Source organism: Phymastichus coffea, unplaced genomic scaffold (assembly GCF_024137745.1).
Source record: "Phymastichus coffea isolate CEN01 unplaced genomic scaffold, Cenicafe_Pcof_1.1 PCOF00128, whole genome shotgun sequence".
NCBI classification, from domain to species: Eukaryota; Metazoa; Arthropoda; class Insecta; order Hymenoptera; family Eulophidae; genus Phymastichus; species Phymastichus coffea.
The window spans coordinates 47,879-169,774 of NW_026706939.1; the positions used below are offsets into that span (position 1 = coordinate 47,879).

Here is a 121,896-nt window from a genome sequence, read left to right on the forward strand (position 1 = left end):
AATGTCTAGTAATAACAGGTGATATTTAATGGGTAAATTGTGCAGAACTTCATAGTTAATTCCGTCCATACCCGGGGCGGATTTATTTCCTCTAGAGTCAAGCGCTGTATTAAATTCCGTGTAAGTGAAGGGATCGTCAAAAAAAGAATTCTCACTAGCTGACGGGTTTTCATTAGGGTCCCCAGGAACCCATTCAGGACAAAGATCCTTAAGGGCTGTCTCGATTTGATCATTTTTTGGCAAATGTTCATTACAACTCATTGGGTTAATCTTTATCCATTTATTTTTGAATATTTTTGTAGTGTTCCATGTATATTTGTGGCTAGTTTTAATATTAAGAGACTCTGTAAATATACGATAACATTTCTTCTTTTTATTTTTAAAAGTTTTTTTAGCTATAGCACGTATTCTTTTGTATTCTATTAAATCTCTGAGTTCGTTTGTGTATTCCCATTTTTTATAAGCTGCTTGTCTCAATCTCTTAATTTTATCACAATCTTTGTCCCACCAAGCTACAGGATTTCGATGATTTTTTTTATTAAACTTTTTCTTTTTCGGTGTATGCTTAACTATTGTTTGTTTAATTGTTTTTATAAAGAGGTCATATTTTTGCTGAGTAGTAAGTGAATCATACTCATTGTACAAGAATTTATCATATTCATCATTAAGATTTTTAGTTACTTCGTGCCAATTGGTAAGTTTTGACTGAATTTTGAATGATTGTTTATTGTAGATTATTTTGTCAGTATCATATTCAATATATATTGGGAAATGATCAGAACCAAGTGAGTCATCAGTGACTTTAACTTTCAAAAGATGCGCTATACTAATCGTAGAAAAAATGAGATCTATGTTGGACTTGTAATTTGTTGCAACATTAAAGCGCGTATAAGTATTTGTATTGTGTAAAAAGAGGTTTCCTTTTTCAGTTTGTTCGAGTAGTCTTATCCCGTCAGAGTAATTATCTAAGCAATTCCAGGCTACGTTATGCGAATTGAAATCACCTAATAAAATACACCTTTCTTTGAGTTGTGTAAACAATTCAATTGAATTGTAAACAATTCAATTGTGTTGCTCACAATTGCGCCTCATTCATCGTCATTCAAGTTTATTTGCGGAGGCTTATAACAAGCAATAATACTTATTGGGTCCTTTATGTTGATGATTTCAATTCCGCATATTTCCGCTATAGAATTAATATTATGAATATTCTTGATTTCGTAATAATTATAATTTTTACAAATTAAGAAGACTATTCCTCCACCACCAGAATATATTCTGTCCTTGCGAAATATGTTAAACCCAGCAAATTGAAAGTTAATATTGTCATTAAGCCAAGACTCTACACAAATCAAAATATCCAAGTCTTGTATAATTTTTTGAATTTCATCAATTTTCTTACATACACTTCTAGGGTTCCAATACAATATTCTCAATGGACTATAAAAATATTTATCGTTTTGATTACAAGTATTATCAGAATTCATGACCTAAGTGTAACAAGTTATTATTTGTACAGATGTATATATCAATAATGATAATAATGATTTTGGTATATAACAATTTGAAGTAGCTATATAAATATAAAAATATGTATATAAATATAAATATAAGCAAAATTGGTTAAGATCACTGTTCATGGCCGTCTGTCTCCTCTTGACTTTCAGCAAACGATGAGTCGTCGTCGACATCCATCTCATCATTTGATATTTCGTTCTCGTCCGGACACAGTTGCTTTATGACTTTGGTAAATCTTGTTTTGAGTGTTTTACCCACTATGTATTTCCTGAATTCAGCTGTCATAATTCCAATATCTTTCTTATTTGTTAAGTACTTTTCAGCTAATGCAGGAACTTCGTTATACGTAACGCTATATGTGTCAGCCATAAATTTATAAAACTTATCATTTTTAATTGGGAATGTTTCTGTTGTAAAGTCGGGAATGAAAGAGGCAGCACCTTCAATCTGTGTCTGTAGAGTAGCAGGCGGTTCTCTAGGTGGACTAACTTTGTATTTTTTGAGTGTTTTTCTGTGAGTTTTGACCATTTCATCAGTATTTGATGTTATACTATCGCTTGTTGTAGTACTCGGGGGAGCCGAGCGTTTATTTAACTTAAAATTATTGTTGTTACTGGGCTTTTTGAATAAATCTGTCCCTTGAAATTGTAGAGTGGTCTCTTTCATTTTATCCTGTTCGTTAGGTTGAGTCATTTGTATGTCTTTACTATTTGTTGGCATGCTGTTATCAGGTTGAGATACATCGATAATATTATCTTTCGTTAAATAATTATCGTTTGTGTTTGCGTTTATAGTGTGCTGTGTCTTATTATTGGTAGCAGGGCAATATAGAGCTGTATGTCCTTCTTTATTACAAGTGAAACACTTAATCTTGTCTGTGGAAATGTATATATTATGTAACATATCGTCATAGTTGACAGTGATAACGTTAGGTAGTTTGTTGACATCGTTGGGATCAATGAATAGCTGTCTTCTGAAGCTCAAAATTTGTGTGAATCCCTCTTCCTCAAATCCTAGTCTTATAAAACTCATGTTTGATTTAACCGTAATACCTTTATTTATAAGTAATGCTGTTATTTCTTCATGAGGTATGCTAGGATGGACGTTCGAGAATATAACTCTTTTTACCTTTGTTACGTACGGTCTCATATTCAGCTTATGTCCATGAATTATTATTTCGTTATTGCCTTCTCGCGTAAGATCATCAGCAAGCGTCTCACTATTTAGATAGCAGCAAAATCTGTTTTGAGAAATTTTTGATGCAGCTACTATATTAGTTGGTAAGGTTTTAGTAGCAACAGCTTTAATGTACGCTTTAAGCTCGATTCCTTCAATTGTGTCAATCAATATTGCTTGATTCTTTTTTGGATACATACTGTAGCTGACAACTTTAGAGAATGAACTACTTTTTCTGCTAGCATTTTGTGAGCTGCGAACTGCACTATGATTACTTGTTAGATCTGAAGTTGCATTATCATTTTTGGATGAATGAAGTCAATCATTTTACAACAGCATCAGTAATCGTTTTAACGAAATAATCATAATTTTATAAAGCAGTCGTTTCATCAAATTCTTCCTACAAAAACTTAAGGTAATCATGCTTAAGCATTTCAGTGACAGCATTCTAACCGATGCGTTTAGATTGTATTTTGAACGTCTTTTGGTGATAATACTTTTTTTCAGTGTCGAAAGTTATATAAATCGAAAAATGATTGTAACTGCATGAATCTCCGGAAACTTGTATGTTAAAGTAGTAAGTTATGTTCATATAGTAATAAAGACGGGATCGATATTATTTTTTGCATTAGTTTTTGTTAAATCGCGTGTGATGTTAGCTTTGTGCAAGTAAAGATTATATTTTTTAGTTTGATCGTAAAAAAGTTTGTTATTATTATTAGTTTCACAACAATTCCAAAAAAAATTATGCAAATTGAAATTATCAAGTAGAACGCTGTTAGAGCTGCTTTTAGTATTACTTACTATTTCATTTAGCATCAGTTATGTTAATTTTTGAAGGTTTATAGCAAATTATTAACAATAGAGATTCTTTTAGGTTGGTAATTATTACCTAGTATAATTTCTTAGAAAGAACGAAAGCTTAACCATAATCTCGCGATATTAAGAATCTTACTTCAAAATAATCATTAACTTATGGAAAAACATCATGAAATACTGTTAAAAACACAACAAAAGATATTTATCATAGTTTGAGACAAAGGGCTTCGGTGATGATATCATATTCATTTTTCCTAAAACCTGTTTTTAAGTACATACCTAGATTCATTTCATCATAAATGTAACTTCAACAATACTTTAAAAATTACGGTGAAATATTAAAAAAAATTTTTATAGTTTTTTAGGTAACAGGGTTTCAGAAATAACATTGAATTTTTACTCGGGAAAGAAGTTTTTATATTTGTTATAATATAAGGAAAAAATTATTAAACAAATTTCCCAAAAGCAGTGATCGATAGTTTCTGATCTCAACTTTACTTTAGCGTCATGAAAATTGTAATAATATGCATAAATGAATGAGTTGTAAGGGCAAAAGTCGTAATTCGTAATTTTTTTTAGGTTTAAAGAATTCAAATCATCCATTAAAATTGTTAGTATATGCCCTGTGAGGTACTTCAATATACATATATTTCAATGCTCATTTATTGAAATACCGATTAACAGAATAGTTTTAGCACTATAGTAATAGTAATACTGAAAATACTGTTAGCGATATCGAAAAAACTTCGAACCCTGTTGGAAATATTTTTTGCGTGAGATTGTTGCACGCAGTTATTTGCAGTTTAAAATAGTTTATAAACGTTAGATTTTAAACTCGTATAACTATTATTAATAGTTCTTTTCTTGTCAGTAATAATTATGTACAGTTATTAATAGTTATAGACTATTTTGGAAATGCACCTTTTTATTATTAAAAAAATTTGCTATTAATAGCAGTCATGAACAGTTTTTAAATCAAATTTAAAAATATAAATAATTGTTAAAACTGTAATAAATAGTTAGTTATCATATGTAAAAATTAATAATTATTTTAAACACTTATGTTGTTATTATCATTTAATTTTTTAAAAGTATATAAATAATTTTTTTGATCTGGTATTGATAAATTAATAATTACAATTAACTGCAAATAATAGTTACTAATTTTTTATTTCAATAGGTAATTTGTGATAACTGTTATTTGCAGATTTTTATAGTTATTTACATCTATTATTTCTCAAAATAAATTTGTTTTGGTGAACGAAAATGCAATAACCGATAGAAACTGAAAAAAATTGTTATTATTTAGTAATGAGTTTTTTAACAAAAGATAACTTTATAATTATTATTTGTCTCAAAAGTTTGACGTTTATAATCGGCTATAAATTGTATATAACTGTTAACAAATATTACTAACTGATGTTTCCTATTTATTATAATTTTATGCATAAATTGTATTTCTGACAGGGGAGACGACACATTTTCATTCGTCATTTTGAAACTATCTGGTGCACACTTGCGTTTTTTATTTCTTTAAAAAGAAAACATTTTTTGCTAAATATTCACGGTGTGAAAGGAACGAAAACAATTAATTTAATACTAATAGTGACTAAGAGTACTGATTTGTACTTTTTCAGTAGAATGTTCCATATATGGAAAAATTCCGTGTTAAATGGAAGTTATTACAACAATCTTCAAAATGCACATCGATTTTTTTTCTATACGATAATTTTCGACTGAGGTACAAAACTTTCAAGTTAACCTGATGGTAGCAAGGAATGCACTTTCGAGTTAGGCCCGCCAGTCTTATCTTGTTTTCAATCTACACCCCCACAAGACCTTAGTCGAACGGTCGTGAAATTTTAATGGCTATAGTTTAAGATGTACAAGAGAGCTATAAAAATTTCTCTCCATTCTTTTTCATGATTTTCTTAACGTTTTTTTTTCACGATGCTTAAAATCTAGTATAGTAGTAATATGAATAAATCGTTGCATTTTCTTGGTAGGTTATGAGTTTAAATATAGAATATAAATTGAAATTTATTTGCATGGCATAGTTTCAAATTTACTTATGGATTCGACTTTTTAAAAATAGTATAAATCATATCTGTAAAATAAAAATGTAAAACTTGCATATACACAGTAAAATAACAATATTTTTACAAAATGACTTTCAAATTTAGGCACATGCCATCTCTTGTGTTATTATTAGGCTTGTATTATTATTGTATTATTAAGCTTACGTTACGCCCCCGCACAAATGAAGATTCGAAAACTGTACAAGAAAATTCGAAGAAAAGTAGTGAACCATTAAAACAATTGCCTCTACCTTTAGTTTTCGTGCGTCACGCGGTAGGGGAAGGTTTTCCCCTCCATTTTCCAACTATCTTCAGAGTCATTCGAAGCGTCTGCGTGAGTGGATCGAGTCAGTCATGTCCTAGTTTGAGTTCAATTCGGTACCATAGACTAAGCCCAAAACTAAGTGTACGAGAAAAATAAATACAACTAAAACAAAAAGTAAGTAAAAAATAATATATTATGCGCCAAGGGAGCACAGCGGATAATGGACGCACTGCGTAAATAGTACATTACGATACAAATGCGGGAAAATAGATTCTTGTCTCGTGTGGCGTTTACGCCCGAGTGAAGCGAGGGTGGAAAGGTACACGAAACAAGAATCTATTTACTTGTATCGTACTTGTATCGTAATGTATTAAAGTATACAGAAAAGAGATATGGGCTTATATTTGTATATTTCAAGCTATATATGATAACTAAATAACTAAGACAGTGACAAGAGTATCTGTAAAAAGATTTTTTGATAGATGTGGTTAATGCTCATTTAACACATTTATTGAAATTAAGTACTAGATATTACTTGATAATGAAGGTCATTTTGATAGCATGGCTTTGAACAGGATGTAAAGAATACTATCAAAGAAGCTATATTAAGCACTTGGTTTCAGTGGATTTATTAATCGAGCATCAATCACAGCTATCAAAGATAATTTGTACGAATATTCTTGTCACTATCTCAGTTAACATAGCTTCGAATACGAATATAAGTCAATGCCACTTTTGTGACTTTTTATGTTTTGCCATGTAGATTGCAAAAGTGTATCTTGGAAACAACCTTACATTTAAATATATCTCAAATGAGACTACTAAGGCTGCTCTTACATTGGAGCGGAAAGCGGACAGAGCGGCAGGGGACAAAAAGAGAAAGTTTTGTCCGCTAGCGGACAGACTCTCTCCGCTGCGTCCCTACCTGGCGTCTTGCGTGGTGCATCCCTCTTCTCCCTCTCCTCTTATATATAGCGTCCCTTTCTATTATTCTAAACATGCTATAATTATAATTTTCTCGACAATATTAATTTATATATATATATAAGAAAATTATAATTATAGCATGTTTAGAATAATAGAAAGGGACGCTATATAAGAGGAGAGGGGGAAGAGGGATGCACCACGTAAGACGCCGATTAGGGACGCAGCGGAGAGCGTCTGTCCGCTCGAATCGGCTGTCCGCTGCCGCTCTGCCCGCTTTCCGCTCCCATATAAGAGCAGCCTAACAGTATACATCATCAAATATTTTTTATTGACCTTGACCTTGGACTGAATATGAGAATACTCATGACAAACTTATGTTAAACACTTGACTTTAATGGACTTGTTGAGCATAAATCACATTTCTTAATTAATATTTGCAGATGTATACTGTTGTTACTATCTCATTTCATATATATTGGAATGCAATATTGCTTCAAACAATCTACATGGCACACGGGTTCATATTCATATATTCCAAGCTATGACAACTGAGATAATGACAAGCATATCCGTACAAATATTCTTTGATAATTGTGATTGCTGTTAGATTTATAACAAGTCCACTGAAACATAGTGCTTGGCATAGCTTCTTCGATAGTATTCTTTGCATCTTGTTCAAGACGGTACTATGAAGATGATTTTGATTATCAAGTTACGTCCAGCACTTAATTTCAATAGATTTGTTAATTAAGCATTAATCACATCTATCAAAAAATCTTTTTAAGCATACTTTTGTCACTGTTTTAGTTGTCATATATAGCTTGGAATATACAAGTAAGAGCCCATGCCACTTTCCTGCATACTTAATATGTTTTGAAATATGTAGATTGCAAAAGTGTAGCTTGGAAGAAGTATTGCGTTCTAATATATTTGAAATGAGCCAGTAACAGCATAATGTTCGCAAATATTATTTCAGAGATGTGAATTACGTTCAACATAACAAGTCCAGTTTTTTTTTTAAAGGAAAAAAAAATTATTATTAGTGTTAACTATTAATAATCTAATAATCTTCGATTATTAGTAGTTACTCGTTAAAAAAATAGTTTAAACAAATAGGCACCATGTTAATTGTTGGCAAACTGCATTTTTTGCCGATTTCGAAAAGGAGTTTCTGTATTTAACTTGATATTTTTTAGGAATTTTCACGCACATCTCTGAAAGGACTCAACTAGTTTGATTAGGGATGGTGTCATTTGAAAGAGTATGCTATTAAGATAGTTCTGTTTCATCATTAAGGGTGCCAGTTGGTGTTAAACAATGAAAATTAAAAGATTAAAAGCTTTCTTTCCTATGACATTAAAAACGTTCCATTAAAGTTATCATTCCAAACATTTTTTCATCACGAAGTAAATATTTTCATTTGCTTTTTTTAAGTCCGAAAATCTCACATAAGGACCCTAGAAAATCATCTTACCCGTAATACCTTATTTTTCCAAAATATTTGGTTTAAAAAAATAAGGAATGAAAATAATTTCCTTCATTTAGATCAATACTCTGGATTAAGTAAAGAATTTTTCGAAATAGTCAATATTACTAATATTATAAGAATTTTTAGAAAATACTTTTAACAATCCTTTTTGGATATATTTGAAAAAGTTATCATGAAAATGGTAAAATTAATTATTTCGAAAAATTTTTCACTTAATCTAGAGTACCTATCTAGGAAGGATATAAACCCTTCAGAAATTCTTTGTGTTTAGTTTAATATTCAGAAAAGCGCGGCAACCAATAGCACATTACACGTTTAGGGTGAGTTAATGTATGGCAAGCCTTTCGCTCGTGTAAATTGACACCCGAGAAAAAGACGAGGGTGACAAACACGAGCTATGAGCTTGCGATTTCACTTTCCGTAGCGTGTATACTATTTTTTGCACTGATAGGAAGGCTGAGAAATCGAACTCCAGCTAGCAAGTGAGAATTTGCACTTCCCGAGCGTCTAGTAAGATAATTTTTTTGAAAATATGAAATGTTAGAGTTAAGATGATTTTCTGTGTAGGCCTAATTAAGATTTTGAGGGTTAGAAAGAAAAAGAGATTTACAAAATTTACCGAGTACCTTAAAATGAATAAATGCCCATGTTGATAACTCTATTAGAACGATTTTTATATCACGGTAAAGAACATCTATAATTTTCATTGACATGGCGAATCTGAATACCAGCTGGTACCTTTAATTTGACTGAAGCATAACTACGAGTAATTGCAAAAATTAATTTTAATTTGGTTCTTTTTTTAATCAACTTAAGGAAAATCCAAGTAATATTCGATAAATGCGTCAATTTTGCTCGACCTGAAAGGAATTAAACTAGGCGAAAATCAAATTATACATGATACATCAGAAAGCCAATCATAAAAGATTGCCGCGATAATAATTCAAAATCTTGCATGCCTTCGTTTCCATTTCTGTTCTCTGACATCTTATCGATTCTGTTGCTTTAATTAATCCATCATAGGTTGCAGCATGAGGCATGATGAAAGGTGGGGCAGGAATGGCAGTTTGCTCCAGCAACGTCTAGGAGAAACGATAGGCCCGCCTCTCCGTGCTGTAGCAATCTTTGGTCTGATAAATAAAAACCGAATAAGTTCCACTCGCGCAGGCGAACAGATCAATCATAGATAAAGAGAAGAGCGTCATCATTTACTGAAGGTAAGGAATGATTTTTCCTTTAGCATAAACCAGTGAGAATAGGCGCTCAAGCGTCAAAGTTTGTTTCATGAATACACTTTTCATTGCTTGCTAGGACTACATTGTCACTTTGATTAATTTGTCATAAATACGTAATCTATACAGAATTCTTTATTAATCAAGTGCTCTATTGTCATTTTAGGATAGTCATTGCGACTGAGCAAAAAGACACAAGCAGTATGTCTTTAGAAAAATTAACCGAATTATGAATCTTCTCGTGTCCAAGACGATAGCTCTTTACATTGCGGCATTCGTAACCTGAATTAGTCGGAATTGGAAAAAGCCCTTCACGTCCAAGGTGTTGGTCTGCAATAGGCGACAAATCAGTACTGCGTATCAGACTTTTACAATTCGTGATGTCATTTGTCTATCCGTAAATTGCCATCCCTTGGCACGATGAATGAATCAAAATCTCAAAAAAGGACGCCGACAATTTTTAGATTTGAGCATATCCTGCCTTGTGGGATTTATTATAAACGCTATATATTGAGAATGCCGGCGCTACGCGCGATGACGTTCAAACAGAACAAATGGCGTAGTCTACTGCGGAAACTAAGGAATCGGAGGTATGTACTGTTTCAAATGTTAAACAGGACAATTGAAAGTTTGTTCTATTGCCTTGTAAAAATGATTCATATGAAGATATTGTCAAGACAATTTTGTCGTCGTAAAGTGTACTCGGAATAAACTTTATTTTTAAGACAGTCACTGTTGGTGTAGCATTTTATTTATTAAAAAATCAGCGGCGTGTACGACAAGAGTGGTAGGTAAATAATGATGTAGTATCCAATATCATTTTCAGTTAGCTCATTTTATTTGTTAGGATTGGTACTTTGCGACAAGTGGCACAATTTTTCAATAAAATCAGTTTTTCATGTATAAGAAGTTATTTTTTCAATATTTGATTGAAAAAAAGTTTTATTCAATTTATTGACAGAATGCTTTTATAAACATGAACAAAAAATGTTGTTAATAAAGGTAATCCGCTCAATACTCAAAAGCAGATCCGAACAAAAAATGTGAGCTCTTCCAAAATGATTTTTGCTCACTTTAATTCTCAGAAAAGTGTGTCAAGCTCAATTTTATTTCATTAAATAATATTCTATGAGATAGAAAATTAGCGCGTAGATCTGAGATTTTTGCACTTGCGACCAAGAAAGTTAAACTTTATTCCGAGTACTTTAAAAAAAATGTCACGGCGTTATCTTTATCAGAACAATTTTTATTAGTTAACAAATAAGATGTTTAGTTTTCACTCTTAAATATTGCTTAGTAACCTTGAAATCTTTTTATATGCATCGTAATTTTTTAAAATATAGTCTTATTTTGATGATACTCTTTCATAATTAATGAAGTAACAACATGTGAATGAAAAATATCAATTAACAAAGCTTCCTTGTTGTTTCCAGACATCTACCAACATCTCAACTTTGATAGCAAAGGCATTAATAGCGACCATAAAGAGTATTACCGTCTGAACTGTATGACGCTGTTGAAAATCTGTGATTTACAATCTTCCGGCATGGGAATCGTGAACAGTTAAGAACTTTTCTGATGATATCGAGGATTTCTGTAAGTTTTTAAACATTAGCGAACAAGTGCCGTTCGAGATACTACTGTGCGTGTTAGACTTAGTAAGACGTGAGATTGAACAGGAATTGTTTTTTTAATAGCGAAATGACAATTTTATTTAAAATTTAAGAAAAAGCGACGATGTACAAAAGCAAGATTCGAAACATAAAAAAAGAAGATTCAGATAAAACATGCCTCGCAGGGAATTAAGTTAATATCAAATAAATTGTTAAATGCTATTTTTTTTTAATACGCTATGTTAACTTTTTTAATAAGATCTAGCCTTTTTTCAAGAACTTTACAATCTTTTATTGTTATGGCCGTTTTCTTTTTTTTTAATGTTGAAGGATCTTGTAAAACTGTTTTTATAATAGGAGTAGAAAAATTACTTTTTCGATCCTCTTATGCGTCCAAAGTCGTCTAATACGAAAATGATCGACTTTCCGTCGATCACTATGAAGACTGCAGGTCTTATTGCCGTAAGTACAATTATTATCAAGAATATATTTATTAGCTTTATTTTCTATATTATAATCGTTAATGGATTTGGATAATGTAGTTTTAGTATTATTTTTATTATAATTAGTCTCTAAAGACTACTTGAAATAGTACATTATGATACAAGTGCGGGAACGTATTTTTTGATACGACGTGTGGAAAGTGCGATTTTCAAAGCCCGTTTTTTGCCGAGCGTGCGGGAACAGCGCACTTTCCGCACGGAGTGTCAAAAAGAATTATTTCTAATAGGCCACTCTATAGAATTATAGTAACAAGTAATATTATATATATAATCGATGGAGCAACTGAAGGAAGTGAATGGTAATTAGGATTATAATCAAACGAGAAAAAAGATTTTTTAGAAGTTAATTCGTGATAGAAATAATTAAATAATTATCAGAAAAAGCATAAAAAGAACACTATATAACACTAGTACATACAAAATATAAGTAGACTTAGAGTTTATTTACAATGTGACGTCCGGATTACTTTCTCAAGAACGTCTGAGGCAGACGTCTCAAGTGCTCGATTCGGTTTGCGCTTTGACGCCTTGACCAGTGTTTCATCCGCGTGTGTTATTTTTAGGACGTCTTAGACAAGAGATGTAACGCTTTCGCGTGTGAACCAAGATGAGCTTCTGTTACAAATTTAGGCTTTCGCGCGTGCCCCTATTATTCTTCATCCGCAATTATATACCTGGCACGTGCCGATATATAAACTCAGGATTTAGAATTTCAAGTTATTATTTCGAAGCTACACTGTTTATTCGCAATTATGCTCGGTACTGACCAAGCATAAAATTAGGAGTATACAGGACAATTCGAGAGTCTAACGAATCTGGCACTAGCCGATAAGCAGACTCGGAAGTGAGGAAAATGTGCGAGAGGTATTGATAAAAAAAGAATTTTCGTGACTTACTTAATTTTATTTCGCTTAATTTTTGACTAAGCCGGTATAGCTTTGCGTACTTTTTTGCTCTCTTTTTTCCTCTTTCTTTCTTCTCTTCTTTGTTAGAGGTGTTCGGGCGTCTGTGGGAGAGATCGACTGCCCTGTGCGGAGGGCGCGCGAAGCTATTCAAATTACCATGGGGCTTTTATTTTTTATCATTGAATTGGAGAATATTAGATTTTTTGTGCAAAACGCGTCACCTCTTCAACCAGATCTTCAACGATCAAGATCTCCGAAATCCTCAAGGTTCGATATCGATTTTCTACAGTTTTTCCAAGTTTCCACTAATAGATGGTTCTTCGAGTATCGGATTAAGGAGACAAATCCATGCTATCTTTTGTTTATTATACACGCAAAGCTACATACAAATTATGGTTCATAATTATAACTAATAAAGTATGATTTAATATTAAACATATATAACTTGAATTTCACGTTTAACGTTGCTAAGAATCAAGGTAGAATAATTAAAGCAAATATACTTGGCATATTTTACAATAAAACAAAAGGATAATGAAACGAAACTGTGACGTCGGGGTCACTCTTAGGTACCCTTGGTTGTAAGCGTAAACTCAGGATTGCTCTGATTTGGCTATCGTGTAACACATAAGCCGGGACGAGCAATATTGTTGCGTGGAGAAAACTTTATGCTAGCACAGTATGTAATAACCAAATATTATTATGAACACACCAGACTTAATGTGTTCTTAAGGGACTTTAATGAAAATTCACCAGACTCTTGCTTAATGAATTTCCAAAGAAGGAACTACTTGAGAAAGAAAAGGACAGCCAGATATAAGGTTTTACTAACTTTTTTATTTTATTTGATTGTTTGATACTTAGTCTGCGCACTCTCTGCTCTTTGACCTCTATCTCTCTCTCTCTCTCTCTCTCTCTCTCTCTCTCTCTCTCTCTCTCTCTCTCAATTCTGGATGCACTTGGCTGACTTCTTGGTTGAGTTCTTGGCTGAGTTTTTGGCACTACACTGCACTATATATATACATACCTTTATAACTACTTCTAATAAATGTTAAATATGTTGCCTATGCTGCTAGAACGCATCTTCATTTAAAAAGGAACATCGGTTGTGCTTTAGAATCTTAGCAACGACTTCTACAGCAACCTACCTTAACAACCTCTGTAGGTGGGTGGGAGAGTGGGTGAATGGGGGGGGGGCACTGTCGAAGGGCCCACTGGCTTCTGTTTCAGGACATACACATATACCTTATGCATTAGCGGCGCATCTTCAATGCATAAGCTACATCGATTACCTTTCAGGTACTCAGCGGTAGGTGTCAAAAGTACATCAAACACCTTTTAGAGAGAGAGTGAGAGAGAAAACAGCATCCGCACTATACGGTGTACGCGCCTAGCAAGCTAGAGACGCTACCCCCCTCTTCAAGGGCTATACGACGCATGCTCCTAGCAAGCAGCTAGAGACGCTACCCCCACTCCAAGGGCTATACAGTGTACGCTCCTAGCAAGCAGCTAGAGACGCTACCCCCTCTCCTAGGGCTTGCATCTAGTCAGCATGTTTACTGTTGAAGGAGAGCGAGAGAGGAAGGGAGGGAGGGAGAGAGAGAGAGATATATTTTTTTTAATTTAAATCAATTTATTTAATTTAATATCAATACATTTTATTAAATTACATTAAATTTAATTAAATTACAAAATTTTTTAATTTTTTAATTGTTTTTCCTACCACATGGTTTGGTAGGTCGTGTAGGTTTCCTATTAAAACAAGAAAATACACTAGGATCCGTGATGCTTTTAATAGATTTTACCTTAGGTACCACTTTCTGCGTGCTCGTGGTATTAGCGGTAGGTAAAATCATGCTGCTGCTGCTGCTGCTGGTAGCGATGATTGCCGGTGGAAGGGCATTTTCGATGCTACTCATGAGATGTCTATCCACAGCATCAGTAGCAACATTCATCTAAAAAATAATATTCATTTTTAAAAATGTAGTTATTAATTAAAAAAATGTATTTATCTATAATAATAAATAATCTTACCTTAAGAAATTTCTTCTTTGGTGGAAGAGATGTAAACGCTGCTAACGGAACAGCGTTTACACATCTTTTTTTGGATGCTTTTACGGCTGTTGTTTCGCTCGTAGCCCTCGCAGCCTTTTCAGCTGCAGACTTTGCAGCCCTCGCCGTCTTCTCGGCCGTAGCTTTAGCAGCCCTTTCAGCTGTATATTTTGCAGTTTTTGTTGTCCTTTCAGCCGTGGCCCTTTCGGGCTCAGCGGCCCTCTCGCTTGCGGCCCTTTCAAGCTCAGCGGCCCTCTCGCTTACGGCCCTTTCAGCTACAGCTTTTTCGGTTACAGCTCTTTTAGCTACAGCTCTTTCGGCCGCAGCTCTTTCGACCGCAGCTCTTTCGGCCGCAGCTCTTTCGGCCGCAGCCCTTTCTATCCTCTCAACATCGCTCTATAACTAAGAAAAAAAAATATATACTTATTTAAATATACTTATTTAAATATAATTATTTATATATATATATACATACCTTTATAACTACTTCTAATAAATGTTAAATATGTTGCCTATGCTGCTAGAACGCATCTTCATTTAAAAAGGAACATCGGTTGTACTTTAGAATCTTAGCAACGACTTCTACAGCAACCTACCTTAACAACCTCTGTAGGTGGGTGGGAGAGTGGGTGAATGGGGGGGGGGGGCACTGTCGAAGGGCCCACTGGCTTCTGTCTCAGGACATACACATATACCTTATGCATTAGCGGCGCATCTTCAATGCATAAGCTACATCGATTACCTTTCAGGTACTCAGCGGTAGGTGTCAAAAGTACATCAAACACCTTTTAGAGAGAGAGTGAGAGAGAAAACAGCATCCGCACTATACGGTGTACGCGCCTAGCAAGCTAGAGACGCTACCCCCTCTCCGAGGATCCACACTCAGCCAGCATAAGCGCCCTGCTATCGAAGGAGAGCGAGAGAGAGAGAGAGACAATCATATAGTTTACCAAACACTATAAATTACAATAATTCAATAATTAACTATTATAAAAATCCAAAAACTTCTAAGGGTTATTATAATATGCATTACGGTACTATTGTTATTTTCGCTTAAAACATGAAATTCATTATTAGTTATTTTGTTATTGCAAGGGTTAGACTGGATAAATGATATATTTTTAAAAGATGCGCATTATGGTACAATAATAACTTACAGAATTAATTAAAATTCATCAAATATTATGGATGTTTCCTTAAAATTCGGTGGGAAAAAAAAGATAAATTTCATTTTTATGGCCCCCTTCTATTATCGGCGTGATAACGCTTCACGATGTATACCTGATGATCGTAGGCTCCTGTCAACACATCCGCGTGGGACAAAGCAGGATAGAGCGTCGATTGTAAGGCCGAGTACGCAGGCTTGGGCCACTATCAAGTTTTATATAAACACTTTATTTCGAATGCGTTTTCATCGTGAGAAATCAGGAAGGTTCCCGCTCCGTTCTTCATATTTATTAATTAAATTAATATAAAAAAAACTAAGTTACGGCTCGCCGTCTCAAAGCTGAAAAGAAAAAATTAAATGATTAAAAATAAATATATTTTTATATTTATATTATATAAAAAATGGTTGTTATACCTACCACTCTCAATGTAACGTCCGGGTCAGTCTCAGAAACGTCTGAGGCAGACGTTTTCTTAGGTGCTCTGTTTGGTTTTCGTTTGCGACGCCTGAACCGGGACGAGCAAATTGGTGAGGAAGACTTCTACTAACGCGTGACGCGAACGCGGTAAATATAAGTTTTTTTTTCTAATGTAAGAGCTCTAACGAATATTTTAATTCACTGTAGTCGGCTCTTGCGTATGACTATCTCAGACCATGCCGAAATAACCACAGAAAATTTAACAATTAATGAATACGTCGCGAGTGTCTTATCGAAAAATATTTCAAAACATATCGGTCTATTTTTCAAAGATAAAAGAAAACGTGGACGAAGCTAAATTGAAGTTGAAAAGGAGAGGAAAGTGTAGAAAAATGTTTCTTACAACTTACTTTTATTCCTTTTATTTGGCCTGGTATACAGCTTTGGTGATACTTAATGTGAACTAGTCAGCGGTAGACTTCTAAACTCTTAGACTAATTTTCCCGCTCGCGTACGCCCTTTTTAAAGATTGGGGGTGGTTGGAAGAAAAATCCCTCTCTTAATCCCTTAAAATTGAAGAGTGAAAATACCAGCAGTTTTTTAATTGGTTGGCTGAGTCTTTTCCACTTTTCTCTTTTATTTTTCGAGCCCTGATTGGTGCGGGGGCGTGGAAAAAAAAACCGAGGGCGTGAGTCTAAAAATTCGAGCCTTAACTCGAAAGATGACTCTCTCAGTATAATTTTTTTATATTCTACTAAATTAGTATTAATTTTTTTAATTATGTAAAAAAAACAATAAAAACTATGTCTTTTATTAGTTTTACGTCGTGGTCGACTTCTCTGGTACGCTCTTTTTGGTCTACGCTTGCGCGTGTAAACCGGGATAAGTGTGTGTATTGCATAAAAAGTTTTGGCGCGCGTGATTTTAACTTGCGTTTTTTAACGATCAAAACGCATCAGTACCACAATCGAAAAAAAGGGAAAACGAAGTGCGACTCTTGCCACAATGACGTTTGAAGAAGGGGGAACGGTTTCACGAAGGCTAGGTGAAGTAAGGAAAGATACAAAACTCATTAATTGAGCCTTGCACGCTCACAATTTAAAAATATAATTTACTCGACGTCCGAAAACTTCTTAGTCCTTGCCACTAAGTAAGAGAGACAGCCTGATTAGCGTGGCAGTCCTAGCTGCGGATGACGTGGCAGTCTTGGTTGTGGATGAGGTGGCAATACTAAACAGTTCGTGCGTGACTTAGCACAATTCCTAGGGATGCACTCTTTATCAGAAAAAGGTCACGAGAGACTCTGAAGGATTTGGGCATGAAAACTCGAAAAGTGATTGGTTTTTTCCCAATTTTCCCGCAAGCAAGAGACACGTTGCCAAGTGCACTTTTCTCTTGAATTTTCCAAGACAGAAAAATTGAATAGTATCCAATAAACCTAAACATACTAACAAAAACACGGATTCAAATTCGAAGTCTCACCCTATTATATATCAACTTTAAAACAAGATAAACATGTCAATCTTTTGTTACTACAAAGTGATTATATTGATGAGAATAAAACAGAAAAATCTAATAGTTTAAATAACAATGACAATTTCAAATTAAAATTCCACTATGCATGGATTAAAAAATTATATGCTCTTGTTAGAAGTCAAGTAACAAAACATACTTTACAAATTTATCTATGTGAATGCTATCTCCACTATTTCAATGATAAAGTAAAATTGAATATTCATGAGACAGATTGTTTAGAATTGAATAAATATAGAGTTATTTACCTAATTTTCCTTTTCTCAAATTTAATCATTACGATCGAAAAGAAATGGCTCCATTTATTATATATGCTGATTTAGAAGGTTTATTGAAACCAGTAAATAATGGACGATCCTTCCAAGATCATGAAGCCTTTAGTGTAGGACTTTATATAAAATGTAGTTCCGATGATTCTAAATCAATCTTTAACATGAAAAAATTAAATGAAGTACAATCACCAGCACAATGGATCAATTTCAGATTTTGTTACATGAAATAGTTAAAATATATAAGAATGCTATAGAAATGAATCTTTCATGGCGCAATGAAATGGATCATTGACATTTGATGGGTTGATTTAGAGGTGCCGCTCAGGCAGGCTGTAATTTAAATCATAGGAATCCTTATTTTATACCAGTCATTTTCCATAACCTTACAGGCTCTGATTCTCATTTTATTATAAAAGAAATAGCTACTAGCTTTAATCTTAAGAGAAATGTGACTGTTCTAGCTGAAAATAAGAAAAGATATATAGCTTTTACAAAACACGTGGACGGTAATATTATTAATTTTCGATTTATTGATTCGTTTCATTTTATGCCATCATTTCTCGAAAAACTAGCTTCATACTTAACTAAATTGAATATCGTAGAGTATAAATTCAAGAAAGATAAATATACGAAAACACAAATAGAATTATTGACGAAAAAAAGGCGTTTTTCCATATGAGTATGTTAATAGTTTTGAAAGATTAGAACAGACTCAACTACCACCTGTCGAAGATTTTTATAGTTAATTAATAGATAGCAACATCTCTGAAGCTGACTATGAGCATGCACAAAAAGTGTGGAATGCTTTTGACATCATCGATTTAGGACAGTATTCTGATCTATACTTAAAAATTGACGTTCTTGGCTGATATTTTTGAGAATTTTTATAAAACTTGTATGGATGCGTATCAACTCGACATCGCACACTATTATACTACTCTTGGACTAACATGGGATGCTATATTGAAGTGTACAAATATTGAGTTAGAACTCTTAACTGATATAGACATGGTTTTATTCATCTAAAAAGGTATTCGAGGAGGTATTAGTCAATGTTATAATAGATATTCGAAAGCTAATAATCGATATATGGGCTCAGAATACAATGAAAAAGAACCAAGCAAGACTGTGATGTACTTCGATGTTAACAATTTATATGGATGAGCGATGACGTAATCATTACCGTATAAAAATTTTAAGTGGGTCTCTAACATCGATGAGCCTAATTTTTTCAATGTTTCCGATAATAATGAGGTTGGATATATTTTAGAAGTTGATCTAGAGTATCCAAAAGAGCTACATGACGAACATAAGGACCTTCCACTTTATCCTGAACATAACACACCACCCGGATCAAGACAAAAAAAACTTTTAACAACACTGTATAATAAAGAACGGTATGTCATTCACTATAGAGCCATAAAGCAGGCTATTAAATACGGACTCAAATTAAAACAAATACATAGAGCAATACAGTTTAATTAAAAGCCGTGTCTTAAAACTTATGTAGATTTGAATACGGAAAAAAGAAAACAAGCTAAAAATGAATTTGAAAAGTTATTCTATAAAGTCATCCGTTAATGCAGTATACGGAAAGACTATGGAGGATGAAAGGAAGCGAAAAAACTTCAAATTAATTATTGGATTGAATGGCAGATATGGAGCAGAAGCACGGATTGGTCAACCAAACTTTCATAGTAGCCCTATCTTAGATGAAATATTAGTAGCAGTACAGTTATCATGGACGTCTGATAATATTAAGAAACCGATATATATCGGACTTTATGTGCTCGATCTCTCAAAAACATTATTATACGACTTCCACTATCGGTACCTAAAAGAAAGACTAGCTCATAAAGCAAAATTACTCTATACTGATACAGATAGCCTAGTGTATAAATTTCAAGATGTTGATATATATAAATTTATGAAAGAAGATATCAATAAATTTGATACATCAGATTACCAAGAAAATAATCAATTTAATATACCACTAGTTAATAAAAAAGTCCTCGGTGTTATGAAAGAATATGAATGGTGTTATGAATTCAATGGGAATATTATGAGAGAATTCATCGACCTTCGAAGCAAAATGTATAGTATCATAATAGAAAACCATCAACCAATAAAGAAAGCAAAAGACGTGAAAATACATACCGTCACAAAAACAATTAATCATGAAGATTATCGAAACTGGTTATTGGAATTAGAAATTATTATGCGTGAGCAATGCAATATACGCAGTGTATTACATCAAGTAAGAACGGAAAGAGCGCAGAAAGTAGCACTAAGTCCATATGATGACAAACGTTGTATATTTGATAAAAATCCAGATACACTTCCATGGGGTATTACGGAACTATTGAAACAACAAAGCTTAATATCAGTAGTGCGGTACAACGAAGGAAGAGGAAGATCATAGAAGTGGAAGAAAATCCTCAATATGCTTTTACAACATCTATAGAGATGATTATATATAGAAAGTGAGACGGCCAGCCGTAACTTAGTTCTTTTTTAATATTAATTAATAGAAATAAATATGAAGAATGGAGTGGGAATCTTCCTGATTTCCCACGATGAAAACGCATTCGAGATAAAGAGTTTATATAAAACTTGATAGTGGCCCGAGCCTGCGACGCTCTATCCTGCTTTGTCCCACGCGGATGTGTTGACAGGAGCCTACGATCATCGCGTATACGATCGTGAAGCGTTATCGCGCCGATAATGGAAGGGGACCATATAAATGCAATTTATCATTCTTTTTCCCACCGAATTTTAAGAAAATATTCGTAATATTTAATGGATTTTAATCAATTTTGAAAGTTATTATTGTACCATAATGCGCATCTTTTAGTCATCAAATAATTAATAAATAATTTTATATTAGAACAATAACGCATTTTATAATAAATCGTAGAAGTTTGGATTTTTCTAAATATTTATAATAATTGAATTATTTTAATAATCACTATGTATCGTTAAAATTAACTAAGTTTAGTACGATTTTGTATAAGTAATTATAAACTATAGCGTCACTCTTGCTCTTAAAAGTGGCACTCCGAGAACCATCTCTGGAGAAAAGGGCCCAAGTTAAAAAGGGACCGCACTTTCTCTCTCTGGAAATTCATGCCCACAGACCAATAAAGAAATCCTAGATAAGATTAGAAAATTTCCCACCAATACAAAATTTGGCCGTTATCGCTTCATGGGCCTGAGGAAAGGGATTTCCACCTAACCACCCACTGCTCATAAAAAGCTCTGTACAAGTTACAGTGGGTATTTATACACCCATCAAGATACCTCTCGCAAACGAAGGGCAGGCACAGCCTGGCGATAACTCCTCGTATTCGGTCGACGGCTCTAGTGGGAAACTGCCGGACCTAGCGGTCGAAACTCGGAGGACGATCGCACCTGTATACAAAACCCATGTAAAAAAAATGGTCACGATGCCATAAAACAAAATGACATACTGACTCCTAAAGATACCTCCTATATACCTCAGCTGTCTGAAAACAAAATCCAAGAAACACCAAAAAATCAGATTCCGACAGTCTATACAACCTGTCTGTTAACTACCTTTCCGAGAACTCAAAAAAAATTAACTCTGTATCAGTAACTTCTGGAATGTGCATGCAAACTCTGAAAAACGAATCCGATTTACTCTACGCTTTAAACAAAGCATTAGAAATGATTAAAAAATCAGAAAAATCAGAATCAGATTATCCTCACTTTACCGACTGGTAGCTACGAAATAGAAGATATTGAAAGCTTTCTCAAAGAAGCATTAGCATCTAAAGGTATATCGTTTAGCCTGAAACCAAATAATAATACTTTATGTAGTGTCATTCAGTGCAGTCAAAAAATACATTTTGAACCAGAAGATTCTATTGGATCAATTTTAAGCTTCGCTGGACGTGCGCTCGTTGAAAACGAAACACATAGTTCTGACTTACCCGTCACTATTCTCAAAGTCAACGCTTTACGTGTAGAGTGTAATATTACCACAGGCTCTTACATAAACGATCGCAAAGTACATACTATATATGAATTTTTCCTAGCAGTCCCACCTGGATATAAGATTATAGAAGTTCCCTCTCAAGTCATTTACTTTCCAGTCGCTGTGAGGAGCATTGATCATTTTCAAATTCGTATAGTTGATCAAGACGGAAACCTAGTTAACTTTCGAGGAGAAGTCATCACAGTGCGAGTACATATAAAGACCATATCTTAGTAATGGGTATCATTTACAATATAAAGTCCGGTCGAGGCTATATTAAGAGACAAAAATGTCAATCAACAACCAGTCAACAGCGAGCTATCAGACCGCTCACACCTCAGAACAGACAATTCCTGAAAAGCTTGAGACTGAAAGTCGTCGAAAATCGTGGAAGAAAATATTGTGCATATTAGTGTGCTGTATAAAACAATAATAACAAGATGGAGGGAATTCTAGACATTCATTCAGGTGTCGCTTTCGATGAGTTGTAAAATTTTTAACTTTACATTATTATTTTCAAGATCAAGCGATCTTGATATGCCCGGCTCATGAGTACGTTAAACGCCAGTCCCGCTCAGGCTAGGAGAATTCAATGCAAAATCTTGGTCTTAGTTCAGGTTTAAATTTTATTACAATTATTCTTCATACAGCTCCCGGACACTATTCTATCGGTTGTCGCACGCGCGCAGATCGCCTCGTCGCGGAGACGCGGAAGTAACAAAAACTCTCGGACGTTGATGATATGCACCAACAACTTGCCTTCGGTGCCAATCGTCGCTCTCACTGGGTATCCGCTGACGATGCCGGCTTCAAGCGCTCCGCGCCAACGGTTTCTAAACGACGTGACGGCAAGCCCCACGATCGCTCCAGACTCTGCCTACTGATTACACTATCGGGAGGGCAACACAGGAACTCCTGATCTTGACCCGCTCGCTCACCTCCAGTGTCCTCTTTCCAGTCTCTCTTCCTTCTGTCTTCCTGCGCTCGGCCACACCCGGGCCCGGAAAACAGCCGCGAGAACCCGACATCGCGGAATCCCCCTCTCACTTCAGAGCCAGAGTCACTCTCACTCGAAGCGGGAAGCGCGCGAATTTCCTTACACATGAAACTCGCACGTTACAGAGTCTATAGCTCATTATGAAGTTCATACGCATCATCCTTATTCATTATCATATTTCAATAACAGTGATGAAATCCATATAGCAATTCAACATCAAGATTTATCTCTGCTTCCATCACGCAGTATTATTCATATTTGTGGTCGGTTGACCAAGCCGGACGGTACTACGCCAGTGGAGAACACTTTATTAGTCAACAACGCCCTCTGTTATTTGTTCGAGGAAATACGATATGAAATAAATGCTATTGAAATTGATAAAGTGAAAAATGTAGGCTTAACAAGCCTCATGAAAAATTGGCTTTCACTCAATCCATGTCAAAGCTCTATCGCTGAAAATGCCGGATAGAATGGTGATAACAATGAAGTTCTAATATGAGAGAGACCATCATATAGCTTACTAAATACCCTACCAACTTCTACAGCATCCTACCTTACTAACCTATGTAGGTGAATGTTGGTGGGTGAGTGGGTGAGGGTAGGTAGGTGGGTGGAGTAGGTGAATGGGGGTGGGGGGGCACTGGTAGATCCTAAGTAAATTAAAACATTATTAATTTTTTAATTTAGTTTATTTTATTACTTTTTTTATAAATTTTACAAAATTAAAAATACAGTTTTTTTTCTTTTTAATATTATTATTATTTAAATTTTTTTGATCCGACGACCTTAGAGGGGCGAGTTGACTTCCTCACTGTTGGTTGAACCGTAATCAAAATCACTTTCCGTCGAACTCACTCAACGTTCTTCACCAACGGAATTTTTTTCTGTAAAAAAAATTTTTTAATTATTGTTTTTAATTTATATTTATTAATTATTTCTATAATGTAATTACTTACATTAGCAGTTAAATCGAGTGGTATATCGATTTGGGCATCGTCTCCTCTTTGACAGCCTGCGGATGTTGCTGTAGATGAGGTTGCTGTCGACGTTGCTGATGACGATGATAATGTCACCGACGCAGATGATGTTGACATCCTCGAAGATGGCACATTATCTTGATTTACTATGGCGGTTGTTGATGGTGCAGCAATCTTGTTTATGCTGGAAAGGCTTCGCTTAACTTTCGCAGCAAGTTCGTCTTGCTCCACTTTAGCTAAGTCGGTTTTCCGTTTCCGCTCCAATCGAGCGGATTCTTACTGCTTCCTCATAGCCTCCGCACGCTTACGTTGCTCTAACTTTGCCTTCACGCGATCATTGACAATCTTGTCAATTTGATACGCGACTTGATGCGCCATCATTCTGGCCGCCATAGATTCCTTAATCCACTGAAAAGAGATAAGACAATTAAATATAAATAAATAATATAAATTGATATAATCTTATAATAATACTTACTTGAACAGTAGCTTTCATCTCTCTGATTTGCAGTCCTTGAGGACTGCTCTCCTCCACAAATCGTTGCAACTGAAAATAAATGATAATAAATAAATAAATAAATATATGAGAAAAAAATACTTTCAGTTATTAATATTAAAATTAAGAGCCGATATAACGGCTCTCTTGCTACGGTTTGTACGGTAGGAATAGTAAGCTGAAATTGAATAATAATATTATTATTAAAAAAAAATTCTAAAAGTTATTTTAATTATTTTTAAATTATTTAAAAATTATACTTACAGTATCTAAAAACTCGCACGCTTTGATAATGTTTTCCATAGTTTTGTTTTTTCTTTTTTTATTAAATAAATTTTATAAAAAATATAAAAACTTACTAATGTTTAAATAATCAGCACTTCACTGTGAACAGCTTGAAGTTTCCTTTAAGACTGACCAACGAAAATCCTACTGAACACTCACACTATTATCAGGTACGATTTTTCTACAATATATGTAACGCTACACACAAACGTAGACAATCTTTGAGTGAGATAGGACGTTTGGTGTACCCTTTCCCTCTCCATGTGGGCTAGAAAGTTTGTTACTTTCTAAAAACTCTATAAATCTTAACGTCCCGGTGACTTTATGGTCATCCGCAAAAAACACATTAAACGCAGATGGTCACGCGTCCGCGCTAATGAGTTTGTTTGATCATCCTTAAACCGTCTATGATCTGCATTTGCGATAGTCATAGGCAACATAAGATAAGAGGGAAGGTAGTAAGCATAGATGCTCTCTCTTTCTAAAAGTAGTGGAAAAGCTTGATCACCCTCAAACCAGCTGTGATCTACATTTATGATAGACATAATCAACTTAAGATAATAGGGTAGTTAGTAAGCATAGCTGATCATGCGCTCCCCTCCTCCTCGCTCTGTGGTCCACGCTGAGTCAGAGCTAGAAAGAGCATACGTTTACTACTATAGTAGCGCATCCCCATCAGGCCAGAACTATAGACAGCATGCGCTCCCCTCCCCCTCCGCACGATCAGGCCCTATACCAAATGTATGCGTGTGTAGCTAATATACACGATATGCATCCTCTAAGGTACATGTGGCATTGGCTCTAGTGGTAGAGCGCTAGCCTGCCAACCCAGAGGACTCTGGTTCGATTCTCCGGTCTGTCTCTTCATTTTTTTCAAAAAATCGTCGCTATTTTCTATTCGTTTCATTCTCAATGTAGCAAGTAAATTGTCAATAATATATATTTATAACTTTAAAAAAAAAACATTTAAATTTAATTAGACTGAAAGCACTAGGTATAGGGTCCCTAGGGACTAGGAGCCCTAGAAACCTTCTTCAAAAAATTATAAACAATTATTAACAATAATAATTATTATTAACATGAAAGGGTTAAGCCAGGGGGGCCAAAGGGTTAAGACCGGTGGGGCCAAAGGGTTACAGACCCCCCGCAGGTGTGCTGGAACATACATTGCTATACTACTGTTACTACTACGCTAAGTCCTGTCACGTCGATACGAAAGAATAAGTACGTGACGAATTATGATAAGTAAATAACGGGTTATGGTAACAAACCGGGTATCGGTAATTTAATTTCCTATTGTATCAACCCTCCCGGGAACATTTGTAAATCTATCTAGCGGGATAGATTAGTCTAAGCACGTCTCCATAATATTTCCGCGAATATTACTCATCGCATATTAAATTAACGAAAACACAGGAAGGGGCATATCAGCCTACGGTATAAAAAGGCTGGATTGGAATCCGCACAGTACAGTACGCAGTACACAGTTGACAATTCAGCAGTTTGACAGTTTCGCAAAGTACTAATATATTTATTTTTTAAGTTTTCTGTTGGCCTTTTTGTACTGCGGGCCGAGCGTGGTAGTTGCCGTGCATTTCATTGTGCAAGTTTATGGAGCGTCTGTCATTACAGGGAGATATGTTAGTGCGTTTATACCTCCCCTTTTTTTTTTAGAAAGTGGGGAGAGTTGGAGGAGTGTCTGTTGTTTCGGATTCTTGGAGTGGGACTGTTTGCACGGCCATGGGTGGGGAGTGAGGAGTGTCGTAGTTGATAGGTAGCATAAAATATTTTCCGTCAAGTAATGTCTGTGTAGATTTGCAGATTATTCTTTTTTGAGGGTTTAAGGGCTGATTCAGTTCTTGCATTGGTATATTTTCGAATCTGCGGTCTTTGTCACTGCACACTCTGAGACTCGGTTCTGTCCCAGAATGCGTATCCGAATATGCTATCAATGCAACGTTCTTCAGTAAATTGACAAGAAGTTTGATTCTCGAGTTTGATTTTATTTGTTTCCAGTGTTACTTTGCGATCGTTTATGTAAGAGCCTGTGGTAATATTACACTCTACACGTAAAGCGTTGACTTTGAGAATAGTGACGGGTAAGTCAGAACTATGTGTTTCGTTTTCAACGAGCGCACGTCCAGCGAAGCTTAAAATTGATCCAATAGAATCTTCTGGTTCAAAATGTATTTTTTGACTGCACTGAATGACACTACGTAAAGTATTATTATTTGGTTTCAGGCTAAACGATATACCTTTAGATGCTAATGCTTCTTTGAGAAAGCTTTCAATATCTTCTATTTCGTAGCTACCAGTCGGTAAAGTGAGGATAATCTGATTCTGATTTTTCTGATTTTTTAATCATTTCTAATGCTTTGTTTAAAGCGTAGAGTAAATCGGATTCGTTTTTCAGAGTTTGCATGCACATTCCAGAAGTTACAGATACAGAGTTAATTTTTTTTGAGTTCTCGGAAAGGTAGTTAACAGACAGGTTGTATAGACTGTCGGAATCTGATTTTTTGGTGTTTCTCGGATTTCGTTTTCAGACAGCTGAGGTATATAGGAGGTATCTTTAGGAGTCAGTATGTCATTTTGTTTTATGGCATCGTGACCATTTTTTTTACATGGGTTTTGTATACAGGTGCGATCGTCCTCCGAGTTTCGACCGCTAGGTCCGGCAGTTTCCTACTAGAGCCGTCGACCGAATACGAGGAGTTATCGCCAGGCTGTGCCTGCCCTTCGTTTGCGAGAGGTATCTTGATGGGTGTATAAATACCCACTGTAACTTGTACAGAACTTTTTATAAGCAGTAGGTAGTTAGGTGGAAATCCCTTTCCTCAGGCCCATGAAGCGATAACGGCCAAATTTTGTATTGGTGGGAAATTTTCTAATCGTATCTAGGATTTCTTTATTGGTCTGTGGGCATGAATTTCCAGAGAGAGAAAGTGCGGTCCCTTTTTAACTTGGGCTCTTTTCTCCAGAGATGGTTCTCGGAGTGCCACTTTTAAGAGCAAGAGTGACGCTATAGTTTATAATTACTTATACAAAATCGTACTAAACTTAGTTAATTTTAACGATACATAGTGATTAATAAAATAATTAAATTATTATAAATATTTAGAAAAATCCAAACTTCTACGATTTATTATAAAATGCGTTATTGTTCTAATATAAAATTATTTATTAATTATTTGATGACTAAAAGATGCGCATTATGGTACAATAATAACTTTCAAAATTGATTAAAATCCATTAAATATTACGAATATTTTCTTAAAGTTCGGTGGGAAAAAGAATGATAAATTGCATTTATATGGTCCCCTTCCATTATCGGCGCGATAACGCTTCACGATCGTATACGCGATGATCGTAGGCTCCTGCCAACACATCCGCGTGGGACAAAGCAGGATAGAGCGTCGCAGGCTCGGGCCACTATCAAGTTTTATATAAACTCTTTATCTCGAATGCGTTTTCATCGTGGGAAATCAGGAAGATTCCCGCTCCATTCTTCATATTTATTTCTATTAATTAATATTAAAAAAGAGCTAAGTTACGGCTGGCCGTCTCACTTTCTATATATAATCATCTCTATAGATGTTGTAAAAGCATATTGAGGATTTTCTTCCACTTCTATGATCTTCCTCTTCCTTCGTTATACCGCACTACTGATATTAAGCTTTGTTGTTTCAATAGTTCCGTAATACCCCATGGAAGTGTATCTGGATTTTTATCAAATATACAACGTTTGTCATCATATGGACTTAGTGCTACTTTCTGCGCTCTTTCCGTTCTTACTTGATGTAATACACTGCGTATATTGCATTGCTCACGCATAATAATTTCTAATTCCAATAAACAGTTTCGATAATCTTCATGATCAATTGTTTTTGTGACGGTATGTATTTTCACGTCTTTTGCTTTCTTTATTGGTTGATGGTTTTCTATTATGATACTATACATTTTGCTTCGAAGGTCGATGAATTCTCTCATAATATTCCCATTGAATTCATAACACCATTCATATTCTTTCATAACACCGAGGACTTTTTTATTAACTAGTGGTATATTAAATTGATTATTTTCTTGGTAATCTGATGTATCAAATTTATTGATATCTTCTTTCATAATTTTATATATATCAACATCTTGAAATTTATACACTAGGCTATCTGTATCAGTATAGAGTAATTTTGCTTTATGAGCTAGTCTTTCTTTTAGGTACCGATAGTGGAAGTCGTATATTAATGTTTTTGAGAGATCGAGCACATAAAGTCCGATATATATCGGTTTCTTAATATTATCAGACGTCCATGATAACTGTACTGCTACTAATATTTCATCTAAGATAGGGCTACTATGAAAGTTTGGTTGACCAATCCGTGCTTCTGCTCCATATCTGCCATTCAATCCAATAATTAATTTGAAGTCTTTTCGCTTCCTTTCATCCTCCATAGTCTTTCCGTATACTGCATTAACGGATGACTTTATAGAATAACTTTTCAAATTCATTTTTAGCTTGTTTTCTTTTTTCCGTATTCAAATCTACATAAGTTTTAAGACACGGCTTTTAATTAAACTGTATTGCTCTATGTATTTGTTTTAATTTGAGTCCGTATTTAATAGCCTGCTTTATGGCTCTATAGTGAATGACATACCGTTCTTTATTATACAGTGTTGTTAAAAGTTTTTTTTGTCTTGATCCGGGTGGTGTGTTATGTTCAGGATAAAGTGGAAGGTCCTTATGTTCGTCATGTAGCTCTTTTGGATACTCTAGATCAACTTCTAAAATATATCCAACCTCATTATTATCGGAAACATTGAAAAAATTAGGCTCATCGATGTTAGAGACCCACTTAAAATTTTTATACGGTAATGATTACGTCATCGCTCATCCATATAAATTGTTAACATCGAAGTACATCACAGTCTTGCTTGGTTCTTTTTCATTGTATTCTGAGCCCATATATCGATTATTAGCTTTCGAATATCTATTATAACATTGACTAATACCTCCTCGAATACCTTTTTAGATGAATAAAACCATGTCTATATCAGTTAAGAGTTCTAACTCAATATTTGTACACTTCAATATAGCATCCCATGTTAGTCCAAGAGTAGTATAATAGTGTGCGATGTCGAGTTGATACGCATTCATACAAGTTTTATAAAAATTCTCAAAAATATCAGCCAAGAATAATACGTCAATTTTTAAGTATAGATCAGAATACTGTCCTAAATCGATGATGTCAAAAGCATTCCACACTTTTTGTGCATGCTCATAGTCAGCTTCAGAGATGTTGCTATCTATTAATTAACTATAAAAATCTTCGACAGGTGGTAGTTGAGTCTGTTCTAATCTTTCAAAACTATTAACATACTCATATGGAAAAACGCCTTTTTTTCGTCAATAATTCTATTTGTGTTTTCGTATATTTATCTTTCTTGAATTTATACTCTACGATATTCAATTTAGTTAAGTATGAAGCTAGATTTTCGAGAAATGATGGCATAAAATGAAACGAATCAATAAATCGAAAATTAATAATATTACCGTCCACGTGTTTTGTAAAAGCTATATATCTTTTCTTATTTTCAGCTAGAACAGTCACATTTCCCTTAAGATTAAAGCTAGTAGCTATTTCTTTTATAATAAAATGAGAATCAGAGCCTGTAAGGTTATGGAAAATGACTGGTATAAAATAAGGATTCCTATGATTTAAATTACAGCCTGCCTGAGCGGCACCTCTAAATCAACCCATCAAATGTCAATGATCCATTTCATTGCGCCATGAAAGATTCATTTCTATAGCATTCTTATATATTTTAACTATTTCATGTAACAAAATCTGAAATTGATCCATTGTGCTGGTGATTGTACTTCATTTAATTTTTTCATGTTAAAGATTGATTTAGAATCATCGGAACTACATTTTATATAAAGTCCTACACTAAAGGCTTCATGATCTTGGAAGGATCGTCCATTATTTACTGGTTTCAATAAACCTTCTAAATCAGCATATATAATAAATGGAGCCATTTCTTTTCGATCGTAATGATTAAATTTGAGAAAAGGAAAATTAGGTAAATAACTCTATATTTATTCAATTCTAAACAATCTGTCTCATGAATATTCAATTTTACTTTATCATTGAAATAGTGGAGATAGCATTCACATAGATAAATTTGTAAAGTATGTTTTGTTACTTGACTTCTAACAAGAGCATATAATTTTTTAATCCATGCATAGTGGAATTTTAATTTGAAATTGTCATTGTTATTTAAACTATTAGATTTTTCTGTTTTATTCTCATCAATATAATCACTTTGTAGTAACAAAAGATTGACATGTTTATCTTGTTTTAAAGTTGATATATAATAGGGTGAGACTTCGAATTTGAATCCGTGTTTTTGTTAGTATGTTTAGGTTTATTGGATACTATTCAATTTTTCTGTCTTGGAAAATTCAAGAGAAAAGTGCACTTGGCAACGTGTCTCTTGCTTGCGGGAAAATTGGGAAAAAACCAATCACTTTTCGAGTTTTCATGCCCAAATCCTTCAGAGTCTCTCGTGACCTTTTTCTGATAAAGAGTGCATCCCTAGGAATTGTGCTAAGTCACGCACGAACTGTTTAGTATTGCCACCTCATCCACAACCAAGACTGCCACGTCATCCGCAGCCAGGACTGCCACGCTAATCAGGCTGTCTCTCTTACTTAGTGGCAAGGACTAAGTTTTAGGGTGAGACTTTGAATTTGAATCCGTGTTTTTGTTAGTATGTTTAAGTTTATTGGAACAGTATTCAATTTTTCAAATTTAGGAATATTTTTTACCTCAACAGGAAAATTTATGCTATCGAATTTCAATTTATTGGCAAGGGGCATATAATCTTTGAACTCTTTCGCTATGAAATCTAGCTGAATGAAGTGTGACGTCGGTTGAAGCGACATATTTCTCAGGCGCACTTTTTGGTCTATCCTTTCGGACAATAACCGGGACGTGCGTTGCCACTATCGCGGGAAATTCTCTTTTCAGCGACGGAGGATTGAAGCTTTACAATATAATTGTGCTTCGCGTTATTTTACCACACTCTTGGCAATAAAATAACGTAACAGGGAGCCTATCTAATATGCACTCGACCACACGCTTGGCAATGAGAGTAACTATCTAAAATAAAAAAAAATCGTACGCGAAACTAAGAAACAGAAGAATGAGGAAAGAAATGAACCGAACGAACCGAATTAGAGTTTTGGTTTTTATTAAATCATTTTACTTACTTTTTTAGTACTTCTATCCCACACACATACACGAAATAAAACGGAGGTCCTTTTTATAGAGTACTGAACTGAAACGAACTGGGATAAAAACTGCCTATTTTTCTTCACGAGCTTCTTTTTATGCTTTTCGCAAGAGAGTCCCACTCTAAATTCCTTGTCTTTTTTGGGCAGGAAGAACTTAAATTTTCCTGATTTAATTGGTTGGAAAATTTGGGGAGTGTCTCAAGCGTAAGCGGAATTTGAACCCTAATTGGTCGGGGGCGGAGTATGTGGGAGTGGCCTTATACGTAGGCCTCGTACTACGTTTTGTGCCCTCTTCACATAGATAGCCCTCTATATACCTTTTTCATCTTTAATTATTTAAATTAATTGCGCGTGTGTGGTACTCTAATCTTGCTAATACAAAAATATTATTGTTACGTCTCACTTTTCGTGAGGTGAAGATTTCTAATCCTTTTTGGGCTGTGATTTCTCACTTTACCCGGGTAAGGAAAGATTGGTGTTGGCTAAAATACAGAAAAATTTGATGCACACGGCGTGGGTGCTTTTCTAATTCCTGAATCTAAATCGATTATTCTAGCGCCAATCTTTTCGGAAGGCACAGAGAATTATCAACTATAGATTCCACTCAGACCTATAAAGATCCTAATGATCCAAGTTCTGAGCATTAAACTATTGTATCAACTCTATCCAACTCGTTTTCCAACGAGAGGACCGAGCGCTACGGAATTGGGAAAAATGGATTGTGAAAGGTGAAGAAATAAAAAAAATTAGTATTAGAAATAAAACTTACTTTTATATATTTTTTTACTTTGTAGAGTCCTTTAAAACGATCAAAAGAAACTTTGATGATTTTCGAAATAGAATTCTTGGGCTTCTAGAGAGAGAGTGTATCCTTTGAGCGTGGCACTTCTTGCTGCGGGTGGTGTAGCAGCAGTGGCGAACAGTTCGCGCCTTACTTAGCACATTCCCTCGTGATGCGCTCTCTTTCAAAATAAGGCCGCAAGGGGCTCTGAAGGATTTGGGCATGAAAACTTCAAAACTGATTGGTGGAAATTTTCTCGCATTAGGAGAACATATAGTTTCTTTAAGACAGATGGAGTTGCTCATGCCAAATCGCGTATAAAAGTACCCCTTTCTTACCGTGCAAGGACTTAACATACTTATTATTTAATTATTATCTATTATTCGTTACTAAATATATATAAATAACAATCTGAGAGTTATATTTAATTCTCAAATGTTATTTATTTACATCTTTAAATATCTAAAATAAAATGGACCTTAAATGAAACGTAGCTTAAATTGTAAATCGTACGATTTAATTTTATCTAACTGCACAAATTATTTAATAGAATAAAATAATTTTCTGACTTTTTTTATGACTAAGCTAAACGGAAAAATGAAAACTCGGTGTGGAACGCATAAGAGAAGTTTTCTCTTTTTTTCTGCATTCCGTGTAGGGCTTGGGCGTCGACAGCCCATGCTGTTAGTACAAAGACATCCTAAGCATATGGACGCACATAACAAAGTCGTAAAATTTTTTATACCTATTTTCTAATCGCAAGCTATTTGGTCAGCTTGTCTTCTCTTGGAATTTGAACAAACCTTGAGAAGAGAAACTTTCCAACGTATTTTCGTTTCTCGAAATTGTGCAGTTTGATGCATTGAAGTCGTAATACAAAAAAAATTTTTTTTAATTAATTGAAATGGTACTATTAATTATCCGACGTTACAAGATATTTTGGTATTTGTAATTGTAAGAGTTTATTTGCTGCTTTTAAGAATGACTTTATATCTGTATGTTCTTGATTGGCTATGAATGCAGTAACGATACGTTTTTTAAATGCAGAATTTATCTCACGCCAAATAACTCCATCCCTTTAAATTTGGTTTGGAATGACTCGTAATGGGTTAACATTTCTGTCTACTTTTATGGAATTATTCAAATTGATTTCAATTGAATTTAAATAAGAAGCGCAAGTTTGACATCTCTGTCGTATTGCTCTACTTAAGGTAGGCTGCAACATATATTCTTCAAGAGAATTCAAAGCAATAATTACAATATCTTTCCATCTAATAAAATCATCTTTATGTGCTTTCCATGAATCCATATAGTTTGGTAGGACGTGTGAGTTTCCTAATGAAACAGGAAAATACGCTCGGGTCCGTGATGTTTTGTATTGATTTTACCTTCGGTACCACTTTCTGTGTGGTAGCAGTGGCGATGACAATCATGCTGCTGGTGGTGGTAGCGGTATTTGCCCTTGGAAGGACATTTTCAATGCTACACATTGGATGTCTACCCATAGCAGCAGTAGCATTGTTGATCTAAATAATAATCATTTTCTAAATTTAATTATAAATTAAAAATTTATTTATCTATAATAATAATAATAAATAATCTTACCTTAAAAAAATTTTTTTGGTGGAAAATTTGTAAACGCTTCTAATGATACAGTATTTGCGGATCTTTTTTTCGCTGCTTTTACGGTTGCCGTTTCGGTCACAGCTCTCGCAGCCTTTTCGGTTGCAGACTTCGCAGTCCTCTCGGCTACAGCTCTTTCGGCCGCAGCTCTTTCAGCCACAGCTCTTTCGGCTGCAGTCCTTTCCTGCGTTGGTGGTTGTCACATTAACCTTTCGATTCTCTTGACATCGCACTGTAACTAAGAACAAAAAATATATACATATTTAAATATAATTATATATATATATATATATATAAACATACCTTTATAACTACTTCTAATAAATGTTGAATATGTCGCCTATGCGACGGCTCCGTCACGATTATATTTGGCTAAAAAGAAAAAATAAAATGATTAAAAATAAATATATTTGATATTATATAAAAAATGCTTACCACTCTTAAAATCGCAATCAATAAGCAATAAAATATGCTAGTCGGTAAACTAGCTAGCAGGATCGGCGGAGTCTAAAAAAATAAAAAATTTATTATAAAAAACTCTATCTTAAATAATTAGATTTATCTTAAATTATAATACTTACATTAACCATGAAAATAATCATGGCATTTATCGTGTTTATTATTTGAATATTATTCATTTCTTTTTTCTTTTTTTAATAAAAACAAAAAAATATATACTTATTTAAATATAATGATATATATATATATATATATATATATATATATAAAAATACTTCTATAAGTATTTTCATTACATGCTGAATGTCGCCTATGCGACGGATCCAGCACGATTATATTAAGCTGAAAAGAAAATATTAAATGATTAAAAATAAATATATTTTTATATTTATATTATATAAAAAATGGTTGTTATACCTACCACTCTCAATGTGACGTCCGGGTCACTTTCTCAGGAACGTCTGAGGCAGACGCTTTCTCAGGTACTCTTTTCGGTTTGCGTGCGTACGTCTAAACCAGGTTGAGCAATTGGAGAATTTGAGCCTCTACTGCGCGATTTGCGTTATAAAATAAAAGTTTCTTACTACAAGTCTCCCATCGAACACCATGATCCAATGGAATTGAGACTTGTATGCGAATATCCCAGGCCTTGCTGGAATAATCACAAAATTTATTTAACCCTTTCACTACTACGGGTGACTATAGTCACCCGCCACAAAACGATACCCGCACACGACGGGTGACTATAGTCACCCCCCACGAAACGACACCCGCACACGACAGGTGACTATAGTCACCCGCTCCAAAAATGGAACCAAATGATAAGATAAGACTGCGCACGCTTAATGTTCCCACTTTCGGCACAGCGCTCCGTTCTAGACGAGGTACTCCGCGGCAAGACCCACTGTAATGAAAGGGTTAAGTAACTCTTAAGCGGCGCGGTTGTCTTATTGAGAAATATCCCAGATCTTGCTAAAATATTTCTTGAAGACTTAAATTTTTCGCGTTTCGATTAGCTAAGTTAGGAGTGGTTGGAAGAGGAAATAAGATAGCAAAGAAAAATTTCTTCGATAATTACAAAAAGTATCACGACCTAGCATATAAGTCTAACGTATTTTCAGGCGCGAGTGTAATGATGTGGATGTACACGTGTAGAAACTTACTAATTACGACTGCTTCTATGATTGAAATGTAGATAATCTCACTGATACGACAGACAAAGTGGGACCAACTTCCTCTGTAATATCTCAATCATAGATTCCAGTTTACAAAATACAACGCGGCACAGTAAGTTCTTTATTTTTTGAACTTATTAAAATGTATTTATTTCATTGCGAACCTTGAGTTCTTTGGACCTACTTGTCGGGTCATAAAAACGATAGCACTTAATATATAATAATAATATATATCCGTGAGCATGATGTACGCTGAGGTTGAGCTGCTTTCCTGGGAACTGCGAAACTCCTGCATGTGTGCGTTCGGACTGTCGTCTTCCCTGGGAACTGAGTGATAATCCGGAGTCGAGCGATCTCTATGCTGCCTCTTGACTAAACGCTCTAATTATACTACTGGTCTTCTTTTCTAACCGTTTTTTGATTCCACCCTTGTTGTCACCAAAATGTCGTCTATTTTATTGATGACGTTATTTTGTATTAATAAATTTTTCACGTTACGGTAGCGATGGTCGAGAGTTAAAAGCGTATATGGGTACTTAGAAGAATCTAAACGTCAAGTAGTTAAACACTGATGATTTTTATTATAAAATGACAGAGCTCCGGAGAGATATCTTTACATATTTTAGGGCGAGATTGTGCCTAACACTGTTTACGCTTGTCCCTCCCGGGTGCTTACAAACTTGCCGTCGATGCTAGAAATAGGTGCCTATCACTTCCTCCAGGAGCAAGTATGTGCTGGGAACCGAGAGATGCGTGTAGCTTAATTATTTATTTAGAGTGTTCGTTCGTTTTGTTCGGGCGTAAACGCCACACGAGACAAGAATCTACTTTTCGGTACTTATATCGTAATGTACTATTTTTATAAACTTGAATTAGTTAGTTGAAGTTATTGTATTTTGAACTCTATTTACATTCAAAAATTTATAATATTGTTATAAAAAAATAAATGATAGTTTTATTGCTAGGAATAACAATTTATTATAAGAAATACTTGAATTATTAATTGTAAGAAATTTATATTTTTAATAATAACGGCTTGTTAGATATAATTATAAAAAAATTTTTATTTCATTATAATCTCATTTTCTCATTGATTAACTTAATAATGCCAGGCCCGACGAGAATATAATATATCTTTTTATTATCTTCAAAAATTAATTAATGATTTTAAATAACATATCCATAGAAAAAAATTAATATCACATATTGAATATGTCTAACTAATAGTTGAATTGTATAATATCACAGGAAAATAAAAACTTTTTTGTTGATAACATGATTTTTACGTCAATAGCTCCTAGACCTCCTCCTTGAAATCTACTCCTTAAAATTAGCATTGGTCAGTATTCCCTTGTTTATGTTATGTATCCATGTAGTTACATACCACTGCAGACTCAATGTTACACTAAAAAATTACAATTGTTACTCATTAGCACCTTCTGTATGCTCTAGGTTTCCTAACAAAAAAACTCAATTTCTATGTTGTGACTTAAATTAAAAGTACGATGAACTAAAGAATTAAGTACTGAATTGATCATTATATACATAATATAATAACAAAAGCTGTATCAGTCAACTTCAATGGAAAAAGAGAAAAATATAATTGAGCAAATATCTGTTAAAAAAGCATGCTTCATCATTATTGCCAAGAGTACTCATTACATGGAAACATCCACTGTAGAATCGTCACTGAATTGTATAATTTACTACCTTTGCCTATCTGCTTTATCATCAGTATTTTATCCAGCATTTAGCTTACCAGTTATTTTGCTTCTTCTAACTAGAAGATGGTAGTTTGATTATTTGTTTCATTGATAAAATTATTCTGATGCAACAAATAATTGAAAGTACATGGTTCAAAAATAATACAGTTATGCTGTAAACTAAAAAATAATTTCTAGATCATTAAACTTACATCTCACGCTATTGACATTAATGCCCTTGCCATGTCCAACAGCAAACATGTGAGCTTTTAGCAGGATGTTTTTGGTATTTAAGCACAAGAATATTATCCTAATAAGATTTTCTTTTCTCTGTAATAATAGTATACCATCTATTGTACATACTTTTGTATCATTAAAATCGATAATTTATAGAAAAATCACAGTTACACTAAGAAAATGTTAATACCTTTTTTTAAAACTGAAGTGGAAATCCAAGAATACTAGGGAGCTAAAATAAAAATTTTAACAAAGTATGCGAGCTTTCAATAAAATAATGATTAATAAAAATATAAATAACTTATCTGATTTTTTGAGGTTATATACTCTTTAACTTCATAGATAAAATATGTGAAACTGTAATATATCTGTACCTTAAATAATTAGGGATAACTTGTAAGGCATCATTTACTCATATTTACTGAAAATTCAAACAAAGTATCAATCATCTTTGATACATCATTAAATGCGCCAATTCGACACTTCGATTTAAACTAATTGTTATAGATCATAGTCAATTCATCTCTGATAATAGATATTAAGACGACTTACTAGCTTCGAGAAAGTCCTCATCAGCTGTAATCCAGACGCAGCCGCTCTCTTATCCCCCACCGCTCCTACTATATCATATGTGTACAAAATCACTCACAAGTAATGAACTGGTAATTGATGAACTACGAATCAAAACATCAAATAATTTACGTAGAAAAAGTGCGCATGAATTTTGTAAATGAATGGTATGAATTAATCGTTTGCAGATCATTAACGCGTGCGCATGGAAATATTTTACAATTACACTTTTGTATTTTTTATCCGTGATAAGCACACTACACAAACACAGTACATAGTTTTGTTAACTTTACTAATGATATGTTATTGTACTGTATTTTTTTTAAATTTTCGTTAACACCCGGCTGATTCTGGAAGCCGCATGCCTTATTTAAGTCAATCGATTGGATAAAGACTCGTTCTACAATTGGTAAAATAAATGACGGCTGCTATATATATTTATATATTTGTATAGACCTGTACAGCTACCAACTCTATTTTTGAGGAGTCGGCAATTTTAAGAATATATTATTGGTGCATTTCAATAGATTTTTGAAAAGCAGCTGACTACTTTTCATTAGATTTTATGCTGTTGACTTTTCTCGTTTTACTTGTTTTCCTTGAAAAATCTTTTTGCTATTTTTTATCAGTTTTATTTGAATACATTCAATCTTTTAGGTATTAACAATTTATAAATCTTAATCATTCTTAAATTGTTTTGATCTTAAAGTATAAAAGAATTATTAGGAATTAATGCTTCATAATCATTTCAAAAGGCAAATTATTTAGATTACTCTATATATTTAAATAATAATTATTTCAATAAAGGAGAATAATTCTTTCGTATAATTGTACAAAGTGCAATAAATATGCATGTATTCATAAAATAATATTTCAAAAGTAAACACATTAACAGATTTTCAGCAGATGACAAAACGTTGAAGGAGCTGTTATGATTTCAAGTAATTGAACTCAAAGTAAAACATAAATTAGATGGCTAGTCCTATGACAGAAGATATACCATTAAACTTTGATACTCAAGGGACATCACCTAATACAATTACTACCATTGATAATGGAAATCTTACATTAGAAGAACAAGTCCATGTTATAACAATTCCTGTAATTAATTCTCTACCACTCCATCACAATATCAATGTTTTACCTGAACCACCACTACGATTCATTAACCGAAGTGCACCACCATCATATGAAGAAGCTATTAATTCTAATGGTATGTATTTGAATCTAGTGTTTCAGCTAAATATTTTATTAAAGCTTCTTATTATAAAATTCTTATTAATTTTTAGCTCTACCACCTTCTTATGAGTCTTTATTTGGTCGAATGAGACAAGCACATAAGTCAAGCAAAGGATTATTTGATTTCTTGCCGAATGTATTAGTTTTACTTCTAGGCACAAGTAATTATTATAAAAAGGATATTATAAAATGTACCATGTATATATATTAACTTAAATCTATCATTTATAATTTTTCAGTTGGATGCACAATCTTATTGGTGGTTTCCTTTGTGCTTCCAATAATTATGATAATCATTGGTGGATTATATCTCCATGATTGTCCTCAAGGAGAAGATATTCCAGTCTACTTGTTAGTAGGTGGAATTTTTGGTGTAATTAAGGAGTCATTAAAGTTTACAAAAGCAGTTCGGTATTGTGGTGATGAAGAACGAGTACGACAGTCTACTACGCTGATTTTGATAAATTGTTTTCTATTAGGATGGTTAATTTTAGGTAATATTAGTTTTATTACATAATTCTATAGCCTGACAATGTGAATATTATAAAATATTTATGAATTGTAACGTTTCTAGGTTCAATATGGGTTTATAAAGAGTATGAACCAAATTATGATCCTAGACTTGGTAAATATTGTAATAAAACTCTTTATCTTTTTGCATTTTGGCTTACTACAGGCTACATAGTGATAGCTGTGATGTTAATTGGTCTTTACAGTTTTTCATTGGCTTGTATATTGTTTACAAAGTAGGATGCTTGATTTCGTGATCCTAAAAGTATTTTTTAGAAATATTTTTTTTCAGCTTGAAATAAATGAAAAGTACTGAGAATTAAGATTGCAACCATTTTTTAAAGTTATTATTGTTTTAACAATACATTCCTTTCATAATTTGGTTTAAGACCAACGTGATATTGTATAAAAAAAAGCAAGCTAGGTTTGACAGGATTCAGGTACCTGAGTAATTTTTTAAACGAAATTCAAGCATCCACAAGTATTAGATTTACATGGCTTTAGAATTTTCAGTGATTTTTAAAAATTGAATCAATGTTAAATATTTATTTTTCTTATGACATACTGAATATTAGAAAATAAGTAGTGTCGAGTATTATAATTAAGACAAAAATAATATAAGAATATAAATTAACATTTCTAATTACTATATATAGACTGTCTTTTTTAAATACACTGAGAATATCAATTTAATAAAAATATTACCTTTTCCATTCATCTTGTAAAATAAAATCAATTTTTTGAATAAAAAAAATTTAATACTACTGTAATTAACCAATTACAAACTTTTGATACATGAATATATTTACTGTATAATTAATTTTACAAATGAATTATATGAATCAATATATTTAAAACAAATTGAACCTGTTAATTGTTTTAATAAATGCAACAGAAAAAATCTGTATATTTTTTGTAAAGCACTGAGAAAAAAATTTAATTGCTTATTTTGTGTGTATCTGAAAACTGTCTATTAAATGAAATATGTAAACCTAAGAATTGGATACACATTCGTTTAGGATTGGAAAAATTGAAAATGGCGATGATAAATCACTAGCTATATTTAATAGTTATTGTTAATTAATCTGTATTTATGAATTTCATTTTAACCAAAATGATTGACAAGTATTATAAAATGTATAATGTATGTGTAATAATAGTGTTATTATGGAATGCAGCACAAAAATCATAAATTTTTTGTAACATAATAACTTTTTTATCTAATATTGTAAACTAATATTGATGAAAATATTAATAATTTTTCATTATGATGCATTTATCTTGCTGCACTGTTTGTTGAAAATGAATATAAAGCCAAAATAAAATATTTTTACCCTACAGCTTAGATAAAGCTCAAGTCACAAGTTTTAGTTATCCTATACAAAAGATAACTTCTATTATTGTTATTTTCTTTTAACTTTGAGTAATATAATTGAGGGATTTTAGCTTTTCGTTTACTCGATTTGAGGTAACGAAATTGGGCGATACATCGGTTTTGTCATTAATACCAACGAAGTACTATAAAACAGACAAAATATTTAATTATTTTTATAAAATTCTCTTTTATTAATGATGCGAAAAACATTTTTGTATTACATATATATGACGAGTAGCTCAACAGTTGTACACAATTACGAAATTTTAATGGAAATTTTTCAAAACCGTGCGTCTCCGTAACCATTAAAGCTATTAATATCAATTGTTTTAGATCATAAATCATAAACTATCAAAGTATTACTGCAAAATCACCTTTACAACAATATTTCAAAAGTTATTAACTTTCATTACAAACAACTAACAATAAAAAAGGTATTTCTACTTTATTTAATAGTAGATTACGTACCAAGAGTGGGAAAGTATTGGTAAGTTCGTTGCACATGAGAATTAACAATCTAATCAAAGTGGCATTTGCATCGCCGAGGACGAGAGGTGAGCAGGTGGCCATCTCATAAGTTAGCCGCAGGATGCTCGCGCTATCATCCCTCACTGTTTATTATATAATGACAGCTTCGTTAACTTAAATGTTGATTCTTATAGAAATAAAAGTCCAAGTAATCGAACAGGAAAAGAATTATGAAAATAGAAAATATATTTTTAGGAATATTGCTATATTTTTATAAAGAAAGTTAATAACTTATTGAATGTTATTGAAAAGGTATTTTTGCATTAATATTTTGATAATTCATAGTTTTTCGATTATTTAATAAAAAAAGTTGATATATAGATAGAGATAAATATTTTATTTTATTTCACAAAAATAATTAAATTTGTTATAACTGTTAATCTAGTCATCATAATGGCTTAAATATTTATACTGAAGTTCAATAATATATAAACAATAAAAAAAAATAAATTCTTAAAAAATAAATTTAATTATTTATTTATCAATACTTTCTCAAGTACCTATTATTATCAATAGTTTAGGAAAACTCTTGAGGTAAGTCCACGATAATGTTTTTCCAGTCACAAAATATAATATATAATTTTACTATGGATATTCGTATGATTGTTCATTATTTCATACTTATAAAAATTTTATTTTGTATTTGCAATTTACAAATTATTTATTTGAAAACATTAACAAGTGAAAGTAATTGTTTCTTTTTATTTGTTGGCAACGAATTTTAAAATAAAGGACAACAATATTTTACATTTTACATATAATACAATAAAAAGTGTATTAAAATGTTAAATTGCATAAATAATTAAAATTCCATGTTGATTTTTTCATTTTTTAAACCTACGCAGCTGGAATTAAAAAAAATTATGATACAGTAAGTCACGTCATTCTAAATAATCGTCATAAAACATTTCAATAATTTATTGTTTTTTTCCTTAACGCAAAAACATTTTTGCAGTGGGGTTATATTTTTTTAGAAAGTAGATAAAAACGTTTGGTAAATATTCGAATCTACACAGGATTGCTATTACATTTTCACAAGGTAAGTATTTGTAATTATTTTTAATTACTGTCAAAGCACAGAAATATGGCTTTTGCAAAAAAATATCCGTGGCTGTATGTTTACACTCTCTATGCTGCAAATAAAAATTTTAATAGATATTGTTGATTAAAAATTGATTCACACATATATTAATAAAGTGAAAGCAAATTTCGATACAGTAATTTATGTATTTCATGAATGAGTTGAGAGATGAAAAGGTTTCCGCATGAACCTGCTATCATCGTAAAAAAAAGGCATAGATGAGCGGGCTGGTCAAAGTTTCTCTATACAGACCCAAAATGCAGCTTGGTCGTTGGACTGGAAAAGTACCCGGCAGCTACGTGAGCACCTATAGTTCGTAATCATACTTGTCATTTTCATCCTCCGTCTCGCCCTCGTACGACTCGAGAACTTCTCTCTTCAGATATTTTATTTTGCATGGCTCGTCGTCCTCGCAGACGTCGCTCAACGACTCCAAAGAATCCTAATAGAATAATGCGTATTTTTAACAGGCGTGCTTGGACATTCACGAAAAAACCCGAGATTTCTTGTGCAATAACAATAAAATAAAAACGAAAATCAGTTGATCAAAGTAAAATATATATGTGTATTGCTTTTAGTTAATAAGTTCTTATAAAATATTTATCATCGCGCACTTTGTGCAACTAAGATTCGATTATTTTATTTGATACACAACAACAAGCAAGAGAATTATGCTTTTGAGATTAAAGTGTTGAAACTTTATTAAAAGTAACTTTATAGAACTAAAGTCCGCGCCATAGTAATTTAAAAGATGTCACATAATTATTTTGAATGGAATTATCTCAAAACTGTGAAATTCAAATATTAATAATGCAGCGTTTGAAACCGTCCTCGTAATTTTCTGAAAAAAAAAAACATATTTGCACAACAATCCACAAATTATTAAGCTTCAATGAAAGACAATAGTAGTAAATAGGTCAAAGAAACGTTATTTACAAAACATTCACGAATTAACTAATTAATTATTAACATGGATGTTTTACATTTGAATACACGTTGATTAAACAGTTGAGTATTTATTACAACTGATCCTGTATGAATCATAAATAAATAATAAGGAGCTCAGAATAAAAATAGTATTAGTTACATAAAAAATAATGGAAACGAGCTTTATATCCTGTGCAGACTCGTGGTAATATCCGTCAGCCGCTGAATGCTCAATGAGACTTCTTTCTGCGCACGCCTTTTTATAATTCGCGCGCAACGACGGCAAAATCCACGAAAGTAATGATTCTATCAAATATCCTTCCGAATGACGTTAAAAATGTCACCCGATAGGTATGATCCGGAAGTAGAATAGGTCGCAGCGGAAGTGTCTATTTCTGGATGATAATTCATTTACTTGTTCCTCATCTCTCTTTCACGCGGCATAAACGGATTTCCCCGATGTGCAACGGAAACCACAGCGACGAGTGTCGTATATAGCCACGATTTATCTCCATTGAGATACTCGTCAAGTAATCAAATATTTTGGAAATTCGGTTGAATACAAATCTGTCCGGCGAAGACGATTATTGTTTCTACATAAGACATTCTTTTATTCCATTTTTTGTTTGCCGGAGATAAGCTGTCTATCAAAAACAACAATTAATTTAAGATTCATATTATCGGACAAAGATATTTGAGCAACATCATATAGATTAATTGGTCGGTTTGCCTATCAAACCAATCACGAGCGCTCATACGAGTAAACTATGAACATTCAATTTTGGATGGAACTGGATGAAAAGTGCATAGAATAATTGGCATCCCATTATAAGTAAAAAGAGAAAAACGACAAATTAATGAAGAGTTTACCGTCTCAGGCAACGGCTTGGGTTCGGGCGGTAGCAGTTCCGGAAAGTAGGCAGTGACACACCTAGCCCGCCATACCGGGATTATACCTGTCCTCAATGGAACTGGTTTCATCTCCTTCTTCTCGGTCATTATCTTCTCGGCAGCCTCTTCCGCGCAAGTATCTTCCCCGACGCTCGCCTCCTGCGCGAAATGTCGGTATGGATACGGAAGCTAATTGGCGTTACAGCTTTGTCTTATTAGCTTTGTCTGTCTGCGCGCTCGTGAATTTAGAATCCTTTAGTCTTGTATCGTGACACAACGAAACTGAAACGAACAACTGATTGGGATAATCCGAATGAAGACTTACCCGCGAAGCTGTCGTTTCCTCACGGACCGGATCCACGCTAATCAACGCGTAATAGCCGTGCTGCATACTCCCGTCTTCAAAAATGTAACAACCACGCCCAACTGGCTATGTAATAACAATTTCTTTTTAATTCCACATTTACTCACTATTAACGCTCATTTAACGCTCTATAACCAGCAACTCATCAAAGAATCGATTGTCTACAGTAATTTTATTCGAAGCATGTGTGTTTTCGAATGATTGGTCGAAAAATCAGTTATTAGGTTCCTTAATTAATAAAAAGAAAGCAAGGTATAAGACAGTACAAACCAAATTCGTGTCCCAAAATCCATGAAAGCGATGCTTCGAATGAATAAGTTGGCCAGCGCCGTGCATGCGATCGACGATCCAGTTGCCGTAGAATTTCGAGCCTGTCGCTGCATAAGTGTAAGTACCCAATCCGTGACGGTAGCCACGTTTCCAACTACCCTTGTAAACGTCGCCGTTGCGATAATAATAAGCACCGATGCCATGCCTCATGTCGCGCTTCCATTCGCCTGCACCAAACAGCTGTATCTTTACTTATGACATTGCAAACGTGATTCTGTTTCCTGTTCATTTGTAAGGCGCGGTCGGGGATATTGATCCGGTGGCTTGCCTCTTTACGTTAGATATTTCACATTTTTTGTTTGTCAGCTTACTTGGCTTCTTTTTTTGTTTCAAAATCAACCGACATCTCATAGCCTTACATTGTTGTTTCTATTAATAACAATTAGCCACAAAAATTTGCTTGAAGTGACGTTAATCATAGCGAAAAATCGTTTGACTTCTCTCTGTCTGTAATCTGCCAGTTACAATTTTTATAATAAAGCGAAAAGCTTGAAGCTTTATTAAGGATTTGCGGAACTATCGCAGAGACGAATGACCGGAAGAAAAAACGTAGATGGACGCGAGGCGATCACGAGCAGTGGGGAGAAGGTATAGATATATGTACATCGACCTTCAATCACCTTCGTATCGAGTGCCATCGGGATAAATGAAGCTTCCGCACCCGTGTTTGGAGTTGCGGCGCCATTCGCCTTCGTATCTAGCGCCTGACTTTGCGAATACGTAGGTGCCGTGGCCTTGACGTAATCCTTGGCAATAATGACCCGAGTACATGTCGCCGTTGGGTAGCAATGCTTTACCATTTCCATGACGATCGCCAGCCAAGTTTCGTTCACCCTCGTATAGCTATTTGCAAATCAGTCGTAGATTTTACTTTCTTCATAATACTTCCATATTTTTTGTTTGCTACCTATAGGCACGACACACTTAACGTGCGTCTTTACCAAATTATGGAATGCATTGTTAATTTATAATACGTAAAAGGAGCGCCATTGTTCACTATTTTCATATTAATTGTAAATATCATTCAAAAACTCATTCGTTTTTCAAAATTTCAGTAGTTATATGTGAAAATTATTCGAAGAAAGTCTGACCAGTCAAATTAACCTCAATCAAAATATCAATCTGATGTTTAACTTATATGCTAAACTCTACTAATTTATCGATGAAACTTACTCCCAAAGGATTTTCAATGACGCTTCTGCCTGATTCAATTTCCTCGTATGATTCTTCTTCGCTCATGTTTCTGATCAAGTTGGGCAAACACTATTATCTCAGCTGAAATGTATGTAATGTGATTATTGTTACGTTTTTATATTCATATTTTTTTTCATCGTAAATTACACCGCGTTTACGATTCAAATTTGCAATATCTTTCGATGGTTTTTTCAACTGCTTACATTTGAATGAGCTTACTGCGATGCATTTTGAAAGTCCAATAATAAATTTCCTTGACGCGCCTTAAATGCAGAACTTACACTGCCAGTATTTGATAGTAAAGAATTTCAATAAAATTCTTTAAAAGCTGATGCCTTATTGAATTTTACTGACCGTACAAGATCCTACAAAAATCCTGCAATATACGAATATCTGTGTATTTGTGTACAGATGTCTTTCAGGGTTACTTTTTCAGACTGTACAAATGAAGTGTCTATTGTTTAGTCGAAGCCTTTTGTAAGATAACCCCCTCCCCACAACATCATCTACATGTAAGGATTAGAAAATAATTCGAATATTTAGTAAAATCATATTTATAAAAGTTTTTTATTGAAAATTCTCAACAATTTCATACGTAATTATAATCCTATATAAAATCAAAATATATCCTAAATATACATTCTGGAAGTTCACATCACAATACATGTCTATACTTACATTTATTTAGGGTATGATCATTGACATTCATCCAATAAACATCATATATGCACGACACGCTCATTTCTTGACCTTTTTCTGTAACAGAAACCCTAGACAAAGTCATTTCCATCTGATGTTTATTTATACGCAATTGTTAGAAATTAAACTCACTCTTAAATTTAAGGAAGTCATAGCAATTAACGCTGATCATTTTGCTACTAACACTATTAATTCGCCTTGATGTGCCTGTATCAATTCACCGTGATTATGAAAACGAAATCTAATTAATTTCTCATTGTGATATAGCATCATTTTAAAAATCGAACCTTATATTTATAAAATATATTAAATCACGTTTGATTGAAATGCGAGTCACACAATTATGTAGATTTACTCCAATTTGATTAAAATTCATATTATCGCACATGGATCAAACTTTCAATTCTTTTATCTTCCAGTCAAAAGCCCGATTAGATTTTGTTTTTCCTTTTCTTTTTTCCGAACACTCTCCAAATTTCGTTGTTTCCAATTACTTTTACGTAATTTGATGGGTCTGGAACCAACATATCGACCTGAAATATAGAAATAGATATTTTATTAATAATTGATTCGTTAATACATCTGAATATTATTTGTTAAAAAACTAAAATATATTTCTGATAGTGTTGCCACGTTTGTATTCTAAAAAATGTCCCTGACATCCCATGAAGTTGAAACAATGTCCATAACTATTTATAATTAATAATAAAAAGTAAAAAAATAAGGTTTTAATAAATTTTAATAAATATAAAATTATATCAATATTCGCAGTAAGCTAAAAAAGTTTGATTAAAATGGATCCAAAGTCTGATAACGCAGGAAGTTTTTGTATTGTTTGTACATTGAAAATCAGTTGAAATTAAAATTCTTGCTCTTTCCTTTCGCCAGTTATACGCATTTTTAGATTGTTACGTAACAACCTGTAGTCCAAAGCTTAGTTTTTCTAGTTTATTAAGCATAACGCTTTCTCAAATTTACCTTTTTTCCCAAATATATCTAGTTTTTTAAATATATCGTGAAAATTAACAAACAAATTTTATATATAAAAATATCAATCGTTAGGTCTTTTTATTACTTCCAACTTTTTTAGTTAATAATTTTTTTTCTGTAAGGTTGTTATGGTACGATCGAGTTAACAAATTTTTGATGTCATATTATTTTTCCATTTCCAATGTAACAATATTTTTCGTTTTCAGGTACTAATTTTTATATTTTTAAGGGTGTTGTCTAGTCGGGCACTTTGAAAAAATCGATTTTTTTTACATTTTTCGAATGTATATGTATGTAAGAATATTGTGTTAAATTTTTATAAAGACCGGAGCAGTATAAGTGTATTTTTTTGAAGCTCTGTGAATTACATCGCTGATCACGATTCCACGCGTGTTCAAGAAGCAAATCGCCACAGCTTGAATACTTCCAAAGAGTCTAGAACAGCGAGAAAAAAGGCTAGATTGGAAGAAAATCAAGGTTTCGATTAATCAGAAGGTACTTCATACGGTGCAGGCATTGCAGATTAAATTTTGGAAGATATTTTTTATATTTTTTGTTTAAAAAAACTTTAAAAACGCGTTTTTCTCAAAACAACGTTTTTTCGGACCTGCAACACGATTTCTCCGGAACCAGTGGACCGATCCTTTTGAAATTTAGACCACATATTCTATATATAATTATCCACAAAGTGGACCACTTACAAGTTATAATTTTGATTTTTACTATTTTTTTTTCCAAAAAATGCCAAAAAAAAGCCGTTTTTTTCAACTTTTCACATTTTATTAAGTAAAATCCACAAAATTAGCCCAAACTTAATAATTATGGTCCATTCTGTAGCTATTATCATACCAAATCTAAAACACTTTGATTTTTTTGTTTCAGACAAGCCGTTGCTGAGAAATCATGTTGCGACTAAGCTGTCTTGAAATTACCGCTCAATATTCAACTACGTATTTCGTACAATAAACTTGAAAAAAATGAATAAAAAAAAATTTTTTTTTTGTAATTTAAGATCTAATTTATTATACCTATGTATTTTTATATCCATATCTTTCATAATCTACTCAAAAAAAAATTCCAAAAAATAGCAATTTTTTGACCCCGCCGACTAGGCAACACCCTTAACATTGGGCGGTGACAGAATATTTAGACTATTATAACAATACGGCGCCCGATGTTTTTGTTGATTATTTTCTCCAAGTGTATAAAAGGAGCGTGTAACATCTAGGCAGACACCAGTATTGCTCCAAAGTTGGTAAATGTTTGAGATAGAAGCTTGTAATTACGAAAAAATAATTAGATAGAATATCAAGGTTGATTTTCCCTGAAATTTACGAAATTTCTATAACATTCCTTGACTTTGTCCAGTGTAGACAAATTTCTTTGGCAATTCTCTGACTTTCCAGGTTTAAAGCAACCTTGCTTTGTAACAGAACTGAAATATTATTTTAAACAAAACTATTTAACATAAATTACAACTTTTTTAGAACAATCAATATCATTATTGAATATTTTATTCTTTTTTTATCTCAAAAATCAAGAATCTGTAAAATAACTTCTGAAACTAATATTATATAATCGAATCATATTTGTACATTTTAAGTATTCCATATTGCAATGCATGTTTCTAATAATGTATATTTTTAGTAAATTCGACTGCTGAAATATAAAACTGTTCGCATAATACCGAAGTAAAATAAAAACATTTGAAAATGAATATAAATTAGGAAGTCCGTTTATACTGCAATTTTATTAATAATGGTACGTATTTTAAACATAAAATACAACGTTTCGCTCTTAACGGCTCTCAAAATTAATGCGTATTCCAAAAGAGAATTTTCTTATTGAAATAATAAACATCAACCTACGCAGACATTCACTTTTAAATACAACTTTTTTTGTAATGAATTGTTCTAAAAACCCGTGCTTATCGCTTGCAAAAAATTACAATTCCATATTCATATTCTAATTATCTCACAAATGTTTTTAATCAAAAAAGTAAGATAACAGAAATAATATCTAGTATATAATAAGCAATAAGAAATGTGCGAAGAAAAAACACCTTGCTAATTTATTAGTATACTATGTAAACATTAAAGTAACATATAAAGTTAAGTTCACTAAGTTGACTATTTAAATGATGTGGTCTGTTAAATTTTCAGCACTATTAATCCTGCATTCATCATGAGATGGAAAACGGAATCATTTGTGCTCTCACTGTACCTCTTTAAAATAAGTAAAATTGCTTACGGTTGCAATAATTACGTTAAATTCAAAAATTTCTATGATATTCTGAATCACTTTGTAAATTATAGAACAAATTTCGATGATGTTTGTGGTAATTTTATACTTTATTGCACGGTAATTGCACTTGTACTTCTGAGCTGCCAGTATAAAAGGAGCGAGGGAGATTAAACTCAGCGACTAATTGCTGTTAATAAAATGCGGCAGAGATTCTTGGGCTATACGTATATACAGGTTGATATCAAATCATAATATTTTAAAATACTAGACGGAGATGGAAAATTCAGCCTTCCAAAAACACTTCGAGCATGTACACTTTCTACGGCATACATCGTAGGAAAGGAAAAGGGAACTCGAGAAAATGTAAAAACGAAAGACAGGAAATTAGTTTTTGAGTGTCAACCATTTACCAATCGTAAGATTGTAATATTCATCGAATTTCGCGATTTTCACGATTAGCAAATTTCCATCATAATTCCGTGATTTCTCGGGTTTATAGCAATCCTGATTGTATTAATGTGTTATTTTAATTTTTGGTACTACATATGATTATAAGTTATTGAAGCCAAATTATTTTTAATATGTAGGAAAATCGATATTAATTTCAATGAAATATTAATCAAAGTTATGAATACTGCTCAACAATATTAGATCAACTAGAATTACAAATTGATTTGATCAAACACAATACTCTTTAGTACAGTGTAAACCTGAATAAAATACTTGAAATTGCTGATAATCAATTTTAAGAATAATTTAATCAACAGGTTAATTCAGCATTAGTCGAAATAAAGGTAAATTTTCAGTTTTAAATAAATTAAAAAGCTTTTATTTTGGTAAACTTAAAAACTGAAAAATTGAAAGAATGGCAAAACTAAAAAATATACGAGGGTAGGTCCTCAGAAAAAGATAGAATAATTATTTTCTTAGGGTAGATTTGTTTTGATTTTTCAACATACTCTTCCTTTTAGTTCGATATACTTTTCCAAATTTAGTTTTTCAAAAACAATCAGAAAATTATGACTTTGAGAGTTCCTCATGTTAGCCACTTGTTTGTGTAATGATTTCCTTGTTTGACATTAATGGCTGTCCAGCAAGCCTTTTTTTAGGTTTGGAAATAAAAAAAATGTCATTAAGGGCCAAATCTGATAAATACGGTGGATTTCCACTAATTCAAACTTCAATTCCTGTAATATGGTATTTAAAACTGCGCAAATGTGTACTTATACATTATCTTGATGAAACAGAATTTTTTTCTTGTACAAATGAGAACAATTTTTCTTTATTTTCTCACTTAACCGAACCAATAACGACGCACTCTTCGGCAGTTGTTTTTGGTCATAGTTGTCGGCCGAGTTAACCGTCTTTGCCTTATTTGGAGCCCATTCACCTTTAACAATTCACTGTTTTGACTGTACCTTCGTCTCGGAAGTGTAGTGTTGTATCCATCTTTCGTCTACAGTTATGATATGTCGCAAAAAGTAGTCCGGATTGCAGTGGATGCGCACCCAGAGGGCCTTAGCGGTGATCACACGACTGCGTTTATTCGGCACTGTGAGCAAACGCGCCACCCATCTTACCGAAATTTATCTCATATCCAATTTATCATATAAAATCGAAATGATAGTACCTTTTGACTCCCCATTATTTCAACTATTTCACGCAATTTTATTTTCCGATCACTCAACACCATGTCGTGGACTTTGTCGATCGTGGAGGGAAGGGGGGGCAGGACATCCTGAACGATGTTATCTTTGTTTGATGTACAGCCACATTTAAATTCATTTACCTAATTATAAGCAGTTTCATATACAGGGATGAATACGCCATAAACTGTATCTAATTCAGCATTGATATTTTTTTCAATGTTAAGCCTTGTAATAGAAATGTTTTATTACCGCTTGAAACTCACTTTTTTCCATTGTTGAAGAATAAGCAAAAATTGTTCACTTTGATTGACGATAAAAACGTAACCACTTGATGGATCTAGCTGAAACTTTGACAGCACTCTTATTAGAAATAACGCTTGCTATAGCAATATAAGTTGTGATAACTTACGCGACATCTCTTAGATTTTCTAAGGACTTACGGCCCTACCCTCATATACACGTACGCACAAAAATTTATGGCAAAGAAAACACAATCGCCGGCAGATAAATGTTACAAAATAAGAAAATCAAGATTTGTTAAACTCATTGTCACTTCTCACAAAGTAATGAAACAAATCTGTAAATAAGAAAGAAGACGTTTTTGAATACCAAATATTGGATCGAATTTTGAATCTCGCGACGGTAACCTGCGTTTTCTTTTTAGACAAACATTCATTCTGATAATATTCTACACTTAAAAATGCTATACCACGCATAATATTTTTTTGTAGATCGGCAAAATATTATTTAAATGCATTGAAGAGTTGCAAAATGAGATTGATAATATAGATACTAATGGCTAATTAAAATCACTCGTAGACTATCGTATACCAGCAGTTGAAGTTTCTTTGACAATTTATAATTTTGATATAAATATTATTACAAAACAAATTGCAAGACCCACTGTTGAGTTAGCAAAACATGCCAAATTGCAACGAGAAACAGTTAGCCTACGCCTACGTGATCGCATTGATCGTTCGAGAAAGTGCTTTTAACTGTACTAATTAAGTTTAAATGATTTTTTTTTTCGCTATCCGCATATATTTTATTAACTTTGTATGATTTTTATTGTTATATGAGTAAAACGGTTTGATTTGTAAACGCATCGCAAATTTATAGTGATTTTTACGCAATAAAAGAATTGAAAAAAATAAATGTAACATTTATATTTTTCCCAAATAAATATATAAATAACTAGGTGGGTGATGATTTAATGTAGGCATTGTCTTTTACTAAGCTATGTGCTACTTTGGGAAATGCGGAGACTTTATGCGAAAGATAAGCACAAGAAACTCCCACCCTCTCATTCGCAGAATAAAGCTACTGTGCAATAATTACATAAAGCTCTGAAACAAAGCGTTAGGTTTCCTTAAATATGTTGTTAGAACGATCTTATCCACTGGGCGTTATTTCCTCAAGCATTAATATTACATCAATCATTTAGATCGACTGTTTTGTTTCGCGATTAAACTAAATAAACGTCAGGTTTTTCTAAATAAAAAAAATCATTCATCACGTTAGCGCAACACAAATAGCGTAAATCAGCAGTGTAATTTTGGTCAACGGGTGCAGCGAGCCTTGAAACTCAACCGTCATTGTAATCTCCGACGGGAGTAACAAAAACTCGTGCTCGCCTCATATATCCGTTCAAATTGCTCATCATTTTTACGCTCGTGTTTCGCGTTAATTAATTAATTTCTAAGTTAAGTTAATTAATTAAGTTTTGCTCATTAATATGGTTCAATATCAGTGTAATTCAAACTAGCCAATTGTGCATTTTTACGTTCTATCATACTAAACGTTATCTTAGGATGCTCATATATTGGGCAGAACTACTTGTTGCGCCGGACTTAATTCTGTTTATGCTACTAGCTAAGTTTTTTTTTAATTCTCCTTACAACGAGATCGCAACTGCCAGTATCAATTGGATCAATTACCTTTCGAACAACTTTTTGAAGCATCATTAATTTTCTGACAGTGAGCCTTATTCAAAGGAAACTAAAAAAAATTATTATCACCCAAATAGTTTTTCTGGTTATAAAAATCTATAAATTATAATAAGTTGTAAGAAAGTTATTAAGATACAAAATGGATTGAAAAATCTGAAAAATAACTTATACGTCACATCTTCATTACCATAATATAAGATACGGCATTGGTGCTCGCTGCAGTTCTATTAACTATGTAGTCTCACTTTCCTAAAATCAAGTTTTCAATTACTTGTGACAAGATTTTTTCGTAGCCAATCCATACCGTATTAATATTACGGTTTTTGTCTTTTAAATATGCCTCCTCCAGTATCAGTTAACGCATTAATGGCTATTGAACTAATTGATGCTCCCTAATATGTTTATTTATTTTTCGTAGAGGCCCGCATGTTTTACCTATGTAATATCTACCTTAGATATGTTGTGTAGAAAAAGATAATGAAAATATATGAGTAGGAAAATTATGAAAAATAATAAAACTGATTATTAACTTATTGTAAAAGCGAATTAAAATATTACTTCCTTTATTTCATAGTCCGCTCAGCACTGTATCTTTCTAAAATCTTGATATTGCTTCTCGGTAATATTTGTGAAGTTCATAAAGACGAAATTTGTGTTACGGAAACTTATAAAGGTAGTCAAATAAAAATGCTAATACTATAAATGGTTTTGTATTATCAAGTTGAAAAGGCTCCACTTTGGTGTTTTATATTTTCGACTAGTTTTCAAATATCTTTTGCTTAATTCAAATTCTAAAAAATTTTATTTTCTACTAAATTGATGACTATAAAGATAGTATTCTTCGATTAAAAAAGATATTTCATTTAACTTATGAAAATCATGCGACTACTCACAAGCTTTTGCCTCTAGACGCCTCATTTAGTATTAGAATCCTTTAAGATACTAACATATTTAAGAATATTAGTTTTATAGCCATGGTGGAATAAATAAAATAGTTACATTTAGATTGTCTCTCAGTGAATCTTGAAAAATAATCAATCACCGATGTTTAGAATCACAATTATGTTAGAATATCGCAATGTTTAGAATGCCTGAAAAGGGTATGAAAATTGGAACCTAGTATACTTTGTATGTGTGTGTATGTGTGTGTGTAAAAAGGAAATTTTTATTTCAATAGTAAAATGAATTCATGAAAAATTTACTGGTATAAATATTTCTAAGGCTAATTAAGAATTGAAATATGCACGGAATTAGTTGTTTCAACAAAATAAAATGTTATTTTTTGGAATTATGCTGATATTTTTATTGTTACGATCAGATTACTGTCTGTGAAATTCACAAAAATATTCTAACTTCTATGGTACACAGCTGATTACTAATACTGAGCAAAATTTGGTTAATTTCTCATTATTATTATTATTATTATTATTATTATTTCATTTCAACTAGACCATTATTTCAGTTCTACTAAAGTTTTTGGATGATTTTTCAATACAAATTTGTTGATCTTGGTCAAACAATGAATGTCAAATGACTTTGTATTTATCAATGATTATCGATGATTATGCTTAATGATTATTTAAATCGTATTATTTATTCATGCACCTATAGTATTAGAATCTTGAAATTGGCATGCAACTAATTTGATGAATGCAATAAATGCCATAAAAACTAAAAAGAAAAACGCGCGAAACAGTAATTGATTATGGTAATAAGTGAAAACGACCATTAGTATATTTTTCATTGGAGTGGATAAAAATAAATAATGAATATATTAATAGAATACTTATTTATGCAATGATGAAATCATTAAATTTGGTTTTGAGATTGAAATGTGGTAAGCTATCAGAATGAAAAATTATAACTGATATAAAATGAGTTTCATTAAATTTTTTCAGAACCAACTCTATTAACTATTACATTAATTTCTCTGTGATTGCCATAAGTCCTGTAATAGCCATAAGACATAATCACTACATATTTTGTATTTCATGGGATGTATCAATTGAATGTAAATATTTGAACGACATTTGCTACTGAATAAATAAATAAAGAAATAAGTAACTATATCAGTATTAATATATAAATTAGAGGTACATTCTATATATAATTTATTTCCGATTTCCGTGAGTGGCTGCACATTTAGAGGCCGAAAATTCGCATTAGTCTGGAGCAAAATTTAGACTGTTGGCTATGAGAAAAGTGAAGAAAAATAGCGTAAAGAATGTGGTGGGATTGAGAATTTGCTATATTAATAACAAGGAGGTTGTATTCACGAACTAAAATTAAACGTCGGTAAGTTTTTTTCGTACAACACCGGAAAGTATGAATGCCGATGACCTCGATTAGATTCACTTGACAATAAATATTTATAAATTTCATGGATTCGTTTATTTTTGTCGCTTGCGCTTTGTAAACATGGAAAATTTAAAAATGCGAATACAATGAAATGCAGCTCAATCATAAACTGTTATTAAAAAATGCTTGTTACTTTCAATTTACGGACAAAAAATTGTATTCACATTGTATTCCTCAATGCGATTTGTTTGACTTGAAAATCATTAATGTTTTATTCTACTTCCTAAACTAGTCTTCTTTGAAACTAACCTAAAAACTTTGAATGTGGGTAATAGTAACTTGTACAGTTATCAATACGATACGTCAACGTACAATACAATTTCATCTGACAAGCACGACATATTCAAGAATTCAGTATCATAAAGTAATTTTCTTGACGCAATAGATCGCAAACAAGTTGTGATGCATCCTAATTTAAAAAAATTATGTTAAGTAAGAAGAAAATCGAAGACAAGTGTTGCATTTACATCGAGACCATAACATCGTGAATGCCAGGGCAGTTTTGCGCGAGCATTCAAGAAAAAACTGCGCTCAAAGCTTTGGACGATGGTCAGCGAAGAAAAATAAAACGAGGCAGTTTTTGGTAGCTTAATCGTCAAACATCGCTGACCTATTTTTCAAGTCTCATCTGAAAAAAGGAACGAATGAAAGACTAGCGCATGATCATGTGTGCAAATATATGCATATAAGAGCGCGTGCAGTTGCGGGCATAGAGAGCGCTCTGGCGATAAGCCGATTGTGTGGCATGGTAGTCGAGCGTGCCGTGTGGGGTTGCTGGCTACACGACGATAGCGACAAAGAGCGACAGAGAGAGAGAGAGAGAGAGAGAGGGAGAGAGAGAGAGAGAGAGAGAGAGAGAGAGAGAGAGAGAGAGAGAGAGAGAGAGAGAGGAGAGAGGAGAGAGGAGAGAGAGAGAGAGAGAGAGAGAGAGAGAGAGAGAGAGAGGAGAGGAGAGAGAGAGAGAGAGAGAGAGAGAGAGAGAGAGAGAGAGAGAGAGAGAGAGAGAGAGAGAGAGAGAGAGAGAGAGAGAGAGAAGAGGAGAGAGAGAGAGAGGAGAGAGAGAGAGAGAGAAGAGAGAGAGAGAGAGAGAGAGAGAGAGAGAGAGAGAGAGAGAGAGAGAGGCGACAGAGAAGGGGAGGGATTAGCTGAATGAAGTGCCGGGGACGCACCTCGTCGCGACGCACTTCGACGACGAAGTCGAACCGACTCGGAGAGTGCGAAGCCGACAACGACGAGCGACATACACGTTACGCGCTCGAGATCACTTCATTACAAAACGAACGAACGATTCATCTGACACGCGAACTTTCGTTGATATTTAGAGACATTACTTGCCGAAGATTCTTTTTTGTCCCAAGCTCCTCACCGGTAAGTACAGGCTAATTTCAACTGTCATCTCTTTTTGTAAACCAATCCTTTTGTTTCCCCATTGTTAGCGAGCTCTGAAAGAGCAGCTTGACCGGGAGTTCCATTGTATAACTTTTGCTCGATCTTCTGTACCCGCTCAAAAACTCAGAACGAAATAATTGGACGTATGCGAGCCCGCAACAAAAGACCACGACGGAGTATTTTGTTTTCAAAATATTTGGAAAAAGAAGGGGAAGCTCGCGAATTTGTCTCTTCAACTTTCCGTTACCGTCGAAAAGGAAAAAGTCGTGAGCTCGCAATTGTGAACGTGGACGAGCATCGATTTGATCGAATTGCGCGAAATAGCGGCGTGTGTACACGCCAGTTTTATCGTAATTGCCGTTTTCGCTCAATAACTTAACGTTGTGCAAAAATACCCTTCGATGCGTTTGCCTGCCGCCGATAACAGAATTTAAAATACTCAAGTGAAACATTTATATATTGATAAATTGAAGAGGGCCAGGGGAGAGGGGATGGTATACAATTAATTTTCACGCACAAGCTTGCGCTCGTTGAAAAGAGAAGACGCGATAAGAATGAAGCGTAGAAAGTGCTCGCAAGTATCGTGTATTGAAAACTCTTCTTCCTCACCATTAAGAGAATGAGTAATTGATATACGTACCATGATCCGACCTATATGCAGAAGACTGATTTATTTGACAATCAATTACAATTTGCGACAATGAAAAATACCCCTTCTAATACCATTTTTGACATTAAATTTTTTCATTTACTTTTGTCGACACGTACGGCCATTATGGTAGCGTCTTTAATAAGCGTAGCTTATACTACGCACGGATCGAGCTAACAAAAATAATCCATTGTCTACTACAGATAAGTACTTATGTACTAAAATAAAAACCAAAAGTATGTGAAAAAGTCATTTAAGATATGAAAATGGAAAGCTTTTATTTTATTATACACCCTGCAACTCGAAGGAAAACCTGTTCTATGATTCCTTCAAATAACATGATCTTTCAAGAGAGACAATGAAGTTACTATTTCAACCTTAGCTATCTTTAGTAATGTCAAAATTTTTTAATATTTTCATCGCGTTTAAAAACAAATACTCATTTTACTATATTTTCCACTTATGTACATTTCTAGCGGAATATAATTTTTCAACGTGAATTTAGCTGTTAGATCTAGTTTATTGATGTTATGTGTATTATTGTTGTGTAGCTTTGTTTCCATCGCACCATATTGCGTTTTACCGTAGCAACTTAAAATGCTCGTGTCCAAAGGGGAAGGTTCCAGGAGAATAACTTCTCTTTAAAAGGATTAATCTGTTCATAAAAAGCATTAATGATATTGAAATTAATAAAAATAAATGAATAAATAAATTATTCAAATCCAACGGAAGTCAACTACCAAATTGTATTTCAAAAAACAACAAACAAATCATGTAAATTACGCCACATGAATTAATAAAAAAGAAGAATCCACGCGACAATCCTTAGTGAATACTTTAAATATTTTCGACCACCCACGAATCTAAATATACAGAAATACTTTGCGGAACGTATAAAAATATTTATATCACGGCCAGTAAAAATCCGCAACGATCGACAGTATTATAATGCTCGAGCGATTAAGAATTGTCGCGGCGGCGCCCGCAGGCGCCAGGATCTGTCGCAGCTGTCGTCGTTGCACACTCAAACGTCACGCGCTCGCTGATAATGTGCTTTTTCCTTATTTTTTTTCTTTTTTAACACGCGTCTAAATCGGGATACAGCAATGTCGATGCGTCGTTTTGCAAAAGTACTGATTACGCGATAGAATTTACTAAGATTATACAATGTTTTTAACTTAGCCGCCAATAGGGCAATTCCCAATCAAGATGTCTCAAAAGTGTTTTTTTTTTGTATTTTTTCTTGATTCGCCGTAAGTGAAGCTTTTATCGAGAGTACTTTTCCCGAGGAAAAGTGAGTCCAGCATCTTCTGCAAAAATCTTGGGCGACATTGACCTATCGCCAAGTATCAATTGTCGCGCCGCACAAAGAGAAAGCATTGAGCACCTTTGACATGGACATTTCGATAAAAATTTTCGATACACAGATCGTTAGTTATTAGCGAGCTATTCCTGACAAATTAACGATTCGATAGTGACGCGCGAACGTGTTGCGATTAAACGCGACAAGACGCACTTTGGAAGCTCCACTAAGATTATTAAAAAATCTCGCTACAATATAGGGAATTGATTTTACAATGAGCCCACGCTCTCGCCTAATTTGGTAACGTAATTTGGTAGTCCTTGATTCGTACCGAATATAGACCGCTACGAGGAATATTCGAACCATCGGATGTTTAAGGGGATGTCGCATACCTACGCGTTCCCTTATTCAATTTCCATGCCAAAAAGCTTTTAAATACACGCGCTGCTCGGCGTTGTTGAATGGCGTCTGTGGAGCTGCAATATTATTATTGTGCTTGTCTATAAACGTCAACTTGTTTATTCGGCAGGAATAGCGTGTCAATGTTGAAATAGTACTTCTACAAAGCTGTTTGTCTCGGCTAACTGCTACCGTCACCGATAGTTTCTAATCACGTGCAATCGACATTCTCGATTTATCCAGAGAATTCAACAATTTGAAGTCAGCATTTACTTGCACATTATCAGAACTGATTCTCGATGCTAGATTATTATTTCGATAGCAACTAAGGAGGCAACTAGAGCTAGAAGAGAATTTGAGAGCATCTCTCGAGTGTCTGAGCAAAATGTAGATTCTGATTTTATCAAACGCAGACGCGACTCGAAGTACAACTTTTTCTTCTTAAAACTTACGATAAGACAATAAAATATTCGAATAATCAGAAGTATCAATAGTATAATAAAGTTATTTATACACGAAGGAATAGTCGTCTATAAAGGTATATATCGATCGCGAATATTTCGCGTTATCGCCATCTATTTTCGTTGACATCGTGAAAATTCAAAATTCGCAAGTGACAGCTAATGTCCTAATGTGTTAAGTTAGGCAACGTCCAGTCCACGGCTGGATGTTGCCGTATGAATCCAGTTTGACGAACAAAATGCATCGAAAATTCTTTATTGCAGAACGGAACAGAAGCGCAATGGGTAGCAGAAGCGGAATGTATGCCAGCATGTTGGTTATGGTGGCAATAACGGTGTGCTACGCTGCGCCATCGTTCAAGCCGAAATCCGAGTGGCCGATACGCCACAACGGAGAGGAAGCCCCGGCGATTCTCACATCGAATTGCGATCCTGCGATCGGACGATGCTGGGAGTGGCTGCCACTTGACGACAGGCGCCACGACGAGTACGCCGTCAAGCGAGATGCCGAGTTCAACAGGTGAGCAAGACTCGTTGACAAACACTTTGCTGCGTCGACTTCTTTTTCGTTCGGCTTTATTTCTTTATACGCGTGGCTTGGCTACGTTTACTTGTTGCATTGGTGCTTCTTGACGAACGCTGAATTGGAGTCTCAGCGTTACGCCGAAGACTACTAGTCTAACGAACGAAAAGCTATTTTGACGAAAGACAAATATATTCGTTATATCGAAATCATTACACAACCAATTGTAAATTAGAGTAAATACGAGGTAATAAGGTTTCGTTAATCACAGCTATTGTTTCGTGATATTCGCATGATATTTATTGCCGTCTCATACAGATACAGTATCGCTGCACGCTGAAACGTGCATAAAAAAATAGATAGCACGGCTTGTAAATTGAAAATTATTAATTCAGGTGACGATGCTTTTTCTGCAAGTAAGATATTTGAGAATGATCGAAATGAATAGAAGGCTATTGAAGAAGCCGCAACCTGACCACAAAAATCAAATTCTTGCATAAATATGACACGTCAAATTGCTGTTCGCGCACTCATACGCTGAGTCACGCGATTGAAAAATAAAAGCTACTGTATGAACTACTAAAACGTGACTAAATCATGTAAGTTCAACCCACGCAACGAAAGCCATTAAGATACGATAAATCAATGATGCAGAGTTTAATTTCGGCTTCAGTTAAGCCGAAAATATCAAGGAAAGAAGCTAAACGGTTCTAGCATTGGCTTGTTTGGCGATAGACACATCCAAAATAAATTTTGTTTTAAATAATTCGGCCAAGGCTCGAAAGTATTATAAACGTTGGAGGAGCATGCGAAGACTCCTTAGCCAAAATTCGCATGCCAGGGGGCTGCTAAAAATAACAAATTTCACCTCTAAAATTACATTTTTATTACGATTATAAATTTTCAATGTCACGCGTTTTATGAATTGCACACAACACCGCAAAGCAGAAAGCTACGCAGGTAAAGCTTCGCGTCCGACAGGTTGTGAAAAGAGCGAAAAGTCGTCGTGAGAGATTCACTACCATAGGTGCCGTCCTCGACACGTAAGGTTAATCGTACATTGCAGATACACGTGACGCGCATCGATTTCACGGATAATCCCAGTGCAACGTTACAAGTAACGTTCCCTTCATTCATGCTCCTCCTGTCGTCAATTAATTCACTCGCGCCGCCACTGAATAAACCGCTCGCGAGTCGTTGCGCATCTCGAAATCACGAATCGCCTGCCTCGTAGTATATCTCTTTGTTTTGACAATACATTGCACGTGAAACCAACTCGCATGACTCACTAGTTTTTTACGATGCAGAAGTGCTTGTCGAGGCTGCATAATAGTTGAAGATTACATACCGATCGTAAGCTCTGGAGAAGTGGCGCCTGATAAACGTGCTATCGCGATTACGATAAACACGCGGTTCGCGCGAAGAACAAATGTCAAATGTCGGGTGACAATTTCTCCGAGATTCTGTGCTCCTCATTTTTCTCGCACATCGATATCTGCTAGCGTCGACAAAATGCCAGGCGTGACTTAACGTGAGCCGTTCGATCGAGCACGAAAATGACGCGTGCACCCCTATTTATTGAAATATGCAGCTCGCAATGTTGCTATTTTGATTTCGTAGGGGACAACCGATTCGCACCAGAGCCGTCGATCGAGTAACGGCTGATTCTTGGCCGCGAGCTACGACGTCGGCTTACGGACGACCTGCTAAGAAGGACATGTTCATGTCAAGAGGATGGGGTGCCGGTGGCATGCCCTTCTCCGTTCTCTACATGAGTCCAAGAGCTAACCATCACGCAGCTAGTAAGTAGCGTAACTGTATTAATCAATTAGATAACAAAGTTAGAAGATTTAAGAATCAGTTTCATGGAATTCTCTTCCAACTTTGTTATTTAGTTAGTTAATGTAATAATGGAGAGTATAAATAATATTAATGACATAACTATAGTCGCATCGCCCTTTACGGACACTTTTTCTTTTTGCATTTAACGCGCCGAGGACACTCACGGGCGACAATTGAATCTAAGCATCCGACCTAAACATGAGATTTTTACGATTAAATTAAATTAAATAAATACAATTTTTACGATTAATTTAAAGATCAACGTTAAATTAAAGGCACGGCGCAAGCAAAGGCACACAAGAATCACGATCCAACGAGAAAGCACAAAGAATCGTCGCCGCCATTGCCACTGACGAGTCAACAGCAGCAGCAGCAACAACATCAACAGTCGAATTATCGAGTATCTTTACGAAACGGCATTCACGGCTCGCAACCACGACGTCAATACTCGATAATCCCTCAGCTATTCATATCGTATGGTTGGGGCCCGTCAGGCAAGTAAAGCGATTCCATTCCCTTATCTAACGAGACCTAACGAGAGATTGCCATCCCCTAATCTCTGGCCTGGCTTTACCCCAAGTTAAGTGTCTACGCGTCCCACATTGGCTCTTATCCTAACCCTGATCCCAATGACCAAGCCAGGTTGCCAGGCGCACATTTTTTATGAATTTGAACTATATCTTGACGTGAGCAGTACAAATAAATTTTTCGAGTACTTTCTCCAACGAATCAATTAAGTATCAACGAAGAAGACTAACAGATGCTGCGCTTGCTCCCTGACTCGGCCATAACGTCGATATTCTTATTTTTATTTACTCTCTCTCTCTCTCTTTCTCTCTTTTCCTTTCTTAACAGCGACAAACAAATCAGTTTGAATGTAATGTATTGTATGATTAGCGACTATTAGGCTACATCGTACTCGTACGCTATTGTTAGAAACACTGGGGACGTGTTAATTATTAAATACATTATTTATTTTTTTAAAAATGCGAATTTCAGAATTCTGTTCCAAATATACATATATATACATATACATCGTATATATTTACTAGACTGCTAAAAAGTTATTTTCAACGTTTTGGACCATGAAATTGTCGCGTGGCTTTTAAATGTTTAGATATTTGATTCTATTATTAAACGTTCAGTATTATTCGCCTAAATGCCTAGATATATAAGACTAATGACGATTTAACAATCAAATTACAAGTACAAAAAAAAACGATTAAGCTCGAAGTAATTTGATGTTTCAAGACGTTGGGATTATTTGAGTTGCTATGTAAGTGAAAAATGTTCGCGGTATATGAGAAATACTGTGTCATGAGTTAGTAGATAGTTCAAACGAATGCAACCATTGTACTTAATTCCTTATTATTGATTCATGAAAATAAAAAATAAAACATAAAAAAAAGACAAAAATATAAAAACAAAAGAACAAATGAAAAAAGTTGCATGGAAATAAATGAAGTACGAAAAACGAACAAGTTGCGCAAACTTGCACTTGCGTCCTCTCTTATTGATAGTAAAAAAAGAAAATAAAGCATTATTTTGAAGAGTTAAAATAAAAAAAAATATATTGACTGACCGTTCATTTCTTTCATTGCCCTGATAAAATCTTGAGGATCCTTGAAGGAAACAAAGCCAAAGCCCTTGGTCTTGTTGGTACGCTTGTCTCGGACGACCTTAGCTCTCTGGAAGCTGGAATATTTGCCAAAAACACGAACAAGCATCTCGTCGGTGACGTCATTGCCCAGATCGCCACAGAATATTCTAAAGTCATCTGAAATGAGACACATGAATGATCAAGGAAAACTTTCGCTTTTAGACGTGACTTCCATAAATATCAATTTATAACACCTTCCACAAACTTATCAATACTAAAGAAAGTTTTATTGCTTCGTGTATGCATATGTTTAACTTTTTAACTATAAAAAAAAATGACACTAAAATAAGTCTATGCGGTGAATAGTCATATTATCACAATCCACCAATAAATTCGTTTTTCATCTTAATTTACCAACTTGCAGACTCTTAACATTAAATGGATCAAAACTAATTTAAAAAAATATAAACACTGCAACTCACCATCATCCCATTCAAGCAATGAAGGATCCTCCCATGTTTGACCACCTGCTGTCCTAATTATTTTTTTGTTTTTTTTGCCTTTTCCTTTCGGATGAGACTCTTCTGCACTAGCATTAGCCATGATTGAACTAGCTTTTCCTTGACTAATAGCTAATTCAGCAGCAGTGCTTACACCTTTTACCTTTGGCTTTTTCTTAGAATCATCTTCTGGTATTTTTGTATTTATAATTTTCTCTATTATTTCTGGATGAATAATTGGAGTCGCAGGTGCTGATTCATAAGTTTTAGGAGTAGCACTTAGACATGGATCCACTATATTTGATATAAAAGAAGTAGTTATTTGTGCTGGGGATGAGTACGTTGAAATAGGAACTGTATCTAAATTTACAAAAAATAAATAATTACAAATATAAAATAGTAGGGTAAGAAACTCAATAAAATGCACTTGACTACTCACTTTGTCTAGCAACCTGTGCTGGAATCATCATTGGAGCTGGAGGTGGTGGAGGTGGTGGTGGTGGAGGTGGGAAACCAAGCATTGGAGGAAAAGCTAATGACGCTGCAGTTGCTGCAGCAGCTAATGTTGTAACACTAGCTGGTATTTCATGTTGTTCTAGTTGTCTTGCTACTTGGTTGTATGTATTCGCTCCAATTACAGGCCGTCCTAAAGAAGGAACCAACTGTCCTCCTATTTCGGCCTCAAACCTATCAATTTAATAATGATATTAGAATAATGACTGATGATTAGAGTAATCACAAAATAACTTAAAAAAAAAATTATAATTTTTGCACCTATTTATGTCATATTGAGATATCTTATCTACACTATGAAAATAATATGTTATGATAAAATTATTTTATCATAATAAGCAATGGTTACATTATTAAAATTATTGATGAAAATACGTTTTACTAAATAATTTGAAACAGCAACAGTTATTAGACTTTTGTTGATAGAAAGATATGTCAATTAAAACAGGCTCATTTTAAATAAATAATAATTAACTTTATGAACCAAAAACAAGAAAATAAAAGTATAAAGTAAAAAAAGGTTATGTACTCACCGACTCATCTCATCTTCCATTTGACGAAGTTTCATACTATCGTCCATTGTGACTAATAATCTACTCTACAGTCTTATATAGTACTTAAAATTAAACGTGTATTTATCTATGTAATTGTCTAAGTTACGTTACTATTAATAAATCAAAATCACTTGTACGTGTTGTGATTATCTCCGTGAGTATCTGCCATATTTTTTCGACAAATTCTATGTTCACTTGAATTATTAATATAATTACTAAATAAATAATATAATTGACTTCCAACAATTCCAACACGATGGTCGTCTTCAACAAGTCAGCATGCTAATGACAAAACTACGGACTGGTGAGTGGTGACTATATAAAATGTGACGTGAAGATGGTAGTTGTCCGTTTTAATGTAAGCATTCTGAGCAACATAACAGATATGGGTCTGTGCACGAAAGAAGGAATAGAAGGAACAGAGAGGAACAAAAAGGAACAAAAAGGAACAGATAGCTATTTGTGCTTTTTTGTTCCACTCTGTTCCTTCTATTCCTTCTTTCATGCACAGACCCTATGACCGTCATGCAATAGTACTTCTTAAGTCTTGAGTCGACCTATGTTATCTATACATTAATCTTTCAAGGTCTTAAAAGTTAGCACCCAACAATTGAAATATTAAACAAATCTATAAACTAATTACATCATTCGATTAGGCGGCTTTTAATTAATCACATCGTTTGTGCGTCGATTATGCTCATTTGCTTTATGCGAAAAATAGATAAAATTAATTAAACGAACTTGCAAATGAGGTTCGATCATAATTATATGAATAAGCTTGTTCGAAGATATTTTACTTGTAGTACCGCAACTCGTTGTCAGGTGACGCCACTTTTTAGAGATAAATCCGGACAAGTTAGCTTTCTGTCTTATCTACCTTGCCTCTTGCCCTACCTCAACCGGGTTGCCGGCCACTCTACTCATTAAGTTTAGAGAAGTGCGAGGTAATTGGTGGGACCCATCATCAATTATAATTTGCTACACTTGTTCGAAGATATTTTACTTGTAGATGTTTAGAGAATTAAGTAAAACTTTATTACATCACACTAACAACAATACTGTTCTTATCTTTATAGACATGCTAAATAAAAACTCTAGCTTGAAAGTGCTTGAAATTATTAGCTATGAAAATACAGCTTCTGCGAAGCTTCTCTCTGTAGCCTTAATTGGTCTATTGTAAAATTTCCCGAAAACAGTTTATTTCTCCGTCCAGCTTGCTGCATTCTTAATAATATTTATGTCTAGACCTTGATTTAGAGCCTTAGAGGTAGAAGCGTGTCTTGTACTATGCGCTGTGTATTCTTCATCAATGCCAGCTTTATTCATCACTCTCTTAATCCATCTGCTTATACTTTGCGAGCCTATTTTCTTGTGTGGCTTCTTAAATGAGATAAATAGTTCACATATGTCTCCCCTAATTTTCTTTGTAGTTTCTAAGTAGAATAAAACTGTTGTTGGAATACATAGCGATGTTCTTGTTTTGAAGAAGGGGAAAAAGGCATAAGGCTGTGCCGCTCCTGGTTTTGAGGTCTTGATAAGATCTAGAATCCTTATCTCTAATCTATTTGGCAGTCTTTTTATATTATTTAATTTAATGAGTGTAAGTGATTGCACTTTAAATGCTGATCCCAAGGCCAAAAGCAATAGATTACAACCCAACGCTGTAAAAATATCGATAAATCCATCGGTTATAGATCGTATACTATTTTTTTACCCAGCGAGGCCGAAAGTAGCTTTTTCCCGGCTATGACTCGTTCGATAACATGCTAAATTCAGCCTCGATGGTCAAAAAACTTGTATACGTACTACTACCAGAAAATTTTCCAGCCCACATATAACATGTGTTTGATTCTCACATGCTATGAACTTACCAACACTTTTCCGGCCTAGGTATATAATATTCTATTTTCTGACAAATTGCGGGGGCACAATTTGTCAAAATAAGTCCTTGATCTAACCTCGTTTGGTATCATCGACGCTCAATCGTCAAAATAATTTAGATTTTAACTTCGCAGATTGAGCGTGCCAATGTTGCGAATAGTTGTGTTTACATTCAAAGTTCAAACCAAAATAACCAGATTAACAATTAACCAGCGCTTGGGTGCTATCGATATAAATTTATCCAGTTTCGCAGAAGCTCTATACTACAACTGTACAATGTGCAGTTGCTACTGCGCAACCGGACTTATGCATCTTAATAAGACCCTTGACTCAAACCTACCATTCGACTATTAACCAATCATAAAATAAAAATTACTTTTTACACGAAATTATAAATATAAATTTTTTCTACATTTATTTACATTTATTTATTTAAATTTATATATTTACATTTTTTGTTACATTTATTTACATTTATTTTTTACATTTTCTATTTAAATTAATTCACTTAATAAATAATTAAAAACTATTTGAATAAATGACATGCATATTCAAAATTTATTAAATCAGTCTGGTTAACATATAAAGTAACATACATCAAACTTCAAACTAAAGTTTTTGAAATCAGTCTGGTTAACATAAATAGTCTTTATGATTAGAGACTCACTTCGTGACTTTGCTGGGCATCAGCTGATTAAAAAGCAGACGTGTTATTTTGCAAAGTGGATGTAGCATCATGAGGAGAACAACACGAATTGTTTTTGTAAATTTCTTAATTTTAAGTATATTTTGTAGTTATATTTTTGCAGAAAATGAAGAGGAGTTGTCTTCGGATCTGTATGTTATTGAGGGAAAGGTTTTTCCATGGGAAAATGCTGGAAGTACTAGGTGGCAACTAATGACTCACGTAATGGCCAACGGAGGGGAACATTATGGATTTTTAAGGTAAATAAATTATTAATTATCGACAAACTTACTTTGTAGGCCTTGACTACAACAAGAGTACAGCTGTCATAGTTGCTATGTAAAATAATGAATATATTTTTACGAAAGTAAATCGAATATCTTAATAAATAACCTACAACTTCTTAAAAATTAAAAAATTGATTATGGATTATTGACAGCTATCATGATTATTTACAGAGAAGATGGCACATTTATCATATCAAATGTGCCTTCAGGATCATACGTAGTGGAAGTAGTTAATCCTAATTATGTTTATGAACCTGTAAGAGTAGAAATCAATTCCAAAGGTAAATTCAGAGCAAGGAAAGTAAATCTTATTCAGACCTCGCAAGTTCTTCAAGTTCCATATCCATTAAAAATGAGACCAGTGCAGCCATTCAAATACTTCCAACTTAGAGAGCAATGGAGAATAACTGATTTCCTATTCAATCCAATGGTAATACATAAATTCATAGTATTCAATTGTTGTAATCTAATGGATTTTAAAATACTGACAATTTCCACAGATTCTCATGATGATACTACCACTTTTGTTGGTTATGGTATTACCAAAAATTATGAACGATCCAGAAACCAAAAAAGTACTATTTTTTTTTTCATATGTTCTATTAAGACCTTGTAATAAAACAGATGATAGTACCATCTTTGTCATTTTTAGGAAATGGAACAACTGAACAATTTGACAAATTACAATATGCCAGAAATGTCTGAAGTCATTACACAATACTTCTCTGGTGGGGATAAGCAAAAAACCAAAGCAGTTAAAGCTGCAAAAAAGAGACAATGAAATTGAATTGATTTTCTGTTTGATCTAGTTTACAATTGATAATGGAATTTGCACAGATAAAAAGTGTATCAACTTGTGATTTTTACTTTGCAAAATAAGACTTTGATTCACTTTTCCATTTTTCTACGACTCATAATTCAAATAAGAGAAAAAGTATTTAACAGTTACAATATTAATATAGCTAAATGTACATACATTAATATACACACATGCATATAAAAAACATTGTAAAAGTGTTGTAGTATAGTATACTTTTGATCTATTAATAATGTATAACTTATGTGTATTTAAAAACTGTTTTTGTAAAGCACAGTAACAGTACAAAGTTACCTCTAGAAGCTAATAGAGTAGTAAGCTGTGATTGTTATCATTGTTTAATTCTATATCATTTGAATGGCAAAAATAAAGGTTGCACTGCTTTGAGGTGATTTCTTAGATCATAATTTTCGTCTCTTGTATTCATTTTCTAGCAATATACAGCTTTTTATTTGTTTTTATAAAAACTTTGAAATTTAATTGTAAATCGGGTTTAATTAATAAAAGAGTAAACGAATAATTTCAACATAATTGTAAAGCTTCAATTTAATAGTAAAATCTAATTACTGACAGCTCGCATGCGACGTTAGATAACCAAAATGCTTGGTCTTTTCAAGATCTTCCTACTGCTTAAGGAGCCAGCAACTGTACAAAGCGTATTAAGTACTAAAAAAACCTATAATACGAATCGAAAACATTGTAAGGCTCACAAGAGAAGCTGCTAAATGGCCAGGTATAAATTATATAGGTTGACATAAAAAAAAACCCAGAAACACGATAGTTTCTTTTCGAAAGTACTCGATGCTCTGGATTCGAATCTGGCTTTAGAATTAATCCATTACCTATGATTCTCAAGATAATCTAACCTAAAAGTGCAAAAATCACGATTATTTTAGGTATTCAAGATTATGTAACACTGTGAATAAATTTTTTTTCCAAAAACCAGTAAAACCATCATAAAGTAATATTTTTGGCCTTTAAATTCTATTTTTAGATTAGAGATATTTTTTTATGTCATCGAGATATCATTGACTGATGTTAAGTATTTTAGCAGTTTCGCAACATTAAAATTCCACGTTACAGAGATCAGGGATTGGGTTAAGGCAATTGGGTTCAGCACTCTAGGGTTATATGGTCACAGGTTATAGAAGTTGGGAGTTAAAGCAATTGGGGTTCAAAGGTTAAAGTACTTAACTTTAATCAATAATATCTCGATAAAAACAAGACAACTCTAATTAAAAAAATGAGATTTAATAGGCAAGATTGCTGCTTTGTTATTATTCTACTTAGTTTTGGAAAAAAATGTATTCACGGTGTTATATAACCTTGAACATAGTAAAATATTGTGATTTTCGCACTTTTAGGTTGGGATATCTCGAAAACCTTAAGTGCTGGATCAATTCTGAAACCAGATACAGATTGAACGCTTCGAAAACTTACGGAAATATGTTATCGCGTTTATAAATTTTTTTCCATTTTGAAATGTTTTTGGCCTATGTTAGTAGTTATTCAAATGCGAACTGACCCAGCGTGGTATCGGATACAGTTGGTGAAAATAAGCATTTATCGTGACTTTTAAACAGGGTGGCGCGAACAGAAGACGCTCGTTGTCGTAGGTAGACGCCACCGCCGGGAAAGTCGACCACCCAGGTGACCCAGGGGGTCTACGTTACGTGAACCCACCACCGCGCCAGAACATCAAAGGATAATGTACCGACGCGAGACTCGTTCCAACACTAACACCTTGGCTTTTGCGCGCTTTCTCATTTATCCGCTTATTTATACGCTGGCGCCGCGTATTTTTGCGTTCGCTGTCACCGAGGCGCCTTTTAACATCTTTTTAGCTCGTTCTTTCACGATGCGCTTTTAAAGTAAAAAGCCAGGATGAGATCTTTTGTACATTAAATTTTATCGTGAAAAACTTTAAGCGGGTACTATACTGTTCAGGACATACACAATATATCGTAAAACTCGCCAGTATTACTTATAATTTTTTAAAGAATTTTTTAATTATATTTGATTAAAGAACGGCTATAAAAGTTATTACTTGTAAGATGTTGCTAAACACTCTCTACCAATTATGATTTGAAAACTATTCTTGGGACTCAAAAGTCGTACTAAATTATAAAAATATTTGTAATTATAAAACATGAAATCAGTTACGATGGCCGAATTCCAAGTGTCAACTCAATTTTAAAGTCATTTGTCGGATCACTGGTTCATCATCGTGTGCCACTCCTACTGTTAAGCGAGGTCAGTCGGCACTATATACATACATGTATATTTATAAATTAATGGTCAAAACCATTATTTCGCTGACGTCTTAGTCGCTTGACATCCTTTCCACCTTTTTCGGAGCCAACTCACGCGCCAGTGCGCGACCGGCAAAACGTAAGCTAATCGTCGAAGCAGCAGCAGAAAATTAGCCTCGCACTCAAATGTGTCAACGAAGAAGAAGGATAAATATACGTCGACCTCACGCGCCGATTGAAAGTTTCTCGCTGCCGCTGATTCACGCGCACGACAAGTGTCTGCCCTGCCGCCAAGTAATAATCGGTACACACGTGTAGCAGCCCGATATCGCGCGCTCGCCGTAGCCGCCGGCCCACCAAAGAAGCCCGAGAACTATCTTCTTTTTGTGCTTTTGTGCTCAAAGGCGGCAAACGAGGCGACACTACTCTTCGACGATATTTATCGCCTTTTATCCGTTTTCCTTCTCGCCGCGCTGCCTGCGACTGTTGCACGACTGACTTGTCTCCAAGTAAGAGCAGGGGGCGGCTTTTGAGACAACTGCTTCCAAGATTTTTGATTATTTACTGCTTCCTATCATTTTTTTTTTCTTTATACGCCCACATCTTCACTTCTTTCAATTATGTTTTTTTTACAAATATATTTTAAACGTAACAACCTCGTTATTCGCGACGACGTATCTTAATTGTAATTAAAAAAATACACTGCTGTTAACCGACAGATCGTTTGAGTTGATAGTAGAATAAAACCATTATTACTTCGTCACGTGCTAATCGTTCTCTGACTCAAACTCTGAATCAAGAATTTAAAAAAACGAAACAATTAATTTGACTCACAACTTTGAAATGTTGATGAACCGTTTCACTTTCTCGCGCTGCCGAAAAACTGGGCTACGTACTCTCTGCCACAGACTTTATGAATGAAACGCGAACGTTGGAATGCCTGGCGTTCGATCCGATTCCTGCGAAAACACAAAAAAACATAAAAAGTCGTGCTATTGGTCGAGTCAGGTATCCCACGGCCGATGTATATAGCCCGCGGATAAAACGCCAAGTAGTCACGTAAGTAGAGGCTTGAGTTGGCATCAGCCGCTCACTTGGCCGCAAGAGTAAGAGAGTAAGAGAGAGAGAGAGAGAGAGAGAAGCGATGATTCAGCGTTCAGAGATGCGTGCACGCGGTTTTCGGCTGCAGTCGCGCCCTCCCTACTTTTACCTCCGGCGGTTCCGGGAAGTCGATAGCTGTCGCGTACGGATGCTCGGCCACGGGTGATAACGCGCAACGAGCTCGCGAGCGCGTACAATTTAGCCGAACGGACGCCGGTGGGAAATGAACCGCGAGGACCACGCATGCCCGGACTCTTAATACCTTCGCTTTACTCTCGCAACATAATTGTAGGTATGGCGCGTGCGACGATTAGCATGGGAATATCTTTCGACCGCGCGTGCGCGCCGGACGTTCAGCGGTACCGTTACTTTCGCCGAATAGGAGCGAGTTATGAATGAGGCTGCATTCGAGCGCGCTCTTTTTGGCATTCTTCGCCCGTTTGACCTTGTGCCGCCGCAGTCGCTCGGTTGAGTTTTGCTTTCAGTGGTAACGGGCGATTTGGTCCGACCGAACGTACCTCCATCTTTTTTTTCGTAATTTTCTGACAATGGCTACGACAAATCATCTCATTCGTCCCTTATTGCGCGATTGAACTTTTCATCTGCATAGGTTTTTAAAACGCTATAGTTGTCGATGATTTTCATCGTTATTGTTCAACAGAATAATCTAGAACTAAATTGAGATATAGCTTGAAGTAGAATAATTTGAAAATTAATTGCACGATCGACAGAGCAAATGCTTGGTATTCCAGAGAACCACGTGCATAGGGCCGGCAAAGGTCCACAAGCCGTATCCCTCGATCCGAGGAACGGACTGTGTGCACCTGCGGTCTCCTCTTCTTAACGGACGCCACACACAAGCGCACGTTATAACGGGTGCAGCAATGGTGAAATTCGTGGAGGTAAGTGGAAGAAGAGCGGATTCATCGTTTCCCGGGAACCGCACGATTATATCGGCCCTCGTGAAAGACGCCGAAAAATATAAGAGCGCTGGAATATATATCCGTCGGCAGAGGAAGTCAGCGAGCATGGTAAAAGCCGTATGGAGATCGAGCGGCGGCGCGGCGTGTGTCCCGTCGCCCGGGTCCACGTGTCCGTTTGATCGTCGCGACGGTGTGCCGTATATTATTCCAAACTTTCCGAAAGCTAATGTATTCGCGCGAGCCACGCGTAATACGATACCTTTTAATTATGTTCAATGCGTAAGAGCGCGTAGCGGTTGATCTCGTTGTACTGTCACCGGATGCAGGGAATTATAAGTGATTACTTCTTTCACTGGTGGTCCAACAGCAGCCAATGAGTGTCTATATGAAGAGAGCCTGTACAAATTTACGAGCTACCAATTATCATCGATTTTTCTAGTTATTGCAACATTACTCAACGTCAATTGCTCAGTAAATTTGGAATTGTGACTAAGGAAGCAAATGAATCCTTTCCTTCACAGAAATACATAAAAATCTCTTCAATGCAAAGCACGAATGTAATTTAAATACGATTCCTCGTCAGTTTTTGGTCATAATACCACAAACCTAAGAAAAACATTTTTTGCGTAATTTTCTCAATTCATACATTTAACAACTACGTGGATTAACGTATTTTTTAAATTATTTTTAATTTTAATTTTTAATTATTTTTCAATTTTAATTATATTATTATTATATATTTAATCAGCACATTTTAATTAAATCTACTATTACCTCAATTATCGATAAGCCTATACTATCAAATCTTCAATTATTTCATTGTTCTACACAAATAACATACGATAGCAGGTTGACCTCAGCATCACTTGCAATTTGATGTAAATCTTTTCTTACTTTATCAATTGATAAATAAGTAACTAGTAGTCTAATCATTTCCAGTTAACTTCAAGTATATTCTTGTAATGTGATGGTATATTCTAGACTAATGGAAATTGTTGTAAACCGCTCGACTTTTTATTATGGTAACACATTTCTGACTATTCAATATCAAATACCAATTATTAGTAAATATATTTTTTTAATTCAAAATTTATAATAAAACTTAAAATATACTTACAATAGAATTTCTAAATTAAAAATATATAAAATATCTCTATTTGATATTTAATTTAACTATAATGATTGATATAATAATAATCATCATAATCATTTCATTGTCTGATTTTTTTACTAAAGGAAACTCCCAAAAATTTTTAATTTTCATTTGATAAGTTGAGGCTGATTAATGAAAAATAATTATAATTATTATTAGATAATAATAATTATAAAATTATTTATAATTTAAAAAAAACAAGCTCAATAAAAGGCATACGTTATTATGCGCCACTTATTTCTTTTCTCTAAAACCAATAAAATGTAGAATTTAATATTTCACTGTTTGTATAAATTTTCCAGTTTTATGAATAGTAAAATTACTTTTAGATTTTATGGAAAAATATACGTGAGTTTTAATTTAATATTATGTAGAATTCACTGAATTATATGGACGGCTATATTTTCAAGAATAAATAAATAAATAAATAAATAAATAAATATATATGTATATATTTAAATGTTTAAAAGAGTTATGAACAACACTTCAAATTTTAATGCATCGAAAAATATATTTTTTTATGTTGAAAGTATACACTGATTTTATTATTTTTCACATATTTTCTTGTTATAATATTTTAAAGGAAGCACATCACGTTAAAGAAATTGTAATGGGCATTATCTCTTTTTGTTTCAAATTGAATGTAGAAGCTTAGATGATTATGATCTAATCTTAAATCATATTTTTGTAACTGAAATAGTTAGCAACAAAAAATAAAAAGTTTGTACATTATACAGATGTAATTTTAACTACATTGAGATATCTTGTAGCAAATTACGTAATTGAAATCATACGATTTGGAAATTGCACTCTCTGATTATTGTTAATTACCTGTGACGACCAATTTCATAAAGTTTTTGTACTCCTTTCTTTGTAACAAAAATGAATATATACGACTTTTTTATGAACCTTGACAAATTGGTGAAAAGTTATACAAAATAACTTTGGAACAAAAGCTTCAGTAAAAGCATGTTAAAATGTTTACAAAATTTGAGCTCTTAAGCTTCGCTAAAAATATTGAAGTAAATTCTTATATTATTACAAAAGCATTAATTTTGTCTGTACATGAAAATTCCAAGTGATCAGTAAAATTTCAAAAGCATTAATTTAGTTTTTGCATGAAATTTTAAAGTGATCAGCAAATCTTTTACAGGGTTCGATTTCATTTGCTATATGTATAAATGCCGAATGTGAGACGTGAAATATTTTATTTTAGTACAGAAGCGTATTTCTCTATAGCTTTCGACGACAGATAAGAACTTGTTGTAAAGATTAATCGTACATTAAGGTCTGGGTAAAAAGATAATATTAAATAAACAGCACTTATAGCCGACTGGCACTCAACAGCTCGTGCTCGTCTCTCGTCCAATTGCATAACGAGCTACTATAAGCGCGCGAAAAGCTTGGTTTTGACAATTCGGTTGAGATGAACGTACAATGTTGAGACAGGCGTGAACTTAGCCGAGCCGTGAGCGGACAGGCGGCAATCTTCATAAATCGCAGCCTCGAACAGAACAAAAAGGCGCCACAAGCCTCCTTCGAAAGAGCGAGAAGAACCGAGAGAAGTCAACTCCCACAATGGTCCCCACTTCGTGGCGAGTGAGCGCGGCCGAGAGCAGAGAGAAATGAAGCTTCGGTCGCCGCGATCTTATTCAGTTTATAAAGCTGGCGTATAATCGGCGAGTCCCGCTGGCCGCTGTTCCGCAGGCACGCGTGCAGCCGCGCGATCCGTCGGAGCCAAAGTCCTGAATGAACGGCCGGCGCGAGCACGTGGCCGCGTTCCGCTATATACGCGCGCGTAACTCCACGCCGCGGACATCCCCGACCGCCGGACGCCGATCTGAAATATCGACAGCAGCTCGCCACTCTCGTGCCAAATCGACGGGAAAGGGGAAAATCGGAAAGCGTTCGACGGATGACTGGGTTTCCCGGTAAGCAGCAGCGCCGGCCTGGCACATGTACGTGAATCATCCTCCCGCGCCGAAAGGCGCTGCCGCCACCGCCGCCGCCGCCGCCGCCGCCGCCGTTGCCACCACCGCCGCTCGCTCTCCTGTCGACTTCCGACTCATCGGTCCACCAGTGCAGCCCGTCGTTCGCGAGTACTATAACGATCACCATGTCGTTAGCCGGACGTGCAGCAGTCCCGACTTTGATCGGCTTTCCAATTTCGCCAGTCCGCCAAGCTATCGTTGCCTGGTAAAGTCGCAATACAGCAGTGCAGTGCTTTTCTCTATTTCCTAAAGATCATCGCAGTGTTTGGCCGACAGCTTTGTTCCATTTGTTTGTTTTCTTTGGTTTTTTCGGTAATGCCTGTCGCTCGCGATAACTTCTTTAAAGTGTAAAACTCAGTAGTGTTTCCAAAACTCAGGTTTCTTTAACAGGCAGCAAAGTGTGCGTAATGAGCATATTAATATACATGAGTTTGTTAACATTATTAATATTAAAAGAAACATAATTTGAACACGTACAAAGGAACTCCTATTGCTTAGTAATATGTAATTTATCTGAATAAGGGTTTAGCAATCGTGATTTCGTTATCATCAACAAATCAAACTTTTATATGCTACGATAAGAGTCAGTATCTTTGAAAATACTAGCAAATAACACCATTCCACTGCCATAATTAACTATTCAAAAGTAGTTTAAAGCGTGTATAATCTATTTAATTTAAATAATTTCATAGTTGATTTTGAGGCATTCAAACAACGTAGGCCTTGTCACACGAATGCATTTTGTTGTTAATTGACGAAAGTTGTAATAAAAAAAAAGTAGACGTTACGAGTCCGTGAGAAGCAAATGCCAAAGCGCACGATTAATAGATGCGTCCAAAAGACAGAGAAAAGCTGAACGAAATGCATGTATCGTATCAGGAAACCGGATCGAGTTGCACGTCGAGCTCGTCCGCGGATTCGTCGCCGTTGGTCGAGGCAGTGCTGGGCCTTGAGGAGCTGTACAGCAGCGAGAGCGACGAGCGCTCGCCAGCTCACTGCGGCAGTGGCGACGAGTGGCAGCCGTCGGCCTCGGGGCTCGAGGCCCAGCTGAGGATCAGCGCGCTGCAGCGACGGGACAGCGCCACCAGCAGCGAGGACAATGATTCCGGTTCGCTGGGAATGGCAAGCGGAAGGAACGTGGACGAGGGGCAGGCTGCCGGCGCCACCACCGCCTCCGACTCTAGGGTCGAACCGGTCATGGTGCCGTCGGGTGAGTTCAACTGCTTGCACTTGCGCGCTTTTTCAACTACTCGATCTCGCTGAGAGCTATCCACACTGCTTTCCGGATTTTTTTTTCCCCGGGGGACTGCACATGCCCAGATACGCGGCGGCATTTGGCGAGCAGAGCTTGTTTTAAGGGAGTTCTAGTTTCAAGTGACCAGCAGCCGCTTGCTTGTTTTATTTCTCAGGCACCTTGCGAGGGCAAGCGATATGTGTGCCTGTGAAAAAAAAAAGAACTTCCTGTTCGACGCTAAAGGGAATACGTACTGTGAAATGACAGGTGTTTCATCATTTACTATTTGCTGTATGCCATTCACGACCACTTTTTTGCAATATAATTGTTCAGATGTAAAATGAGCACTTCATCATTATGAGTATTAAATACAATGCAACTTATCAAAAAAACAAAAATCAAAAATGCTCGTTTAGTTCTTGTGTACGGCATTCTAAATTTCAATGAGATGCTTAACGTGATCTTTTTGGCATTATATAGCATCCCCTGATGCCATCGCTTACTTTTCAACAAAATTTTTGTAATCTCATAGTAAATTTTATTCAATTTGACCGGTGTTATTTGTAATTCTATGATTATGAAACGTTAAAAAAGTGAAATTCGTTATCGCGTATGTTTAAAAATTTGTATTTATATACCAATGACGAATTCTAAATATTTTGGACATAACCTTAGGAAAAAATTAACATTCTAGGATTCTTTTGGAGCTTCTGGTTAGGAACCTGAGGTGTAAATGAAAATTCAAAATTACTATAATAATTTGATAAAAAATGAAAACTCTAAATCTATCTCAAAAATTAATAACACAAAGGGTCATTATCATTTTCTTTCTTGTACATACATTTTTGTCAGTGCTAAAACGTAAATTGATATCGCAAAATTAATCACGAAGAATTTGTATCTCAATATTGAAAAAAAATTACAAGTAGCTCTTATTAAAATTATAAGAAGACGGAAATAATCGAATTATTAAAAACTAAGAAAAACGTCCGTTTTATTTTGCCATTAAAAATTGGTCTTTGGCATCCGGCTCATTCGCAATAATTGCCCGAATTTTTCTGTTAAATCAATTTGTTTACAGCACGACTGTTTTGAAATTATATTCGCAACATATCTAATGATCTTTAACGTATGGCATTTATTCGAAGGAACTATTATGAGTCTAAAATTAAAATTGATTGCAAGCTTCTAATTTTAACGCGCCGATGAATGAATGAAACATGCTCAAACGGTTTCTGCGTTGCTTTGATTCATCGTTACGTGTTTTTTCTCTACGCGTTCGTGTTTCCATACTCGAGTAAATTTTACGACATTAGCTGTCAACCGAAAGCATGCGATAGATACATCGTTTTAATAAATGTTCCTATGCTGGTGTATCTAAGCATGTCATTTAACCGCAAAGAGAAAGTAAAGATAGACGTGGCAACGCAAATTGTACATTGCCGTGGCTCCGAGTCAACCCGGCGAGAAGAGAGGAGCGCAAAAGATCATCCACCAAATTGTATAACTTCCCTCGTTCACAGATCCACTGGAATGGAATGCGAGTCACGTGGTTTCGTGGCTCGGGTGGTGCGCGAGGGCGTTCTCGCTACGACCGGCACCGGACCCTCGGGCACTGACCGGATGCTCGGGGCGGGATATCCTCGGCTGGACTTTGGACGAGTGGCGGGAAAAGTTGTCCGACTCGGGTCGGGTTCTCGCGCGGCACCTCGGCTACCTCAGGCTGCAGGCCAGCGGACGCAGCACCGAGGCCCTGCTGCAAGAAGAAAAGTCTGCCGGTGAGTCATACAACAGGCACCAGCAGCAGCTGTTATGCGCTCTGCTTCTACCTCTTCTTCTTCTTCTTCTTCTTCTTCTTCTTCTTCTTCTTTCCCTTTTTGTTGTGCAAGCGCTCCTTTTGCATTCTTGATGCGCTTCGCACGCTGCCCCCAACGAGACTGAGACCACATCAGGGGATACGTTTTAGCGGCAAGGCCTTTTTCATTTTTAACTTTTCTCAGGAGGATTGCCAGAGTTCGATTGAGCCATTATGGAAGTTTTTCGAGATCTCGATAATTTTTTTTTTCAAGATAAATCAATTAATTCTCGTTTGAAGTGATGTCGGACACGTTCTTCTGAACTTGAATGAATGTTTGGCTATAGTGCTTCTCTGTCGTGTGGAACTAAAAAGAAATTAATACTTATTCTTTCTTAACAACCGCTTTTTCGTTTAGTTCGAATAAATATATTTTTATTTCATAAAACACATATACTTAAATGAATTATTGTAAACTTAATCAAAACATTTTCGGTGAAAGAATTTCACTGAAAATGTAAGAAAATGATGAGAAATTGCTTAATGTGTAAATTTTATTTTTCTTAAAATTATATTCCAATAAGAAATCTCATTGAATATTAATAGATATTATCGAAATCAATAATCATTACTTTTCAAGTTAATTTTTGCTGATTACCTGCATAGCATAAGTATAGCAAATGTACATGTATGAATCAAACAAGGTCTCGTTCAATTTCGCTGGTTCTTTTTTAAAAACTGCACAAGATCATCTATCGATCGTTCCAAATAAGAATTTGTTATATTGTCAAAATTTTTGTAGCTCAAAAATATATATAAACAAACCATAAAAATACATTACTATACTAATTAAAGTATTTTTCAATAAAAGGCTCGATGTGATTCACCATGCATGAATAATAAATCGACGCGAGTATCGCTTTACCAAATCGAGTGCGAAACTATCTTTCTAATCAAATAAGATTTGTCGTTTTCTAGAAAACATAAATTTTAAGAATTTCCAATAAATTGTTCTAGCGCCCACGTCGCATTAGCATCTTTACAGGTATTTAAATTTCAGATTCTCCTCATCGCGAAGACCAAGATTATTATTATTATAATGTAAAAAGTGTTAAAAAGCAATAAATTGTTCGTTTCCAGACTCAATTCGCGCTAGACTGTCGACTTTTGTACAACATTCTCTCTCTTCTTTTTAACCAAAGTCCCGTTACGATAGTTGGCGCGCGCATCCGAATAAAAATCGCATCGAATGTGGCCTCGCTGCTGCATGTATGTCTGAGATTCTTAGAATCGATCGACGTACGAGGAAATTCCAGACAACTTTTATGCTAAGTTTAAGAGTTTTGTAGTCTATTTGTTTCGTTTAAAAAACTCGCTTGGAAAGATCTGCAAGCATATTGATTTGCGCGCCGGACGAACATTAAACTTTCAAAAGATATTTGACGTATTTCTGCGAAAGGATGATATGCCGTTCAAGACTTTTCTTAGATTTGGATTGCGCAATGAAACTTTCGGGACGTATTTTGCTGATCAGTGTTTTTTTTTGTCATGCATATGGCTTCTGTGTAATGTTATAAATCAGATGTCTTCACAGCCGTTATACAAGATCAATTAGCAAGAATACAGTCTCTTCGCCGAATCAAGAAGGACTTCCTCTAAAATATGCGTTTGATAACCACATCATTTTTCACTTGCGTTTATAACCATTGTCATTTTTTAATTAGATTGCAGCTTTAATTCTTCATAATTTTAGATACACCGAAGGTGTAATAGATATTCCTGCAATTTTTTACTTGATATAGTTACAAAATGATTATCTTTTGTAACTTCTTTAGCTCCGACAGGAAAATCTTTTTGTTGCAAAAATTCTTTTTTTATTAAAAGGATTTACTCAAAATAAAATTTTTTTTTTCAGTAATAAATGTCGATATATCCAATGCATTATTGTTATAACAGTTTGCAATGTTATTTCACATTGAATTAACTAATTAATGAAATGGTATTCGTAAAAGCAGTCTAAATATTACACGACCTATGAATTAATACTGTGAGAGACACTTAACAATTTTATACATGTATTCCTATCTGCAATATAAAACTTTAATCGTAAGCTAGAACAAGCATCGAGTATTAAGAAGCACGACTTTCAAAATAAAGAAAGGCCCGTAAAATCCTTAATCTCATAAATATTCATCGGCGCAAACAGTCGCGAAACAATAACACGGGGAAAAATTCAAATCGGAAACATAGTACACTAACCACCGCAAAAAAAATCACTCACACGTCTCTCACGATTTATACATGCACTGCACCATGCGAGTCTAGGCCTCCTGATAATCCAGTTTGTAAAACCAGAAGCCAAAATAGAAAAAGCCCTCATGGCAGGTACACACACGCGCACGCGCTCACGAGAGAGAGAGAGAGAGAGAGAGAGAGAGAGAGAAAGAGAGAGAAAGCGACACACGCCCGAAAAGAAGGTCGTCTAATGGGCTGAAGGGGGCTGACCGGAAGAGACTAACCGTTCCCCCGGGGGTCGACAATTTAAACACTCGCGCGCGCTTATACAGGGTCCGAATGCCGTCGCGCAGCTCCTCCAGTCGATGTCCATTATCGATAAGACTTGGTGAAAAGTAAATATTGCGCTGATAATGGCTAACACCTCCTTCCTTGGCCGACTCTCTGGAATCGTACGATAGATTTGGAAAGGAGATTAATTTGGAGCTTTCTGTCTCTCATTCTACGCTCGTAGTCTTTTTCACTTTTCACCACTTAAGTATACTTGTCAATTGGATTTTTTAAACATACAAAATAAATTGTTTTATTCTTTGCGTAATTTTTTGACATTCTTTTTTTTTTTTTAGTAAATTAAAAGTTCAGTCGTTTTTATTAGCAATTAATCATTCAAAATTATTTGTCATTGGTACTATTTATAAATGTACATAATATAAACGTATACCTTACCAATATAATATGAATTTGCTCAATCATATCAATAAGAAACATTAATGAAAATAATTGAGAGCTTGTTCGATGATTTCATTTTTAATACCATACAAAAGAATAAATTGAACAACCGTTATAATCTGAAAAATCGTTTAGCATTCAACTTGTTTTTCTCTTCACGTCAAGGCTGCGTTCCGCGAATGGTTACGTTATTTGCTGATGGTGGCTATCAATACGAAGAATCCTCATTTTTTCTCCAGCTGGTGACGTAAAATTGAAATTTACAGTTATGTATCGGCACTGCACTTCAATTATTCGACCACGTAGCAAATTTGCAACTAGCAATCGATAACAAAAAATAACTTATATCTACACTATAATATATTCGGGAAGGCGCAGACACAAGCATCAATCGAGTAGTAAACCGAGTCGCGCAGAAGACAATAAAAGTATACAGTAGTCTTCGCTTTCGTCGTTATCGCTTGAAGCCTTGTGCATATAAACGGGTAATCCAGAAAGGCTTCCTCCATAATACTTGGGCAACTTTTTCACCATAAAGTTAGAATTTCAGATTTATTGCTTTTCATAAGATCGCATCGTTCGCGTCCCGCAGTCGCATTCTTCAAACGCTACATATTTCATACATTCTTTTTATGAATCGATCATTTATTATAGCGATAATCAACTCTCGGAAATATGGAAAATTTGTACGATTTTGGCGTCTAACTTAATGTGGCGGATTTGAAAAGTCAATTGTTACGCGCATGTTTAACGTGGAAAAGACATTACGAAGGCTCTTAGAGCTAGTTACAAAATTAGCCGGGAAAACGTTTCAAAAGTCGGTTGTGCGTCAGGCATCATTATGCGCAACCCTATTCGGTTTCGCCTCACAAAAAGTTTACGGACGACCATCTGCAATTAATCACTACAGTGGACAATGTCCACGCGGAACACCCCAAGGGACAAAGAAAAAGGAATGGTCGCGTATACCTCGTCGAGTGGCGTTTCAAGCGTAAAATGTGCAATTTCCCACACAACGGGTCAAGGTGAGACCGGCTAAAGACAAAATTAATGGGAGCCCGAAAAATTGGCGAGTGTGCCCGTCGTATAGGCGAGCTCGGCGATCGAACATCGAAGGATCGAGCACGCATGGGCTTGAAATTCCGGAAAATCTAGGGCGAATGCGGCCCCGCGGGCAAACCTTTGCATCTCGCCTTCTTCGGCGCGTTCGGCGAGGCGCTGACCCTCTCGTTCGCGCGCGAGCACGCAGTCAAGCTCGAATGGCCAAATCAAGGTACATACGCGCCGGAACGGAGCGTGAGAGAAATTGAAAGAGACTCAAGTGCGACTTCGCAAAAGTTGATTGTCAGCGAGCTTCATGACAATGCAGATGTTTCCTCGAGGGAAAGAGTGTTTCGATCGAGGGAATTGCTTTGCCGGTCTGCGCGCAGGAAAGCGGCAGCAGGAAAATCCCATCGGAAAATCAACGGAAAAGTCTGCTAAAAAAAAGAAAAGAGAAAAAAGGAAACATCGGCGCGATAGCGAGTAATAGAAAGAAGAAAGCGCGCACGAAGTAGAGGGGGAGAGTCGGGCGGGAAGCTCGGCGGCGGCACCGGCACATAGCAGAGAATCGGTGCGCGTTGGCAAGTTAAGCCCTGGGAGATATATAGCGGACCGTTTGAATAAGACTTGGCCTATAGTGTAGCATATAGTGGTGGTGGATGCCCCCTCCTTTAGAGCCGTTTATTAAGCGAATCAGTGTTATCGCGGTGAGAGTCCTCATGAATAAGGCATCGAGAGTTCGCCCTTCCGCTGCTCGCTTTTCGCGAGACACGAACGGCCCAAAGCTCCCGTTCGCCGCGGGGCGCGGATATATTGTTTTCTTGATGAGCCGCCCTGTATATAGTACCTAGCCCCACTCCCCTCTACGCCCTCTTTCTCGCATTCTATCCGCCGTGCTGCTTGTGCTTCAATCGCGCAGGCATGCTCCTCCGATACATGCTTACATGGATATCGATTGCCGATCGATCAAACTCTTCGTGTGCTAAATCTCAGTGGACCAAGATTCGAGGATAGTTTTGCAGTGACTAGTAACATTTATCGAATTTCAACTCCTTTAGTTTTCACGCGAAAGACGCGCAGATCAACAATCTCGCAAAATTTATTTCAACAAATACCAATTCATGAATAACAAATGTCAAGATGTCAAAAAATACCGAACAGTTCCGTGACAAGGTGAATGAATGTTTAGTACAAAGTTTCCCATTGCATATGTAGTCCCAACCTGTGGGCAAGTCCCCCATTAAGGCAGCAGATACACATAGAACCGATAAAGCAACAGGATACTAGCTGCAGTAGAATCGCAGCACAGTGGCATTGTCCAGGGGCAAAAGACGTATGTGAAAACACGCGCGAGGGAAACAAGAAAAAGGTGGCAGGCAGCCCTTTTGGGCCACACAGTGGTGGCGACGACGACGCCGGCCGGCGGCTCGCGCGCGAGGGGTTGAAGAATGGGGCGCTACGCTAAAAGTATGTGTGTGTGTGTGAGAGAGAGAGAGAGAGAGAGAGAGAGAGGGAGGGAGGTGGCCGATAAGGTCTGAAATCACTCGGGGCTAAAGGTCGCTCAGTTACGTCCCGTCCACCAACTAGCTCCGCTTTGCCCGACTGTCTCTCTCGTGCACACCTCGCGATCGCAACTCACGTCGAACTCGCGCGACGCGTCTACCACCGCGCTCTTCGCGCATGCCGCGCTTTACTTCTTGGTGCCGTGACGTGCTTTTTCGCGACTTTATTATTTTATTTATTTTTTTTATTTATTTCATTTGATCTATTAATCATTTTTTAAGTTTGAATTTCTTATTTATTCGATTAAACTTTTTATTTCGTTTAAACGCTTTAATATCGAAGATAACCAATAATAAAATAAATGTCTTGATTTTATTTACTTAATTAATTTTTTCCCATTTTAAAAGATATTTTGTCTTATATTTTTACATGATTCGTATTTTTAATTGTTTTTTTTTAATTAAAATAATTGGAAAGTTTAACAAATTATAATTTGACTTAATAATTCATTATCTTTTAAATTGCAGAATATCATCGTGTCAACTGAATAAAATATTTATTAAAAATAACTAATAGAAACTTGAATCATATTAAGACAAATTAAAAACATTTAATTAAAAAAATATAAATCGTAAAAAGAAAAAATTAAAAATAATATACACTCCCACCAATGTGTAACGTGAAATAGTCATTTAAAACAATTACGTAAAATTTTTATTAATATTTTCGATAAAATGCATAAAATCCAACGCTCAGTGATATAATATGCTACACATAATACTTACTTTTAACTTTCGGCCTGATGGGCCTTATAACGTGAAGGACTAGTCCTTCAAGTAATCGAGTGATGTGGAGGATTCAGGCTCATTCACTACACCTACAACAGGATTCTCGGATACATCCTTCGGCGGCTGCGATTATTTACAACGGTACTCCGATACTTCTATGTAATGTAAAACATTTTTCCAAGTGCCTTTGCGTTAATTCCTACAACCTTTTTCATAACTAAAAAGGTGAACTCATTTAAAAATAAATATTTCAATTTATTTCAAAAGTTTAACCGTTATGTGATCAGCGGTACTTATATACACGTTTAAGTTTAAACTTAAGTACCAAATTGAGTTTGTTTCAATAATTAGTCGCTCTATTTGTTCAAAACCATTCAACAGTTTCAAGCACTTTTACTTAAGTCCAATAACCCAAGAGCACTCAATGATTTTAACGACCTTGCGACCCCCAATTTCAACTCGTGTCATGTTATGAAATATCTCGTGATGTATTCAATGAATATTCCCAGTGTGCGGAAGCTCTGATAGTTATAGAGCTTGACCTAAAATTCATTGTATTAACTTAAATAATGTTATAACAAGCCTGTCATACACCACGGCGCAATCTCGTAACAACGAAGGTTAGTAATTACAAGGTTTCGTAACCTGTGGAACTTTTCGATTCAATGAGTCACAGAACAGTTTGGAAATTCCTTTATAAAGTTGGCGATTAAAGATGCGGTTTATAGCAGTGAATGTGTAAACACTTTTAATCTCGTTTGAAGATATTTTGAATTGAGCAAGTCAACCCTTGAACAAATCATTCCTTGATTTAGATATTATTAAGATGTTTGAAAAGAACAGCGGGAAATTTATTCAGATTTGAGAGATATTTTTTTTTAACTACGATGCGAGTGAAAATACAAATAACAAAACCTGACTAAATCACATAACAAATTAGCAATAAAATATTGCGACAAGAGACATTCTGCAGATCAAATAACTGTTAGGACCGTACAGTCATCCATTGGAGTATAGTGATGCTGAAATATAAAGTTACAAAAAGGTTGAGATTGTTGAGACAATTGTACATTTGATACTTAACATTATTAAAATTGAAAATGTTTAGTACTTGTAATTAATTGATAAAAAATGAAATGTTTCCAGCAAATCTAAACTCTAAATCCAAAAAGATTTAAAAATTAATATACGGAGAATTTTTCACTAATAATCATTGGACGTATACATAACTGATAACTTATCGCTGTACTTCAGTCTGTACAAAAAAATTGTCCAAAAACAATTGTAAAACCTTTTTGTACGTACATCCACAGCTGTTAACAAGAGTGTGAGATGAAAGCATTTGCAAATGTCTAAAAAGAAGCAGCGTGAGGCGTTCCACAGTCATTATTCAGGCATGGCAGTGATGTCTGATTAAACGAATGAGTAAATTGAAAGACACTGAAAAATGCTGACTCCTTCACAAGAAAAACTGAAAAAAAGTGTCGACCGCAAGAGCGTATAACGAGCGTGTTGGAGGAAATCTGGCGAGCAACAGGAGGTTTACGTAAGCAATATAAAAATTAAAAGCAAGGCATTTGTCAAGAATAAAATCAATGGCAGCTGACTGGCAGTTAGAAAGCGCGAGCCGATAAGATCGCCTAAAAGCGAGAGGAGAAGAGGTGAAAGAGCGAGAGTGCTGAGATACCCCCCTCTTTGGCTGATTGTAGAGAGGTTCGGCCTCCTGCAGCGCACGTGCTCGCTGATTGGCGGGGCGTCACAGTCGGGGGCGGGCGCCGCTCCGGCCGGGGTCGGAGGCGGCCAGGTCCAGCTCTGGCAGTTCCTCCTGGAGCTGCTCGCCGATTCGTCCAACGCCTCGTGCATCGCGTGGGAGGGCTCCAACGGCGAGTTCAAGCTCACCGACCCGGACGAGGTCGCCAGGCGATGGGGCGAGCGCAAGAGCAAGCCTAACATGAACTACGACAAGCTCTCAAGGGCACTCAGGTAAATACGCCACTGCCAACTTCTCCGCGACTCGCCTCACGAGTCTCAGTCCAGCGAACGACGCGCTGCTTTCGTGATCGAAGCTCATTTCAATTCACCTGTCGTTCTACGCTCTTCTACGGCCATGCTAATCGTAAATGCAGTAAATATTTTAAATCTTCTCATAATACGCATCAGCGGAACACTTGTGGCCGAATTCCACTATTTAATAACGTCGGGAAAAATCAACATTCAATTACCGAGCTTCGAAGGCTACATACGTCACGTCTATTATTGTGCTTATTATTATTATTGACTTACAATTCTGTTGAGAATTTCATAAGATCCGATTGGAAAAATTAAATGAAAGTTTTGAAAAAAATTGATTAGTGAGGAGAGTAACACGAATAACGCTTTATTATTTTTGAGAATTACATCACTCTAATATTTTCAAACGCAACGGCTTGATATACAATGTATGATTTTCGAAACTATATATAAAATGATTGCAAGGTTTAGAGTAAAGTATACTTTCAATTTTAATACGAAACGAATGCTATGACGTAAAATCATTAATTCCTTACAACTTTCGGTTTCGGTGTTTTATATTTCATCGAACACAGTCATTGTGTAGCTTTCGCGCTCACTTCAATAAAAATTAATTGACCGCTGTCTATATAGTAAGCGTGGCTACAAGTAGCAATTAAGAAAGATGAGTATAAAAATTTGAAGCGCGAAATTTGTACGCGATGTTCGACAGGTACTACTACGACAAGAACATAATGACGAAAGTGCACGGCAAGCGCTACGCCTACAAGTTCGACTTCCACGGGTTGATGATGGCCTGCCAGGCGCAGGCTGGAGTCGGCCTCGACGGGAGCCCAGCCGGCAGGCCCGGCCCGATTACTAGCTACACGCCCCATCATCCAGCGCATCATGTTTACGGGCCCGCGGCGACGACCACGCATCAGCAGCAGGCACCACCGCCGCCTCCGCCTACGAATTACTGCTGGCCCTACCGATATTCACCGCCGACGTAATGTCGGCCGCCATTAGCTCCTCCATACTCTCCAACTTTACTTGCTTATTTTTTACTTTGGTTGAATATTTTAGTTGTCCTCTATCAACGCATGTTATGAAAATTATGTTCCAAGCCCAACCATCGATATCATGTCACGGCTCGTTTATTTGTTCCTAATTTTTACCAAGATTTTTTTTCTTAAAAACGCGGTACATTCAACGTCTGTCCAATGATCCAAAAGTACTAAAAACTATGAACTCCTGGAAAAATTATGCATCGAATTTCTTTTTCTACAATTAAGGTATAAAATGAATATTTTTTAAATATTTTTTCAATTTGTGCAGTCAAAATTGTATACTCTCAAGTCAGTTATTTTCAACTTATTTCAAGATTAATTTTTCATCAAAAAAAGACAATTTAAAAATTGTTTACAATAATCCGAAAATTTGTGCTTCGATCAAATTAATAATGAAACAGAATTATCTCCGAAACATTTTCAAATAAGACCACCTCCCTTTCAACTGATCAAGTCGTACCGGAAATATGTCCGAACATATATAAAACAAGCATGTCGAATATTCTGTTTGAAGTCGGCAAAAAAAGTACAAACTTTGTAGAATTTTATCCGCTTCGAGTGTCATTCTTCTTCATAAAATTTATCTTATATAAAATTTAAAAGTACTTTAATGGTTAACATAAATGAAATATGTTTAAGACAACATGTTTGAGCTTTGAACATTTTTTTCATATGCATACAGTTTGATATGAAGAAGAGTTTGGTTCGTTTAGAAATGTTATTAAGTCTAATGTTAATAAGTCTATTATGTTGAATAATATTGGGTTGATCGAGGTGAATTCGGATATATGTACTTCGCTGAGCAAGTCTCTAAAAAAGAAATTTTTTTAAAACGGTTTTGAGTTTTTCGTTCTTTAAAACCTTTCTAATAAAATTATTAAGTTTACTATAATAGTATATTTTCCACTATTGTTACAGTAATAAAAAGAGGGATTTTTTTAATTTACTAAAACTGATTTTCTTAGAAAAAATTGTAGATTTCTAGTTTAAATTATATTCTAATTTAAATTCAAATCTTCGTGTTGATCTTTGAGCAATAATTTTATAGTTAATTGATTACTCATGCAGCTCTATTTATAACAAGAAATAATTTTATCTATGTAATATTTTTTTTTGAAATTCCATATAATATTAAAATTTACAGTTTTTTAAAATCAATCTTAGTTGTCATCCATACTCACCTCGATCAACCCTATAGAATTACTAGTATCTCGATAATACTCTATAAGAAATCACGTTTAATTTGACGAATGAAGCTCAGTACGTTGCACTAGAGCATTCTTTAAACGTTGATGTAGCTTATATAGTTTAAAATTTAGTGAAAATAAAGAAGAACAATTATGATTTCACAGAAATTTAGATGTAAATATATTTCATATTAATTTTTATTTCTATTTTCTACGTGTGATCTATGGCTGATCTAAGCACGTTTTACTATTTAAAAAAATGTATGTTTTATCAGATAAAACATTGAATCAATAATGCTAAGTCATCATAGATGCTCAGTTTCATTCAAAAATAAAAAAATATTCACGTGTAAATAAATCTGTACACAGCGAAAATGTAAAATAAATGTTAATGACTCGTGTTTTTGGCAAAAACGATGAGCTGTAAAGTCAATTTCAGATTAACAATAATTCTTCACAATCTTGTATTGCCGTAAGAAATACAAAAAAATGACTATATTTTGTGTATGTGTCTTTATATCTCGTATAAATAAGTTTTACCTTTATTTCAGCGATTACTGTCAATGTGGGTTGTTATTTGAATATATTTTAACTTCGTAAATCTAGCATTATTTAAAAAAATTCTGTTCAGACATACGACCTTATATTTTCAAACGCAGTATAATTAAATTTGATAAAATAGACCATTCAAATCAAATCGTACATTCTTACGTATAATGCACCGAAATTCGATATAAAAATATAAATGTATTATGATGAATTAACATATATATTTCAAATGACAAGTATTTTCCTTATAGTTGATTCTAATGGCAAAATTGAATATAAAAAATTCGCTAGTAACATAATGTGTTTTAAAGACATAGTTCTCAACAATTCAGTCGACATGTAATTTTGATTGATAAAAACGAATGAAACTGAATATTAATTTAACTATTATTTGACAGAATATATTAGTTAAAACGACGATCAAAATTGAATTGATTTCAATATTTGACGTTTCTTGTAACGGAAAAAGAAATTTGTTTGCGTTTTGAGACCACTAAAATCAAGTTAAATCGCGCTTTAAAGATTACTGAATCAAATTATAACAATGTTTGAGTCTGCCGCGGTTTGGAAGACAGAATTAGTTAGTAGACAAATATAATTGGTTCTAAAAGCTTCAATTAGTTTGTTTTTATAATTGGATCTATTTTTTAATTTAGGACAAATAACATCAGATAATATTTTGATTACACCGAACTTCTGCAGTAAAGAAAATAACATGTGTAGTGATAATATTTGTACAAAGAAATGTTCATAACAGTTCAATATAATAGCTTTATTATGTAAATAGTAATCACGTAGAAATTATTCTCTTTCAAATTTGTTCATTTTAAAGGTTCAAAAATCCTGATAAGTTCAATTCAGAACAATTGAATTTCGTAATGCATCGCCGTCAATTCGATATTACATCTAAACATCTGAAAAGAATAAATTTGTCGATACAAAGCTGAAATAATTATGTAACTACGTAAACATTAACTAAAAGAAGTTTGAGTGAATAATGGAATATATAAAAGTGTGCGTAGAAATAAATAAATCTTGAAATTTAATAAATAACATCTGATTTTATTGCACTTATAATATAAAAAATATATTTTATATTATAAGTGCAACATATTAACCACAACTAAATTGCAAAGAATTATTAATGAGTGTTGCTATGCTTGTTATAATAACGCGCAGTTTTTTTCATAATTTTTCCGGGTTGATTTTCGTCTATTTCCCGCTGAATTGCACTTCATCCCGATAAATGTTCTCGAAATAGTTGTATCGCTCTTTTCAACCGGACCCATGCATTTCAATATGAAGACCCCTGTTACTACGAAATAAACGTTTCCAACACTTCCACAGCAAGATATAGAACATTGTATAGAACAAAATTTTTTTTAACTATTGATTTAAACAAAATGAGACCACACCCATAAAAATCATTTCATGAAATTTGCTTATAAGGAACTTTTTACATAAAAGCAATATCGGACATCGGACGCCAGACGTGCATGAAGTTGTAAAAATGAATTAAATATTTGATGTAAATTCGTAAAATAAAAATAAATGTTGCACATGGTCTTTTCAGATCATGCACAAATCTTTGGTAAGATAATGACAAACAGTTAATTTGTTTTTTTGATCTTAGTATTAGTCCAATATCCGATGTTCGATGGCTCATGTAGAAAGTCTCTAATGAATTCAAAAAACTTCTATATACTATTAAAATTTATAATGCTAAGATTTTAGAAATGTTAAGTAATACTATGGAATAATATTTGATCAAACATTCTATCAATTTTTTAATTACTCTTTAACATTGATACAGAAAATATAGAATACGCGAGAATACCCGATCACTTTTTCTATTTTCTCAGGAAATCTAATTAGTCTGTTATTGCATATACAGAAGCATTTCACAAATCTTAACGAATTTTGATGAGTTCTAAATAATGACTAGCGAAATTTTTTGAAATTGTAATAAAAGTAAGCAGATACAATTTTCATACAACAGGGGACAAGTCGTGTTGATGGATTCCAGTAAATTTACTTTCAAAATTTTGAAACAACAAAACTTCAATTTCCAATATTTAAACTCGACTTAACATTGTGATACCATTTTTCTTTATTATAAATATAATTACCTTTAAAGGGCCGGAGTTTTTAAAAATTTGTAAATCGCATTTTTCTATATAGAAATGTGGTCATATAAATTCAAATCTTCGTGTTGATCTTCGAGCAATAATTTTATAGTTAATTAATTACTCATACAGCTCATGAGTAATACAGTCCGTCAGTTAAGGCAAAACTAAGTTAAGCTGTTGGCAGGTCAGACCTTACATCTAGACATATCCTAGTCCGGTACGGTAAGGCCACGTGTTAAAATTATTTAAATTTCAAAATGATATTCAATTGCACTATTTTTTTTTATTTTTGCTTTAGTTAGGTTTTATCTGATAAATTAAATTCATTTTGTATTATTAGTTTTTTACGAGTGATTCTATACTTATTTCACTAAAAAATAAATAAATAAATAATTGCAATCTTACAAGATATAGATATTTTTCACTTTTATTATTATACATAGAAAACATATGAGCATAGCACCCAAATTTCTATTTATAATATAAAAGTATATATTAATAATATAAATAGTAACATAATGTAAGTTTGTGTGTTAGAGAAGTTTTCTCTCTTATCCATACTCCATATTATAAAAAACTATCATTCTTTACCTATAGATGGCTTAGTATGTGATTTCCTTGTATACTATAACGATATGGTAGCGGCACGAGCACGAGATGAGACGGCCGCTGCCAATGCTGCCATTTCTCTTTCCTGGTTAAGAAAAGGTAAATGATCCATGCCGCCTGTGCTTTCTTAAAAAATCAAAAAATTACAATGACATCTCAATAATAAAAGAAACAAAAAGTTTAAGAATGAAGTAACAAGTCTTTATCGATTAATTTTATTTATTTATTTTCAGCCAAAAAACCTCCTGGCAAAAATGTCTGACGTGGAAACGTAAGTAGATGACAACAAATATGTTTACTTCAGATACTATTTCAAATAGACCATTATTTTTATTTAATTAAAATTGGCACGTTAAAATTTCATAATTTTATACATCTGTAACAAATTCTTTTTATTTTGACTTGTAGTTTCATTAAAAACTTTAAATAATCCAAACAAAGTTCTAACCTATAATTTCGAATTATGATGCGAGAAGTTCAATTTTATAAATATTTTTCAGCGACGATGTTCCCTCTGCGGCGATTGCAGGACAGATGGATGTTAACACAGCCCTCCAGGAGGTTTTGAAAAATGCCATGATTCATGATGGTGTTGTACATGGTCTCCATGAAGCGGCTAAGGCTCTTGACAAGTAAGGTTTTATTTACAATCTTGCATCAGTTGTATAAGAAAGTGGTAGGAAAAATTTTTGATAAGCTATAAAATTTCATCATTTTTATTTTTTTTGCAATATTATGATTATTAAAGGATGATAATTAGGCTCCCTCTACTGAGTTGAACCCAATTTTTTGAATCTTGCGGAGTTATGCCTTTCTGATAATCTTAAAATTATATTAACTACCATCAAATTAGATATTTTCAATGAAATCTAATTTCTAATTAATTTTATAGGAGACAAGCCATGTTGTGTATCTTGGCAGAGAATTGTGACGAACCTATGTACAAAAAGCTTGTTCAAGCACTGTGCAACGAGCATCAAATTCCTCTGATAAAAGTTGACAACAACAAAAAGTTAGGTGAATGGGCAGGACTTTGCAAAATTGATAATGCTGGAAAAGCTAGGAAAGTTGTTGGCTGTTCCTGTGTAGTGATTAAGGTAAACCAACTTCATTTGTAATGCAATCATGTTATGGAATACAAATGGACGTTTTTTTAAACTGTAATAACTTTTATTATATTTTTTTTTAATTCTAATATTGAAAATTTTTTTATAATTCAAATCCTTACAATATTATATGTTGTTATATAAAATATGTTACATTGATATGATGATAATTAGGCTCCCTCTACTGAGTAGAACCCAAAAATACAAAGTTTTGCTGATTAAAGCCTTTCTGATTCTAATAAATATCTAATAACTATTGTGTTATGCTTATAAATTTTAAGGATTATTTTATCAACCAAATAAATTATTTTGTTTTAGGACTTTGGAGAGGAAACTCCTGCCAAAGATGTTCTTATGGAATACTTGAAACAAAACACTGTACATTAGGTATCTTTTAATAAAATTTATTGAAAAAAATCAGAGTACTTATTTTAAAGTAAAAATTTAATCATACAAATTAAAGGACTACAATTTTAATCTTATTCAATGTTTTGATTCTCTTCCTGTTTAGATTTTAATATTTTTTCACAGATAATTTTGTGATTTGACCAATCTTTGACTTGACATTCTCTAAAACAATATTATATTATAAAAGTTAATAACACGAATAACTAGATTATAGTTTTTAGTATAAACATTACCTGCTACAGTACCAAACTTCTTTACATTTAGAACATCTATTTTTCGCTATTTCTTTGCACTTTGCACATGTTTTAGCATCAATTATATCCAGTTTATCAAAATCATATGCCTCACTCAAAATTTGGGCCATGTTTTTTACTTTTTCAATATCTTTTGAAAACAATGTTTTAGCTTGGTGTTCTGCTAATCTTTTCCATCTTTTACTATATTTTTCTTTTATTGATGAACTTATCTGAAAATTGATAATGCTATGAAACTCATATTTAATTTCAATCTGGTTAATTTATATAAAGCATTAGTTACCTCCGGAATAACTTCTACACTGATTGGTCGTTGTGAATTCGTAGTCTGAGAAGACATATTTAAGTAACTTAGCCATCTTCGAAGATCAATTAGTGGAGCTATTTGATCAAGTACATGCTCTTGCATGTATTTTTGCAACTGAAATAATTTTTAAATAACTTAGTAAATTTTTATTTGTAAAATATTTTTTTTAACAAATATATATACCTTAGTCAACTGAGACATTCGAAATTCAGTGATATCGTAATATGGTGCACATTTTGGATTGAGTAAAAGTTCTCTTAGCCCAAACCATACTTGACCTTCAAATTTGCAAAGTTTATCAATGTCCTTATCATCAAGCTTGTGCCATTTACCATTATAAATCATGATTTCTCCTGAAAAATTTTCAGAGTAATGAAAAAAATTACTCCCTAATTATACCTAGTTATGAACAACCTTTCTTATTTATTTTTTTCCATGGCTGATACTCAATCAGTTGTGCAAGTAAATACGGAATATCATTTGCTGCCAACATACGTGAAAGAGCGCACAAAGGTAATTGATCCGCAAATTCGGCTAAATAGCGTAAAATTGATATAGATCTCATCCCTATGTCAAAATCTATTTCAATTCTTTTTTCTGCCATTTCTTCCAAACATGTTCTAAAAGATCATTTTTTACATAATTAAGAGAATTTTACTAATGTTTCTAGTAAAATAAATCTTGAAACTTACTTCTTGTCTATGCATGGTTTTTCGTTTTTTGAATATAAGAGTAATGTAATGTAATGTGCAGCATAATCAATTAAATCAACAATTGAATCATCCATTGTTTCAACACTATCAGAATGGTATAAAATATTTTCAAGTATTGAAATAGCTAGTTCCTCATGATAAAATACACTAAATAAAATGAAAGTATTGGCAGGTTTTTCATCTAACTCCATTAATATAGGATAAACCTTTTGCTTCCATATCATTATTTGAATTGCTTCATAAATTAAAACGGGTATCTTGAAAAGATTTTAATTATTGTGACGACTTGGTAAAATAAAATTAAAGGAAACGGTAATTTTGAATTACGCACCTTTTTAAAACTAACAAACCACTCTTTGACACTCTCTTCTCTCAAAGTATTTATTTCAAAAACACTTTGTTGATTCAAGAGCATTAATTTTTTATGATACTCAAACCATCTACAAATAATACATGATATCATTATTGATTGGTGTAAAAATGGAAAGAAATATTTTTGACATACCCGCTCGTACCAACATCCTCTAAATTTGTAGTTTGTAAATGTTCTATAAATGATTCGATTTCCCAAGGCGATAATATATTTTCTAATTTTTCAGACATAATTATTAACATACAGATCGCTGTAAGCTACATTATTATTAAACGTATCTATGTGCCCACCATTTGTAAACAAATTTCACGGCCAAGCAACGATGCTATCACACGCGTGTCAAGGAGAAATAAAGACATCAAATATATAATGAAACTTTTTTGTTTCCTTTAATTCATTTTATCAATGAAAAATACATTATATTAGCCTTTGCAATAAACAAATAAAATTTTCAGTCACAGTTATAAAATATGATAAATATTTTTAGTTTCTATAAAAATCACAGTTTTTATACATGAGATGATTCATCTCCATTATCTGCTACCATTACCTCGCGATTTTCGTATGCCCAAAAACCATGAAATTCAATCAGAATACTAACCATAGTATCGCCTTGTCCACTATAAAATAGATAACATTTTAACATAGAATGTAATTTCAAAATTTATTTTAATAAAAGTATGTATTTACCAAGACAAAAGATCTTGCAACGTAATTTTATAAGGATCAGCTGGTTTTACCATATCAAAAATTTCATCTTTCACATCTTCAAAACTAACTAGCTCTTGCCCATGTATAGTCATTTGTTCTTGGATTGCCTGCAAGATGTTAACATAGATTCAAATCAATAAAAAAAAATTTAATTTTAGTATTATTAGAGCCAATAAATTATTTTACCTTAAAAAAATAATTAAGACAAAATGTATCTAAATATCCTTGATCGTTAATATCCAGAACTCTAAATAAGTAATGTAAACTTTGAGGTTCATGACGATTTTCTAAAGCAAGAACAAAGTCAAGATATGTTTTATAGTCCATTTCTCCATCATATGTTAAACATTCTTGAAAAACTCTTTCAAGGAAGACTCCAGTCAATGTTCCAGTTCCATAACTATTAATTGATAATAATAAAAAAATTACAATACTTTTCAAAGTTAATTTACTCATACTACTTTGAAACTTGCCCAGATAATTCTTCCTTATTAAGCATCCCATTATGATCCTTATCAAGATTTAGATATTGTCCATATACTTTTAGTGCAGATGGAGCAGAAAACCAATTAGCTTCTTGCAAATCTTTTGGAAGGTCGTCGTCTCGTAATTCTAATAAATCATCTAGAAAACTACATGCTAAAATATCTTGTATTCTTACTCTACCTGTCCTGAGAGGGTCTAAAAAAAAAAGAAACTTTCTAACTGCTGTACAAACATAAAATGAATGAAAAGATTTCTCTAATCCTTCAAGTTGTGGTAGAGTTGGAATTAACTCAAAAATATAATTTTCTAAGTCCTGTAATATCATGAGTTTATTATAAGTTTCAATTTTTCAATTATGATTATTCGTTCAATTTTATTTCTTGCATACCGATTCCCTTAAGTATCCTTGTCCAGTAACATCATATAACGAAAGACCAATGCGAGTTTGATGCAACCAAACTTTTCTCATAACGTAATTAAAAAGAGTTATGATATTTATTCTTCCATGTGGGTCTCCTTGTTGTAATTTAGCAAATACAACAGCAGAGAAATATTGTTTTCCTTTTGATCCAACAAATTTGGATACTTTTTTGAAATCTTCATAATTGATTAATTGTTCTTTACCCGATAGTGGTGGAGTATAATATTCATCTAACAAAGCCCATAAAGTTTTCAGTTCATTATTATCTATTAATTGTCGAGATCGTCTTTGTAAAAATAAAGCTCTAGTTTCTTCTCTGAGTTTTTGTAGCAGTATTTCATCTTCTTTTGGAATCTGAATGATATTCAATTATTAAATAAACACTCGTACAAAATTACATTTGAAAATTAATTGTAGGAAATACCTTAAAGTAAAATTTAGGAATAACTTTGTATGTATCATCTGTATCTTTGGCATCTATACCTTTCCACTCAGCATACACTTTTTGGAAGTATTCGTCTTCTTGTTTTTCTTTTTCTTCTGTACTTTTCATGTCTGTATTTGTAACTGCAAATCAAATATAAATTGTTAATTAGTTGATAAATGTTTGTTGGAAATTAAGAATCGATAAATTATTAAAAATTTTTACGTTTTGTAGAAACAACGCAGTTTCTAAGTAGTGTAGCTAATTCCATTGCACATATGTAAAGGTTAGATCAATAAATTCATAATACGTAAAACGTAAAAATTGTCCACTTGACAATAATTTTTTATATGATTGTAATATAAAGTATTTCAGTCCACTGTTTGATGATACCGATAACTAAATACACTGAATAGTATTTGTAGAAAATAAGGCACTAACTTCAAACTGCGTGTGTTTACGGTCAATGTCTACGTCCCATATATTCTAATTATCGTCAGCATTAGCTATTTTTTCTTAGATCACGCCCGCAGGCGATACAGCACCAGAGTCTATCCAGTACTGCTGATTATTGTAGCAATTTTATAATATAGCAGAGCAGATCGGTCATGTCCACATCCATCATCCACGCATATCACATAACCTATCTATTAAGTTTATTATTATAGTAATTATACAACTTAGAGTACATTTTTGCAAAATATAAGTTGTTATTCAAAATCGTTATATTTTATCAATAGAAACTAAATAAATGTTATTACAATTTCTTGAAACCAATTTAAATATAAGCTGATATATCACACGTTTCGTGCATTTTAGTATTTAAATTTATTTATGTTTTTATGCGTGATTGGCTAAAATAGCTGATTTCTAGAATTAATTTAAATAATATTTTATTGATAGACTTAAGACTAAGGCGTTTTGTTTAACATTTGACAGTTAATTTTAAAAAAACCTGTAGAAACGATAACAACCAATCACGAGGCTTTATTTTGAATATTTTGTCACTATGACACTTCTGCTTCCTGCGGTTAACTCAGTAGCAACGTTGCCAGATGTCTGACTTTTTTTAACTTTTTTCAATTTTCAAAACACTGTAAAATTGTTAAAATAAATAAACGTTAAGAAATATTTTTTTGTATGGTGAATAATTTACTATTCAAGACTTTTATTACATCTATCTTTATACACGCTTATAATTAAAAATCATTTCAACAGTTAAACATTTTTAAAATAAGCATAATTAAATTTCAAAACTATTCAATAATTCAAGATTGTTTACTTTTAATAATTATAAAACTTAAAATTAAAAATTTGCGCTAGAAAAAAAATTCGATCTGGCACAAAAATGGGGAGTGGCAACACAGCACGCCGCAACCCTGCCGACGACCGTTCGCAGTTGAACTAGTCATTGGCGGTACGTACGTACGACGCTACGACTATTTTTGAAGTTTCATTCTATATCCACTGTTTATTTCGCTAAAAAACAACTTCGTTAAAAATACAGCATAGAAAACATACGAGTAGTTTGTGAAACAGTGTGAAAACTATGCAAAGTGTGCTGATACGGAAGCGAAACGAAGTAAAAAAATAAGGATCAGTGAATATTTTTGCATCAACGCGAGCGCTTGCTTTTTAAACGCAACGGCCGAAATACGAAGAGACATACGTCAACGGCGAAGATTCGCGGAAGAGCAGCTGCATATCTCATATTAAGTGCTGGGTGAGCGTGTTTTATAAGAAACACGAGTAAAAAATTGCAAGGATCTGATTATCGCAGTCGAGGTAGAGAAAGTTATTGTCCAGAAAGTATACGCCAAACGAGAAACAATGGACCCCTTCACGCAGGTAAGCTCGATTGTTTTATTACGCTGGTCGGCTAGTTTGGCTGATTTACGGTTTTTACGTTCCTGCGGAGATAGTATACTCGAAAATGACGAGGACTTGTTTACTAGCTCCAAATCAGATTAAGATATTCTGCTAGCCTTGGACCAAGAGTTCTTGTGCGTATTTTTCTGTATGCCTCATGCAACGCTTACTTTCCCCATCATTCCCGCTCAGCATGAGTTGTAGTTATGCTTATTGTTTTGCTCCCTATGTAGTCGTCCTTTATATTTTTTGAATGCATCTCGTTTTTCGCATTTTTCATTTTAAAACGTTTTAAGCTTATGAGGATTATCTATAATGTAGTATTCAAAATTATTGTAAAAGTATACATCTATCAATTACGTAAAAATTTATTGCAATACAAAGATAAATTTTTTTTATTGTTTATCAAAGAGGTGCACATAAATGCCAAAATAAAAAAAAATTCAAATATCATATACTGTTTATTAAATATCATAACTTCTTCCACTACATTATCTTATCTGCTCTTTTCAAACCTTTTGATTTTTACTTCCTGGGATCAGAGTGATTCATTAATAAGATTATACATACAATAGTTATTCAAATTTCAGTTAATAGAAATGAAATGACATGCTTGATATAAGTAATTAAATAGTATGAGTTTGCATTGTATATTTAATAATTTGCAATTATGGATTATATCAGTTTTAGAATATTCTATCTATGTAAGATAGTAAATATCAAACAAATTTCTCAATTATTATACAAGAAATATCTATGCTGTTTTCACTGATGAACGTCATTCCTTTTTATTTTAGCGTATGTTAGAACGTGCAAAGGCTAGGAGAGAAAAACTGGACACCCAACTGTCTAATGCTGGTCATGATGTTATAAGAAGACGTAGTCCTCTCAAAGATGCTAATGCTCTTTTAACTCAAGCACCAGGTACTGTTCTTATCCAATCATTTTTATGTAGAAAACGAAAAAATATTTTCTATTTCTTATTATTCAATAATTTTATTTAGATATCAATTAGTGATTTTATAAAATTTGATCATATCATCCTTTTGTTTATCACATTATCCTACACTTTTCATTATTGAATTGCACATTATTCAAATGTTTGTTTTAACAGTCATTACAGAAGCTATTGCTAAAAAATCACCTATGAAAACAAGCTACTCTTCTACTTCCCCAACTGGATCTCCAGCAAAAACTACAAGAAAAACTTCTCCACTTAAAAGTCCAATAAAGAATGATTTACAGACTAATAAAGAGAATGGACAAGCACCAGCATCAAGTGTCAAGTCCAAGTTACAAAGACTAGGCAAATTATATTCTGGTAAGAAGTTATCTAATGTTGTACTCTTTTTTATTACAGACACCTCTACACACAATCAAAACTAGTTTTGGTTGCTTAAAAGTAAAGAGTTTGCTTTACCTTGGAAGAAAAAATGAAAGTAAAAGTCACTCCTTCTTTTAGCCTTTTGCTTATACTTTCATTTCTTTCTTAAATTCAAATTGAATTTATTATGTACAAGTCCTTTTAAATTATTTTTTTCTATTTTCTGTAAAATTATTTAATATTTTTATAAATAAACCTATTTATGTTTATTAAAAAATTTGTTACAAATATTCTATACTGTAAAGCTGTGAAATATTCTATCAAAAATTTTTCGATTTATTGTGAAATATAGTTATAGCTTATATAGCTTGTATGATAAACATGTAAATAATAAAATACTTAATTTGTTTGATTTTTTTGTTCAGATGAAAGTAGAGAACTTTTAAGTTCTCCTATCCATAGGACAGAAGAAAAGTTTGCTGTTGAAGATCTGAAAGTGGATCCAAAATCTGCAAAACCTTCTGCTAGATTAAATAGATTAGCTGCTCTGGCTAATGAAATAAACAACAGAGAAGACGACCTATCCCACCCTACAATTGTAAGTTTCAATATTGTAAAATAAAAATTTTCCTAGTTCAACATTTTAAATATGTTGAATTATAGGTAAAAACAACTGTTAGTAAAGCAGAAAGAGTTCAAGCAAAGCTCAATGAACAAGTAAAAAGTGGTTCAGAGCTTCAACCAAGTATAGGTGATTTGCATAAAAACAATACCAACAAAAGTAATAGTTCCTTAAGACCCATGAAATGGGATAAATCAGTTTTAGAAAACTTGGTAAGAATGATCTCTGCCTTGAGTTTTTAATATAACTCCAAAACCCGTAGACCTCCTCATTAACAGGGTATATAAGAATAAATGGATTTTGGCAATTGAGTATACAAAAACTTGGTCATTGTCATATCACATACAAAATATTTTCCAGGAGGCACAGGGTTTTAGTCGTACTAAAAGCAACTCTCGCCTTGTGTATGACTATCAGGCTTGTTCTCAGGGGTCAAATGGAAGCAACAACCAGGGAAAATCACCGACTAAATCGTTAACTAAAACGGCCTCAACTAGTGCTCTTCGAATAATCGCTGAAAAGAAAGAAACGAGTCCAGCGAAAACGACAACTGCGAAAACTCCGGAAAAGTCAATAAAATCTACCGGTAGTACGGCTGGCTCGCCTGCTGTTAGTAATCCACGATTGAATTCGAGATTCGGTCATAATGGTTCCTCCCCTAAAACTTCGATCATACAGTCGCCAGGTTCAGTTCTCAGTAAGGCTTCGATGTTTGAGTCCAAGGGTTCAGCTACGAAAACAAAGGACCCCGCTGAAATGACCCTGTCTGAGAGAATGGCTCTCTTTGAGAGAAACAAGGGTGAAGCTCTGATCCCGAAAGCTCCGCTCACTATGTCTGTGCCCACCAAGATGTTACAAGAAAAGGATAAGTCGATGCTTAGTCATAGTGGAGGTTTGTGGATAAATGTTATTCAAAATTCACTTTACAAGAAAGGTTACTTAAATCTAATGAAAAATGTGTTAAAACCAATTGAAGTAAAATTTGTCACTTTTTAGAATCACCTTCAAAATTAAAAGCGGATACTGGCAAGGCTGTTGAAGCCCAGCGATCAATTTTCGAGCAAGGTATTCGTACCCAAGAGCTCGAAAATAACATTTTACAGAATGTAAAAACTGAAAGACAGCGTGAGTTGGAAATGCTACGTTCTCGATTTAATCGTCAACGTGATAATGCGGCAACATCTGTTAGCTCAAGTTTTCGTACTAGTGAGAGCAGCGAAGGCAAACCCATCTCACCAAAGAATTCACCTATTTGTCCTGTAAAACCTACTCCGGCTGTAAGTATAAAACTAATTGCTTCAATAATTGATTACATGTGTGAATAATGTTACCAACTATTTTTATTCGGCATACAGGATCAAGCACCTCCACCACCACCACCTTTACCAAGTGCACAGAATTGTAAACAAAAGAACTTATTGTCAGGACCTAAAAATTCACCATCAAAAAAACAAGGTAATAAATTTCAATTGATTTTTTCTTTCGGGAATCGTATGATTTTTATTTAATTAATGTTCTGAAAACTAATTAAAGCTATAAATATATCAAGTTTTATTAATCAATATATTTGTTATTAGTGGCTAACAGCCCTCTGAAAACATGCGGTCATTTGAAAAAACTAACTGATGTAAAACGTGTAAAAATATCACCTGCTAAATCAGGTCACCTTTACCCAGATCTTACTCGAATTGAATCAAGCTCTGAAGACACTGAGACTGAAATTACTACTGACAGTACTGAGGCAACTACAGCTACACTGGATGAACGTACCGATACTCAAACTGAAACAGAAGCAGACTATTATTTAGAGGTAATGAAAATGTTTACTTTTCGATTTAAAATCGTGTAATTATACACAGTATTTTATTCTACGACTTTTCTTTATAGAATCAGTATGATGGTAATCACAGTAGTGACTATGATGATGATGATGATGATGATGATGATGATGTTGATGATGTTGATGATGATGATATTGGAAATACTAGTCTTGGACGTAGTATTTTACAAGTTGTTAGTCAACAAAATTCAGCTAGTAAAAGGGTATGTTCAAAGATTAAATAAAAAATAGAAATATTATGGTACTTTTCATTCTATACTTATTTTTATTTTATTTCCAGAGACCGATTGATCCTGATCCTGATAGTACAACATCAGATATTTCAGTTCTTGATGAAATGGACGAGTACCTTGACGAGTGTTTAGCTTTGCAAGAAAATGGAGAAGAAGGGCCTACTCCTGCTAAACTAAATAGAGGTGGCAAAAGTCCATCTGCTGCTTCTCACAGTTTCAAATACACTAAAAAGTAAGTCAATAAATATTTATTGCTAATAAGCTTTAATAAATATCGAAATTTAATCATAAAAATTTATTTAGTTCATCCTATCGTTCGCCTATCAAAATTACTTCTCCAGCTGCATCACCAAAGCCAAATGATCAGTATGTTGTGGAAGGCGATAATTGTGTACCATTACTGCACAGTATTAGTTTATACAGAAAGCAGCAGTCTCAGGTATATAATTATATTTAATTAAATGTTATCGCACATCATCAACTACTTTAAAACATTATGAATTTATGCTTTTATTTTTCAGACTCCTAAAACACCAGCGCGAGTTATTTCTCGTATACCTGATGTAGATTCCGTGTCATCTTATAGTTCATCTGATGATAGGGAATCCGTTCTTGTGCAAGACAAAATCAAACGATTGCTTGAAGAGGTACAAAAACAACAAGCTATCATTGGTCAGGCTAGTCAAGCTTTAAATTTGTGCAATTCGACTATTGAATTCAGCGGTTCACGGGAACAGGTTGAAGGAGAAAGATTGTTGCTGGTTGCAAGTGTGTAATTTTAATTGGTTTTTATTTTCTACAAATGATGTTTCAAATAGAATGTTTTTATTTCTATTTAAATTATTTTAGCTCAACGAAGACTATCTCTAATGAACGAAATTCAGCGCTTAAAAGTAGAAGGTACAATACAGCCAGTTGTGCCAGGAGCTCCAGAATTACAAGAGAGTGGGTCTTTGACGATTTCTGCTATTACTTTACCATTAAAACAAGACTTTATCCACAATGTGGACTCAGGTAAATAATTTGTATAAGTATTGTAGTTTTGTATTTTCGCACCTAAAATTTAATTAAAACAACACCGATTTTCTTCAATTATTTTATTTTCAGACAAATGCATTCATTTTGTATGCCTGGTGCGTTATTGGGACTCAGTAATAGCTACTCCAGTAGTTCAAGTTCAACCGGGAGACTCTTGTTTACGCTTCCCTTCCACTTTAAAAATTCAAGAATTATTCAGTGACTTCAGAGTTACAATTGATATTTACTCTTTGCAGACACGTGCAGAAATTCTTCCTCACGAAATTAAATATCATATTCACAATTCTACCAGCAATCATTCTTCCAAAGATAAGAAGGTATAATTTTTACAACAGAAAATTATAATGAAATCAAAGAAATAGTTAATATCATTACAATGTGGTTCTAGATCGGAGGTAAAACGCCTAAAAAGTTCAAACAGGAAAGTAAATTAACTATGCCTAATCTTCAAAGTCCAGCTGGACCATCAGCAGTACGAACAACTTCCTTTTCACCCACTGGATACGTAATCTTCAGTTTGAAAGAAGTACAAAGACAACACTTTACAATCAACAAGGTCTCGATTTCATTCATTTCTGTCTATCCGTACGGATTTTATTAACTAATATTTACTATTGTTAGGTCCCGCCTTTGTCTCCTTTGGAAGGACATTTACAGATGCACGTATCGTGTGAGTTAACTGTTGCCGTAGAACATCATGGTTTCTTAACCATGTTTGAAGATATTTCTGGATTTGGTGCGTGGCATCGAAGATGGTGCTTACTCAAAGGAGCTACGTTATCTTATTGGAAATATCCTGACGACGAGCGCAAAAAGACTCCCATAGGAAGTCTTGACCTTCAAAGTAATTATCTACTAAAATTAAGAATTTGAAAATTCTTTGGCAAATTCTTACATCAATTGATTTTTCAGGCGTTACTACGACAAACGTGAATTTAGTATCTCGAGATATTTGCGCCAGGCTACACACCTTCTTACTGGAAACAAGAAGACCAGCTCAACCTGGTGATACTGATAGTCTTGTTATGGTTCGAAATGGTCCAGAAACAACGATAAGGTACATGTAATCATTATTTCATTATTATTTCAATATTACATATTTGTTAAAGTAAATTTATCGAATAATTTTTTTCAGGCATCTTCTATCAGCCGACACTAAGGAAGATAGATTAGAATGGTGCGCTAAACTGAACAAAACCTTGCATTTAATTCGTGCATGGGGTAGTCCGTTGACATAATCATATACAATTGACAATTAATATATATATATAAAGTAAGATTAGTTTAATTATTTTATAAATTATATTTTTGCCAACAACGATTGTGTACTTGAAAGTACAAAGTCAGATTATGCTATTTGTGAGAACTTGACAGTCGATTAAAATTTTAATTATACTTACTTCAGATTAACATTAAACTGTTAAATATTGAAATGAACGGTTATAAGAAAATAATTCAAGTTCAAGACGATTTTCTGTTACATATAAATTGATAATTAGACAAAAAATTATAAATTTGTTTATTTTATAAAAATATTGTTTACTTTGCAAGACTATAGGCGACTACTTATTGGAATTTTTATTCCATACTATTATTTCTCAAGGCTAAATAAATTGCGTGCTATGTTTTATTTTTTTTCAAATTACATACCAGCTACAAATAGTTCATGCAAACTATACTGTTAATCTTCATTTAATCAAAAATACTTTCTTAATGAATTGCTAATTTTTAATTACTGTAAATAGTAAAATAGAAATACTCTTATTACAGACAATGGATTTTTGTAACATTTTACATAGATTTATATAATTAATTAATACAGTATTTTTACATAACTAGTAGTATGTATTTTATGCGCTGTTATTAAATTTTGAGTTTCGTGTGTTTCTAACTGTTAATAATATTGGTATAAACCGCTATAAGTAAGGAAGCATTATGTTTTTATATATGTAACATTTATGCTAATAATACAAATATTTTGAATAAACTTGAAAAATCTCGCCAAAAATGATTTTTTTCCTATAAAAAATTCAAAAATGGGTTTTTCCTATAGAAATCGGTCATAAAATTCAAGTACTTAACATAACAGTGGGATATTTCTTCTTAAAATTTTCTTAAAAATCGCAATTTGCAATTAATTTTGACGATTCTTTTAATACTCGACAATAGTTATAGTTTTTGATATTAAAGCATCTAAGCAATATCGATTAAAGTGTTACATCCATTATCAAAGACAATAAATCTATAATTACGGCAAACCAAAACTACAAAAAAGACTGGTAACAATTAAATAGTTAATAACTATACAACTAACAATTAAAAAGTTAACTTCATAATAATAGGATTAAAATAAATCAAACAAGTTTTATTTGATCAATCAATTACATTACACGTGGTGTTAATATGCCAATTTTAATTTATTGACAACAAATTATTAATTTTACTTACATATTGTTAATATAGATTTTTCAAGTAATCAAAGCGAGCAAAGATTAGTGAAATCGTATCCTATAGATTGAAGAATCTTAAAAAAAAGACTTCGTGGAAATGAGAATAATTAAATTAATTCAAATTAATTAAATGTTAAGCAGGTAACAAATATGATGGATTATTATCTGCAGCGTTCCACGTGGACATAGTTCTTGAAGTCACAATAACAATAAGAATACTGGAAAAGTATACAATACTTTTGTGTCAGTACCATTAAATCATTTAAAATCTCATCTGAAAACTTTTATTTATAAAATCGGTTTATCGTAATTTTTAATTGACTTTGATTGATAATATCTGTAATGGTTTGATGATCTTTTTTCTAAACTTTGTTTGTACTTTTTGATATTAAAGCGCCTAGCTTAAGGTATATCGATAAAAAAAATGATTAAGATTAATTAATTAATAAGCAGACAGATAACAAATATAATTGATTGTATCTAAAAAATATACAATACTACTACGTCAATACCATTAATGTAAAAGAAATATAGTTTGAAATTTTTTTTAAATTTAGTTTGCCGTAAATATAGTTTTATTGACTTTGATAATAGATATAACATTTATAATACTTTATTCGAAATTGCTTAGACGCGTCAATGTCAGAAAGTACAACTACTATGTATGTAAAACTATGTATTTATAAAAAATATCAACATCGATTGCACATTTTCATGAGGTTTTTAAGAAAAAAAGTCCTAAATATCCCACTGTGCGCTTCCGCCTCCCAACCATAGGTGCATCGAAACGTCTTTTTTTAATTGGTGCCATACCTCCCGATATATCGGACATTTGAATTTCATATATACTGATTTCTATAGAAAAAATCCTTAAAAATGTATTGAAGCAAGAATAAAGGAAACCACTTTTTGAGTTATTAACAATTGTTCAAAATAAAAGTTAATAATTTTAGAAAAAAAATTACTATTTATTGTTATAATTATTTGTAAAGCTTTAGATGTTGAACGTATTTTAAAAAGAGTTTAACTTTGACAACTTTATTAGCTATTGAAATATAGTTTTTCAAAAATTTGTTAACATTTTTCCTTAATAGTTAATAATTCTTGATATATTTAATATTTCGAGAAGATAATTCAAGAAAAAATTTACTTCAATGTATACAACAGTTGTGCAAAATTTGAAAAAATCCGTTGCTTCGTGTCTGTGAGCCTATCAAAATAGTCAAGAATCACCCATAAACTTCTCTTTGATAAAAAATAATGTCTTCCAAATCAAATGATAAAAGAAATAAGATTATTTACAATTCATTTTTATTAGTTAAAAATATAAAATTTACAATCTTGAACGTGATTACAAATATTGTTTTAGAACTTAATAGTAGATTGTATTATTTTCATATTTAATTGTATGAAAAAAAATTGTATTTATCAATTGCTGCCTGAGTGATTTATTCCCAAATGATAGCAAACATCGGAAGAAATATACTTTAAAGAAATAAAACCTGTCAGATTTTTGAATAAAAAACAAATGTCCAGTTCGAAATCGGGTCTAAGTACTAATTTCGATAGAATATGACAATGAATAAATGCGCCACGTTCTCAGAGTATTATTACAAGGACAGCTTAGAATTATCATATGGTTAAATGGTAGATATTAACACTGGCTTTACGACACGATCGGCTGCACTTTTAGGTGACGCGGAAGCAGCTCATAATCAACAGAGAGGAAGGCATTTGGAAGTAAAATATGCGACACGCGCTTAGACGAGCGTGATGGTAGGATGGAAGCCGTCCTTGTCGGCTTTATAGTCAACCCTGAAGGTCTTGCCGTCGGGAGTCTGGAACTGATAACTGCCGGTGACCTCGAGAGCTTCGTCATCGGTACCAGGGTTGGTGATCACAGCTGTTTCTTCTTTCTTGTGGCCGTCGCTTTGCTCGTAGCTGTAATGGTAGCCGTCCACTCCGATGTTATTGTTTTCCTCTTGCTTCGTGATCGTTATACCCGCGTATTGACTCTGCTGCTGCGGCGGCGGTGCCGCCACGCACGCGACCACCAACAGAGATAATAAGATTACCTGCTCGAGACAAAAGGCCCCTAATTAATTACTGTTTTCTTTGTTATTACGCTATTTCCACTAGTTTTTCTCACTCTTCCAACTTTAATCGAAATAAATACTTGAGATAACTTAACAAAATATTTTCAATATTTTGGGTAGTTCTCTGAACGATGAAAAGTCTATAGCGTGCATTATAAGTGAAACGTTGGGAAAGAACTACAATACGATAGTAATGATAAGCCATTCTGCAAAACTAATATTTTTGAAACTCTATTCACTCATAAAAATATAATTCAAAATCTTAACTCGACATTTCAACAACAGACGTTAAGAATCGTAACACACAAGTTTATTTTAAGATAAATATTACGTAATCGTAATACTGATCTTTGTTTAGTCTGCAATCAGTAGTTTGCAAATTAAAATTCTTTGTCTCTCATTAGCAGTTGTACAACTGACATGTATAACTCGACCTTCACACCGTTACCTTCATCGCCGAATTTCTGATTTTCGTTCAAAATTTTGATTTCACCGAACAAAGAAATACTTGTGATATTATTTTTATCGAAAATAAAAAAAGTCTACGTCAGTCGCGTTGAAAAAGCGTATTTATCAAAACGAACAAAAAGCAGCTACTCGACGATGTTATACAGTGAAAAAAAAAGTTAATACGCCGATCGTTCATAAAAACAGTGCGAGCTGGACGGGATAAAACAAAGACAGAAAATGGGAGCAACCGGCCTCATGAATAAACGAAACTGTACATATATGTAAGAGTCAATATGTACACGTGGCACACATCCTCAAGGATCGAAGCTTTAACTTTCTCCAAGTAGCGAGTCTAGTTGGTAGATAGGATAGGCATCCTATATAACGTTTGACAATTTTACGTAACGTCGCGCTTCTCCGCCCGCTCCGGAGAAAGAGCGAGCGAGGATCGCGTCTTCTCGACTTCGTTTTCGACTTCACGCGGCAGCGGCGGCGGCGGCGCGCAATCGATTGCGAGCGCAACCAGTCACGATCGGCAGTCGCGCTAAATGCTTTTAAGAGCCTACCGTTGTCTCTCTCTCTCTCTCTCTCTCTCTCTCTCTCTCTCTCTCTGTGCTACACTTGCCACGTAATGCTCCATTCCAGCGTGTATGTGCTTGGGACATATCGATTGCAGTCCGAATTTTTACTGCATCGCTCGAACAAGAACGAATTCTCCCTCGTCCCTATAATTTCTTAACGATCAGCGCGCGCATGCGAAACTCTTTTTTACTCCCTCTACGTTATAGTTTACTCAACGTCGTCTTCTTTGGTGCTTGTAAATAATGCAGTGCCGGGGGACGGATGATGCCTACATTAGCGATGAACGAGCTCATACGTACGCGTCTCAACTATTTTTGCATGTAAACTTCTTTTTTTATGACAGAACTCGCGCGTCTGGAGTTATGCGTGTCCAATGAACAATGACAAAACAGGAGGTTAATAGCTATCGATTTCGACAACGACTTCTTGTTCTTACTGTGACTGGTATTCAAGAGTTAATTTATGAATGGAAAAGGAAAGCTATAACCTGTGGTGAAGCGATAACGCTAAAAATACGCGATGAATCGGTCAGAAAAAAATCCGACCCATTCAGACAGCTGGCCGGAGTCGCAGGTGTCTCATCCCGTTCGTCCACGCGTATTCTAATACAAAAGGTATCAGACCAGCGAACGCACCATATCTGCCCAATAAATAACATTTAACACTTGATTAAGGAATCGTGGCCGGTTTGAACGTGCGACAATGCTAACTGATGGCTCTTACGTAGAACCAGCGAGCCGATAACGAAACACTCCACAACCAAAAATCAAAATCAGTGCTAAGGTAGAGCAGCGTCTAATCATGTGTAATAAGCCGCAGCTGAAGAACCCGAGGCAATCGGCGCACGGTCCTTCGACATTTCCTTCTAACAAAGAGTACATCGACGAGCGTGCGTTCCTCCGAAAAACCATGTCGTAAGCGCACCGCGTGGTGCCCGCACTGACGTAAGCTGCGCCCGCGGAAGAAGAGCACACGTGCACCAAGACGAAAGAGTTTCATAGATCGACGTGTGTGTATTCGAAGTGTCCACTTTCACTCATTTGCGTTCCGAGTTGCGAAACAATCTTTGTAAAAAGAAAAAAAATGAAAAAAAAAAAAAAAAAGAAAAAGAAAACAACGTGAACCCACCGTCTTCATGCTGGCGCTTGATTTATCGATGCGAGAGATAGAGCGGAGAGCAAACGCTTTACTGAAAATGCACACAACACCGAGGATGTACCTCGCTGCACTCGGCTTTTATATTGGATGTGCGAAACGGTGCAACAGTACCCCCCACGATACCACCGCCCTAATCAGAAGAGCCATGCAGAGAGGACAACCCTACTCCTCCTCCTCCTCCTCCGACGCCTTTCCTTGCTTCAATGCATTTTCTGCAAGAGAAGCCGATGCCGCGCACCGACAGTCCTTGCCGAGGTCGCGTGCCACACGCGCGCGCGCGACGCAGACGTTAATTGAATGACTTCATTTATTTTACGGAGGGAGCTTGCGAGGCTGCGCGAGATTGCAAGCGAACGACGGGCCGGTTTCATCCGGCGATGGTCAAACAATTTTTCCTTTAATCGTCTGACTCAAGCTCTAATCGCCTTGTTTTCCCCCTGTTGCCGAAGATGTCACTTCCGGATTGATCAACTCGCGCGCTCGCTCACCTTGCCATTTGTTTACTACGATTCGCAGCCACGCAAGAATCGCTCCTTCACCACTGACAGCTTAGACCGTCATAATAAGTTCGCCGTTAATCTTTTCGCTACTTGATGGCCGCTTCGCTTAAAATAGACACATTTTTAATTGCCATTGATCGATCGTTTCGAGTTTACGTCGATCAGTCCGTGTCTTTTTGCTTAATAGATCATTGTCATTAAGCTGTTCTTTTATTTCTCTTTCTCTCTCGAATCCTTTACGTAATATAACGAGATGGTAATTTTTAATTTTTCTCCTTAATAAATAATGGTTTTCTTGGTGTTGGAGGAAGATGATGAGCACAAAATACTTTGGTTATAACGTGTTTGATCCATGTTTGTTGGGGCAACATTGACTATGAGGCTCTATTTCTTGGGAAATTTGCGCGCTAATTCATTCTTATCTTTTTTCGTTAATTGACAAAGCGTTGAACATTCTTTCGGTAATTTCAGTATGATTTGTATGGAAAACAACTCAAGCAATAATATAATTACGCAAAAGTAAAAAAAAATACAAGGTCTTCGTTTTGCAGCCCCGCTTTTTATTTTCATAAGTAGAGTAGTCATTAATAAAATGCTCAAGCTGCATACACGCATCGGCAATGTAATCACACAGTTTATCGAAATTCTCGACTCGCGCGGCGAGGAGAGAGAAAAAGCATCCGAATGAAAGGTATAACGTGAACGTGTGTATCGGGATATCTCTCGAAAATCAGAGACGAAGAAAGAGAGGAGAAGAGATAGACGCTTACATGTGTCGGGGCATTTTCGATGCGTACATACATCACACGAAACCACACGATGACGATCTCCAATGAGATACCTCAGTAGAAAGTATATACGCGAGGTGCGCGTGAAGCACGCGCGGACGACGCCTAAAATACCGCGTAAAATTTACATAATAATTTGGAAATTGCGTTTCATCTTGTAGCATATGTTCCTGCGACTCCCTAAAAATCATTCGGTGATCCGCGTTTACCTAAACTTTGTTTTTTAAAAAGACGTCTTCTTTGACTTTCCTGAAAGTCATCGATGATTACGCACACATTATTTATTCAGGGGATCGCCGTGTTATTCCGTTAATTAATAATTTGATTACGAGGCATGCGTAATCACCGTGACAACGTTTATCCATTATATCGAATCTGAGCTATTTTTCTTTTCTTTATTTATTTATTTTTTTTTTCGTTGCAGCATTGAAAAACGATCGTTTTGTCAAGAAAACATTCATTTGAATTGACATTCTCGGCATAACATTTACTTACGCAGCTCAATCACTTGATCAACGTTGACTTTGCGTGTAATCATTTTTGATGTTTGATTTTTCCTCGAAATGGTTATTACGCGCAAATGAGCGTATTAATGGTGCATGCGCGCGAAACAAAGGGTTGGCAGAGGTGGTGAAACGTCGTCGTTGCGAGCGCGGCAATATCGCAGACAAATTATAATTCTTGCCCAACGCGCGCGCAGTGCCAAAACGATTTTTCATTGTTATTTTGCTTTACAAGTCAAAGTGAATTAAATGAAATGGAGTCGCGCATTAGAGCGACCGAACAATTTACGCAAATTATTCATTTACAATTTTCGCATTCTAACGACGAAGTGAGCATCTTCGCATTTCTTTTAAGCTATTTCAAGATCCATAAAAGCCGTTACCTAATGAATTACCTAATTTTCCCGAAGCTTTTATTCGTGACACGTCGGCTCGTCGCCGGCTGAAAAATTCTAAAATTATTCGTTGTTAACTCATTCGCGTGTGCTCGTGCGCGTCTTTATGATTATTTCTATCATAAAAAAGCCAGACGCATTAATTATTCTCCTTTTCGTCGAACATCATAGGTAGCATGAGGATGCTCGATAATTTTTACACGGTTAAATGATCGACGGAGATAACAAATAATCGGTAAATAATTTGTAGCGTGCTTCTATCAGGGAATCGCTTCCAATTCCAAAGCCAAGTCAATCCTCAAAAGCGAATTCTTCGGTAACTGCCTGTAGCATTCAACGATCGGTTTTTTTTTTTTTTTCTTCTAAATAGACGTGACTAGCGCGTCCTCCGGATTTCCCACGCATCTCCAACCAATTACCGAACGACTTTGACCCAGAGCTGAACGAGCACGTTTGTGCGTGCAGGAGCTAAAACAGCGAGAGTGAAAAATTTCTGTAATGAAAAATTTCGATTAGGATGATTACAAGCTGGCATCCCAAAGAGGCCGCAGCTGCTTCCCATGCTTATGTGCGTCCAACGAAGTCCCACATGTCATCGCGATAATCGCGCAGAAAGCAGATCACAAATTCCACGATTTCCAAGCGAAGCGTCCTTGGTCGCGTTATGACATATCCCTTGGATGCTTTCCTCCTCTCATCTCCCTGCGGTCCAGTAGCGAGGAAAGTCTCGGCTGTGACGCAATCTTTCTCTCGAGAGTCTCGACGAACGACCTTGCCATTTGAAGATGCGCCTCGCCCGCGGCGTTCTATGCCTTCTCTTTTCCCCCTCTTGCCTTATACACTCTCGAGACTCGCTGCTGCTTTTTCCTACCGCGCCTTTTTTTCGTGCTCTCTGCCACTCTCGTTGTAATTACATTGTTGCCGTTGATTTATCTCCTACCCCCGCCCCCCTACCTCTCCTTTTTACTCGGCTTTTCTATAATTTCCAGCGGTGTTAGTCAGCTATGTACCTTCAAACGCAAAACAACTGATTTACTTATGTACACCAACGAGCAAGTAGTATCAGTTTTTTCTTCGTTGACTGGATGCGAAACTCGCATCGCGAGTTATTGCTGAAATTTCGAATTCGCTCTGGGATATTTAACTCGATTGCGCGCTTCCAGAGACTCGAAGGCAATTTGATAATTATAGTAATTTCATCGTTAAGAAATGCTTGAACGGACATTCTTTTTTTAGGATCACGAACAAATCAACGTAAAACATCATATTTTTTGATAATTGAAGTTCAATTATGCATCACAACTTTGGTATTACTTTAGTTTATGCGCTCCCTGTTACATGCATCGTAATTATTAAACTTTCAAAGAGGAAAAACTGCCGGGCCGAAATCGCCTTTCTAAATTGCAGATGGCTTCGGGCGTGTACCTATTATTTTTACGTACTCTTCAATCGTTATATCATCTTCTCCGAAGCGTTTGCAATTTTTCAATTCTAGGCCTTTCAATAACACGTCACTTGCGAAAACGAGCGCCATCTCAATTGTGCACGTAGGTAGAGCTCGTCTATCATCGGAATAAGTTAATCGCAAAATTTGGAGGAGAAATGCGATATGCGCCCTGGGCAATGTATTTCGCTTGATCATCTTTACATGGCTTTGGAATATAAATCTTTGTGCCGAAAAGTGTCCGAGGATACGTGGGATGCGTGACGCGACGTCTGCACATTGCGAAAGTGTCGTACGGTTTGACTATAAATTTTGTGCTCGGTCTCACGCTCACACGCCCACGCGAGCCCCCGAAAAGAAAAATCTACCGTCGATAGGACTCGCACGATTTTCAGACTTGGAGAAAGCTTTTTTGCATTTGTCGTGAATACGCTATACACTTATCCAAAATCTACGTGGTATTTCGCCTGTATAAGTGAAAATCTTACTACGTATTCTCCCTTTTTTGTTCCTTACGCCGTACGAATAAGTACAAAATATTCATTTGCAATCTCCCGATACGATGTTTGGCTGAACGATACTGCAGTGCTACGCGACTGTACATCTGTACGCAGCAGAAGTAGAGCAAACGCGTCACTGGTCAGACAAGAAAACTGCACGCTTAACATCGTTAACGTTACGAACGGCTAAGCTTATTTTTTTATATATTTATATTCATTCCTTATTTTATCGAATCAATCGACTCGTTTGACATTCGATGTTTTTATGATTAGTCTGCCTCGTTTATAATTTTGATTACAATAGTAAGATAAATTAACCGTTCGGATCAACGTAGAAAATGCCTCTACCTCATTCGTTACTTTTCCTTTTCACGTTCAATTCATTGCTTAGCTATTTAAATACGCCTCCGGCACAATATGTTTTAATACGAGGATGTGCGCGTGAATTTGCCGGGCTGCTGCAGCCGATCGAGTCACCCCTCTCCTCGTTCTGCAGAATCATAAAATCATTCGTCGAGAGAGTCGATCTTAAGCAGCAAACAATTTTTCTACTCGACAGCGCAGGCGACAACTTCAATTTGTTGAGCCCTACAAACCAAAGCGTAAATATAGCCGAAGGCTTCAGATTGTAAACACATTTTCGTATTCAGATTGTCATCGCGTGCAAGTACTTTATATTCGCTCGCTTAACTATGTAATCAGACTTACATGTAGATTTATACGTATAATTGTATATTTGCTCTTACATCATCGGAGTACAAGGCGTTAATGAAATATAACAGTAATACTCCTAAGACGCGCGCGCTATTACAATCTGTCGTTGTTAATTCCACGCTGATTTCAAAATTTCACATGCGTGAAAATGATATAATGTCGTATGGTAATATGTTTCAACTATTATTGTTATTGTGACTTCAATATTGCAGAGGTACACTACAGGTACCTATACGCATTAAGTCTTGGTTGTTGATCCCACCTCCTCCACCATTCTTTGAAAATGATGTAGAAAGAGAAAGTATTACACGCATAATAACTAAATTTACAGTTCGAGGTGGAATCCGAACCACCGGAATCACGGTATAACAAACATAAAAATTTTATTTATGAAAATTTTCACATACTCGGGGCTCGAACCCACGGCCCCTCGCACAAAAGCCTGGGCTCTTACCAACTGAACCACTGTGACCCCTATAACTATTGGATTTTCAATTTCAAAAAGACACGTAGTTTTTCGAAGATAATTTAATGATGACATCGAATCACACATTGTCATAAAAGTTATTTTTATATCATATTTTTACAATAAAATAAGCTTTGCAGGAAAACAATATGTATTTATGATATATTAATCTGCACACTTGAATTTATTTATCACGATCTGCATGGTAGATATTACAACGAAATTTTATTATATAAATAACTTAAATAATAAAAGCTAGTTTCGAAAAAACTACACCAACTACGATGGTGAAGTGCTTTCTTGGAAATCTGGAGAAACGAAGTAATAGCATTTCTTTTTCTTCCTGATTATAATGATGGCCACGAAGTCGATAAAACAGTGGCAAGATCTTTCATCACGATTACAAATGTCAAATATAAAAAGAGAAGCACAATAATGAATCATCTGAGTTAAAAGAGAAAAATAAATTTTTGAAAGTAAGCTGCAAAAACTATTCTAGTCCATAAATGTTCGTAAAACTTTTATCCTTCTAAAGTAAACAGAAAACCAAGAAAGGGTACGTGCAGTAGTAGATGTGTGGTTTAAGCGACGAGTCATGCACGTCATTCGAACAGCACGAGAAATGAGTAATGATGATGCTTCAGAAAGTCCATCACGAAAGTTGCCTGAATCTGTACTTTTGGCCAGGTAACACGATAGGCTGATTATACACAATAAGCCGATCAAATTTCAACACGTAACTTTTTGCAATGGAGTAACTAAAAACGACGCTGTTGCAAAGCTCAACGCCCGACGCGCTACTTAAGAAACTTTCAAGCATCAAAAAGGCCCCGGGTCAGGTTATAATTGGACGCACCCGCTGGAGCAAATAATCACAAATTGCAATAGCGAAGTTTCATAGCTAAAAAAACAAGGTACGCGTGGCAAGATTGGGTCGGCGATGATAATGTTAGATACGTATGACGAAGAGCGCACAATCCTGACAACTCATCCTCGTAATAAGGCGCTAGTTATAATTTTCCGACAATAAGCCGCGCGTAATTGTAAAGGGGGTACCTCTGCAGCCGAGCATCGTTGGTTCGAGCGACATCATTAGCAAAAGAGCAGCCCGCGGCGTCGTTACTCAATCCACTTGTAATCAGCGAAAATCGAAACTGCAGCAGCGCCTCGCCGAAAAAAAAAAAAAAAAAAGAAACAAGAAAAGGAAAAAAAAAAAAGAAAAAACCCACCACCACGCCACGGAGAAAGATACGGGCGCGCATCTCGGCTTGCGTAATGAATCGTTCGCGCCGCGCAAACGCAGCCCGCGCGCGACAGTGGCTCGCACGTTGCCACACGTATGTATATACGCGCGGCGTTGCGTTTATCAATGCAACATGCCCCGAGTGCGCATCATCCTGCCATCCCGAGCGGCGGCCTACCATTCGTTTTGAAATATAAATTTTACTCCGAGCGTTAATAAGCAAAAACGCGCGGCGCGCGCGCGCCGACACAGGAATGTACCTCTCTTCTTCATCTTTTTTTGTCGCTCAGCCGAGAATACATGTTGCTACTTACCACTGGTTTATGGACATTCGAAATTGCATTTCCTAATCTTTTGAAAAATTGTGGAACTCAAAGGCGCAATCGTGGAGCTGGTAACGCGCCGATGGTATTATAAAAAACACGTATATTTATCGAAGTGGATTGCAAACGGTAAAATGTATTATCATTATGAAACAATATGGATTGTCGTATTATTTATCCAAAGTGCATCGGGTGTAAGAAGCTACGTCGAAGTTTTACGTGTAGATAATTATGGCATGATATTGCACGGATGATTGATAAAACAGCAACAAATATCGCGACGGATGAAGGGGCCGATCTTTCTTTAGCGATTAATTATGACGAATTAAAGAGTATCTTATATACTTTCACGATGGGAGCCCAAGGCCGCCAACATTAATAAAGCGCACGAAATACGCGCGAGCGGCTTAGAATGTAACGCGCGTCTTGCAGCAAAGGCAAATAAAATGAAAATAAAAACAAACAGAAAAAGGCGAACCGACCGATCCTTCTTTCCACTCGATCTTTATCGCGCAGCTTTTATCCGATCGATCGATGCGCGCGCGCGGGTGACAGTGTCTATGGGAAGAGTACCCGACGTATCTGTGCTTCTTGTGCGCGGGCCCTTTCGAAGGCAAAGAGAGACTGCATGGAAGTGGCGGGCAGAGAAGCAGCTCGACTTCAGAACACGGATCTGATTGTCAAGTAATCGGCATCTGTTGTCGCGGCGACATCGTTATTATCGCGACCGAATTCTCCAGTTCAATTGGTATACGTAGAACATAGCAATTGGACGCGCTCGGATCCGCCTATGCGATTGTTGTTGCGTCTGCCTCTTTTTCATATGCTTTTTCCTCGCGACGACGCGTCATTGCTGATTGTCCTCGGCATCGCTTTCACTCCCGTTAAACTTTCTTTCGTCCCATTGTGTATAGTTCGGTATCTGCGCACCTTATTGAATAATCGTATTGAATTTCGACACCCGATCCCCTTTCAAAAATGCAACAGCGAAACAATGAAAAGCCTTCCGTCGAGCTTTTCAATTTGCCAACGAATTTTTCTGCAATCGACTGCCAGTGCTGTTTACTAGTTCGACCTGACGGCCGACAATGAATATCACTTGTCCCGTGGCTTTGAGAGCTATTCTCTCGAAAGAGCGCTTTATCGTCTTAATTGTCCGATCGATCTACCGCCGTTTGTTTTCCTTTGCTCCATACTGATTCCAATTAGCCGCGCACAATCTGTCACTTTTGAAATACGCCCGAAACGCTCCCTCGCCGATAAAATTATGCGCCGATCGATCAATAATCAATTCCGTACATTGTGTCGGCTCGCGCGCACGGCGCCCTTCGAATGCTCGACCCGACGCGTCGCTTACTCGTCGAGCGGCGCGAGCCAGGAATGCTTACGACGTTGTGCAAAGCGTCAATTTTCCGCTGCACAATGCAACCGCGGACTTTTTTGGGCGCTTCTCGGCATTAGTATTTCCCCCGCGCAGGTATCGCGCCCGGCGCATCTCTCCGAGAGATGCGCTGCTTTTGCTGCCGCTCGTCAATTATAAGTGTCTCTCGGTCTTTCGTCAGATGTTATCTCGCTCCGCCT

At 34.7% G+C, this 121,896-nt stretch overlaps 11 protein-coding genes and 1 long non-coding RNA gene across 22 annotated transcripts; 6 read left to right on the plus strand and 6 right to left on the minus strand.

Annotated features, from left to right (window-relative positions):
* Positions 1–37,323: 37,323 nt before the first annotated feature.
* Positions 37,324–38,256, minus strand: LOC131671569 (uncharacterized). The gene is made up of 3 exons (XR_009302549.1): positions 38,186–38,256; positions 37,971–38,088; positions 37,324–37,460 (listed from the first exon to the last, which is right to left on the minus strand). It is a non-coding gene; the product is annotated as an uncharacterized LOC131671569 (long non-coding RNA).
* Positions 38,257–38,561: 305 nt separating this feature from the next.
* Positions 38,562–40,888, plus strand: LOC131671566 (uncharacterized). 2 transcript variants are annotated; one of them, XM_058948069.1, is made up of 5 exons: positions 38,562–38,732; positions 39,461–39,778; positions 39,855–39,965; positions 40,044–40,298; positions 40,379–40,888. In XM_058948069.1, the coding sequence occupies exons 2-5, from the start codon at positions 39,538–39,540 to the stop codon at positions 40,552–40,554; spliced, it is 783 nt and encodes a 260-aa protein (XP_058804052.1). In that variant the 5' UTR covers positions 38,562–38,732; positions 39,461–39,537; the 3' UTR covers positions 40,555–40,888. The 2 variants fall into 2 exon arrangements, with proteins under 2 accessions (XP_058804052.1, XP_058804054.1); XM_058948071.1 differs by having other exon boundaries at positions 39,469–39,778.
* Positions 40,889–43,098: 2,210 nt separating this feature from the next.
* On the minus strand, positions 43,099–47,734 carry LOC131671540 (radial spoke head 1 homolog). Of its 2 annotated transcripts, XR_009302546.1 has the most exons (9): positions 47,683–47,734; positions 47,208–47,380; positions 46,984–47,085; positions 46,431–46,653; positions 45,751–45,977; positions 45,442–45,546; positions 45,096–45,275; positions 43,551–43,740; positions 43,099–43,350 (listed from the first exon to the last, which is right to left on the minus strand). XR_009302546.1 is itself a non-coding variant. In XM_058948031.1 (8 exons), exons 3-8 carry the CDS (start codon positions 47,047–47,049, stop codon positions 43,606–43,608), a joined length of 936 nt encoding a protein of 311 aa, XP_058804014.1. In that variant the 5' UTR covers positions 47,050–47,085; positions 47,208–47,380; positions 47,683–47,734; the 3' UTR covers positions 43,099–43,605. The 2 variants fall into 2 exon arrangements, 1 of the variants encoding a protein (XP_058804014.1); XM_058948031.1 differs by having other exon boundaries at positions 43,099–43,740.
* A 101-nt stretch (positions 47,735–47,835) lies between these two features.
* Positions 47,836–66,964, minus strand: LOC131671539 (RNA-binding protein 42). 2 transcript variants are annotated; one of them, XR_009302545.1, is made up of 6 exons: positions 66,606–66,964; positions 65,999–66,246; positions 65,542–65,919; positions 65,042–65,236; positions 47,991–48,236; positions 47,836–47,910 (listed from the first exon to the last, which is right to left on the minus strand). XR_009302545.1 is itself a non-coding variant. In XM_058948030.1 (5 exons), the coding sequence occupies exons 1-5, from the start codon at positions 66,650–66,652 to the stop codon at positions 48,112–48,114; spliced, it is 993 nt and encodes a 330-aa protein (XP_058804013.1). In that variant the 5' UTR covers positions 66,653–66,964; the 3' UTR covers positions 47,836–48,111. The 2 variants fall into 2 exon arrangements, 1 of the variants encoding a protein (XP_058804013.1); XM_058948030.1 differs by having other exon boundaries at positions 47,836–48,236.
* LOC131671541 (uncharacterized) lies at positions 58,065–65,036 on the plus strand. Its single transcript, XM_058948032.1, has 4 exons — positions 58,065–58,261; positions 61,359–61,614; positions 63,238–63,419; positions 63,735–65,036. The coding sequence occupies exons 2-4, from the start codon at positions 61,376–61,378 to the stop codon at positions 63,959–63,961; spliced, it is 648 nt and encodes a 215-aa protein (XP_058804015.1). The 5' UTR covers positions 58,065–58,261; positions 61,359–61,375; the 3' UTR covers positions 63,962–65,036.
* Positions 66,965–69,185: 2,221 nt separating the features above from the next.
* LOC131671530 (ER membrane protein complex subunit 7) lies at positions 69,186–71,110 on the plus strand. The gene is made up of 4 exons (XM_058948018.1): positions 69,186–69,452; positions 69,651–69,909; positions 69,980–70,054; positions 70,132–71,110. The coding sequence occupies exons 1-4, from the start codon at positions 69,244–69,246 to the stop codon at positions 70,258–70,260; spliced, it is 672 nt and encodes a 223-aa protein (XP_058804001.1). The 5' UTR covers positions 69,186–69,243; the 3' UTR covers positions 70,261–71,110.
* A 6,571-nt stretch (positions 71,111–77,681) lies between these two features.
* On the plus strand, positions 77,682–90,879 carry LOC131671549 (DNA-binding protein D-ETS-6-like). Its single transcript, XM_058948049.1, has 5 exons — positions 77,682–77,921; positions 78,596–78,926; positions 80,474–80,728; positions 88,751–89,024; positions 89,764–90,879. Exons 1-5 carry the CDS (start codon positions 77,682–77,684, stop codon positions 90,041–90,043), a joined length of 1,380 nt encoding a protein of 459 aa, XP_058804032.1. The 3' UTR covers positions 90,044–90,879.
* A 3,733-nt stretch (positions 90,880–94,612) lies between these two features.
* Positions 94,613–96,129, plus strand: LOC131671531 (small ribosomal subunit protein eS12). The gene is made up of 5 exons (XM_058948019.1): positions 94,613–94,673; positions 94,808–94,845; positions 95,075–95,206; positions 95,467–95,671; positions 95,999–96,129. The coding sequence occupies exons 2-5, from the start codon at positions 94,829–94,831 to the stop codon at positions 96,065–96,067; spliced, it is 423 nt and encodes a 140-aa protein (XP_058804002.1). The 5' UTR covers positions 94,613–94,673; positions 94,808–94,828; the 3' UTR covers positions 96,068–96,129.
* Positions 96,130–96,159: 30 nt separating this feature from the next.
* Positions 96,160–97,965, minus strand: LOC131671550 (zinc finger MYND domain-containing protein 10). The gene is made up of 8 exons (XM_058948050.1): positions 97,868–97,965; positions 97,694–97,802; positions 97,342–97,619; positions 97,064–97,269; positions 96,833–97,002; positions 96,626–96,763; positions 96,322–96,554; positions 96,160–96,250 (listed from the first exon to the last, which is right to left on the minus strand). Exons 1-8 carry the CDS (start codon positions 97,963–97,965, stop codon positions 96,160–96,162), a joined length of 1,323 nt encoding a protein of 440 aa, XP_058804033.1.
* Positions 97,966–98,124: 159 nt separating this feature from the next.
* LOC131671529 (serine/threonine-protein phosphatase 2A regulatory subunit B'' subunit gamma-like) lies at positions 98,125–100,630 on the minus strand. 2 transcript variants are annotated; one of them, XM_058948017.1, is made up of 8 exons: positions 100,539–100,630; positions 100,219–100,424; positions 99,778–99,920; positions 99,321–99,707; positions 98,920–99,245; positions 98,633–98,846; positions 98,426–98,553; positions 98,125–98,355 (listed from the first exon to the last, which is right to left on the minus strand). In XM_058948017.1, exons 3-8 carry the CDS (start codon positions 99,904–99,906, stop codon positions 98,244–98,246), a joined length of 1,296 nt encoding a protein of 431 aa, XP_058804000.1. In that variant the 5' UTR covers positions 99,907–99,920; positions 100,219–100,424; positions 100,539–100,630; the 3' UTR covers positions 98,125–98,243. The 2 variants fall into 2 exon arrangements, with proteins under 2 accessions (XP_058804000.1, XP_058803999.1); XM_058948016.1 differs by having other exon boundaries at positions 100,003–100,424; positions 100,539–100,629.
* A 579-nt stretch (positions 100,631–101,209) lies between these two features.
* On the plus strand, positions 101,210–108,492 carry LOC131671520 (anillin). Of its 7 annotated transcripts, XM_058947996.1 has the most exons (20): positions 101,210–101,625; positions 102,444–102,570; positions 102,761–102,967; positions 103,396–103,568; positions 103,634–103,804; positions 103,953–104,201; positions 104,271–104,484; positions 104,589–104,869; positions 104,948–105,047; positions 105,170–105,402; positions 105,480–105,635; positions 105,713–105,897; positions 105,969–106,104; positions 106,187–106,433; positions 106,515–106,679; positions 106,773–107,020; positions 107,092–107,259; positions 107,325–107,547; positions 107,616–107,760; positions 107,839–108,492. In XM_058947996.1, the coding sequence occupies exons 1-20, from the start codon at positions 101,608–101,610 to the stop codon at positions 107,939–107,941; spliced, it is 3,549 nt and encodes a 1,182-aa protein (XP_058803979.1). In that variant the 5' UTR covers positions 101,210–101,607; the 3' UTR covers positions 107,942–108,492. The 7 variants fall into 7 exon arrangements, with proteins under 7 accessions (XP_058803979.1, XP_058803975.1, XP_058803980.1 ...); XM_058947992.1 differs by having other exon boundaries at positions 103,953–104,484; XM_058947997.1 differs by having other exon boundaries at positions 103,953–104,484; positions 105,254–105,402.
* A 1,803-nt stretch (positions 108,493–110,295) lies between these two features.
* LOC131671519 (flexible cuticle protein 12-like) lies at positions 110,296–113,501 on the minus strand. Its single transcript, XM_058947991.1, has 2 exons — positions 113,410–113,501; positions 110,296–111,228 (listed from the first exon to the last, which is right to left on the minus strand). Exons 1-2 carry the CDS (start codon positions 113,416–113,418, stop codon positions 110,914–110,916), a joined length of 324 nt encoding a protein of 107 aa, XP_058803974.1. The 5' UTR covers positions 113,419–113,501; the 3' UTR covers positions 110,296–110,913.
* Positions 113,502–121,896: the final 8,395 nt, after the last annotated feature.

Excerpts from the sequence above, each read along its gene's own strand:
- LOC131671566 (XM_058948069.1), top strand. The coding sequence starts at position 39,538 with ATGGCTAGTCCTATGACAGAAGATATACCATTAAACTTTGATACTCAA. Across the intron at positions 39,779-39,854 it reads AGAAGCTATTAATTCTAATG|CTCTACCACCTTCTTATGAG; the intron begins GTATGTATTTGA and ends ATTAATTTTTAG. Across the intron at positions 39,966-40,043 it reads AGTTTTACTTCTAGGCACAA|TTGGATGCACAATCTTATTG; the intron begins GTAATTATTATA and ends ATAATTTTTCAG.
- LOC131671540 (XM_058948031.1), bottom strand. The coding sequence starts at position 47,049 with ATGAGCGAAGAAGAATCATACGAGGAAATTGAATCAGGCAGAAGCGTC. Across the intron at positions 45,547-45,750 it reads GATTTTGGGACACGAATTTG|CCAGTTGGGCGTGGTTGTTA; the intron begins GTTTGTACTGTC and ends GTTATTACATAG. Across the intron at positions 43,741-45,095 it reads CCAAGCCGTTGCCTGAGACG|GATTCTTTGGAGTCGTTGAG; the intron begins GTAAACTCTTCA and ends TTATTCTATTAG.
- LOC131671541 (XM_058948032.1), top strand. The coding sequence starts at position 61,376 with ATGGGTAGCAGAAGCGGAATGTATGCCAGCATGTTGGTTATGGTGGCA. Across the intron at positions 61,615-63,237 it reads CGAGATGCCGAGTTCAACAG|GGGACAACCGATTCGCACCA; the intron begins GTGAGCAAGACT and ends TTGATTTCGTAG. Across the intron at positions 63,420-63,734 it reads AGCTAACCATCACGCAGCTA|GCACGGCGCAAGCAAAGGCA; the intron begins GTAAGTAGCGTA and ends GTTAAATTAAAG.
- LOC131671539 (XM_058948030.1), bottom strand. The coding sequence starts at position 66,652 with ATGGACGATAGTATGAAACTTCGTCAAATGGAAGATGAGATGAGTCG. Across the intron at positions 66,247-66,605 it reads ATGGAAGATGAGATGAGTCG|GTTTGAGGCCGAAATAGGAG; the intron begins GTGAGTACATAA and ends TTAAATTGATAG. Across the intron at positions 65,237-65,541 it reads ATTGCTTGAATGGGATGATG|ATGACTTTAGAATATTCTGT; the intron begins GTGAGTTGCAGT and ends GTCTCATTTCAG.
- LOC131671530 (XM_058948018.1), top strand. The coding sequence starts at position 69,244 with ATGAGGAGAACAACACGAATTGTTTTTGTAAATTTCTTAATTTTAAGT. Across the intron at positions 69,453-69,650 it reads GAACATTATGGATTTTTAAG|AGAAGATGGCACATTTATCA; the intron begins GTAAATAAATTA and ends GATTATTTACAG. Across the intron at positions 69,910-69,979 it reads ATTTCCTATTCAATCCAATG|ATTCTCATGATGATACTACC; the intron begins GTAATACATAAA and ends CAATTTCCACAG.
- LOC131671549 (XM_058948049.1), top strand. The coding sequence starts at position 77,682 with ATGTACGTGAATCATCCTCCCGCGCCGAAAGGCGCTGCCGCCACCGCC. Across the intron at positions 80,729-88,750 it reads GCAAGAAGAAAAGTCTGCCG|AGAGGTTCGGCCTCCTGCAG; the intron begins GTGAGTCATACA and ends GGCTGATTGTAG. Across the intron at positions 89,025-89,763 it reads AAGCTCTCAAGGGCACTCAG|GTACTACTACGACAAGAACA; the intron begins GTAAATACGCCA and ends GATGTTCGACAG.
- LOC131671531 (XM_058948019.1), top strand. Across the intron at positions 95,207-95,466 it reads GCGGCTAAGGCTCTTGACAA|GAGACAAGCCATGTTGTGTA; the intron begins GTAAGGTTTTAT and ends TTAATTTTATAG. Across the intron at positions 95,672-95,998 it reads GTTCCTGTGTAGTGATTAAG|GACTTTGGAGAGGAAACTCC; the intron begins GTAAACCAACTT and ends ATTTTGTTTTAG.
- LOC131671550 (XM_058948050.1), bottom strand. The coding sequence starts at position 97,965 with ATGTCTGAAAAATTAGAAAATATATTATCGCCTTGGGAAATCGAATCA. Across the intron at positions 97,003-97,063 it reads GAAAAAAATAAATAAGAAAG|GAGAAATCATGATTTATAAT; the intron begins GTTGTTCATAAC and ends AAAATTTTTCAG. Across the intron at positions 96,555-96,625 it reads GTGTAGAAGTTATTCCGGAG|ATAAGTTCATCAATAAAAGA; the intron begins GTAACTAATGCT and ends ATCAATTTTCAG.
- LOC131671529 (XM_058948016.1), bottom strand. The coding sequence starts at position 100,048 with ATGGAATTAGCTACACTACTTAGAAACTGCGTTGTTTCTACAAAAC. Across the intron at positions 99,708-99,777 it reads TTCCTAAATTTTACTTTAAG|ATTCCAAAAGAAGATGAAAT; the intron begins GTATTTCCTACA and ends AATATCATTCAG. Across the intron at positions 98,356-98,425 it reads TTGCAAGATCTTTTGTCTTG|TGGACAAGGCGATACTATGG; the intron begins GTAAATACATAC and ends TCTATTTTATAG.
- LOC131671520 (XM_058947992.1), top strand. Across the intron at positions 102,571-102,760 it reads TCTTTTAACTCAAGCACCAG|TCATTACAGAAGCTATTGCT; the intron begins GTACTGTTCTTA and ends TTGTTTTAACAG. Across the intron at positions 102,968-103,395 it reads ACTAGGCAAATTATATTCTG|ATGAAAGTAGAGAACTTTTA; the intron begins GTAAGAAGTTAT and ends TTTTTTGTTCAG.